Source organism: Elgaria multicarinata, chromosome 4, assembly GCF_023053635.1.
Source record: "Elgaria multicarinata webbii isolate HBS135686 ecotype San Diego chromosome 4, rElgMul1.1.pri, whole genome shotgun sequence".
NCBI lineage: Eukaryota > Metazoa > Chordata > Lepidosauria > Squamata > Anguidae > Elgaria > Elgaria multicarinata.
Window position 1 is genome coordinate 133,341,806 of NC_086174.1, and position 144,179 is coordinate 133,485,984.

General features: G+C 42.1%; 4 protein-coding genes across 4 annotated transcripts; 1 reads left to right on the top strand and 3 right to left on the bottom strand.

Annotated features, from left to right (window-relative positions):
* The first annotated feature begins 11,115 nt into the window (after positions 1 to 11,115).
* On the top strand, positions 11,116 to 31,547 carry LOC134398229 (uncharacterized). Its single transcript, XM_063125482.1, has 24 exons — positions 11,116 to 11,203; positions 12,795 to 12,910; positions 12,990 to 13,057; positions 13,148 to 13,240; positions 14,692 to 14,819; positions 17,795 to 17,941; positions 18,203 to 18,274; positions 19,967 to 20,134; positions 20,227 to 20,323; positions 20,659 to 20,876; positions 21,978 to 22,131; positions 22,759 to 22,967; positions 24,498 to 24,615; positions 25,769 to 25,974; positions 26,964 to 27,081; positions 27,172 to 27,338; positions 27,433 to 27,533; positions 27,841 to 27,971; positions 28,080 to 28,130; positions 28,255 to 28,438; positions 28,518 to 28,638; positions 29,793 to 29,886; positions 30,064 to 30,170; positions 31,442 to 31,547. Exons 2-24 carry the CDS (start codon positions 12,882 to 12,884, stop codon positions 31,445 to 31,447), a joined length of 2,787 nt encoding a protein of 928 aa, XP_062981552.1. The 5' UTR covers positions 11,116 to 11,203; positions 12,795 to 12,881; the 3' UTR covers positions 31,448 to 31,547.
* A 3,312-nt stretch (positions 31,548 to 34,859) lies between these two features.
* On the bottom strand, positions 34,860 to 40,644 carry TTC32 (tetratricopeptide repeat domain 32). The gene is made up of 3 exons (XM_063125845.1): positions 40,330 to 40,644; positions 37,939 to 38,105; positions 34,860 to 35,153 (listed from the first exon to the last, which is right to left on the bottom strand). Exons 1-3 carry the CDS (start codon positions 40,479 to 40,481, stop codon positions 35,026 to 35,028), a joined length of 447 nt encoding a protein of 148 aa, XP_062981915.1. The 5' UTR covers positions 40,482 to 40,644; the 3' UTR covers positions 34,860 to 35,025.
* An 8,951-nt stretch (positions 40,645 to 49,595) lies between these two features.
* Positions 49,596 to 58,445, bottom strand: MATN3 (matrilin 3). Its single transcript, XM_063125483.1, has 8 exons — positions 58,204 to 58,445; positions 57,332 to 57,901; positions 55,866 to 55,988; positions 55,646 to 55,768; positions 54,839 to 54,964; positions 54,322 to 54,444; positions 53,084 to 53,218; positions 49,596 to 49,702 (listed from the first exon to the last, which is right to left on the bottom strand). The coding sequence occupies exons 1-8, from the start codon at positions 58,403 to 58,405 to the stop codon at positions 49,596 to 49,598; spliced, it is 1,509 nt and encodes a 502-aa protein (XP_062981553.1). The 5' UTR covers positions 58,406 to 58,445.
* A 5,010-nt stretch (positions 58,446 to 63,455) lies between these two features.
* Positions 63,456 to 80,277, bottom strand: LAPTM4A (lysosomal protein transmembrane 4 alpha). Its single transcript, XM_063125197.1, has 7 exons — positions 80,050 to 80,277; positions 70,677 to 70,797; positions 68,207 to 68,283; positions 68,002 to 68,124; positions 66,406 to 66,501; positions 65,880 to 65,978; positions 63,456 to 64,217 (listed from the first exon to the last, which is right to left on the bottom strand). The coding sequence occupies exons 1-7, from the start codon at positions 80,146 to 80,148 to the stop codon at positions 64,143 to 64,145; spliced, it is 690 nt and encodes a 229-aa protein (XP_062981267.1). The 5' UTR covers positions 80,149 to 80,277; the 3' UTR covers positions 63,456 to 64,142.
* Positions 80,278 to 144,179: the final 63,902 nt, after the last annotated feature.

Genomic DNA, 144,179 nt, shown 5'->3' on the forward strand with positions numbered 1-144,179 from the left:
TATTTGCCATCACACTTAATCCACCCTGGGTTTCCTTCATGCCAAAGGGCTAGCAGCAAGCAGGAGCATTCGAACAGTGGAGGTTTTGTCTCCGTACTCTAACATGAGTCTACTTCAGTTTTCCTCTAGGCAGTTTTTCCCTTTGTGATGGATGTGGTGATTCTGAACAGTGAGCGCTTGGAAAACAATGCAGGCTGTTTAGTCAGCTCTGGTTTCTATGCCAGCAGCCAGATTTGACAAAAAGACAGTGATCTATTCCTCCAATAATTTGTTAAGTATGCCTCACTCAGAGAGAGAAATGCTGTCTCGGACTTACAGCATGAAAATGTGGTTATATTTTCCATCATATCACAGATCCCTGACACTGGAGACAGTGGACCTTCAGAAATGGGTCCTCTGGCATGCCCAGGGTGACCAAATGAAAAGAAGGTCAAGACTCCTGTACTTCTTAGGAAAGTGGATTTTGGTAAGTGCAGACGCATCATGCACTGCTGGGTGGAGAATCTGGAATTCCCTTTTCTATTTGTTTAGAAGTACATGAGCCCTGTTTCCTTTGCATCTGATCAACTTCATCAAAGCCATACAGAAGTGCATCTGATGAAGTAGGCGGGTTTCATAAAAGCTTCTGCCAAAATAAAAGTGTCAGTCTTTAAGGCACCACAAGACTCTTCATGGGGGCGGGGGGCGGGATGGGTTCTATAAGAAGTACAATCAGAGATACAACCCTGAGTCACACCAGCTCCCCACTGTAGTTTCTTTATCAAGATAGCTTTAGAAATGTAACTTTTCTTGTCACGTGAAAACCCTCAGAAGCAGGAAAATAAGTGGGATCAGCGCTTCCCTGAAATATGCATGGTTGCTTCTTCAGCTCATCTGCAAGTTGCATGCTTGAATTAAATGGGTATTTTGCTAAGTTATTCAGAATCACCGTAATTGCCGCAGTCTGCTCTTTTAGCCTGCAGATAGTAGGCCACAGACCAAGAAAACCAATTGGGCACCCTGCAGCACTGACCTCTGCAAACTGAGCAAGTGCAATTGACACACACACACTCACAAATTGATCCTTCTCCCCATCTTACTTTACCATTTCGTTTGCCAGACTTCAAAGCTGAGAATGAACAACTTGACAGCAGTGTAAATATTCCAAACCAGAGACAGGGAAAGTCTGGAATTAGGCTGGAAGTCATGACTTCTACCCTGGATATGCTTCTCCCTTACTCTAGGGTTAATCAAAAGTAAATTAAAGAAACTCTGCACAACCTCAGGTACATCTCACAATATATTCTAGCACTGCTAAGCCCTGGCAAGGAAAGCAGTTTATGGGCAAAGCCTTCACTCCAATTAAGCTGTACCTCCAAATATTTGCAATGAAACATCTTGGCAAAAAACCTATTATTTAGACGTCCACTTTGACCAGAGAGTTTTCTGATACTGCAACTTCCATATTCACACACATGCTTCCATCATAGGTTTACTTGCACATCAGATACTAAAGTGTCATCTCAGTCAAAACCTCACTTGCAAGAGTAACATGCCCATCTGCACAGCATATTAGCATGATCATGATATATTTTAGGAGTATTCCCATGCCATATGAAAGAAGAACATTCTGCCCTTCTACAGTTCATGCTATTCAAGACCCTTCTTGCTCTTTTAGCTTGGCACCAGATACTCACACATTTGAACACCAGAGAGATTCAAAGGTCACCTAGTTGCTCTTCCTTGCACACCGCATTAGCCCAGCTGCATCACTGGAATACGCATGATGGCATCAGAAAACCTAAATTTACAGAAATCCCCAAATGCAGTACATTTTATGATGGCTCCCCTGTGGTCTAGAATGGGATGCCTTCGTCGAACATATGTGCAGTTACAAAAATGCTACAACTTCATTACTGCAACATCCACAGGCCTGGTGCACGTCCTCCAGTATTATGCACCACCTACTAACAACATTGTTCTGTGAAAACTCACCTTCTTCACCACATCCCTAGGCCCTGTTTGTCTCCACTCAGAAGGCAGCAACTGAAGCCAAAGGTTGTTGCTCCTCATTTCCATGGCAGTCAAAACATACCTACAAAACGCCTACAAAGGATGTTTGCCTTATAATTATTTTTTTTAAAGAGAGATAATAGTTCTTGTGCGCAACCTGCTCATAGATGCCAGACAAGAGGCACCTTTACCATTGACAGAGAAATTGGAAACACATTACATTCACTCATTGTTGCATAAAGCAATTATGTATGTTAAATGAGGCCAATGTAAATTTCTTGCAATATATTCTGTCATCTAAACATATATGGAGGATGCCTCCCAAAGATCTAAAGAGTTCTCCTTGTCTTAAGCTGCATAAGGAAACTTGAAACATTACTTAGAAAAGGAAAGAAACTAAACATTTGCCCATTTTGAAAAATTGATAAGAAAAGCTTTGACTGATTTGACAAATAGGAAGGATTGATTGGTGTCCTTTAGGTTCTTTTCATTTCCTATGTTTAAACTCCTTGTATTTCTGGCTGCCTGTTTTGATGTACAGCCAGACACCATTTTATTTATTTCATTCTATTTATATCCCATCCTGGGATTTTGATGACGGGCAGTAGAACACGGATGTATAGTAATTTTACATGCATGCACTGACAAAAACCCTTAGACGCCATTCTCTGTCCCTGGAATCTACTGTCAATTTTCCTACACCAACCTGGGATAATGGGAGTTGTAGTCCAACAAATCTGGAGGACAACAGATTGAAGAAAGCTGTTTTAGACCAGAGGACAGGGAGCCAAAGCAGTTGCTTACATATGTTCTGGTGCCAGTAAATCATATCAGCGGCACTGGTTTTCATTGTCCTTGGAATCTCAGCCTCTGACTATTATGGTGCTTCACAGGGGTGGTTCTAGGTCTAGGCCCAAGGGCTTTGCCTTCACATCTAGTTCTCAGGGTCCTGATCTATTCTACAGAGCCCTGAATAGCCACTGGTGCCAAAGGACGTTTTTTTTTTTCCAGCTTAATTACCATGCAGGGGGCAATTATCAAGGGGTTTTGCAGAAGGGAAAACAAGGGTTATTGCTCCCATTCCCACCCGCTGCAACATACACACACAACTGAATTTCTCTGCATGGCAATAAGCTAGGGGGGGATGTTTTCCATTTGTTTCTGGATCTGGGTGCAAATCAGTTGAAGAATTTATTTATTTTTAGATGACTTGGATAAGGAATTAATTGACTGGCTTTGGCCCTGTGACATTTACAGCAAACAAATCCTAGTAATTATTTCTAAATATGCACATATGTAAATTAGCATACAGATTTTACACAGATTTCTGCTCTATGGATCTGGACCCGGAAACTTTTAAGAGCCCAGCAACACCTCTGATGCTTGGCCTCCCTCCTGCTGCCACATCTTGTTGGCTCCTCTCAGGAGAAAAAGCAATCAGAAATTAACACACTCCAGGACTTGCAGGACTTGAGAGAGCACTCATAGAGGCACACATTTCTCTGTCTCTCAGACTTCTGGACCTACCATTTCCTCTAAAAGTTAGATCTCCCTGTGCTAGACTGATATACACACAGTTTCCACATTAATTTTAATTTTACACTTTGGGGTGGGGGGCAAAAAGCAACACCACCACAAGGCTTCTGCATGCAATGGAGTGCTGGTCTGCATTTTGATTTTGGGGACTTTTGAACTAGGATTCTTCATTCCTAATTTAGCTTTGTCTATGTTCTATACGTTAATGGGTTAAGAGCAGGGCCTAGGCTTAAAGTGGGACAGTGAAAAAGCTGGAACGGAACGGAACAGGCCGGAACGACCCCATTATATTAAAAAACCATACCAAAAACAGTGGCATGTGTTAGCAACACTTGGGAACAATATTTTAGGACTAAAACCATGCCAATATTATATCACTATTAACCCCAGAACTCCCAAAACAACGTCCGGAACAGAATGGGATGGCCGGAACGGCCACTACTGAACGAGCAATATCAACCAAACTCACCAGTCATGCATAATTCCATGGCAGGGATGCAATAAGCCACAAAACGTGCAAAGAAACTGCGTTCCGATAACCGTTCCGCGCACAGCGCATATTGCGCAAAACAGACAGGGACAGCAGCTTCCAAGTGAAGTATGTTAATCAAACTTACCAGACACACATTACTAGGTGAGCCTGATGTAATAAGCTCCAAAAATTGCCCCGAAACCACGTTCAGATACCCGTTCCGGGCAAAAGTCTGTGTTGCGCAAAATGGGCCGTAACAGCAGCTTCCCAATGAGGAAAGTCAACCAAACTCACCAGATGCACATAACTAGGTGGGACAAATACAGAAAGCTCCAAAAGTTGCCCCGAAACCGCGTTCAGATACCCGTTCCGGGCAAAAAGCTCCAAAAATTGCAGTGTTTTTGCCTGGAATGGGTATCTGATACGTGGTTTCGGGGCAACTTTTGGAGCTTATTACATCAGGCTCACCTAGTAATGTGTGTCTGGTGAGTTTGATTAACATACTTCACTTGGAAGCTGCTGTCCCTGTCTGTTTTGTGCAATATGCAGGATTTGGGGCGAATCAGTAGGCAAAGCAGTGTTATGCAGACGCTCGCCAAGACACCAGCCATGGATACATTTGAATCTTTTCATACGGGTCCTGTAGAACCACTGCATTAGCACAGCACGCACTGGGCTCATCTACACCAAGCAGGATATTCTACTATGAAAGTGGTATATAAAAGGCAGGAGCCACACGACTGCTCTATAGCAATATTGTCGCTGCTGCAAATCGGCACCAATAGGGTTACATGCTACAGCTCATTGAAGCAGTATTTTACAACATAACTGCCCATACTTTCATTCCAGCCTTGTTGAGCCCATTCCCCAGCCTACTCTGCACTGGGATCCACCCCCTAATCACACTCACTGTATTAAACCGAACTGAAGCTACCACTGACAGACTAACAAACAACTGTAGTGACATCAGTGCAATTGAGAAAGTTGTGGTAAAAATGACACATCAACAAAGTGCTTGATGAATAGCATGATGTGGCTGTTGTATAAACAACAGGACGCAACTGCCCAGCCCCGATTGTTTGAATGCTGGAGAAATGCTATTTCTTCTCCCTGCAGGTGAGTGAGAGACGGGAATCAGAAGTGTGGCACAGAAAGGAAAGGGTAAACCCCCCTTTCATCTGTGCCACAGTCCTGATACCGATGTGCATATGACTGCTTTAAACACACACACAAATTGACTACTCATTTAACTCAACATATTGCATCCCTGCCATGGAGTTATGCATGACTGGTGAGTTTGGTTGATATTGCTCGTTCAGTAGTGGCCGTTCCGGCCATCTCATTCTGTTCCGGACGTTGTTTTGGGAGTTCTGGGGTTAATAGTGATATAATATTGGCATGGGTTTAGTCCTAAAATATTGTTCCCAAGTGTTGCTAACACATGCCACTGTTTTTGGTATGTTTTTTTAATATAATGAGGTCGTTCCGGCCTGTTCCGTTCCGTTCCAGCTTTTACACCGTCCCGCTTAAAGTTAACTGTTAAAAATGTTGCATTTGCTGTTGTAAGACTGCTGGTGATTAGCTCCTTTAAATCTCATGAGATCTTACAAGATTTGGACGTATCACCCCACTTCATCCGTCATGGCTCAGGCTTCTCCTCCGTCCCCAAATATGTGCCTGTCCTTGTCCCATAAGATTGGGGCCTGGGTGTCATCACAGTTGCTGCTTGAATGTGCTTATTTCTAACTGAGCCTTTGGGTTAGTTAAGAAAAATAGCTGTGTTTCTCCAGTGATGGTAGATAGAACACTGCTTGGTGGACATTGGGGTGGGGAACCAAACATTTGGGCAGTTTGACAAGCTTGTAAAGAGCCACTCGCTTGGGGTGGGGAGAGTTAGCACTGCCTCCAAGAGCAGGCAGGGGAATTTCTCATTTAAACATTGTTTCAAATTGGTGTATTTTTAATTCTCCTTGAAACCCTAAATGTTGACTGCCTGTATTCTTCAAATAATTCAAAATTGTAATCTAAGCCTTGAGACTCAGTGGATTGTGTCTAAGACTGTCGGTTTTAATAGGCACATGAACTGTTGAGGTGACCCATCAGGAACTTCTGTCTCAAATTCAACATGGGCTTATCAGCAACCTGCCTTCTCCCAGACAGCTGGATTCCCACCACTACAACAACTCAGTTGATCCAAAAAGTCTGCCATTAGAAAGACCAGAGATCTCATTGCTCTTCAACAGCTCAATGCCCTTTTTCCTTTTGTGTGGCTGTCGTGTGGCCCCAGGACAGAGTGGAGGGAGAAACAGGAGAAAGGTGAGTAGACAAATGATTTTAATGCTCTTTTTTTGGCGACCCTGGAGCTGGGGTACTGGTGGGAAGGAGCGGACAAGCCCTTCCCAGTTCCCTCAGCCCTTTGCACCTTCCATATTGATCCTGTTCAGTCGATATGCTAGCAGTGGGTAAGCATTTTGAGCTAAACATTATGGCTTAGCATGTTGCGTGAACCATGACTTAGCACGTCATGTGGCCATTCCTAACCATGGTGGCTACCTAACCATGGTTTAAACACGCTCTCTACCTATTTGCTGCAAAAGGGTTAGTGGTCTAACCGTGGCTTAGCCTGTTGTCTCATTGAAATTCATTAAGGAAGAAGAGAAAAATTCCCAAGCATAGGACCAAAACTAGACATTGCTCTATTGAGGTTAGCAACTGTGGGTTGGATCCAGGGGGGGATCTACACTACTGCTTTAAAGCGCTTTCTAACAGTTTTGACAACTGTTGGGGCCCAGGACACACTGCATATACAGGTTTCAAAACGTTTTCAAAGTGCTTTAAAGCGCTTTAAAAGCAATAGTGTAGATCCCCCCCTAGACTTGAAATCAATGGGACTTGAGTTAGTAATGACTAACTTAAGTCATATTAATTTCAGTGAATCTACTTTAAGTATGATTAAGTTTGAATCCAACCCATTTTCAATGAGCTTTCAAAAATTTAATATCAGGCACATGGGAAGCGAGTGATTTTCAGCAAGATTACAAGACGTGGAGCAGGGAGGGGTTGTTTTTTTAAAAAAATGTTTTTACTTTTTTATTGTGACTATCAACAAAACAGAACAAAAAAACATTGTGAAAACAAAAAGAGGAATATCCTCATTTTTCATCAGATATACTATTAATTTTTTAAAAGGGGGGATTTATGCCATTCCCTTCCTAGCTGTGAGCCTGTGGTCAATCAAGCCCACACGCAACAATTAACCTTAGCAAAAAAACCTTAGCAAAAAAATTCCCAAAGGCGAATTGAATTACCGCACTCTGTGTGTGTGTGTGTGTGTGTGGCAATTTTGGGGAATCGTGGCTGCAGTTCTAATGACAACCATTTTGAATTTATGAGGCTTTGAGTCAAGCTGAGATTCTGGATCAGATAGGGTCAGCAAGGAACTTGCTCTGTGCTCTTCTAGCGCTGCCCAAAATTAGCCAATCTAAGTGATTCTCTTATTCCTCCTCAAGTCCTATGTGCAAATTTCCATAGGCCTTGAAGCCTTGTGCCAGCCCTCTGACAACTCCTGTTGCAGCCCAGTACCGTCTTGAAAAGACTCCAATTTTGCCTACTCCCAGTGCACCATGTGTGAAAGAAGAGGTTGAGAATCTGTAAACTTGCATTTTAAACGTTTTGATGCATATTTATTATATACGTTATGTATATTTTCTAGTTTCCTTGATAAAGAGTTTTTCTCGAAACGCGCCAGGAACCTACAATTGGTGCAGCTCACTTTTTGGTATTGCAGGAAACCACCTATTAGAAGGGCTGGCCTTGAAAATAGGGGAGTATATGAGGCTTTGTGTCACGCTGAGATTCTGGAACAGACTAGGATCAGCAAGGAATCAGCTCTGGGAGCACTAAACAAAATGAAAAGATATCTGGACTCCTTGAAAGAAAAGTCGACTTTCAGGATCAACTAGAAGTCACAATCTAGAAAAAAAGAAAGATTGTTTGACACCTGCCAAGGAAGATGAGAATGCAAATAAGTATGAAACGGGAAGAAACAATAGAAAGGTTGCTCACAGATGGAGCTGTTCCTTGCCTAGATGATAAGAGTGAGAAAGCAGATGAAATATTCTATCCCAATAGACAAACACCCTGGTTTCAGAAAAGGAAAGCACACTTAGAAACATTTTTTCATTTATTTTGCTGAGTGACACTAGTAAGACCATGATCCATAAGTTAGCATTATTTGCAGTGGGTACAACTAAGACTCAATCACAAATTGTGAAAAACAAGCTACTAGACTGTAGAGGAAATAATAATAAGTGACTGCCCTAATGTGTTTGCATTGTATTGTGTTAGTGGCCTGAGCTATACATTTGTCTCTGCAGAGGCCATCAGTGGGGGAGGAAGCAGCAGCCAGATACTTCTCCATTGTGCCTGGGTCCAGATCCGGCTGAGAGCCCCCTCCCTCCTGCTACCAACTGTCACTGCTGAACTTTGCAACTAAGAATCTAGTGCCTGGATTTGCTTCTTTTTTTTCCCCCTCCCTCCTGATCCCCTTTCCTTTTGTGTCATGTTTTTTAGATTGTAAGCCTGTGGGCAGGGACTGTCTTAAGCAATATTTTTGTAAGCCACTTTGAGAGCCTTTTTGGCTAAAGGGCGGGATAAAAATGCTAAAATAAATAAATAAATGTGTCTGGATATTTTCAACATAAAGCAATTTTGTTTCATGTACGATAAAGAACATTGAAATTTCAGATATGTGTGTGCAATGATGTTGCCTTCTCTTTCTCTCTCACGCACACACACAGAGACACCCTCAGCCAAAAGAAAACCTAGATATCCACAATTATCCTGCACAGACATTATCACCCTGCTTCATGCATCTAACACCAGCAACTGCCTACAAAATCTGTGCTACAATAAAGCTACAATCCTGTGCACATATACTGGGGAGGAAACCCCGCAAAACCCAGTGGGACTTGTTTCCAGTACTAATTAACAGGTATCGTAAGATCAAGGTTCTTGTGTCTAAGGCAGGAGAAGGGAACTTGTGGCCCTCCAGGTGTTTTGGCTTACAACACCCATCATCCCTCACCATTGGCTTTGCTAGATAGAGCTGATGGGAGTTGTAGGCCAAAACATTTGGAGGGCCAAAAGTTGCCCACTTTTTGTTTTTGCTTTGCAGCACCACCTTTGTTATGCAAGCTGTAATATAAAAACCCAAGCTATATTCCCATGTTACAGTCAGATCCCATCCCTGACACACACACAAAACCTCTGGCTTGGCAGTAGGAAAAGGCCCACAAAGATAACCCACAAAAACCTTGACCTATAATGCTCTTCAAGAATCACTCTTAAACAGCCCAGAATGTCTGCCTCCAAATACGTCAAAGTAACATAAATTCGGAAGAGTTTTGCTCATGCTGCTTTAGAAACTTACCTCAGTATGAAAGATAACCCTGACTTGCATTCTTCAAAGTTCAGGTTTATTTAAGCTTGAAAGTTTAAACCTAGGCTCACTTGTTTCTATTTATGACTAAGAAGATGTTGTGTGAGAGGAAAGGATTTCCTCCAAAAGTGGAGAAGGGAGACACCCAGTGGAGAACCACACTCACAACAATGCATTCAGAAAGCAAATGTGAGTAGTCACATCTATAGAAAATTTGGGGGAACGCAGGGCTGGCGCTACTGTTAGGCCAACTAGGCAGCCACCTAGGGCGCAGGCCTCAGAGGGGCGCAGTACTGACCTTTAAGGGTCACAGTTTTATACAAATTAGCTGTTTTAAGAAAAGAACATAAGTTCTTTAGTGCTTTTTATTTTTTCTACCAAACATCTGTTCTTAAAAATTGAAGTTGGCAATTTTTGGGTGGTGATGGTGGTGCAAGTAGCTCGCCTTGCCTAGGGCGCAAAATAGTCTGGCCTGGGGGGACGGGGGCAGATAATGTGGTGTAGCACTGTATTACAATGTGCAGTCTGAAGGCGGGAACCCTCCCAAGTGCCTGAACACAACAATGCTGCTAGTTGGACAATTGTGATGTGTTATAATCACAGCAACTAGGATGGACTTACAATGGGCATAGTTTTCCTCTGGCTGTTACCCAAAAATGTTCCTAGAACATGCAGGTTCACTAGAAGCAAAAGATAGGTTGACTAGAGGTATTGTACAAATTATAATGGAATCAGGTGCAACCTTTTTCTCTGCAGCTTGAAAAGCTGCAACTACTGAAATTTCATCACAATTGTCAGACTTAAAGGAGCCCTGTCTTTACCTTTGTTCACCCTAAGGCTGTAATCCGTTGTATGCTTACATGTGCGGAGGCCCCATGGATCAGAGAGGGGCTTAAATCTTAAACCATACATTTAATTATGTTGAGGATGGGAACAGTTCCAGGATTTGAACTTGTTGCCTGAGTTATTTGCCCAAGATTATCCATAAACTCATAAAAGAGCAGATTATCCATAGAATCCCACCTCCTTAGCCAATATGTAATCACACCACTATCTTTGCAGCTAGCATTCATGCTGTATTCACTCAACCTGCAAAATTCAAATAGTGTAAACTCTTGAGAAGAACTTGCCCTTGGTGTTTAACCACAAGATCATTCCAGTTACTTCCAATGGCTGTAGGGAACATCTATATGGTTCGTTAGGCATCCAACAAATACTGTTTTTGCAAGCCTGACATTTTTATTTGTCATTTTTAGGCAATAAAATGCATAGTCCTGCCAGGTATTTGACATTACACTGACTTTGGAGTATTGCCTTTCCCACATATTAATAGTAACTCTTCGCGGACACAGCACTGGTATTTAGTTAGATCAGGCCAGCTTATTTTATTATTATTTTTTTAAAAAGAAAACTATTTCAAATTAAAACCCACACAGATGTTTTTAATTTTCATACGGTGGGGGGGGGGGGAACGTGAAATTCTATTGTCCAGGGAAGTGGTCACAAACGTTAAAGGTCTAAGAAAAGAACACCAAGTGTGTCTTTGATGTTACTGGGGCTGTTGTTTTTTAAATGCCCGTTTACACAGGTTCAGTTATTTCTGCCTTATTCTCTCTCCAAACACAGGCCTATAAATAGCGTGTGCTACATCAGGACAAAGGTCTATGTGCACCTAATTGCAACACATTAGAATTTGAAGAAATACTGCGTTTCAGAGAAAATAGAATTGTGCAGGCCGGATCCAGATGAGGAAACGGCAGAAGGTAGCTATTTATATTCCAGTCCTAGCATGTATACTCGGAAGTAAATCAGAGGGCGTTCCATAGGAGTTGCTTCTTAATGGGCTTATTTAGGATGGCAGCATGAGAGTACAGAGCATGTTCCGTTGAAAACAGTGGGGCTTATTTTAGAGTCAATGTGCATAATTCAGGCTGTAATTGTGGTTGGGATTGCAGTTTTGGAGTTCAGGCCTGTGTATGTTTATTGGGAAGTTAATCCTATGACTCATGCAGTTAATCTCAGCATTACGGGTCCTCCATAGCAGCAGGGGAATGGTAACAGTGAATTCAATCACGTGGCTGGAAGCCATAGATGATCTCTTCTCCACACAAGTAGCTTTCAAATTGGTGGTCATCTGGATCCAACCATAAGACTTCCCGTGAGGAACAGTGGGTAGCGTTGCCAACATTTTTTTTGCCCTGCTGCTATAGCTCTATGAGCATCTCTTGCTAGGGAAATTTCCTAGTAGAGTGTTTGCTGGGACGGTGATAAAATGAGAGAGCTTCAGTTCTTTTAATTTCTGCATGTCTGAGTGTGACAAGCGCAGGGGTGAGGCAGCTGTATTGATCACCCCTAATCCTCAACAGGTTTACCAAGAAGTAAATCTTACTGAATTCAGTAGGTCTTACTTGGAGTTGAACCAAGGATTTTGGTCTAAAGAAGGGTGGCATTTTATGAATCACCAAAAAAGAGGGTACCAATTTGCATAAAATGTGCATGCATAATTTAGATGTATAGATGGAAATTTAGAAATAATTATTATAATTTAAATAGAAATACCTCTCATCATAGCACAGAAGACTGTGACTAGATGAACTGTGTGCCTGCCAGCTCAGGTGCTAACTATTCATGGGCAAGTTCTTATAGTTCTTTACCAGACTTGAAACAGGACAGCTTTTCAAATAGAGAACACCTTCAAATAGAGGACAACCCTCTAGCAGCCCTTCAAACAGAGGGCTGTCCTCTGTAAAAGAAGACACATAGCTACCTTACATGGGATTGAATCCAAATCCACAACATCTCCTCCATTGATTAGCAAGAGATGCTGGAGCACCTGCTCCTAACTGAGAGACCTGGAAAAACAACTGAATCTTTATAAAAGAAGACTCATCACACTTTGTGTTTTTTACACTTGTCTTAGGGTGACCATACTTGGGAAACCAAAAAAGAGGACACCTAGTGCGTGTGTGGGGAAGCAGCTTTCTGAGTCCTGCAGAAAGTATGTTATTCCCCCGCCACCTAAAAGAACCTGATTGGAGTGGAGGAGGGGAAAGGATTTCATTCTGCACCACCACCATCCACTCCAATTGGGCCTTTTCTATAATGTCCACGAATGACCCACTTTCCCCTTTAAGACCTCAATTGGAGCTCGGGGTGGGGGAATGATGTGCCTCAAGAAAGCATGTCACTCCCTCCTGCCATGCTAATGGCAGCCTTAAAGGGGAAGGTGTGTCATTCCAGGACATTATTGAAAATTATAGAAAATCCCCCCTGACACCATGGAAAGAACAAAAACCAGGACAAATCCGGGGAAATCCTGACAGTTGGTCACCCTAACTTGTCTCTTTTCCTTAGTCTATTTTGTGCTGGTGAGGAGCGATGTTGTAAAAAGCGCTCGTTGAGATCTGGAGTACTTTGATTTGCTTACAGTCCTTTGAAAAGATGGAGGCTATAGAAAAATTGTTCGGCAGGTAAAGTACCTTGAATTCAAGTCTTCTTGTTTTCTGATACGTTTAGTTGGTTAATAACTCCCACCCCTCTCAATTGTAGAACCTTGCTGCTGTTTCTTTTGTACCAGTCTGGACTAGTGAGGACTCAACAAACACTTACCCCACCAGGTTGGTTAAGTGATTATCAGTCGCCTCCTGCTCCATTAACCATCTCTCTTGGTAAATTGCTGTAACGGATCTCCTTCAACCCTTTGCCAGGTTTTATCAAAAGTACCTGTTTCGCCAGTATGTTTCGGATGACGTTGGATGAGTCTTTTCTCCGGAAAAAGTTCACAAACATAGAAATAATTGGTGAGCTCTAATCCATGGAAAATAATAAATAGGGTATCACTTCACTTCATACTTGGACCCTGATCCAATCTATATTTGCTTGAAAATAAAGTTCTATTTAAATCAATGGGGCTTACTTTGAAGTAAGTCTGTATAGTATTGCAGTCCAAAATAAGCTAGTTGTGATTGGGCCTAACTTTTTGTGGGTGATGATAATTAGTAGCTTTTACCTGGACAAGTTTGTCTAGCATATGAATATGTATACGTTTATTCCTGGCTTAAACAATGAGTGTAGCCATGTCTATTAGTTAAGATTGTTAACGTCAGCATGGTTGTCATTCAGATTTGGCCTAAGGCCATAGCTAAACGAGGCGGGTTGAGGGGGATGATTTCCCGATTTTATGATCACTAGATCCCCCCTCAGTCTACACGCAGCGTGTGACGTCCTGGGATGAAGAGGCCGCCATTTTGTTTTTTGTTTTTTTAATTGGAGAAGAGCGTTGGTGTGCAACATGTAAGTTTTTTTTTTAAAAAAAAAACAAAAACCCTGCTCCCCCCACCCTCGATGGCCACGGAGCTCTGTGCCCGGGTCCTCGCTTTTACTCGTGAGGAGCCAGGAGAAACCGCGGTGGCGGGCCACATGTCCCGCAGTCTGGGGATCATCCAGGGACTGCGTAAAAACCACGGAAAAACTGTAGGGCGTTATCCCGGGACAAGGGAGGGATCATCCCTCTCTGCTCCCGGGATCCCCTGTGCATAATATGAACACACAGGGACAATCCCGGGGCGATCCCCGGGTTATCGCCCCGTCTAGCCATGGCCTAAGTCTGCTGGTGGGAAATGAGATGGATGCAGGGCCAAAACTACCCTTAGGCAGAGTGAGGTGATCACTTCAGGCAGCAGAACCTGAGGGGGCAGCCTCCCACCTGTTCCTCCTGAACTCTGGCTGTTCTTTTCTCTTAAGACACAACTATGTATGCCACATAACCTGCCCTGGCCCACCTAAACTCACCTGCTGCCTCAGGTGTGGTGGAAGACGCTATCCTGTGGCCAGTGTAGAAGTAAGTTTCAGTTGCTAGACCAGCTGGCTTCTGTATGTGGTATGGGGAGAGGGTACCATCTTGTCCTTCACCTCAGGCCTCAGTCTGGATGGGTTCATAAACTGTTGTCTTAAAAAACATATCTACCCATTTTATGAAACTGATTGCTGAAGATCAGCAGTGCTAAAATTAGAACCATTTAGGGTGCCTAAAACAATATCTTAGAAACATACATGCAGACACACACGCCCCATATGCCGCAAACATTACATTTGAAGCTTCCGATACTAAATCATGTCGCAAAATACTGAGGTTTAGATGAACTTTGAGCTACTATGGAAGTCCTTAAAGACAGTGCTACCTTCTAAATGTCATATTGGAATGCTTGATTAAGCTAGCTGCTGAAGTAATATCTCTATTGTGTGTCTCTAGATCCCTCCGGTGTCATTATCCCACTTGACGATAAGCTGAAAGCTCGCTGTGGCTATGTCAAGTCAAAGGATGTGCAGGGTAACACTGTCTTCCGGGCTTCTCTTCTCGGTTGTCATGTTATAAATGAGGTGAGGCCAAAGAATGCTTTGATAATGTATAATCTCAGAAACAGCAGTCCAGTAAAGATTAATCTCCAATATAACTACTCAGTCCATTCTAGCAAGCACATGCATCTAAATAAAGCATTGTCTTAGGAGACTTAAAGTTATACAAAATTTCTGATCAGAGAATTGTGGTAGAGGATCCTGGTATTATTATTATTATTATTATTATTATTATTATTATTATTATTATCACCATCATCATCATCATCATCCTCCCAATCCCATGTCAAATTTCATACATTTTTGTTTAGCTATTAGTTTATAGCCTGTCTTTCTGCCAAAAATGGCGTTCAGGGCAGCTGATTAATTAAAACAAAATTTTAATTAAAGCCTAACGAAAACAAGAAGTTAAAAACGCATAACGATAAAAGAAAAAACAGTACCCAGCCAATGAAAAACTCCTTCAGCAACAGATCTGCAACTCATATGCCAAAGGCCTGCCTGAATAAAAACATCTTAGCCTGCAGAAAGATAAAAGAGAAGGGACAGATTCAGAGAACTTGATGTTAATAATAATAATAATAATAATAATAATAATAATAATATAATAGAAGAAGAAGAGGAAGAGGAGGAAGAGAAGAAGTAGTACTGCTCTCTGAAATCACAGTTGGGCAACTTGTGGCCCTTCAGATGTTTTAGCATATAAATCCTATGGTCTCTCACCTTTGGCTATGATGGGTAGGGCTGATGGGAGTTGTAGGCCAAGAGTACCACATCTTGCTCACCCGTTAAATCTAATCTGTACTTTTAAACTGAGGTGGCTGATTTTGCTGATCTTAGGATCTCTAGCACTTGGGAAGGGGGGCGGAAGAGAAGCAGAATTTAATTTCCAGTAGTATTTAATTCTTCTGCATAGCCATGTAGCTACACTCTGCTAGTGATGAGTTAGAGCACTCATGCTTTTTTGCTTTCGGCCTGCCCAGTGGCAGATAATTATGTTGAAAATAGCTCACAGAGTGATGTGGGCAGGGCAGGCTTGAGGAAAATTACTATAGCTTCAGGATTATTTGAGCGGGGTGGTCGAGGGCTGGCGTGTGCCTCTCTGCGCTGGGTGCTAGGCTTCTTATTGCTGCTGGGATTGGTGCCCCAGCTTGGTGTCACCACCACTCACTGGTAGGGTGGGGCCACTTACGAATCGCCAAAAAAGAGGACAAAAGAGGACACTTACATATGATGATTTTTTATGTATAGATGTAAATTTTAAAAGAAATTCTAATTTAAATAGAAATACAGTACATCTCACTATAATATGGAAGGTTTTGACCAGGTGAGCTGTGTGTCTTGCTCAGTCTGATGTCCAGGTGTGGTCGATGGGCAACTTCGAGGCCCGGGTCTTCCTTCGGAGGGTTCTTTCTCTTTAAACCTGGACAACCCTTCAAACAGAATGCTTTCAAAATGGAAGACCATCCTCTACCAGCCCTTGAAATAGAAGATTGTCCTCTATTTGGTGACCACCAGCTGGTCATCAAGGAAAGCAAAATTCAGCAGCAGGTCAACTCACTAATGAAACTGGAACGGCCTCCTAATCTATTAATACAAATGAGAGAAGAAACAATTGTTAAGTACCTTTAGCTCACAGAATTGCAAATGTCATGGGAAGGAGCCTCTTAACTGTATACTGGGTGCCCAGGGAAGGAGCTAGTCACCAGAGTTAATGAGCTTCATCCCACTTACCCGTTACCCTCAAATTATCCCCATAGCGTAAAGCTGTCGTTGTTGTTGTTAGCTAAATCACACCTTGCATGGCAGCGCTCCTAAGATCCTTTGCACACCAGGAAAGGGTTTAAGGGGGGGAAATGTAAAAAATCATAAAAAAATCAACGGACGACCCAATCAGATTCAAATTTGGTATGCTTAAAGCCCTCCTTAATATCTATTACTGTGCCAATTTTGATGTCTTTATCTTTAAAACTTACGCAGATGTAAGCATTTGTTTAATTTGTCCTTTAAACATATCAAATCCTCCTCCTGCGCCCCCAGTGGCCGCTCAGAGAACAACAAAATATTTGCTCCTAAAGAGGTAGTAAAATAGGTCGGTTCTTTTGGCTAAGAAGCACAATTAAAGCAGGATGCATGGGAGTACTTCACAGTAAAAGCAGATTACAAGCTGGAAAACTTCGGGGTCCTTTGCACGCAATTCAGTGTTAATTGCACTGTATAACCCTGGTGTGACGAAGCTAAATGAGTGCTACTGACAACTTGATGATGTCCTTTATAGACCTCTATCATCAATGCTTCCTAGAGATAAAGTTCAGGTCACCATTGTGAATTTAAATGGTCTGGTAAGCAGAATAAATATGTCTGTGGCACATAGTATATTTCAGGGGTCCTCCAGATGTTATCTGACTGCAACTCCCATTATACCTCACCATTTTAGTCCTACAACATACGGAGGGCCACAACTTGCCAACCCTGGAATATGGTCTGCTGCCTGAGCATCAATAGGCATGCTAACCCACCTGTGTTCCTGTCGGCTACCTGTAGAAATAGATGATCTATAGGGGAAAGGGGGAGGGGGCAGTATTGATATACTAATGAAAGACCACATTTGCGAGGGAAACAACAACAATGATTCTGGGTAGTTAACGGGCCGTGTCATTAAACTAAGACATGGCAGCAATCCAGCTATGCCAACTTAGTTTCTTGTGAAAAGCAATTGCTTGGATGGGTTTTGCAAGAGAAGAAGCAGCAGCATGATGCAATGGAACATCAGCAACATCTCCAGAAGAAATCCAGACTGTGCTGAGTGATGAATGTGCATAAAAGTCCAATGTCCTCTTCAGATGGTATCTCCACTTGCCTTAAAATGCAAACTACAATAACTCAAAACTAATCAATTTGTACAGAGCTAAACTCTGGCTGTCTTTGTGACAAAACTATGCATTTCCTGTTGGTAAACATGGCATTCCCTCCGAATGATAAGTCTTAAATGATTGCAGATGGATGAAAGATTCTCTCTTACTGTAAACATCAAAGTCTCACCATTTGAAGACATGAGGGAAGCTTCAAATTACCGACATCGCTTACACTGCTCCTACTTCCCATGGGCTCCGAGGGAAATAGTGTGTGAAGAGAATTACATGGAGGTAAGATATGGTTCAGTGTGCCCATTAGAGATTATAAGCTACCTGAGAGAATAAGTTATTTGCCTGGTTGGCTCTGCTGGAGATAGAGGATTTCGGTGGATAAGCATAAGCACAGCCTTTGTCCTTTGTAAACAAATGGAAAAATATTGGCAATTTAACTTTCCTAAAATAAAATGGTGCGCATGGAGGAAGTAGAACAAATTTGGGCTTCATAAAAACCTGTTGAATTCTCTATTGAAAGAACTCTAATCTTATTTCAAGGTGTCAGTGAAGAGTGACGTCCCTGTGATTTCAGATGATGAGACTGCAGAATGGATGTCAGCACTGCCAGAGGTAGGGTGGGAGTATTATTTTTTTATTTAATTAATTTCTATTCTGCCTTTCAGGGCAAGAAACCCTCCTAAGGCAACTTACACCCATTTAAAAACAAAAACAGTAGAATTTAAAACCAATCAGCCTTTATATGGCATTTTAGCCCTTTCTCCCCCTGGAAGGAATAGTACTGGAGGCTTGTGGCACCTTTGGAATTGAACTGCCTGTTCAACCCATGTGCTTGTACTGTACTATGGGATTGGGTACCACATCATTGTTTGCTTCTATCCCACCTTCCCCCAAGGATCTTAAGGTAGTGCACATGGAGGTGGTTGTCCCACTGTATCCTCATCAACCACCTTACAGCGAAGCTGGGAGGTTATTATTGATTAAAGGGGGCTTTCTCCACGGCACCGAGTTAGCACCGCTCCGCTGCCAAACCCCATGGTATCGCCGGTGTGCGGTGGCAGCGAGTAAGCGTGGGCTTTCTGTGGCCATTAGCCTCGCCAGGCCCACCCCTTGCTTTGCCCAGGCGGACGGCAACCAAGCAGGAGTCACCACGCCTCCAGAGCAAGGATAAACTATGGATGTGCTGTACTCACCTCACTCTAGAGGAAAAACGTTGGGGTAAGTCCCCAACTTTTTTTCTCCGCAGCTTCTCTGAAAAGCCCCAGGGTGGATGGGTGCCAGGTGCTGCATTGTATAATTGATGCAGCGCTAATGCGCACCCGCCCTAGGGCTTTCCATGCATTTAGACAGCTCCCAGGTTACCTAGTGCAAGGGTGGGCAGAAGGTAGATCCCCAAATGTTTTGGACTTCAGCTCCCAAAAGCCCCTGCCAATGGTCAGGAATGCTGGGAGTTAAAGTCTAAAATATCTGGAGATCTACTTCCTGCCCCCCTGACACAGGCCCGATCTACACCTCATGTCATATCGATACAACCCCATCATGGTGATGCTATATCCCTCTTGCACATTTATATCTTGTAGCGCACACAATGACATCTGTTGTGGTATTTTGGATAATATGGAAAAAACAGGAAATAACACTAGAAAAGCAGTATATGGAATGTGTAATGCACCCCAACATCAGTGTACTTCAATACCCATAAAAAGCCTTCGTGAATTCCATGACTGAGCAGGTATTTGAACTCAAGTCTCGTGCCACTACATCAAATCACAATAAACAGGGCAAAACATTCAGTCAGCCAAGGCCCACCTCATGTCAGTGGCAGTGGCTATGATTTCAGGTGACTGTGATTAAAGGATCTTATGACATACTTCATAACATGACTTTACTGTCGTTTGCCGGCAAGATCCAAAAACGCTCAATAGAAGAAATATCTCCACTCTGAATGATTCATTTGTAGACGTAACTAGATGATCATTCACTTCTATGTCTCTGAAGAGAATTTTTGCCTAACCAAAATTATACCACTACAAATCTGTCCATAAAACCCAGGACTTTTTTCCTGGTAAAAAAGTGGTTGGCGACTACTCTGCAGTGTGTTTTATCTAGCTTGTGACGTTATTGCTGGGTAGAACTTTGTACCTTGCTCTTGACCTGTATTCATGCATAGTGTTGTTTAAAACAGCATCAGTTTATCTACTATGTTGCAATGAAATTGGAAGCTCACACATGCTTGTCCAGTGGCTTTTCTTACTCCAAAGCTTGAAAATTCCTATCTGCTAAATCATTATTTTTCCTCTTTAGGCACAAAGAGTTGTGTATCAGATGTGGCAGCTGATATTCTATTCTCCTTCAGGGAGGAAGACAATAGTGGTGAGTGATGCTGACAAGCTAGGCTACAGTTTCAATAATACACTGGCAAGAGTATTCCTCCGCTCTCCATACTCTACAAATGAAACTGAGTATTCGATGGTGAGTGGTCTGCACTTGAGAGAAGGTGATATTGTTCCAAGGGTCCCATACTCCAGCTGGACTGGTAAAACTTTTCCATATACCTCTAACAGGTTAATGGGGTCACCATGAGCACTATCAGCTCCACCTCCATGTATAAACAAAGATGGCTGCTTCTGTTGATCGACACCACTGTTTCATGCCCAGTTGGCAAGTATCTCCGATCCCCTACCCTAAAAATACACCCCTAATTCCTATGTCCCCATATGTCGAATTCTTCTAAGGCAAACCATTACACGAATGTGTTACTACATCCAGGACCTACTTTCAGGTGGAGTTCTCTGCTGATTATGCCCGCAAGACTGAATAAATAATGTGCATGCTGAAGTGCTAGACCTTAAAATGAGATTTAGCTAGCTTCTGCACAGGTGGTGTGGCAATAGGGTTCACAAATATTAAAATGTTAACCTGCTGACTGTAATGGGGAAAGTCGCCTGATTTTGTCCTGCAGTGATCTGAATCTTACTAGTTCCATACATCAACAGATGGTATCAGCTTCACAGATGCTGCCATAATATGGTCTGTGCCAGCTATTATCCCTAGACTGGCTCCTCAAGAACTGACCTTTACATCTCTTAATATATCGATGGGAGTTGATGGGGAAAGAATTGAGAACCCTGAGAAACGCAACTTTACACTGGAACGTAACACCACACACATTGCAATAACAATCCCAATTGGAGCATCCGGGGGCAAGCTTAAGGTAAGTAAGTGCTGTAGAAGTGTACAGTACAAAAATAGGCTAATATTGGTGTAGCACAACATGCAAGTTTCCATTGGTTTAATGAACTGTTAGACAAAATTGGAGAACATTGCAACAAAGCAAAATGCAACTACTTGTTTTCTTTGCGTACAAACAATGCAAAAGCTTAATCAACCTAGCTAAATTAGAAAAGGTGTATGTGCAGAGCCCCAACACATGTTCTACTGGCATTGGGGCATGTGTGTGAAACTTAGGGCCCCGTGATATGTGGGGTTTGGTGTGAACTTGCCTACCAAGCTTTTGTTTATATACAACGCTGCAGCCAACAGTGAAAGGGGTGGATCATTAGGTTCACATGATACCAGGTCTCCATGGCTTGCATTGACTTCATATTGCTATTTAAGCTCAATTCCAGATGCTAGAGGTGACCTATAAAACCTTGAACAGCTAGGTCCCTTCATACCTGAGAGATTGTTTTTTGCCAGAACCTTTAAGGTTGATCAGAATGCTCTAAATATACTATGCATCAAATCTATACGCCTTGATGGCTACCCAAGGTTATGGGTAGCCATCAAGAGAGGCATTCTTGATGGCTACCCATAACCTTGGAATCCCCTGTACATCCTTCAAAAGCGATATAAGGTGCTTTTATTCAAGCCGACTTTTATTCAGGAATAGGGTGATAGAATTAGTACACGGTTGCCTGTCCCAAGTCCTTCATACGGTCTTAACATTAAATAGCTACTGTTAATTGGGGCAATAGCAAGAAGTTTGCAAGGTACAATTGAGTACTGCAGAACAAAGTGTAGCAAGACATAAATCCTGTATATTTTAAGTTCAGATGCCTATGTGACGGTTTCATCTGTACTGGTGGTTTTTACTGGTTAGTCTTAATAGGTCCATTCCTTAAACCATGGCTTTAACCATGGTGAATAAGGCTTTTTGCTTTATTCACCATGGTTAAAGCCATGGTTTAAAGTGCCTTCTAAACATAGCCCTGCTTTCTGGCTTAACCACCATGGTTAAAGCAATGGTTTAAGGTGTCTTCTGAATGGGGCCAATGAGTATAACTTACGCCTTACAACTTTTTTTTCCTCCCAGAGCACTGTGTCCAATGGCATCCATGGGGTGACCTACAGGATCGACTTATTCTTGGAGCATGCCTGGACAGATACAGATTGGCACTTGACCAAGTACACTGTGGTTAACCCAATCACTACACCCTTCATGCCTCGAATACCAACAGTAGTCAACAGTAAGTTGTGGCTAAGTTGCAGAACTAGGCAGAATAAGGATGATAAAAATGACTTATTTCTCAGCTAACCCACGAGATGGTGATGTTGCTACTGTGGTAAACCTACAAGTAAATGTACTGCCCTTTAGAGATCTAATTACCCGGGTCCTGATCTTGACTCAAAAGGTTGGAAGGGGAAAGCACATACCTTGTAGCTTTTGAGATTCAAAGTGAAGAGCATCTGATGTAAAGGTATCATGCTAGAGGGCGAAGACTGTGAGGATTCTGACTTTTCATTTTTGAACAAGTTGAGTTTGCAGGTTCCTTTGTAGATGACATCCAATAGTGCACTACCAAAATGGAGTATAAGCTGGATACTCAAAGAACACCCTTCCTTCTTCAGGAAAAGTGTTTGGTTATTGCCTGTAGCTCACAGTTGTGGACTTCCATAGTCTACCTATTGAAGACATGTAGCTCAGCTTTCAGAAACATGGACACTGTTCCGGTATGTTCCTAAATGAGGAATTTAGCTAGTAGCAAATATTCTGTTGAAGGTTTATTGTCAAAATACAGGCCACTACAAAATGCTTCAGGAAACGATTGTTTTCTAATGTTGTTCATGACATTCCATGCTTTTTGTCTTAACAGACACTGTTCCAGAAACACGACTGTTTAAGATAGTCTTGGGATTCTTCCTTCCTGATGTCACTCTGGTAGCACTTACAATAGGAGGCGTGCCTTTATCTCTGAATGAAGCAGTGCAAAAGGGCTACAAGATCTCTGACACTCCCTTCCCCAATGGAACAAAAGGGTTTAAATTGGAAGTACCTTTTGACGATCCCAATGTCATAAAAGAGGTAAGGCAAGTGGAGGCCCTCCCTTGATATCTTCAATGGAGCAGACCCGGGGTAAAATCTAACCAGCCTTTCTTAGAGTAGGCTTATTGAAATTAAGAGGAACCAAGTTAGTCATGACTAACTTAAGTCTCATTCATTTTAGTGGGTCTACTCTAAGTAGGACTTATGTTGGATTTTACTCTTGATGCCTAAGCTAGTGGCATGTTGAAGCTGCAGAAGTATTCTACATGAGTCTGTTTTGAGCATACATTTTCTGATCCTGGTTAGTGAAATTGATTTAGCAAAAAGGCATGCGCTGCTCTGCATTGACCATTCAAGGTGGTGAAGGGGTTAGGGCACAGCAATAGACCACTACTTCACTAGCCAATTACGCAGGAAACAGGCAAAGCCCTTAAAGTTGAGTTATTCAGAAAGAAGTCATCTGTTTCTGTATGCCCCAACCTAGATGAGATGAACTATAATAACCATCATCCCCAGCTAACATGCCCAATGGCCATGCTGACTGGGGATAGTGGGCACTGGATTCCAACACAACTGGGTAGCACCAAATTGGCAAAGGCTGCTGTATCTAAAGGAACATCTCCTCCCATATGAACCTGCTTGGACCCTTAGGTCATCTTCAAAGACCCTCGTCCAGGTGCCCCTGCTGAAGGAGGTTAGGTGGGTAACTACAAGAGAGAAGGCCTTCTCAATTGTCCCACCCCACCCCACTGATGCATTTATGTTAGATCCTCCTGAAGGGAGCTCATCTGGTACCAACATTGCTGTCTTTTTGATGCCAGGCAAGGACTTTCTTCTCCCCAGGCACTTTGCAGACTTAGTTTTCAGAGTTTTATGGCTGTTCTTACAATTCTTTATATTTATCTATCCCTGTGCTGTTTCTCATTTTTGCATTGTATCTTCTCCTTGTAAAGAATGTATTTTATTCTTTCACCTGTTTGTAATACACCCAGAGGATCCTTGTTATTGGGCAGATTAAAATATAATAAATAAAATAAAATGTCGATAAAACTAACTCCCATAACTACTATACAATTGAATATTCCAAATGGGTTTTGCCTGTGAACATGCTGGAAAGATTCTTACCTAGATTTTTATTTTAAATCTGCGGGTGAGGCAGTTGGGAAGGCATTAGAGGTTTTAGCATTGCCATACGTTCAAACTGATTAAGCATCAGGGCCTGCCCAAGACATTTTGCTGCCTGAGGCAGAGGATAAAATGGCACCCCCTCACATTCCACATATTACCAATGTGACTGTGATTCCACTACACCTGATGACAGGCACACACAGCTCAGCCGTTATACCTCACTGCTGCCCACTGCTCTGTTCCCAAGCATCGGTTGCCTGAGGCGGCCACCTCACTCTGCCTAATGATAGGGCCAGCTCTGTTGGGCATATAAGGGATCCAGAAATTATTGTCTGGAAAATCCTTTTTTTGATAAAGCTAATGCTGTGTACCTCCTCCTCTCTCTCTCTCTCTCTCTCTCTCTCTCTCTCTCTCTCCTCATGGTTTAAAACCTCCTTAAAGTATGTGAACAAAAACGAAACTAAGTATTGCCTCCGTGTGAACTACACTCTTCACGTGGGTCCTGAGCAGAAGCTGTATCACCATCCTGCAGATGTAGAGTGTATAATGGCAGATATCGGTGAGTCGCCAGTCAGTACTGTCAAAACAGTGACTCATGAATTGGCTAGCTTAAGTGTTTTGCACGATAACCAGATGGCTCTTGATTTCATCTCAGAAGTATAGACCAGCCTTCCCCAACCTGGTGCCCTAAAGATGTGTCAGATTGCAGCTCCTATAATTTCCAGTCAGCATGGCTATCCTGGCTGAGAATTAGAGGAGTTGCAATCCAAACACATCTAGAAGGTGCCAGGTTGGGGAAGGCTGAAATAGTCCATTGGGAGTAATGAAGTCTGTGTGTAACTTTGTCAATGAGCCAGTAGACTGTCTGAATCATTTTTAAAACACAACACCCTAATTTAAAACTTTTTACTATTAGGCTGTCCTAAATATGCTCCTGCCTCCAAATGAGAAGCAAATACTAATTCTTAAATTTAATTTTTAGGCATAATCACAACTGTGCAGTAGCATTTTTCCTCTTTTGGTCTTGCAATCCACTGACAGTCCAGCCTGCAACATGCAGCAGCGTACTTCTAATTTTCTTTTACCCTAATGCCTGTCCTTCCTCACTTTTTCCTCAGATCCTTTGCTTCCACTGGTGCACCTCTAGCCATCTGGGACACAATCCAGATTTTGCACTGATTTGAACCCCAGTTGAAGGCCAATGATGTAGATCATATTTGTATTGACAACCAAATGGAAAACTTGTAAAAACGAAACAAAAAATATCTTCCTCTCAGATGGGGAATTCTAGTCCCCACTTTTTTTAAAGAAAAGGTTTAAAACTGGAAGATCTGTCAAAACCTCTGAAAAGGGAATTGGAGACCTTTGACTGTAGCTTAAGGGTGGGCAACTTATGGTCACCACATGTTGCTGGACTGCAATGCCCATCATTCCTCACCATTAGCTATGCTGGCTAGGGCTGATGGGAGTTGCAGTCCAACAACATTTGGAGGGCCACAAGTTGTCCACTCCATAGTATAGTTTATTTCAGGGGTGGGCAGAAAATAGATCTCCAGATGTTTTGGCCTTCAACTCCCAGATTCCTGCTTGGTGGCCATGCTGGCAGGGACCTCTGGGAGTTGAAGTGCAAAACATCTGGAAATCTACATTCTGTCCACCTCTGGCTTACTTTAACATTCATTTTGTAATTTTTACCCTTTTTTGTTCCACAGAACTACCAGAAGGCATTGGTTACTGTGACAAAGTGAACCTGTATCTAGCCATTCCACTTACAGGCCTGTACAAATACTGGGACCTATATGCCGGGAATAAGCCTCTAAATCAGGCCACTGCCCTTGCAGCTGGGTATCTCATGACTACAAATGATACTCATGTAGTACTACAAGTGCCTCTCTTTGCTGAAGGAATTATCTATGAGGTATGTAATATTACAGCCTCCATACCTAAAAACTTTCATGTGTCAGTTGGCTAGAAAGCTACTTAAACAGAAGCTATACAAGGCTTATCACAATGTTAGCAAGCCAAGGTGCCTTTCCTTCCGTAACTCCACTCTCCCATCCTGGCAGTGAACTATAGGAACTGGGTACAAAGATGAAGTAGAATGAGAAAGGAGGTTAATGGCAGGGTGTCAAATCAATTGCCTTTCAACCTGGTAGTTTGGTGGGGTGTAGTACCTAAGGTGTTGGACTGGGAGTTGGGAGATCCGGGTTCTAGTCCCCACTCAGCCATGGAAACCCACTGGGTGACTTTGGGCCAGTCACAAACTCTCAGCCCAACCTACCTCACAGGGTTGTTGTTGTGAGGATAAAACGGAGAGGAGGAGGAGGATATACGCTGCCTTGGGTTCATTGGGTGGGGGGAAAGGCGGGATATAAATGCAATAATAAATAAAAATAAATAGTTTCTGTTTCCCAAAACGGTGGGGTTTGATTACTAAGAGGCAGACTATGCTGAAGTGGTATTAGACACAAATCTAGGACCTTAATACCACTCACACCCAGGACCAAATCCAGCCCTCCAGGCTACTGTCTATTCTGTAGAACTGGGCATGTTGAGTAAGGTCAGCATTAAATCCAGCCCTCCAGGCTTACATGGCCACACACCCTTCCCCTGTCCCCCATCCTTTCTTGCCCAACTAGCAATTGGATGGTGATTTCCCAGATTTGTGCAGTGTTTACCCCATTTTAAAAGGTTGGAACGCCTGTCCTAAGGCTTAGTTATTGGCAGCAAGACCTTTAAGCTAATGCGTGCTGGTGTGCAGCCCCCAAAAGATTTTCTGTAATTGAATTTTCCCCTTGGGCTAAAAGAGACTCAACACCCCTGCCTTAAAATAATTGCTCAAATGCTAACACTAGATTTTGAACAGACAGACAGCCTTACATATGTGGCTCTCATGGTTTTTTAAAGGAAGTGTCTATTGAGAGAATCCTTGCTAGATTTGATCTTTCCCTGAAGAAAATCATCACTATGGAGACCGTGGATATCTTCTCCATTAGATGCAATTTTCGCTCCTCACAATTTATAGGTGAGCTGTATTCCATTCCCAGTTCAGAAGATCATCTATGTGGGGAAGGTGTCTTGGGATCTAATTGCTGTGGTTCGGTTTGTTTTTTAGTGTGCTATCCTAATGGAACAATAACTGTATCTGCGCTCATGAAGACGGCTCCATCCATTGACATGGGCAAAACCAGGCTGAAGGACAGCACCTGTAAGCCTAAAGAGTTTACCAAGGAAAAAGCCTTCTTCCAGTTTCACGTTTCTACTTGTGGCACTTCACTAAGAGTAAGTAACTGTGTGAGAGGGGTTGGGCAGGAAAATGGAAAAGGTGTCTTCTCCTCAAACACGATGGACCTGAAACTATTTTTCCTGATAACAGCTTGAAGGTGAACGCCTTATTTATGAAAACGAAATATCTTTTGAAAAAGAGACTCTTCCAGCACAGGGACCACCAATGATCACAAGAGATCCAGAATACAGGTAAAACTGATTAGACCTGTTGCCTTCCAGATGTTTTGGACTATAATTCTCAGAATTTCTAACTACTGGCCATGCTGGCTGAGACAGTTGTCCTAAATATTCTGGAGGGCACCAGGTTGCCTACCCCTGAACTAGACTAGGGGTAAATGTATCCCTAAAGTTGATGATGAATAAAATATTAGAATGTAAGCCTATGCGGCAGGGTCTTGCTATTTATTGTTTTACTCTGTACAGCACCATGTACATTAATGGTGCTATATAAATAAATAATAAAGTATCTCCAAACTAAAAGTACCCTTCTTTGCAGACTAACTATCTTATGCTATTACCCAGTCAAAGAGACGTTAATGCAAAGTGCTACTTTCTATGGCTCCTCCTCACCTAGAATGTTTCCTCCTTTTGGCTACGGCACAATGATGGCTCAGTCAAATTTGGCAGGTATGCAGACAATCTTGTTAAATGCATCACCCCGCAAGTATTTTATGACATCCTTGGGTGGGAATGAGGGTTCATAAGAGAATAACTCATAAAAATTCTCTCCTGCAGGCCATAGAAGAACAAGACAGCTTCTGAATATCATCTCAAATGTGTTCAAAGGTAAGATTCTCCTAAGGAGAGGGGAGAGTGGTGAAAGCTATGCTAAACTTAAAATTGAAATCATCCATTGATACTTTAAAAAAAAAATCCTCCTCATCTCCCCTACCCACCCTCTTGACCCCAGATGAATCTTTCAGAGAAACCTATGGGCCACATTCAATAGCTATCAAGTACTCATGGGAACCTCTATTTCTTGAAGTTGAACTAAAAGATGAAGCTCCTGAGGTTGAACTGTACTTGGATAACTGCTGGATGGCAGAGGCTGAGGAGTTCAGCAGCATTCCCCAGTGGAACATCATTGCAGATGGGCAAGTAGCTCCTCACAGCTGTCTGTAACCATCTTGATCCAGTTTGTAGACTGACTCTCTCGTCTCCTTCCTCAAACAGATGTGAGAACAAAAGCAATGGATATGTGAAGTTCTATCCCGTAATTAAAAGTAACAGAGTGAAATATCCCAATCACTTCAAAAGAGTGAGAATGCAGATGCAGACTCTTCCTCCAAAAAAGGTACAATCCAAGTGGAACTTCCTAGCTGGGACTAGGAAATATGCACCAAATCTCATGGCGTGACCTCCCATAAGCAATGAGTTTGGAAATGCTAGAGCATTACTTGAGCATAAAAAATTAAGAGTATAAGAAATTAAGCTGCTTCATTTTTAAAAAGTCACTTGGCTTCCTCAAATGTTAATGTGTTAGGTGGAAAGTGTTACCGGATGGAGAGGCGTTATGTTTCATCTGCTTCAGGCTTCCATTCTAGTTGATGCAAATCACTTAAGCCAGACTCCCACTGATGATGAATAAAACTGATGGAAATGGCACCCAGGAGGCACAAGCACTACAAAAGAACCAGTGCAAATGCCATCCAGGTGGAACAGAATAAGAAGCCCTAGAGCAGGGGCTCATCTACACCAAGCAGGATATTCCACTATGAAAGCGGTATATAAAAGGCAGGAGCCACACAACTGCTTTATAGCGGTATTGAAGTGCACTGACAACTATTGGGGCCCATTGATACATCTGCACCAAGCAGGATATAACACTATGAAAGTGGTATGAAAGTGTTATGTGTCAATGGGCCCCAACAGTTGTCAGTGCACTTCAATACAACTCTAAAGCAGTAGTGTGGCTCCTGCCTTTTATATACCACTTTCATAGTGGAATATCCTGCTTGGTGTAGATGAGCCCTAGGTGTAAGTGGCAGCCTAGTGGCCCCAGATGCTTTGGACTACAGCTCCCGGAATCCCTGACCATTCCCCATGCTGGCTGAGGTCTATGGGGGTTGTAGTCCAAAACATCTGGAGGGCACTAGGTTGTGGAAAGCGGCTATTGCATCTATGCAGGCCTGCTTTTAAACTGAGTGAATGGTCATCACTCGTCAGAAATGTTTTGCTTTTACGCAACAACTTCAAAATGCCAGAGCTTAGTAAAGTTGCTACTCCAGACATTTAAAGGAAATTTGTCTCAATCCATACAGTAGTTCTAGCTTTTCTAAAGAAGTGTTTTTCAAAAGCAACAAATGCTTGTCAAATAAGAGCACTTGAGGAGTACAACATGTTAAACTTCAGAGCTTATTATTCTTAGTTTCCTAAGACATCTAACAAAGGATCCTTTTCTTCTTTCTCTTCTTCCCCTTCTCTCCCTCCCCCCACCCAATTTCCCAGGTATTCTTCCACTGCACAGTAATAGTCGGCACTTGCCTTCACACGCCTGTTAATGGTCTTTCTTGGAAACAATGTCTTTCTGGAAGGAAGTTTGGTAAGTGTTCCACTGAAAATTGGGGAGAACCATCTGTTAATGGGAATGTTGGATTTTAATATAACACATGAGGTAATTTGTCTTCTCCCACCACTCAGCCTAATTATGATTTTAAATATTGGGGGCAACCAGCTCACTTCAAACAGAAATATTTGACTAATACTTGTAATACTTCAGATCAGCATTCTGAAATTCATCCAAGTCGTCATGGTTATGTAGTGGCTGGACCAGTCTTGATTCTTCATCCTGAACAAATTGAGGAGCTGGAGATGCAAAGAAATTGGGTAGGTTTGGGGGTTGAAGGAACAAGATTGGAAGAGTTGTTGTATACACTAGAGGGAATAATGCCTTCAGTCATATAGCTTGATAGCCGAGGCTACAATCAGGCGTTGCAGTTACATGTACTTAAGCCGCATTGCTTAATTATGGATTTAAGCCTGTCTGATTCTAGATAGAATTGTGGCATAATCTTTTTCCTCAGACTCTGGAAACCATAAAAAACAAGCCATGATCAAAAGAAGCTGTTCATGTGTATGCTAAGGGAAGTGCAGCACCACAATAATAAATCAGTGCAGTTCCATAATGCGTGCAGAGGAGGGAGTTAGCACCTGGCACAGTGGGGTAAATGCTGAGGCTCACAGACAGCATGGATCCCACCACTGTTGATGCCAGCCTCCTTTTAAAAATAAATTACAACCCTGCATTCTGAAGAGAAGTCCTGGGTGAGGTACAGCCACTATCTTCATTTCCCCCAGAATACCTCTGGGCTCTACATGATGGTAGTGGCTGCAGCTTCACCCAGTGCTTCGCCTTTCAGCTCCAAGCTACCTGATGTCACTTTACCCCTGCTGCTACCCCCTTTTAAACTCACCCAGGGCATAGGGTATGAGAATGAGGGGCTCCAGAGGTCACCTTGCCCAGGCCCCCCTTTATATTTGGCACCAGCCCAAACACAGAAGACTCCTTATTTTTATCAGATTGTGACCTACAACATCTCCCTTCCTCCTGGGTCTAGAAGCACTTTTTAGACAGATTAATATACTTGATGCAGCCACATCTGTTCAACAAGAAGTTTGAGTTCATAGAATCATAGAATAACAGCGTTGGAAGGGGCCTACAAGGCCATCGAGTCCAACCCCCTGCTCAATGCAGGAATCCACCCTAAAGCATCCCTGACAGATGGTTGTCCAGCTGCCTCTTGAATGCCTCCAGTGTGGGAGAGCCCACAACCTCCCTAGGTAACTGATTACATTGTCGTACTGTTCTAACAGTCAAGAAGTTTTTCCTGATGTCCAGCTGGAATCTGGCTTCCTTTAACTTGAGCCCATTATTCCGTGTCCTGCACTCTGGGAGGATCGAGTGTCCCAGAGTGTCCTGCACTCTGTCTCAAGCTGTTAACTAGAGCAATCTAGTTAACACTGCTTAACCCCACTGCTTAATCACTTAATTGTGCGAAACTAAAGAGTGCACAATGCCAAGTCTGTGGTACATGCATTTACCTTATAAGCATCCATGTGCATAAGGAGACAAACTAAATATTGCCTTTCTCTTCCAGAAATAACTATATGATTCTGGCCTCTGGATACGCTGTGTTACCTGTGACTGCTTAAAATGTACACATCACATTAACTTTCTTTGCCATCCAAAACTTCATAAATTAAAAGGAGATGCAAATTGTGAATTTGTCTTATTTGGGTCTTAAAATTTGCCATCATTACTAAAGCTTTTTGAATAGTACATTTTGGGGTGGGCTTTTTTTTGTTTTTTGGTGGGGGGAGGCTTATCCATCCACAGAACTATGAGGACAACATCTGTGGGTATAGAAACCACTGCAGCATGCAAACTTAGAACAATGTTCAGTATTGGAGGTGGGGGGAAACCAGGCCCAGGTCTTTGCTTATCCCAGGCCACATAATTAGCCTCTTAGCTAAGCCATTACTTTTTAGCCTAACTTCTCTTGAGGATAAAATGAGAACACTAGTGTATAATGCTTGGGGTGCCTTGGGAGCAAAAATAACCAAATCCTAGAAGCAATATTAATTTTATAGCCACTCAATTGTATTGGATATCTTGGGAAATCTCCAGTGCTAACTAATAAAAGTTTTGCAATAATCCATGACTTTGGTGTTACAAGCAAGACCAATGTAATTTTATTCCCCATTTTATCAGGCCAGGGTAGAGAGAGTAAGCTGGCTGTCAGGCAAGTCTATTTTATACCACCACCACCACCCCAGTCAGTGTACATGTGAGCCAAACTAGCTCACGGAATAAAACAAAGCCTTATTTATGTAATGCAATGAGCCACTTCTCTAGACAGCAATAAAAAAAAGCACTAGACAAAAGTATTCACATTGTTTGAAATAATGGGGATCAGATAGTATAGGAAATGATTCTATTCAAGCCTAACAAATGAGAAGGATTTGCTCATGTGAAAAATGCATGAAAGAATCTGTATCATTGCCTGATCTTTCAGCTTTATTGTTAGGAAATCCTTGGAAAGTCCTATAAACTTGTCATGTCTGAAATGGTCTTAGCCAAGACACTCTGCCAACCCTCCACACTAACATCTACCCATCTGCTAAGTGTACTAGTCCAGCCCCAGAACTGTGGAAAGTACTGCCAGAATTCAGTCATGCATTCAGCAATGTAATGGTTGGACAGTATTGTAACACTCTAATCATCAAACTAACCTTCCTCCTATAATCTCTCTCGCCTGTTGTCTGTCTCCGAAGTTCCAAGGGATCATTTCAGTTGGGAGCAATTTTAAGAAAAGTTTCATTTCAGTGTCTGCCTCCTGCTCTGCCTGTGGTAGCTTTACACACTATTATCAGTTATGCATGTAAGAGAAAATCTGACTTGGTGGTTACATTTGTTTAATGCCATGACTGTGAAGGGCTACATAATATGGAACAATGTCCTAAAATTATGAACACTGTCTTACTGTGTCAGACTAGATCTATTCTTGATGCATATGTTTATGATCAAAAACTTTCTTCAGACTGGACATTTTTCATGTGTCCAGTACTGGAGTAAAGAAACAGCTGGCTGTTGCACTAGATATTGGAATCTGACCCAAAATCACAGCCCTTCAGGATAGTTTGTTCATATTATATAAAGTGATCTGAAATACAACATTCCTTGTGGTTTCTTGCAGACAGTATTGAAATCAAAAGCAAACATAGCTTCATCATCCAGGAAAGTAAAGTTGTGTGTTTTTAAAATACCGTATTTCTTGGATTCTAAGACACACTTTTTTCCCATATAAACATCTCTAAAAACAGGGTGCATCTTAGAATCGCGGGTGCGTTTATTATTTCTTAGAATCAAAGCTTTTTTTTTCTGTTGGTGGTACTGAAATTAGTGTGCGTCTTACAATCGATGGCGTCTTACAATCGAAGAAATACGGTAGTGCTTTCACATGTTATAACATTAGGCATATCCCAGATTACGGCAAAACCATAGAATGCAACATGTATGAAACATCACTGCTTAGTTGGGCTGTAGACTAGGAACTGGGCCACATGATCAGGGCCCAGGAACTGTATCTATATCCATTTCTCCAGTGTTCCAGAATTGTAGGACTCCATTCTCAAACTAACTGTGGTGCAGGAAGCTGTTGCAATTAGTGAAAACACTTGAATTCTAACTCTTGGCCTATCTGAAGCAGCATTGCCTAAGCCATCTTAGGTCAACTCTGGTTTTAAATAGACCTAAGGATTATCCCAGGCAAATGGAGGGGTCGTCCCTGCCTGCTCCTGGGATCCCCGGTGTTTCATTTGGATGCACAGGGATGATCCCGGTATATAGGCCTGGTCTAGCCATAGCCTCTTTCAGGCTTATGAGGATAAAATAAGGTATTCTATATGCTTGCCTTGAGTTCCTTGGAGTAAGGATATAATACAAATGGGAGAAGTCTATATTCAAGCTTACAAAATGTACTACTTTGGGGTGGGGGCGTTGAGAGTGACTAACAGTATATAACTAAACAGATATGAAGCAATTGCCTATTAACCACCATGCCGCTGCTTGCTAAAAATGAGAAATATGCTAGAGTCAAGAAGGAAGTTGAGTGAAACCCACTTTCCTTGGGCCTGCTAGATGCCACTAACACCTCACAATGGTATTTTGCGGGAGGCAGATGGCACTTAAGTGATTGGGCCTGTTCAGACAATCTGTGGTTAGGCTGCTAATCCTTATTCAACAAATGGTTTGGGAGCATGTTTAAACTGTGGTTATGCAGCCACCATGGTTAGGAATGATTCACATGACACGCTAAGCCATAATGTTTAGCTCAAAATGTTTCATCCCCATGACTTAGCATCTCATCTGAACAGGAGCCTGCACCAGCCATATATATTTCTCCTATTCTATGCCACCATTCACAAATCCATTTTGAAAGTTTTTAAAAATTGCTAGCATACTATAGGAACACAGAGAAGGGAATGTACTATTTCTTCGATTCTAAGACACACTTTTTTCCCCATATAAACATCTCTAAAAATGGGATGCGTCTTAGAATCGCGGGTGTGACTTAGGTTTTTTTTCCTGTTGGTGGTACTGAAATTAGTGTGCGTCTTACAATCGATGGTGTCTTACAATTGAAGAAATACAGTAGTACAAGCCATGAAGCAGCAAAGGAAATGTGTTATTTCTACCTGAGCTGATGTGCTGGGATAGGAAGAAGATGATGGTCCAGCTCCTGTTAAAGCACTCAAGTCCCACTCTCTTCAATAGCAGAACTAAACATGTGCCTGAGCTGGCTGGATTTATGATGCAAGTCTTCAAGCACTGGCAAATTCTATATAGAAGCTCTAAAACATTTTTAAAACACAGGACCTATGGATCCATCTTTTGTTCCCTAGTGCCGTTTAAGATGTCTGTTTGGTAACCAACACCTACATTTCTTCAGTCTTGTTACTGTCTAGACACTTTGAACTTACGTATTTATTAAATACAATAATCAGAACCTGAGAGACTGTTAATGTAGTGCTTTTATTCATCTCTGCCATTGCAAAACATCCGCAATACAAAAGAAGTTACATCTCAATTTAGCAAAGTGTCTTTGGCGCTGGGGGGGGGGGGGGGAGAGAAGCAATGCAATCTCAATGTGAAAAAATATGTTTCACCTGTAGTAGTCTTTCAGTAGTTTCTTTTTGATTTTTCTTCTTTATCAAGGATAGCCTGCTTTAAACTCAAAGAAGCATCTTCAAACTTGGGATTTAGCTCTAAGACCTTCTTGAAATCTTTCAAGGCTTCATCAAAAAATCCTGCACAAAAAAGGAGATGCCTTTGTCTTATTTTACATATAGAAATGGTAGAATAGTCATCTCTTTTCCTCAAAATATTTACTCCCTAATAAACACACTTATTAGGGGGTAAGTCCCATTGAATAGTGTGAGCTTTACTTTTGAGTAAACAGGCAAAGGACTGCACTGTTAATCGTTCGTGCATGCACGCAACCAAAACTGCCATTTCCATTGTTTTGTCTGGCTTGCTAACACCGCACCAAAATCAAACGATCTTGCTCTGAAAGGGATTAGAGAGTTCAGAAAGCAAAATACAAATCTGCTGTTCCGTACCTTCCATGCTTAGAGAGCTGTATGGTCTATCGCACACAGGATATTAAAAAAAAGTGAAACTTAGTAGAGCAGCTTTGCATATATACTTCTTTACGCAAAACATTTTGCAAACGGGGGGGAACCGATGTTTTACACATAGCCAGTTTGGAAAAACGGAATAGCTAACCACAGGAGACAACATCCTGAATTTCTTTTGCTGCTGTAGTGCAGTAGCTCTTTGTATACCCTCCAGAGCAAGACCAGTAAAAGTTGAATACAAGAAACATTTAATATCTGATTAAGGGAGTTCAGTTTCTTCTCAAAATAAAAGCCACAATCTAGATAACCAAGCAAAATCTCTCTGGATACCCATTAGGCTTCTAAGCTTTTCAAGTTATAACTCCTAGCAACACATCTGAAGCGTTTTTTCTAAAAATCAATGGAGTTTCCAAAACACTTTGATATGGAATGGGAAGCTAATGCTCAAAGGAGAAGTCCAGAAGAGGCAGCTAGTTATAAGAAAGCCCTTGTGTCTGCTTGAAAGAGCTTTCTAAATTATGGCTAAACACCCATTTGCTAATCATTTTATTAGTAGGAATTAATTCCTACTTTAAAATTTTGTTTTATTAATACATTAATGGAACATGCCCCTAGAGCACTATCACCCATCTCAGCTATATAGAATTCCTTCTGATCTGCTCCTTTTCCTTGTTTCAAAGAAAAAAGTGTGCACGCAAATATTCTTTCTTGGTATAGTCTAATGACTAATATAACAATCAACCAACTTCATAAGTTAACTTTGTTTGGAGCCCCTGTATCATATAGTGTTTTAGTCTAGTTTAACAGACTATAACACCATGTATCTGCAAAGACAAGCAGAATGGATGAGATAACATAGGCTGGAATCCATTACATATTTACCTCAGAGATAGTAAATCTCCCTTGTCTACATTGTACTACATACTAGTTAGGAATACTTATTTAATTCATAGGCCAGACAGGAGAAACAGTGTCATGTATATTTACATCACAGTCTTATGGGGATTTTTTTTTATTAATTTGAGGACTATCCAAATGCTGAAGTCATCTGTTTTTATGACAACATGAGGCTACAGGAAGGGACAGAAAGTAAATCAAGTTGATCAGGAGATTCAGGTAAACAGGTTTCAGTCATGGAAATTCTTCCTTAAGACATAGATAGATAGATAGATATAGATATTAATAACTGCTACAATCTCTCTTCATAAAACTTTATCATGGCACAATTAAAAGGGCAAAAACTTTGAAACAAATCATATTTTACACAAGAAAAAAGGGACAGGCATTGTGGGAAACCATCCTTCTATGCAAGTGATTGTTGCGTCCCAAGGTCAAAAACAGTGCACAAACATGCTTACTTTAAATTTTTTACCGTGTTGCATTTCTAAGTGGAATCCTCATGTAGAGTACTATGTAAAGCTAAACAGTCTTAAAGGGAATGTTAAATAATAGGGTTTTTATGCTGTACTCTGGGGAACTCTGGAGTTTGTTTTGCAACAAGGCTTCTGGAAAGACAGTGATAGGGAAATCTGAAAAAGTCCCATAGTTCCTGTCTCAGGTGAAAAGTACACAAAAACCCAGAAATCTTTAGCACTCTGCCCCCCCCTTTCCTGAATTAATAAATTGTGAAAAGCCAGACTAGAGGCGATTCAAGGCTGTCATGAACTTGTCGCCCACACACTGGCTCCTGACCCATCCAGCCAAATTGTTGCCTTTTCCTAGAATCCATATCTGAAAGCTGCATATCGCACAGATAGGAAGGCGCATCCTTTTCCAAAATACCTCAGGACCCCTGAATGGGCATTTTGAAGGTATCGAGAGCAGGCTCCGGGACTTTCCAGCTTCCGTTGGAGCGCTTATCAGAAACAAAAAGTAACATTTGTACCAGTCATTGGTGCCAAAATATTGAGCATTGTTTTATGTAGAATAGTTTTGATTATGGAAAAAGTGATGGGATTTGTAATCCATCGCGGGAGGGAGGGGGGGAAGTATGATTTCATCAGAGGAACTCTGAATGTATAAAAGTTTGCTCTGTGTGGGTGATGGTCAGAGTCTGACCTTCAGCTTGCCTGCTGTAGGCTGTCTCCTACACGTGTAGTACTGAATAATAATAATAATTATAATAATAATATCTGGACCTGCCTGGAGTTTCGTTTCCCTCCCTACCGGACCAGGGAATTTCCCTGACAACAGCTTACTCAACACTCCCAATATACCCCTACAATGCACAGTCACAGGAGAGCATTGGGGCTAACTAGGGATACTCTGAGTTCACATAAATCAACTGTGCACCCAAGAACCTGCTGCGGAACCTTAATATCCAAGGGTTCCCCAAAATGGGCTCCCTGATGGTAGAAAGTTTATAAGCCACTGTTAGAGAGTACCTGGTCTGAACATTACCAAGTGAATGAAAATGAGATACATTTAAATATAGAATAAAAACTTACTTCCATACCTAGCCTATATAATATTAATCCTCTGTTATAATATGGGACTTCAAAATCAGGCTGGGCTGCTATAGCTGATGTATAATCATCCATTGCTTCATAGAAGTCAACTCTAAAATACTTTATCTGTCCCCTGTTGTTAAGTGCTGTTGCCAGATCACGACAAGAGGTGTTGCTTGAGGAAAAAGAAGGGGGAGGAAAATCAGTGGTCAGCTTCACGGGAGTTATCTTCAATTAAAACCATTCATGTTACCTTAATATAATATGTCACAGAACATTTTTTAAGATAAATGAAGAGATAGATTATGACTGTAATCCCATTCCTTCTTATCTGGGAGTAAGTCCCAATGAACTCAATGGGCCCAACTTCTGAGTAGATATGCATAGGGTTGCACTGTTAATAAAGTACATTATTAATTTTATTTTTTAAAAAACTTCCAAGTTTTTTAAAAATGAAGTATTTTAATTCCTTGGACCCTCCAGGAGTAAAACCCAGGGAGGTTATGAATGACTAGCTTAAATAGCAACTGAACTGCCAGCCAAGTTCAGGAATTTCTTTCACAATGAGGCTGGTCAGGTGGAGATTTGAGGGATTTACCAGGAAAATGGAGTGAAGTTCAGTCAAATTGTTAACACCTGAAAATGGGACCAGAGTTGCTTCCAGACAAGGCTTTTATTGTGCAGTAGCACTGCCTCATTTATGGAATTTTATGAAGAATTCAGATGAGGGCCTCTTCAATCTGTAGTCCTCTCACCACTCTGGAGTTTTCCCAGTACTTCTTCCATCTTTCCCCCACCCCCAGAAAAAACCCATTAAGGAGGAAAAGACAAAATAGAGAATCAAAGCCTCTTGACTGTTAGTGTTAGGAGACTTCCATCTTAGTCCACTAAGCCATGAAGCTCATGATGGCCCCCGTTCAGACAACACGCTAAACCATGCTGCTTAACCACAAAATGGTTAACGGAATGCATGCATTCCGTTAACCATTTTGTGGTTAAGCAGCATGGTTTAGCGTGTTGTCTGAATGGGACCCGGGTGACTTTGCGTCAGTCACTTTCTCTCAGCCTAGCCTACCTCGCAGGATTGTTGAGGATAAAAGGGAGAGGAGTAGGGCCATGTAGGCCACTTTGGGTTCCTTACAAGAGAAAAGGCAGAATATAAACCTAATAACAAATTTAAAACATATCTATAGAAGTTGAGCAGGTCTCCATGCCTGAGAAAGCTTCACTTTCTGAATATCACGCTTTGGTGAATGGCATGGGGAAAAAACCCTACATAGACACATGTTTTCTTGCCAGATACGGCACTGGAACTATAGTAACAACTAAATTGTGTGATGGTTTAGACCCTTTTATTTTTACGTAAAATATACAATTTGGTATCACTGATTTTTAAAGTAAAAATCCCACTCCTATAATTGTAAGAACTTGAGAGAGGAAATCATGGTGTCATTCCATCTTTAACAAAATTGTTGCAAGGGTTCCCTCTTGCATTTCATTGCTATTGAACTCCACGCTTGCATGTTTCCCCTTTACGCTCCTGTGCAAATCCCTGACAACCAAGTATTGCACTTGAGACATCTAGCATTTACTGGCTTTTTGAGACAGAGGGCTCATCTACACCAAGCAGGATATTCCACTGTGAAAGCGGTATCTAAAATGCAGGAGCCACACGACTGCTTTATAGCGGTATTGAAGTGCTCTGACAACTGTTGGGGCCAATTGAGACATACTATATGATTCGGGTCCAGGTTATTTGAAAGAACGTATTCTCCCTTATGAGCCTGCCCGTGCTTCGAGATCTTCTGGAGAAGCCCTTCTTTCAGCCCCACCTTCTTCACAGGCACGCTTGGTGGGAACATGGGAGAGGGCCTTCTCGGTGGCTGCTCCGGTGCTCTGGAACTCTCTTCCCAGGGAAGCTAGGCTGGCTCCCTCCTTGATGGGCTTTCGGAAGGAGGCTAAAACTTTTTTGTTCCAGCAGGCCTTTGGAGAATAGTCTGCTCCTCCATCTATGTTAATGTCTTATAATTTTGTTATGTATTTTAAATGTTTATGGTTTTGTCCCCCCCCCCCCCGCCCCATGTATATTTTAAACTTTGTAAGGCCGCCTTGAAGCCCAGCATTGGGCAAAAGGCGGGATACAAATATAATAATAATAATAATATACAGCTTTGATGCTGCTTGGTGTGGCTCCTGCCTTTTATATATCGCTTTCATAGTGGAATATCCTGCTAGGTGTAGATGAGCCCTAAGGCTGCTCTCAGCTACCCCTCATTTCGACGGACTAGCTAAGGACGACGCCACTTGCCCCGCCCTCAGCGCCAGGCTCCCCTATATCCCATGTCATTTGGTTTGGCCCTGAGCCCTCCCCTCCGCCCCGTTCTAGGACTTCGAATCACCTCAGGCCGGAGCATGCGCACTGATCAATATAACGGCCGTAGAGCTCTTCTGCCCTCTCGAACTGTCGCTCCTGGAATTGCGCGTGCGCAACAGGCAGCAAGCCTGAGGCGACTTCGGCCGCCGAGTCTCCATCCATTTCAATGTTGTTCATGGAGAAGCGCGGTGCGGTTCCTCAGCAGGGGCCCCGATGCCGATATACACCCCCTTCGTTTCTCCGCAGATCCAGCTCCACGACAAAGCCCCCCTCCGCGAGCGCGCAACCTGCTCGCTTCAGTCGCTGGGGCGAACAGCCCTCATTTCCGCCTTCTATAGCAGATGACGTCAGTGAGAAGGTCCTATCCGTAGATCTATTTAAAATCTAGATTCTCAGACGTTCACGAACTTCCGGGTTGCTTTGAAATGTTCACTTGACACTTTCCTAGATACACAAAATCTAGATGTGACTGAATGCATGCCAGTGGTACATAAGGTATCTTTCCAGAGTTGTGGACTGGGTCTGGGAGAGAGCGTGGAGGACTATTTAACAATTCTAATTTTCTGTGAAGTGACTCATGTTTTGTGTAGTGGAAATCCAAACTAGTCATTGACATAAAGACCTGCTACACAGGTAATAACGATGCAGAGTATGTTTTGAGTATGGGCTGTCATGGAATCATGGGTTGTCATTACATGCAGATCCTGCACTACAGCTTAACTATGGGTTAAACATTTACAATCCAGAGGTCACAACCCAACAATAAACCATGGTGTTTTTTCCAGGGTTGTATGTGGTTAAGAACCCGTAGTTAAATCATAGTGCAAAGTTTGCAGGTAATGACAACCCATGCTCAACCTGTATTCTGGGTTGTTGTTACATGTGAACCAGGTGTGATTGGATTTTTGGAGCGGGAAAGGGAATATACTGTAACTTTTTAAAGCACTGTTAACAATCCCTGCATTTGGGATTTTTCTTTTCCTTTTTTTAAACAAAGTGGGTGATTCTCCCCCCCCCCCCCCAAAGCCTTGTTTGAGATCAAAAGCCCTCCCTGTCTTATTTTCCCATAAGGGAGACGGGGATCCCTGGAGGGACTTGGAAAGTAAAGATGATCCTTAAGAAAAGAGTAAATCACCAACTCCACTCCAGCAGTGTCACTACTGTGATAATAAACTTCACTCTCTGCACACACACACTTTACATTTCCAGTTTAAAAAGAAGGACTTGCAAGAGACTACTGAATAAAACTGAAAGGTTGTTGCTCACTACCCTCAGCCCCATCCCATTCCATCCCACCACACCCCAAACCCCCACAATACATGCATAGCAGTACTGGATTACTTTGCAGAGCTGCTGCAAAGCCACTCACACTCAGCCGCAACCTTGCCACCATCTCTAATAAGCGGATAACAATGGATTGTATTACTGGCAATGACAAGATATGTGTGTGTGTGTGTGTATTTTTTTTAAAAAATGAAAGAAAACCCCACATGAGATCTGTATTAGAAAGATCATGAACACCCACCTCCTTTAAAAAGTATTTCTTCTATTTACATTCTGCCTTTCTGCCATGTTGGTACTCAAAGTGACATATATGGGATTCTTCCCAGATGGTCTCAATACCCAGACTGGTTTCATTTCAGCAGAGGTGCTGCTGTAACACATAACTTCAGTCCATGTTCTGGGGCTCTAATGGTGCAATCCTAATCATGTTTAGACAAAAAAGTCAAAAGCCAGTGTGGTGTAGCGGCTAAAGTGTTGGACTGGGAGTCGGGAGATCTGGGTCTTAGTCCATACTCGGCCATGGAAACCCACTGGGTGACTTTGGGCCAATCACAGTCTCTCCACCCAACCTACCTCACAGGGTTGTTGTGAGGATAAAGTGGAGAGGAGAGGATTACGTACACCACCTTGGGTTCCTTAGAGGGGAAAAAGGCAGGATATTAATGCAATAAGAATAATAACTCCCAGCATTCCCCAGCCAGCAAGAATTGTAGGGCATTTTTTCCTGACTAAACATGCATAGGATTGCCCCCCTGGTGCTCCAATCCAGCTGGGCCGCTACACATGCAGTAGCAAGCTAACATGCACACAACCTCATCTGGATTAGGGAAAAGAACAGATCCTAGTTGTGTAGTTCCCAACAGCTGGGGCTGTGTGTGAGGAGGATGCTTTCAGAATAGCTAATATTCGGCTGGTTAGCTGTTTGGGACAGCCATGGGGAGGAGGGTCCGATTCAGTCTCCAGATCTGCAACACTCACCAAGAAGCTAATCAGAGGGGTTTCAGCTATATGCACCTGCGAAGGATCCTTTGGTACAAGATGCCAGTGTTTAGATCTCAGGTTTTTTGGGCTTACAGTCTTTTCTAAACCATGACACTTTTTTACTTTGTGTTTAGAAAGTGACATCTGCACAGTTATTTTATGCAAAGGGTAACTGGACATTTCCATCTAAGTGTAAAAGTTTCAAAAGAGAAAATATGTTTGTTGTTCAATTAATGCAACTGAAATTCTTTCTCACGAGAGTTCCCTCTCCCACACCACCCTTGTGTTTTTGGAAACTGTTCTATTCAATATATAGCTTACACAAAAATAAAGAATAAAGGCCTTGTGAAAGAGTGTGACTGTAAGTAAACAGAGAAAGACAGGGCAGGCATTCATTTTGTTTGTTTTAAGTCTTGGACATACCATATTTCTTTGATTGTAAGATGGCATCGATTGTAAGACGCACACTAATTTCAGTACCACCAATAGAAAAAAAACACCCTAAGACACACCCGCAATTCTAAGATGCACCCCATTTTTAGAGATGTTTATATGGGGAAAAAAGTGTGTCTTAGAATCGAAGAAATAGGGTAATTCATACTAAGAAAGGGTCCTACCAGGTTGAGTTTGTTTTAAAGAAAGGATTCAAGGATTCAGTTTTTATAGGCCTAGATGAGACACTAATGTTGGTTTTGTTTCTGAATTCATACCTTCCTTTAGCCATCTTAATAAAATTTCTAAACATTTCAAATCATATGCACACCAATAAAGGTCCACACATTTTCTACGATTAGGCCACTGAGCTATGGCAGAGAGAGCAGAAGTAGTAATAAATGTTTCCTGGGTCTTCTGGACACAGTGCCTTTACATCCACAACTGGTTCTCTATGTTGGGCCTTCCTGTAACAACACAGGTTGGAAGCTTCCCTTCAAACAGGAGGAAAACTACTTTTGAAAAAAAGCCTAAGTCATCAACATAATACAATTGTCTTGTTATTAATGAAAGCTATGATTGCAAAACATTATGGATTGTATTCAGTGCTGTCATTCCCCTAGCGCAAAGCTTCTACTGTTTGCGGAAACCCCAATTTATCCTTACACAAGTGTCAAATCCAATAATTTGGTTCCACTTGTGGAAGCTTTATACAAGACATTGACGAAGGCATTCCACAAATAGTTACCCAAAGGCATTCCACAAATAGTTGCACAAGATATTGCACAAGTTGTTCCACAAGCCATTACACAACTCGTTACAACTTCATCATGCTACATGTTGCCAGGTTGGTCACTGGTACATCTAGGAGTGACCATATTACGCCAGCTTTAAAATCACTCCACTGGCTGCCAATTAATTTCCAAGCGAAGTACAAAATGTTGGTTATTACTTTTAAAGCCCAACATAGTTTGGGTCCAAGTTTCTTGCGGGATCACCTTCTCCAGTACAATCTGTCCCACACACTCAGGTCCTCTGGGAAGAATTTACTTCAGCCAGCTAAAACTAGATTGACAACTGTTACCCAGAGGACCTTTTCTTCTGCTGTTCCCAGCTTGTGGAATGGCCTGCCAGGAGAGATTCGTCAACTTAAGAGTCTTCTGGAATTTAAGAAAGCCATAAAGACTGATCTCTTCCGGCACGCCTACCCAGTTGAATTTTAAGATGCCTTTTAATAATGTACTGCCTTTTAATAATGTATTAGTTTTAAATGTTAATCAATTATATGTATTTTATGGTGTTTTGTTTTTGCGTTGTACCCCGCCTCGATCCAGTGGGAGAGGTGGGTAAGAAATAATTTTGTTGTTGTTGTTGTGTAGGTGGTTGTGAAATCATTGGGATGTAAGTTATGCCATAAACTAAGTCCCACTGTTTTCAGTGGGAACTAAATGCAGCTTATTTACAATGTAATCCTATACGTGTCCACTCAGAAGGAGGTCCCACTGAGTTCAATGGGGCTTACTCTTAGGTAAGTGGGTATAGGATTGCAAGCTTAGTCTGTATCTAACCCTGTAAAAGGGATATGATCAGTTATAACATGAATTATTAAAGTTATCGTGAAATTAACATTTGGATCTAGCAAAGAATAGTGATATCAATCCAACAAGATAGAATATTAACTCAGGCCTTAGCTAGACCTAAGGTTTATCCCGGGGTCGTCCCTGCCTGCTCCCAGGATCCCCTGCGTGTCATTTACGTGAACAGGGCTGACCCCGGGACGATCCCAGGATAAACTTTAGGTCTAGCTAAGGCCTTAGTCATGGTAAACCTATTAATGCTACGAATAGCTGTGCTGTTTTAAAATAAAGTCATTGACCTGCAGAAAAAAGACTGACTCACAAGATTCTTTTGTTTGCTGCTAAGGAAACAATAATTATTCTCTGTGCTAAATTACCCCCTATACTGTTAGGACCGCCAAAGACGTCTCAGAGGGAATCTACACATAGTGCTGAAGGTGCTTGCGTGTGCCTCCAGTGCGCCGTCAAAACGATGGTGTAGACGGCGAAAGAAGAGACGGAGGAGGAGGAGGCTGGGAAACCGGCCGCGTCCTTGCCGCTGCCGCCGCCGCCCCCTCCCCGCCAGCCTCCTGCTGCTGGGCTAAGAGCCACCCAGGTCGGAGAGCCGGTTCCCCAGCCGCCTCCTCCTCCTCCGTCTCTTCCTCTGTCTCTTCTTTCGCCGTCTACACCATCGTTTTGACGGCGCACTTGAGGCGCACGCAAGTGCCTTCAGTACTACGTGTAGATTTGCTCTCAGACACACTTTGGGCTGTGCAGGAAAGCATGGTTTGTCCAAATGATTCTAAGAATCGCCCAAACACAGCTGTAAATTATTCTGAAAATAGGTTAGTCTGTGAGCCATTAAGAAAACTCATTCCTACCTCACAGCATCTCCTCAAAGGAACTTTCGTCTGACTACTACCATTTTGTCAAAAAAATAAATAAATAAACTGTTTGCTATGGCAGAGATACATTTACCCTGAGCCATGGGCCATTACACAAGTTTCCTGACCTGATTTCAAACTTCTGCTCCTTTTGCCAGAGAGCATACGCACAACAGATCTGTTCAAATGCAAATGTATACAGCCTTGGAAGTGAACAAGGCTGTAGACCACAAGGCCTCGGCCTCCCACATTGACGCTCTTTCCTGGCACCTGCACGGGAAGGAGCGCCAATGCGAAGTTCCCACCACTGCTGCAGGGCAGGCAGCTCTCTGACCTCCCTCTGGCTGCCCGTTCCTTCCCCCCCTCCCCCATTTTTTTGGTTTTTAATCTGTAGATGTGAACCTTCACATGGGGCAATTAACTCCTGCCCAGACCTTCCACCCATTCTGTGGTGCCACTGGCCCCACCCCCAACATGTGTAGGGCATTGATGTCTCCAAGGAAAGCCTAAATGTGCAGACTTGCATGCACATACGTTTCCCCATTCTGGCACTCTGATTGTGCAGGGTTCCAGAACAAGGTGAAAGACTATGTGCATAAAGGTCTACATGTGTAGGCGTTACCTGCAGACATCCACACCTAGCAGGTGGACATGAGGGGCCTAGCCAGGGCCAACTATGACGTAACACCTTGGGGACAAAGCCAGACGCATAGCCCCTAGTTATGATTCCTCTTCACCCAACGCACGTGTGAAGGGGGCTGATATGTGTGTATTGAACAAACAGCCTTGATGGTCACCTACGTTTTTGCGCCTTTTTGGCATTCCATGATAGTGAAGGTAAAGAGAGCAAATCCTGTTACAAACTCAGTAGAAAGAATGACTGCATATTTTTTTTATCTCTAAATTATTACAATGGAATAGAACAAAAAGTAGACAAATCAGAATAATGTAACTCAGAATGAGGTATTTCAGAGACTTTTAAAAACATGTAGTCTTAGTACTTTTCATAAAATTGGCAGCCCATATCTGAAGATTCTTACAGGATTCATGTTGATTCTTTTGCTGAGTTCATGAAAGAGCAATGAAAGTCCTATTTGTTAAGTCTCAACTACTGAGACTACAAAAATCTTCCATGATTTAAGGATGCAAACAGTCCTAGTTGCAGGTATTTACCTTTCCATGAAGGCGCTGGGTTTACTGCCCAGCATTTTTAACATATGACATACGGAAGTTGGGATCCAAGCCGTTACAAATATAGTAAGTTCAGTTTATTATACTTTTGATACCATATGTATTATACTTTTGATACTATTCCTTTTTTTCTTTTGCCAAATTTATTCTATGTATTTTCTGAACTGCTAGCTGTTTTCCTCTACAGAGGTACTACTTGTAAATATTGATATACACGCACACACAAAGAATTTCTACTTTTGCACTCATATTCCTATCTTTAGTTTATCCTTGCTGAAGTTCCTACATGTTCTTTTCTAACTTAAAATATTTGCTGCTCTCTGAATGTCTATCATTGCTCCTGCTACAAACATGGTTGGCACCATGCCTTAACAGTTTGGAAGTGAAATCGCCAGAGGTCTGAACTGAACTTTAACAACTGCATAGAGAAGGGAATTTCAGCAGGTGCCATTTGCATGCATGCAGCACCTGGTGAAATTCCCTCTTCATCACAACAGTTAAAACTGCAGGAGCCCTGCCCTCTTGACCAGAGAAAAGCTGGAATAAATCCTAATGGTGCGACATCAGCAGTGTGTAAAGCTGGGGTTGCACTATGAACTTGCCAAGGAAGGACTTTCCCATGACTGAGATCGGGAGAAGAGGGTAAAAATGCCTTCCTGCAATAAAGGGAAGATCTGATCCCCCACCCCACAAAGAGTACCCCTTTAAGTTCAGTGGGGCTTACTCCCAAGTAAGTGTAATGAGGGTCTTATGTCTACTCAGAAGTAAGTCCTGGCTTTCCTGAGGGCTGTGAGGAAATAGTACAGCAGACTTCCTCTCGCCTCCTTTGCACACATGCCAGGAAGGGAGGCAGGTGCTCCCTCCATTCAAACCTTTAAAGGACCCCCAGGAAATAACAGGATCTTCCACCTTGTCACCCCTCTCCTCTGGTGTAATCAGCTCATATCAATCACGCCAAGAGCCAAGAAGCACAACAGCCCCGGGAAAATAATGCAATTTATTTTCCGGAAAATAGTGTAGAGACACTCTCAGACTCAAAATCCAAATGCAAACACCTTTATTTAGATAAAATGCAGTTCAATTCAATCTATTCACATTTTCTGCATCCACTCGATAGTTACCCACGTTGGAACAACAAAGCCTGGGGGCCGGCCAGCTCATATACTCGGAAGGACGTATGCTGCGAACAGCTTCTGCTGCTTCGGTGTTACAATCTTCCTCAGGGTCCTAATGATTTTGGGGTGTCTTAAATACTCTTCTTTCTTAAATCTCTACATGAAATGGAAAAACATGCCTGTGGACTAGTATTTTGGTTGTACATTGATTGGGCTCGTCTTATTGATGTTAAGGAATATTGTCTTTCTCCAGAGTTCTTGGCCACTGCTTCACCTGCTGGTGTTTACACGACCTTTGCTTATTTGGAAGTCTCTTTGTCCATTGTTCCAAAGTTCACTGATGAACTGCATCTTATTGTTCACATTCCCTGGCCAGTTTTTTTTTTTTTTTTTTTGCATGAACACACAGAGACATCTTGTTCGTCCCAGTTCTTCAGCCTTTACTGCGTGTTTATTCTGGCAATTTTGTTTCATTCACAACTCAGAACGCTTTCACCCAATAAGGTGTGGAAGGGGGTGTGATTATATGAATTTTTGCGACAATTATAGCATCAGAGGAATGATTAGTTAGCAGCGATTAGGCCATCTGTATTGAAGCAGCTGAACTGTTCAGAGGTGGTGCGAGGTGAGGGTGGGGGGTTGGAAGAAAAGGAAGCAGATTTAGGTAGGTACAGACAGAATGTGCAAATTCAATTGTGGAAGAAAATGCACTATATATACACTTTAGAATATAAACAATATTGATATATGGGGGGTTTATACACATGCAACATAATCATTCTTTGATCAGTCACAGTTATATGCACAATAAAACCAGCATCACTAATCTGACTTGCATGATCCTTAATAATGAGGCAACTTCTCTAAAAGGCTGATGAAACAAAAAGCGTGCAAAGTTCAATCGAAAGACATGGTTTTGAACTGAAGCAAGATATGCTCCTTTCCATACTAGTATGTTTCTAATTTCTTAGAGAGATCATCTAGTGGTCAACAGTTAAGGAAAAATATCACACGGCCATCTCACCAAGCTTAATTTCAGTAGGAGGGACAAATCCCACTGAGGTCCATGGGAAAACTGGCAGGATCAGATCCCACATTTTTAGATCTGAGGGAAAGCATGAGTTTCCCCCTAAATGCAATATAATAAAAAGGTTGAGGGGAGGGGAAAGACATCATCTCATAAAAATGCATTACTTGAAGTAACTGAATTTGGTAACCCAAATTCAGTGCTAACTCCAGTTTTGAAGGCAAGACACCTTCAATTGGCCCCCTTCCTCTGAAGGATCCCTATGAGAGCAACCGCCACCTCAATTTTGCCCCATTTCAGCAAACTGTCAGGGAGTAATAGCTCCTACCCCCTCACTCAATGGAAAGTGAAAAGAAGTGATTGGAGAAGGTGGAAGGGGCAGTCCCACCCTTTAACCACATCACAGACATGCTCAGGATTAAATGTGGAGGAACGGGGGCACATTGCAGAGCAAGCACACAAGGAGCCGCTTCAACTAAAAAGAACACAATAAAATGACTCTGCAATACTGAGATTTTTCAGGGCAGAAGCGGCTGATTAAGAGCATCATCAGATGAGTGGATTTTTGCATGTCCCTACCATCGCTATGACCTCCTGCTGCTGTCCCACAATAGCAATGATTTCTTTACACTGGGAGAGAAAGAGGAAGCAGCAATGACCACGTGGCCCACTCAGGGGCTGTTTTTATCATGCCGCTTTTCCTGCACACAGCAGGAAATGGTGGCACATTCCATTTTTTAAAAAAGACAGATTAAAAGGGGTCTATTTTGCAACAGAAAAATGAGCGGAAGGAGTGGAACGTGCATGGGAGGTGGACATTGTCATCCAAAGGACGCACAAACGTCCGTAAGTGAGCAGTAGCAAACATGCAAGAAAATGCTCATTTGATGAAGCTCTAAGTGCATGCTGGCCACAATGTCATCTAGACCTGACAATGCACCCAAGCCGCAGGAAAAAGCCTGTGAAGGCACACACACACACCCTCCCCGGTACCTCAGTTAGGATGTTTGAATGCAACCCATATCCCTTTGATGTGAATAATAACCTCCTATTGATTTAAATGTAACTGAATTACACCAATTCTGACAGATACATTCTGTACTCAGTAGGGATGTGCTCCGCTTCTAATCGGACCGGAGAATTAGAAGCGGAGTGGGGGGCTTCGCCTGCCCTTAAGGCGGAGGCGAAGAGGATTGGGGGGACGGCGGAGCGTGGCAAAGAGGATCGAGGTGAAGGCGGATCCTTCGCCTCGATCCGGAGCTCCACCGGAAAGGTAAGTGGGGTTTACCGGGCCCATGTGGTGACAGCGGCAGGGCCCGGTAACCCACGCCCCCGCCCTCCTCTCCCTTACCTGACTCTGTCCGCGGTCAGTCGGCGTCTTCAATTGAGCCCGTGGTTCAACCACGGCCCAGACTTCCTGGTTGAACCGCGGGCTCAATTGAAGACGCCGACGGACCGCCGACGGAGGCAGGTAAGGCCCCCCTCCCCCTTGGTCCCTTACCGGGCTCTGCCGCCGTTGCCGCACGGGCGGCGATGGCGGCAGGGCCCGGTAAACCTCCTGCCCTCCTCTCCCGGCCTTACCTGGTACCACTCCCCTTCACTGCGGAGCTCCGATTCGGAGCCGGAGCTCCGCGGCGAAAAGGAGCGGAGTATAGGCGGAGTGGCGTGGAGCGGAGCGGGCCGATCCGAAATTTTCGGATCGGCCCGCGGGGCGGAGCGGGGGGTCTGTGCACACCCCTAGTACTCAGATATGTACAGTGCAATCCAATATATGTTCACTCAGAATTAAGTCACATTGTGTCCAATTGGACTTATTTTTCCAGTAGGTATGTTAAGGCTGCAACATCAACATCCCCAAACATTTAAAGAGGAAATAGGAGTTCCTATTTCTGGGAGGTACTTTTACTCCACTGATCTTGCAAGTAAATTTCTCTGCAGAGGCCACCAGTGAGGGAGGAAGCAGCAGCCTGTCACCTCTCCACCGTGCCTGGGTCCAGCTCCAGCTGAGAGCACCCCTCCCTCCTGCTGTCACCTGTAACTGCTGAACTTTCCAACTAAGATTGTAGTGCCTGAATTTGCTTTCCTTTTCTCCCTCCTCCTCCTCCCTCCCAATCCCCTTTCTTTTTGTGTCATGTCTTTTAGATTGTAAGCCTGTGGGCAGGGACTGTCAAGAAATACTTTTGTAAGCCGCCGTGAGAGCCTTTTTTGGCTGAATGGCGGCATAAAAATCCTTAAATAAATAAATAAATTTGGTCTAGGAAGGATCTAAAAAAGCAAAATATCCACAAATGAAAAGATTTTTTTTTTTAAAAAAAGGATATATTTTGTAGATATTGTCTCAAGATATGAGGTGGCCAACTTGTGAAATGTAATAAAAGATTCACATTTACAGGCCTCTTCCTTTGCCATAGAAGAAAGACTACTTGTAGATATTCCTGAGAAGAGAATAAACCATATAATATGTTAGTAATAAATAACAGCACCAAAAGTATTAGGTTGGATTCAAATGTTAGCTGAAGTGAAGGCTGTTTGTCTAACAGATCTTTCCTCCATCCTCCTGCCCTCCTGTACCACAGCCATCCCAATACATTTTGCTGCCTGAGGCAAAGGACAAGATCACACTCTAAGTTAGGGTGACCAACTGTCAGGATTTCCCCGGATTTGTCCTGTTTTTGTTCTTTCCATGGTGTCAGGGGGGATTTTCTATAATTTTCAATAATGTCCTGGAATGACACACCTTCCCCTTTAAGGCTGCCATTAGCATGGCAGGAGGGAATGACAGGCTTTCTTGAGGCACATCATTCCCCCACCCTGAGCTCCAATTGAGGTCTTAAAGGGGAAAGTGGGTCATTCGTGGACATTATAGAAAAGGCCCCAATTGGAGTGGATGGTGGTGGTGCAGAATGAAATCCTTTCCCCTCCTCCACTCCAATCGGGTTCTTTAAGGTGGTGGGGGAATAACGTACTTTCTGCAGGACTCAGAAAGCTGCTTCCCCCACACACACACACACACTAGGTGTCCTCTTTTTTGGTTTCCCAAATATGGTCACCCTACTCTAAGTGGGAATCATACACAAGGCCTAGACGAACAAGCCAGGCAAGAGTAGCTCACATCCTCCCCCCACTTTTCCCCTTCCCCTCCTTCACTTCCCAATTTTCACTAACCGTAGTTTGCCATGTTCTCTGAGTTTGCAAACTATGGCCAACACCCTGCCTCCTAGCAAATAATTTGAAACCACAGTCCGAAGTAAGTTTGCAAACTGTGGTCTGGTGGTTAGTTTTAACCATAGTTTATTATAACAAAGTATGTTAAGTGAAAACTAGAAAATGAAGAAAGGAACTTGTGCATGGAGGGGGAGTGAACGAAGTTTGCAAGGGCACTCTCGAATGCTAAACCACAGTTAGGAGTTACGCATGCCCTCTTCATCAGCTCAGCTGTGACTAACTGCCATTTGGTTTCTCCTCACGCAGAACGGTTTCCCTCAGTGGCCATTCCATCTGCTCATTCCAACAATTTGTGATGAGTCCATTAGATTGAAAGCCTGCAGGCAGCCCCTGTATTGTTATTTTAACATCTTTTTACAGTGTCTAGAAAAGTTTAGACATGTATAAACAAATAACACTTGAATTTAGCCTCAACACTCCTCAAACAGCTTACAGCAGCCTTTCTCAACCTGAGGCACTCCAGATGTGTTGGACTACAACTCCCAGAATGCCCCAGCCAGCTCGGCTGGGGCATTCTGGGAGATGCAGTCCAACACATCTGGAGCGCCCCAGGTTGAGAAAGGCTGGCTTACAGGCTGTGATGGGAGATATCTACAGACAACAAACACTCCTGACCCACCTCTTACAGCTGTGTCCTCCTCTTTCCTGTTCCCTTATAACTTTCTCTCCACCCTGATCCCTCCTGTCTTATTATTTCCTTCCTGTCCCTTAAAGCCACCCTTGTTACCCATGTTATATTGTCTTCTCTTGCTTGTCTCTTCGTAAAACTCACTGAAGGCTTAGAGGTAGACCGACAATATTTTCCCTAACAAATCCTCAGTGCCATAAAGCTTTTGTATGACACAAATCCAGTCAGCATAGTTTTCACCTGTAATGTTTCTCTATGCCAGGAAAAGTTTCTGCCTGCCATGCAGCTGTTACAGACAAAATCTTCCTCAGAAACAATTTTCCTCAGGTAAGTGAGGAGCCTACTAGAATGCAAAACTTTGGTTTCTCACCCAAAACCAAATATGTTCTATAAAGCAAGTGATAATCTGTTTTCCCCTCCTGGATATGCTTGTTGATGTATCTGTCAAATTCTTACTTGAGCATGTTCTCTTATCTGCATTCAAGGCAAATCCTTCATAGCACTCACAATAACGGGACCTGGCACTAGGCACACAGATTTGTTGGCAGTCATGGGTTCCAGGTGCACAAACATCCATGGTTGAAGACCGAACTGTAAAAAAAAAAAGGGGGGGGGAATCATGTTAATTGTTAAATAACCAACGGGCTGTCTTCACCACACCCCCAAACACGTATTGAATGTGCTGCTAGAATTTACTTGAACAGGTCCTCTTATCCGGATTCAAGGTGTACCCTTTGTAGCAATCACAATGCCAAGAGTCAGCACTGGCAACACATATCTGCTCACCGTTATGGATTCCAGTTGTACAAATGTCCCTGGTGTCCATGGCTAGGGAAAGAGTTGAGCAATAATTTTACTAGTGGGGCATGCAATAAAATGTTGCAGTGTGGACTACTCCTGTTCAGAACACTTCATTCCATTTCCTCAACCTCCGGTTTTCTTCTCTCCTCACCATTCCAACAGTCAATTAGCACTCCATGTCCACAAAGCATGCACCATTGGGCTAGAGAGGGGTTTTTTTTGGGGGGGGGTATGTGTGGATTTTTTTCTCTAAAACTTTTGTAATTCTGCAAATTTGGGGAGTTCCTCAAACCAATTGATACATCCCTGTTGAGTGTAGACAGTTCCATTGTGGTGACATAAGAAACAGCACTCAGAGAATTGAGATTGTTATTAGTATATATGATGTTAAAATCTTTTTGCCTTTGTGTCTGTGTTTTTCTCTCTCTATTACATTTATATCCCATCTTTCCTCCAAGGAGCTCAGGTTCTCCCTCCCCAAAAGCCAGACATGTGAGGTAGTGACTGGCCCAAGATCACACAGTGGGGATTTGAACCCAGGTTTTCCTCCTTTTAGGCCAATGCTCTAACCACTACACCAAACTTATTGAGGAATTGTTTGAGTAGCTCTATTGAGGTAATGCTTAGAGGGAGACTTGGAGGCTAAGTGGCTACGGGTAATAGCCGAGACGTGGGAAGCCATCTGGTTCAAATTGCACTTCAGCCATGGACTCACCAGTTAGAAGCCTTCCTTCATCTGCAATATGGGAGTAATAATAATAATAATGATCTATTTTGCAGGATTATTTTAAAAATCACCAAAATCATGGAAGTGAAGTTAAATAAATTAGCTGCTTTTAAAAACAAAATTCCTTCACAAAATGTGCTGACTGAAGAAGCTGCCAAATTCTTACTTGAGCAAGTTTTCTTATCAGGATTCAAGATGTACCCTTCATAGCAGGCACAGTGCCAGGAGCCATTGCAGCTCACACAGGTCTGCTCACAGTTGTGGGTTCCAGGTGCACAGGCCTCCCTTCCTAGGGGATATATTAATGTGGGTAGGTAGTTATATTCATGTTACAGTGGCAGCTAGGCCATACTGCATTATATACTAACAAGATGTTATGAAATTATGTCAATAACTGTTGTTGTTGTTGTTGTTTTAAAAAACCTGACAAAATGTGATAACTGCCAAATTCTTACTTGAGCAAGTTCTCTAATCCAGATTCAACTTGTAACCTTCATAGCAATCACAGTGCCAGTGTCACACAAAGTGGCTCACAGTTGTGGGTTACAGGTGCACAGGTCTCCCTTCCGAGGAGAAATGTTAACGAAACCCCGCACCCCGCCCCATGTCCCTCACAAAATGAAACCCCGCCCCCCCTTGTCCCCCGCTAAATATGTTGACTGAACGAGTTTCCTGAGTCTTACTTGAGCAAGTTCTTTTATCCGGATTCAGTGTGTACCCTTCATAGCAGTCACACTGCCAGGAACCACTTCTGCTAGTCTCACAGATTTGCTCACAGTCATGGGTTCCAGATGCACAAGGGTCCCTTACTAAGTGAGATGTTAAGGTTTATTTATTTATTTATTTATTTATTTATTTATTTATTGCATTTCTATATCGCCCAATAGCCGAAGCTCTCTGGGCGGTTCACAAAATTAAGACAATTCAAGTATAAAACCATAATATAAAATACAATATAAAAGCACAACCAAGATAAAAACAGCAGCTATCCAAAAATACAAATTTAAAATACAAATTTAAAACAGCAAGTTCAAATTAATTTATAGACTGTTAAAATACTGGGAGAATAAAAAGGTCTTCACCTGGCGTCTAAAAGAATATAATGTACCAGGTGTCAAGCGAACCTCCTTAGGGAGCTCATTCCACAGCCAGGAATGGTAGGTAGGTATATTGTTTACCTACCCTGTGCCTGCTTACCCTACCCTGTACCTGTTTGCATTCTCTTCCCCTCCTTATTGTTTTACTATGATTTTATTAGATTGTAAGCCTATGCGGCAGGGTCTTGCTATTTACTGTTTTACTCTGTACAGCACCATGTACATTGATGGTGCTATATAAATAAATAATAATAAATAATAATAATAAATATACCTAAGGTAGGTAAGTATATTGAAATGTATGAGAAAGTGGCAGCTAAGAAATGATGTCAAAACCTGCCTTTTAAAATAAAATTCTCTCACAGAATGTGCTAACAACCGCCAGATTCTTACTTGAGCAAGTTCTCTTATCTGGATTCAACGTGTATCCTTCATAGCAGTCACATTTCCAGGAGCCATCGCTAGTCACACAAACTTGCTCACAGTTGTGGGTTCCCGGTGCACAGGTCTCCCTTTCTAAGAAAGATGAGAAGGAATTATATGAATAACTACTTTTTTAAAAAAATACTCCTCTCACAAAATGTATTGACGGAAGGAGTTGCCAGATTCTTACTTGAGCAAGTTTTCTTATCTGGATTCAATGTGTACCCTTCATAGCAGTCACAGTGCCAAGAGTCATCGCTACTCACACAGGTTTGCTCACAGTCATGGGTTCCAAGGGCGCAGGCATCCACAGCTAGATGAGTGTACAGAAGAAACTTCTTAAATGTTCCCATGTAAAATGTTTAATTTTGCATGCTCTTAAGATGGATAACACGGTAATAAGAGATGCCCCATGTTGAATCATGTAACACAGCCTCATTTGAAGGCTGAACCACCTCAGCCAGTGAACTTTTAAATAAACACTAAGGCCTGGTGGCCTGGGAATGATTGCAGTCTAACACATCTGGTGGGCACCAGTTGGGGAAGGCTGCACTAAGAGTAGCTTCATAATGCATTTAGCACACCAAAAGCCTACAGTTTCTTTTTGTGGGTAGTGCCAAGTATCACTCATATCAAAGTCACTCCAAGGTCTTACTGTGCCAAACTTACAAGATACTACTCATGCTGCGAGTAACATTGATAGAGAATAATGCAGTTAGGATTTAAGCAAGGGATCCCATCTTTGTGCCATAATATGGAGCTTGTATTCAAGATCCTAAACTACATGTCAAAATTCTGAAAATCACACCTTTTTTTTGATGAGAAGTGGGGGTGTTAGTTCTAATTGTTGCAGTTGCTCACATAAGTAGAGATGTATGAGAGGAATAATATTAGCCAGCCCTGTCCTGCTATAAAAAGTTATTTCAGCAAATGATACTATTTGTACATCCATATCTCTCTCTCTCTCTCTCTCTCTCTCTCTCTCTCTCTGTGTGTGTGTGTGTGTGTGTGTGTGTGTGTGTGTGTGTGTGTGTTCCTCTTCCACACACAGTTTGTGATTTCTGGGAGACCAGAAATCTGGGTCAGTTCATTGCAGTGTCTTGTGTCATATCAGTACTACAATCCTAACTTGGTGATACTATATTCCTCTTGCACATGTATACCTTGTAGCACACACATTGACATTGTTGTGGTATTTTGGATAATATGGAATAAAAAGCAGGAAATAAGGCGAGAACGGAATGTGTAATGTGCCCCAACAGTTATCAGTGCAGTTCAATACCGATGAAAAGCACTAGCATACATATTGCCCTGATCTTACGACACATTAAATCAGGGGTCCCCAATCTTTTTGAGTGAGTTGGAATATTGAGAGAATATTGTGGAGACTCTCAAAAAATGGCTGCCATGATCAGCGTGGCTTGTCACAAAACACCAATTTCCCACAAAGCAAACTGGTGAGTCTAAAAGAAAAGTAACTTGCCCCCAAAACAAAGAACAAGGCAAGGTCTAAGCTCCAAAACACAAAAACGGAAATTGTTACCTATTTCAGCTAAATTACTGAGCTGAACACAATATTACACTTTCATAGTAGCACCAAAAAACCAAAACAAACAAACACAGAAATAAAAGTAGGGTTGAAATAATAAATCTTACTACAGAAAGTTTCTCGAAATTTAGAAGCCAACTTTTCAATCACACCATACGTCTCCACATAAAAAACGTGATCATCTACTGGCTCACTGGCCATCAACCTTAAGGACTGCACGTCGGCTCGGTCAACTCCAACTGCATAGATCTCAATTCCAGATGCTCGGGCCTTGGAAGCCACCTCCTGCACCTGATCCTGAGGCCGACCATCGGTCACAATTATTGCCACCTTGGGAATGTCAAGGGAAGAGTCTCTCGACCCCACTTCTTTGGTGAAAACGTCATCCATGGCAGTCTGGATGGCCAGACCGGTCATAGTACCCACAGATAACGGACTGATGCGGCTCACTGCTTGCTTCATGGAAGCTTTGTCGAAGTACGTCTGAAGATTAAACTCAACTTTGACTCTGCTGGCGTAGTTCACCACTGCCACGCGGGTTGCTCTTTCCCCAATATCCAAAGTGTCGATCATTTTGGCCAAGAAGGTTTTAACTTTTTCAAACTCTTGAAATCGGACGCTGCGGGAACTGTCTATTATAAATACAAGATCCAGGGGCTGACTCCTGCAAATATCCTCTGCAAGAAAAATATAAAGCACAAAATGACAAATTATATAGCTGATCTGGTCACTCTAATATAGCTAGAGTGACCAGATACAAAAGAGGGCAGTGCTCCTGCAGATTTAACTGGTGTGATGAAGAGGGAATTTCTTCAGGGCCTGCGTGCGTACAAATGACCCCTGCTGAATTTCCCTTTTCAATACAACTGTTAAAGATACAGGAGCCGTGTCCTCCTTTTCATATGGTCACCCTACATATATTCCACACTAGCTAGCCTTTCTTCAGATACTCTGCCCACAATGTAGAAGCATAAATTACCTGTAGGGGAGACTGCTGAAGAGTAGCTCTTGGAACCTTGTGAGTGGAGTCCATCAACCCGTGCTGCAGCTGTTCTACCAATGGTCTTGCCTTGCAATGAAATGGAGTCCAAGCGTCTACGGGTTTGGTAGTTTTGGGCACCCAAACCTGGAGGCAGAAGTAGGAAAAGGCAACAGGCAAGGGTGCCGAGAAGCCAGAGCATTTTGGCTGCCTTGGTTTGAGCACCAGCTTCTCCACCTCGCTATCCCTGTCTGTGTGTTTTTCCTTGAGACAGCAGGTTTTTAAAATATTCCTGGCCAGAGAGATGTTTGGCGGGGAAGAGGGGGAGTCAACAGTTCTTTCCATCCTTTCCCAGACAACAATTTCTTCATTTGAAACACTCACTTTTTTTGAACAGCCTTCTCAGTGGTCACAGTATTAGGGAGACAGACTCATTAGAGGAGGAAATATAAACATGCGGTTAGTTGCTATGCTTCAGCCAGCAACAATCAAGTGCTCCAGCTTTCAGGGTTTGGGATAGCCAACTTCAACTTACCAGGGGGGTTAGCTCCAGTGATAATAGGCCACAAAGGGAAGGGCAGGATGGAGGGGATGGGACATTTCTAATTCACTGGTACTATCCAATGAATGGAAATGGACAAACAGGAAAGTGAGATTTTCCCCAATCTTGTTCAAATGTATTTGCAGATACTGTACATGCGTTTAAGGCCTTAGCTAGACCTACCTGCTTTCCCGCGACGGAGGGGGGAAGATCTCGCATTGTGTTAAACGTGTGATCCCTCCTCCGTTTACACGCGACGCACAATGACTTCAGGAGAGGTGTCACGCCTGGCATTTTTTAATACTTGAAAGACCAGCAGCGCACGAACGCTCATGCGCAAAAAGTAAGTCCTTTTTTAAATTTAAATTCATTTCCCCGCTCCCCCCCACCCTACCCCCAATGGGCACAGCTCCCGGCTTCATGCAAGGAATCGTGTGGAGCCGGGTCAACTCGCAGCAAACAGCCACACGTTCCGCGGTCTCGGGCTCAGCGCGGGACTGTGGAAAAACCGGGGCCAAAGGGGAGGGCTCTATCCCAGGGCAAGGGAGGGATCATCCCTCCCTGATCCCCTGTGCGTCATGAGGACTCACAGGGACGATCCTGGGGTTCATCCCGGGATAAAGCCCCGTCTAGGTATGGCCTAAATCTAACTTGAGGGATACCTAAATCCATCAGCTAATTGGAAGGTAAAACAGGATTACCACTTAGAAACATTCCCATGTGTTAGCTGAATTCAACATGCTGCATGTGTTGAATGTAGATCATTCAGATTCAAGTAAATCAATATTTAGATCAAGGCAATGAAATTGTGCATGTTGTTCTCGGCACAATGCCAGAAAGCAAAGGGCCAGGTGTTGGCTTGTCTACATGGAACACCATCATATAAATAAACTCATCTTAAAACTCCTGATATACCAAGTTTACAAATCCTGAGAATGCACGTCAGTGATACAAATGAAGCCAAAACCATCCAGCTTACTTCAAGCTGGAAGAAAAATAAATAAAAGGGTATTCAAGAGGAGAGCACATCATGGTATTTGGTAGCATAGAGGTCTACTTAATGATATATTCATAATTGTGATTTCAATGGGGCAAGAAAGTGCAACATACCCAACAGTGCATTATTTGCCTTGGAGACCGAGATATCACCATGGAAGTCTGTATATGTAATGGTAGTTCTCTGAAGACCAACTTAACCCTGTACCTGTTTTGAAAAGGAGGAAAATGCAAGCATGAATCTTAACATAGTAGTAGCCACAGAGATGAAATATGGGAATGAAAGTTGATGTTCATATTTAGTAAGTATATTTTTAAGTACTGAACGTGAGGTCAACACCACATCCATCTTCAGGAGGACCAGGAAAGTTGTAACACAAACAATGAGAGATCTATCCTGAAAACTGAGAGATCAGGTTGAAACTTGCTATGTTTGTCCCCAGTACACTTCTCTATCTGAAACTGAGACACCAGGAAGAAATGACGCCATATATGTTGCTATCTGCTGAGGGCAAATTTAAGCATGACATGGATCTACTAATAAACAGGACCACCAAGTCTTTCTTCAAAGCTCAAAAGCAGCAAGGGGAGATTGGCTTGGAGCCCTAATTCTGGACAGGATTTCCCTGACTGAAGTCTTTGGGTGGGGAACTAATAGCCTTATGGGTGGGGTGGGGTGGGGTGGGGTGGGGTGGGGTGTGTAGAGAGATATTGGTACCAGCATGGCTAACAGAAACTGGGTGAAGGAGCATTTTCATTTGGGGAAATGGCATGAAGGATGTAGGTGGCGGGTAAGGGGGTTCAGAACTGATTATACATCTCATGTTCCCAAGTAAAGCAGAGGACTGAGTTTAGATACAAAAGAACTTCGCAATGTGCCACATTTTCTCCCCCACCTGACCCACTCCATTGTAAAATAGGTGCAAGGGTGGAGAATCAACCTAGCCCATAAAGTTAGGACAGTATGTATGTTTATGGAATAATTCTTCCAAGTCTTATTGTGATTGCTCAGTCATCAAAGAAGATCTGTTGTTGCAAGCTGCATCTTTTCTATCTAGCCCTCTAGAAAACTGCTATTGGTAAACCATTGGAAAGCCAATAATGATTTCTTGGAGAAATAATTATAATTTCAAAGTTAAGGGCTCAGAAACATCAGGATCTGGTAGCTTGCTGTTCCAACCTTCTAAATTCTAGGACGTAAGCCTAATTGTATCCAATACTTCTAATTTGATCAGGCAGAAAATCTTGTGGGGGGCAGATGATACACACTTGACGGGATTGTGCACACACCCCCCACAGCCCCCCCCCCACTTGCAATGGGGGAAGAGACCATTTTTCAAGGAGTGTGTGAAATGCTGGGGAAAGGAGGGTTAGCCATTCCCTCCCCAGCAGCCACTTCCCCCCACCCCATTGCTCCCCTTGCTGCAATTAGGCTTCAAGAAAGTCCCCATTGGAACTAATAGAGGCTTTGAAAATGCCTTAACACAGCTTGGGTAGGGAGCAGGGGAAGCTGGAGGGTCAAATGGTGACCTCCCACGGGCCTGAGATTTTCCATCCATCCATTTTATTACTATACTGCCCTATAGCCAAAGCTCTCTGGGCAGTTCACAAAGATGCCAGTATTATATGAAGAAACCACTTCACATATGCTAAAACCAGTTCCAAGGATCAAAATAGTAGCCTTGAATGATGCAATTAATTGCCACGGACATATGAACACATAAGGTTTTAACCAGAACTCTACTATCCTCACACTTCATTGAGTCACTTGGGTGATATTTTACTCTTATTTATGCCCTCTAAATTCCCAAGCTCTGTATTCTTTACTTTCAAATCATGAGTATTTACAGCTACCAAGAAAATTTATATCCTATCCGATGAGGGGGCAGGGATTTTCCCTGGAAACTACCACTCTTGCTTCTAAAAAAAATTGGGTCATTGGGTTGGTCTACACATGGTTGTGTCTTGTTCACTGTTCTTGTATGTCTAGAGGCAAACAGAAATCCTTAGTAAGATAATAGGATTTGTGTGTGGTTAACTTCTTATTTCTCTCCTAATGTAGTTTAATACAAGATGCAAGTAAAGCTATGTTCCTGTTTTCAACATAACAGGGCATAAATATAAAAAGCAAACACAATGAAGTATTGACCGAGTTTGCTTGACACACCAGAATCACTGTGGGTTATTTGACCCTGGATGAGCTGTGGTTTGTGCCAGCTGCCATTTTGAATTTGCAAAATTCAAACCTGCTACAAACTAAGGGTTATGCAAGGGATTGTTTAACCCTCAAATAACCCATGGTAGCCAAGCCCACCCAACATGGGGAGCACCAATTGGTGTGTGTGTTTGTGTGGGGGGGTGATCGCATATTCAAAATGGCAATCAGCACACCCCACAGCCATTGGGATTTAAACAACACCCAGTGGGCATGGCATGCTGTGTGAAGTGGGCCTGCGTATGGCAAAATTTTCTTGCAATCCAGATCCAGAAGAAAGATGGCCTAACCTCTTGCCCACAGCCTCCCCTCTGCAACACAGCAATTAGACTTAGAAAAAAGGTGCAAGTAGGATCTTTTCTCGAAGCCTAATTGCTGTGTTGCAGAGGACATGGCTTAAATGATTGTGTGTGAATAGGGGGATGGATATGTGAATGGGGTAGAGATGTGGTTTGTTTCTGTTGTAATACAACCGCTAAAATGAATGAACAACCCATATTTAATAAATGTTAAAATATACCCTCCTAGGTGGAATGGGATCTATTGACACAACAATCCTATAGGTGAGGAAGAACCACCATTTCCAATGCCCTATCACAGAAGAGTCAGGGGTGTCTGTGTCGTAGACTTTCCCCCTTCCATTGATTCCAATAGGAGGGAAATTTATACCAGTCCCAAGACACAGTTCTTTTGTTGTCTTGGGGGCAGGGGAAGGTTTTGTTTGCTGCAGATCCGCAGCCTCTCCCGCATGCCCATAGGATGCCTTTTTTCTTTTCTTTTTTGGTACCATCCAACATCAGGTTTCTGACATCAGAGAGGCACCAGTTGTGGAGCTTTCTGCAGTCTGACAGAGGAAGCTTGTAAGGATGGGTCTTCTTCTCCAAGGGCAAACCTCTCTCCCTGCCCTTGGAGGGGAATATCCAAAAAATCCTATGCCTCCTAGGACACCCTCAAAGGAAGCATAGGATTGCAGCCACAGCTGTAAACACATTTTTATTGTCAAAAAATCACTCTGCAATTTTTCCCTAAGGAAATATCTATTGCAAATGGTGAAGCTGATTTTTAGAGAATCAATCTAGGCTGACATAATCTAATTTAAACCATGCCTCCAGATAAGTAAAACATGAGTTTATTGAACTCTAACCCACACACAGAAAGTCTCCCAGGTCAAGGCATAATAAACGTTTACAATATTTGCCCCAGCTCCAATGATGAAATCATCTTCCTGTATCCTAGTCAGAAAACAGCGGACTTGATACAGTAAAACAAAAAGGAAAACATGGAAGCAATTTCTCATTGAAATACACAACCATTTTTTACAGTATATTTTCCCAAAGTATTTTCTGGACAGAAGTGTTTTTCTTGGAGGCACAGAACCGTTTTTAAAATGACTGGCATGTTGTATGGGGTTTTATTTCAGTACACAAAGACAATTTGAAAACTAGTTGGAAATTAACACATGACTGATGAAATCATATACCATCAACACAGCTAGCAAACTGTTTTTTTAAACAAGATTTATTAAAGAGTCATTTATAAACAAAGATGAAAATTCATACAAATTAGAAGCATGCAACTGACACAAATGTATTTTCTGTGTGCACTTTTCCTGCATTCACAGCATATAGTAAAATCTTCAAACTTCCGTGCCAACTTCAGGCTTCCTGGAAATATTGTTTCAAGGCATAGGATAACACAGTAAAAGATAAGATAAAGGAGAGAGTGCTAAGTAAATACATATTATATACCCCATTTGCACTTCTTCCCCACCCCCACCCCACTAAAAAAGCAAAAGAAAATAAAACAAAATTCCCTGTCATCTTGCCATCTGATCAGATTGTCCTTCTGTATGTGTGAAATGCCTGATCTTGTGAACACGTATCTCCCAGACTAACGTTTCCTTATCCAAATTAAATGAAACAACTAATACATGTGAATGAAGTTACAAACGCAAACACAAGTGCTTGCGAAATTAAGGCAATAATTGCTTAAAAGGATTAAGGTGATCAATAAAATTAAAATGAAAGCTACCGAGAAGGGATGGGGGAATCATTCCCATATGGATTTTGTTTAGTAAGGTTATATCAAATGCCTCTCAACCATATAATGTTGCTCCTAAAGCCTTGAATACTTAAGCAGTATAAAAAACGAAGCTGGAACAGGTGTTTGACCACACGTTGCGTTGCTTCAGGCTGGTATGTAAGGAGGTGGAGGTTCCTTCTCTGGCATCTTCACTGCCATTTCATAGGTTGGGAGGACATACTGCAATGGAAAAGTAGGGGGTTAAAACACCAGATTCTGAAAAATCTTCCTCTTAGCTGAATATTTTATGACAGTCCATGGAAGAAAGGGGAAGTATTTATACTACCACATGAAAGTTAATTTCTTTTCTAGTTTAATGTCATAAGCCCCTATGGCTGCATAGAGTATCAAAATACTTGTGGGTAAGGTTCTACTATTAAAATGTGTTCCACAGTAACTCTGGACAGTTTGCACTATCATTACCCAAGTTGTCACTTGGTCACTATTCTCAACTTGCAAAGATATGCTTCTTCCAGTGATGTAAGATTGCAAATTAGCATAACATGAAAATCACTCACATTTTTCAAGTTTTATTACCATTTTGCCACAAAACGCGCGAGAGAAGGTCACTTTCAGGTGACTGCTCCACCTCACATGTGCCAATGACATAAATGACCAATGCTGGCTGAGGAAGGCTGGGAGTTGTAGGACTTTTTCTGTCTAAGGAAAGGAAAGGAACCTCTCGTGCAAGCACTGAGTCATTACTGACTCTTGGAGGGACGCCAGCTTTCGTTGACGTTTTCTTGGCAGGCCTTATAGCGGGGTGGTTTGCCGTTGCCTTCCCCGGCTGTTATTACCTTTCCCCCAGCTAGCTGGGTACTCATTTTACCGACCACAGGAGGATGGAAGGCTGAGTCGACCCAAGCCGGCTGCCTGAAACCAGCTTCCGCTGGGATCGAACTCAGGCCGTGGGGAGAGTTTCAGCTGCAGAAACTGCTTCTTTACCGCTCTGCGCCACATGAGGCTCAATTTTCTGTCTAAACATGCATAGAATTGCACTCTTTATTCTATTTAAGAAAACTGGGAAGGACCGTAGCTCAGTGGCAGAGCAACTGCTTTGCATGCAGAAGGTCCCAGGTTCAATTCTTGGCATCTCTTGGTGGGGCTGGGAAAGAATCCTGCCTGCAACCTTCATGAGCCAGTGCTAACCAGTATCAACAATACTGACCTAAGTGAACCAATGATCTGACTTGGTATAAGGCAGCTTCCTATGTACCTATGACCACAATGTGAACAATTGTGGTCAGTATACACAATACCTCCCTACAGAAAACATCATTTCAAGCATTCCCCAGAGGGGTAAATATTAACATCAAAATATTGAATGAATAAAATTCTTTATTCCAATCCATTGCCTTGATGCATTCTACAACATAACAGCCCATGCTTACATAGCAATAATCCAAATGGCTTCTTTATTGTAAGAGTTATGCTTCAGTAATGAGTACAAATCAAGTCCGAAATGGCTACCAAGTAGTTTACATTGCAAGAATTCAGGGTAGAAAGATTAACAGAATTTCCTAACTTCTGTGAATTCCAGAGAAATGCATTGCTCTGAAGTAATTGTATGTTTCATTTGCTGTATTGCTCCTGAATATTTGAAAGAAACTGTGCCTTGGCCTCAAACACTCATTTGGACAACACATTCTGCTGTCACCAACTCTATTTGCACAAAGAAGCAAGTGACTTCGGCTGGCAGCCATTAGATTTACTTGACGGAAGAACATGCAAATTTGGAAACTTGTAAGCAAAGCAGTTGGTTCTAAGGAAATATTTATCATATCACCAATCCCTCAAAATTAGAATGACAGCTCAGTTAGTTAGGTCTTATGAAGATTTTACCTGTGGAGGTGCTTCAAATGCAGGGTATACTGCTATTTCAGGCAAGTTTCTGTTGCAAATGTATTTATAGCAGTTCCACACACAGTTAATAAGATAGGCCTGCAAAGGGAGTGGAGGGAGGAAAAGGAGATCATTTGACTGTAGAAAACAGCAGAAGGGTTGTGAATTACACATCAACACAGAGATAATGCATACATATTTCTTATTTGGCAACTATGTTAAGGAAACTAATTAAGTTGTTTATTCCAGCACACATGTCATCACTTTCTAAGGAGCTTAGGGTAGGTACAGCTATAACTACAGCACTAATCTGAGGTGGTCACAGAACAGGTGCCCGTAGGGTATCAGAATCTATTTTAGTACCTTCAGTTAGCTGGGTGACATGCCAAAATCAGTCCACCACTCAGAATAGGCAACTGGAATGAGTGACAGTTAAGATGCTCAAACCATATGGTAAAGCTTTCACACAGATTGACTGGCATTACTGTGCCCTAAATGTTAAAATACATGATGCTCCCAAACTCACCTTTAAGATGATGACCAAGACAAATGCCACCAGAACACTGAAAAGAAGACAGCTTGAATCAAAGGAAAGGAGGTCATCTTTGTATGGGAACTGCGGCTAGAAAAGAAAATAGTGATACTTTAGAATTACATTAGGGAATAATTTCAGAAAGTTCTTTGGTACATGCAAATTAATTGATGACAAATATGAACTTACTACTTTTTCCTTTTTAAAAAAATCTCCACATTGTTGTAGAAAAAAACAGTATCACAGAGTATCCATACAGACTACAAGAACACATCTACTTTGGATCCATAGAGGCAGACTTCTACAAGTGTCCTGACATAGTTCAATATGGCATCAAGCCATTCTGGCAAGCAGAGATGAGTAGCATTGAAGCAGAGGCCAAGGTACAGAGATGCCAACAGTGATATGGAAGCCACAAAACTATGGGCCGGATAAAAGGAAAAAACGTTTTTAAAAATCCGTTTAAGAAGTTGCTATGACATTTTTACTGAGTTTTAATTTTCACCCACTAGAAATACAGCCAGTAAAACTATATTGATTAATGTGAAATAAAGGAGATGCCTGAAGGGGCCTGTATAATTTGCTAAGCATTTACCAGTGTGGTGTAGTGGCTAAAGTGTTGGACTGGGAGTCAGGAGATCCGGGTTCTAGACCCCACTCAGCCATGGAAACTCACTGGGCGACTTTGGACCAGTCACAGACTCTCAGCCCAACCTACCTCACAGGGTTGTTGTCATGAGGGTAGAAATGGAGAGGAGGAGGATTCTGTACGTGGCTTTGGGTTCATTGGAGGAAAGAAGGCGGGATATAAATGCAATAATAATAATAATAATAATAATAACAACAACAACAACAACGATGTAACAGATATAAAAATATATATTTAGAATATGAAAAGGTCACAATACAAAGATACCTCTGTGTGTGTGCGTGCACACGGGTGTGTTGCATGTGCATTGGCAAACATTTATTCTCCAATTGAATAGTTGTTTTAAATATATATTGTCTTTGTATGGTGTTGCTTTTTATGTTTTTCAATTTTGTCTACTGATTTTTAATGATCAATGTCAATCTTTGTAAACCACCAGAGAGCTTCAGCTATGGGGCGGTAGAAGAAGAAGAAGAAGAAATCAAGACACAGTTCGCAGTGGCAAAGCAATCCTAACCCCCTCACATAGCTGACCGAGGGGTGTTAAGATGCAGCAGAGGCACCCCTCCACTTGCGGAGAGGAGCTCCACCAGGAGTTAGGGGCATGTCCACTCCGAGAAACCATGTTACATTTACAGAAATCTCTGTGTCAACTATTTCTGCTGGCAATAGACCCTGAAATGTGCTGTGTCAGGGACAGGGCAGAGGCAGCTTTGGATCTGGGCCAGTCAGCTACACCAGCATGGAGCTGGTATGAATACCCCCATCAGTTTCAATGGGGTGAAATTCTGAAGAAATAAGATCCACCAGATAAAAAAGCCTAGCAGTCTTGCCCCCAACCCACCTACTGCCCCGGTCTCATCATGCTGAGCAAAGTGGCTGGCAATCAGCCACGTTGCCCCCATCTCCCAACCTTTAGGATTGTTTTCTTATACACTTACTAATTGATCCAGGTAATCTTTTATTCTTGGCAAGTATGTCAGAGAACTTATAGCCATCAGACAGCTGAGAACGAAGTCAAAAAGCTGGAAACAGAAGAATGGAATCAGCCAGCCAACTCGATGCTAAAAATGCAAAAGAAAGAATGTTAATCTTGAAAGGAAAACAGAAAAAGTTAGCGCCAAGAGCCATTCGTATAATACTTACAGCAATTGCTCCATACACCATCATGGCACTGACTGTGAACATGAGGAGCGAGATGGCAAAGAGAACACACGCATTTTCTGGTGGGGAAAAATAGCAAGAATTGTTTTAACAATAAAAGCATATTAAGACAAGCTATTTGTACAACATGATGCTTGTGATCTATTAATATTAATCCACTTAAACTTAAGAACATAAGCATAGCCATGCTGGATCAGACCAAGGGTCCATCTAGTCCAGCACTCTGTTCCCACAGTAGCTAACCAGCTGTCAACCAGGGAAACACAAGCACGACATTGTGCAACAGCAGCCTCCCACCCATGTTCCCCAACAACTAGAGTATTCAGGCTTATTGCCTCTGATACTAGAGGCTGCACTTAACCATCAGGACTAGGAGCCATTGATAGCCTTTGCCTCCAGGAATTTATCCAATCCCCTTTTAAAGCCGTCCAAATTGGTGGCCATCACTACATCCTGTGATAGTGAGTTCCATAATTAGCTATGCGCTGTGTTAAGAAGTCCTTCCTTTTATTTGTCCAGGATCTCCCACCAATCAACTTCATGGGATGACCCTGGGTTCTAGTATTTTGAGAGAGGGAGAAAAATGTCTGCCTATCCACATTCTCCATACCATGCATAATTCTGTACACCTCTATCATGTCTCCCCTCAACCTCTTTTTTCCCATGCTTAACAATCCTAGTTGATGTAGCCTTCACTCATACGGGAGATGCTCCAGTCCCTTGATCATTTCAGTTGCCTTTTTCTGCACTTTTCCCAGCTCTACAATATCTTTTTTTAGGTGTGGTGACCAAAACCGTACACAGTATTATAAGTGTGGTTGAACCATAGATTTGTATAAAGGTAGTATGATACTGGCTGTTTTATTCTCACTTCCTTTTCTAATAATGCTTAACATGGAGTTTGCCTTCTTTACAGTGGCCACACACTGGGCTGACATTTCATCAAGCTGTCCAAACTGAACTATTCCAGCTATATTAAGAATGCTACTTTTGCCTTAAACCATCCTTAGTAATAGAATGAGAGGCATCATTTACTAAGGAGTTATTTTTAAACAGTGTATTATTTAGGGTATTGTTAATTTACTTTCTATGCTCCTGCTGCCCTCTTTAGTTTCAACACTGTCAGAAAAGATCATAATACATTGCTTGCAATTTAGTGTCTTTTTCAACTGAGCTACTGTATGTATTTCTTCTGGCAGGAGAGGATTTGATTTCTCCTATATACTTTGAAGTGTCAATTTGTGCTTCAGTTCTTTGACCACTCAACATGATTGTACTCAAAGAAAATAAGCACCACTTACATCCTTGCAAGTAACAAGATATTTAGTCATTTCTATTTTATTTGTTAGAAGAAAACTGAAAGCCAGAGAGTTAGGAGAGAGCTGGTCGCAATCATAATTTCTAATTGAAAAATAGCATTTAGTGCACAACCCCATAGGGTTGCCACCCATTAGAACAGCCTTTCTCAACCTGGGGCGCTCCAGATGTGTTGGACTACAACTCCCAGAATGCCCCAGCCAGCTCTGCTGGCTGGGGCATTCTGGGAGATGCAGTCCAACACATCTGGCGCGCCCCAGGTTGAGAACCACTGCATTAGAAGGAAGCCTCCAATTTCAAAGGCTTCCAAGCATCTTATGGCCTGCTGCCATCAGGAGCGACAGAGGTGATGTTTGCCTTTCCATCCACCTTTTCTTCTAGACGGGTCTCTGAACCCGCGCTGCCAGCAACAGGGCCAGGGCTGGCTTCTCCCCTTCTTGCCCACTACAAAGCCATCCGAGGCCACTTTTGCAACCTTACAAAGCAGGTGCTGCAGTTCTTTCTGTGATGGCTGCAAGGGGGCAGGGGGAGGGACTGGATCTTTAAGTCACCCTTCTGAAGTCATAGCAGTGTCTACAGCTTTGAAAGGGGGGATCCAAAGAATCCTATGGTCCCTGGGATGCTCTTCAGGGAATATAGGATTGCTGTCTTGGTTAGGAAACGCAGTACACTGATCTTTTGAACTCATGGACATTCAGAAGTTTGTACTGATTTTTCATAAATATTTTATTATTCTAATTGAAGGAGATGTCAGGGTGCACAAGCCTCAACAAATACACTTCCCAGCTCACCAGTAGAGAATATTCCTGACCTTCTGAGAAACCTTGCACAGCACATGAGAAAACCCTCCACCGGGAAAAGCAAGGAGGGTTTTCTCATGTGGTGCTCAGCTTTGGAGATGGTAGAAAAGCTTCTACCATCTCTTAGCCCCAGAGCAATGTAAGGCACCTCTCTCTTTCCCTGTGTTCTGTGACATACACAGAAAGGCTGGAGAGGAAAAATCCTTGACAATCACAAATTATGTTTGACCCATGTCAATGTGCCCCACAAATTAAGAAATGCCCTAGTAATGCAATAGAAATACATACTGGCATATTTTAAAATTACTACTCTCCAGAAATTATTATATACCTACCAGCCACCCTGTCAGAAGGATAGAAGTTCCCAATGGCTTCATATTGGATATCTACTGTTGGCACAGTATTAGGGTGAGTCACTTCAACTGTCAGCAAAATGCCCATCAGGAGATTCACCACCTACAAGAGAAAAGAGATACTGTATGACTGGAAGAATTTTACTTAGCAAAATAGTGCTACACCTAACCACTTATATTATTATTATTATTATTATTTATTTATTTATTTATTTATTTATTTATTTATATAGCACCATCAATGTACATGGTGCTGTACAGAGTAAAACAGTAAATAGCAAGACCCTGCCGCATAGGCTTACAATCTAAGGAAGTGTTTTACTGTGTTCCACTATAGTCCTAGGCATATTTACTCAAAAACAAGTCCCACCAAGTTCAACAAGACTTGCACCATAGGAAGAACACGTGGGATTACAGCCTGATGCATTGCCTTTATATGAATAGCCAAAACTCTACAGTTCTGTTGGCTGAAAATGCATGAGGAGCACTGCTCTTTCAACCAATTGCAGCATTTGATCCCTTTTTTCTGGGTAGGTAGTGGTTTACCCTGGAACATACTCAGAAATAACGCTGCTAGAGAAATGCAGTTAGCAATTTGTCTGTGTCCTTAATAGAAGCAGCAACTTCTACAGGCCAGATAATCTTTCCTCAGATGGGGTGGAGATTAAACGCAGCCCTAATCGCACCTTTTGTTGGAAGGCAAAAGGTATATTAAGACATTATTTCAGACATCTCTCCCAGCCCTTTTAGGCTGCAAAGGTGAGAGACAACAGATTAGTAGCTTTGCTTGTTCAGATTGTAGTTGGCAGGATTGGGCTGGGAAGAGAGAAAAAGTCAGCTAAGTGGGTGGGGCAAATTAGAGACAAATGAACTCAGGCATTAGTTTGTATTATGTACAGATGGACAACAGAAGTGGGAAGGAAGCCTCAGATGCAGATAGCTGACCTTCCCATTTCCATTTGTCCCTCCTCATCAAGTCAACAGACATGAGTTGCCCTTCTCTGATGGTATCATTTCCATCTGGCTGTGCTAGCACTTATGAGGTTTCTTAAGGAATTGAACGGTTTTTTTTTGGGAAAGGAATGTTGAAGTGGAAGGGACAGAGCAAGCACAAATTCAGATGCAGAAGCTGCTGTCCCAGAGCACAGTCTGTTGTCGAGTACAACCTACTGTTGCAGAAGAGGCAGCAGAGCCAGTGCTAACCAGTCAAACGAAGAGAGCCTTCAAACAAGCTGCAAACAAATCCATGATGTTAAATGCCCACTGCCCCAAGACCTTGAGATTCAACAATGACTCATTGCTAGAGGTACATTTAACACAAAATAAAAGCAGCAATTCCAGATTGCAAACCAGTGCCAGGAGCAAACTTGATGGGGAGGGTTGTGTGACAAGGCCACAGATCAAGTTCTCATGCAAATCATTCCTAAGGAGACAAGCATCAAGGTTACTAACAAAAACAATTCCAACCACTTGTAAGAGTATGGGAGAACGAACCCATACACACGTATTGGGGTGGGGGTTGCCCCCCCCCCCAGCCAATTTAGATTTTGGAAACGTGACTCTCTATACCTTACTTACAATAACTTTTTGGTGACACACTAACTGTTTTAACACAACTTAAGTAGGTCTTGTTATATGTAGACCTTGATGCAGTCTCTTCCCAAGAGTCAGAATAGGTGTCTTTGGGTTTTTTTTAAAAAAAAATAAGATAGGAAAAAATCGGAGGGATAGGGCACCTTGGCACCTACCCAATTTATATGAATCCAGGAATGTATTAATTAGCCTGTATTCAAATCCAACAGTAACACTAAACTACGTGTAACTGAAATACTCATACTGACCCTGTTCAGATGACATGCTAAGCCATGGTAGTTAAACATTCTGAGCTAAACAGTATGACTTAGCGTGTCATGTGAACCATTGCTAACCATGGTGGCTACATAACCACAGCTTAAACATGCTCATTAACCATGGTTAGCTGCCTAACCATGGCTTGTCCGAACAGACCCATTCTTACCCTGTTTCTCTTGCATATTTTTATGATTGTAAGCCCCTCAGGGTTAAGGACCTGTCACCTTCTTTGTAAAACACCAAATACAAAGATGGTGTGATATGAACAAAAGCAACCATGCTAGTTAGTTATCATGGACATTAAAAGCTCCTATTCAGATTAGCAATTTTATGGATTTTGCCCACTCCCACACAATGCATGGATCAATATTTCCACCTCTTAATACATTATTCTGTAGCCTAAAAACTGGTGTATCCCCAACTGAATTATGCATTTCAACAAACTCTATGTTAGAATTATTTGCCCTGGCATCAATAGACAAGTTGATGATATACAATATACTGCCTGTCAGACTTAAGTCTCCCATCGCCAACCTACTACAATTAAGGAAATACTGTTTCTCTCTTGCAATCAATATCACATGTTTTGCCCTTGCAATAAGTAGTAGGATATTTATTTGGACTTTCCACTGAAACCAGTGAGACATACTCCCAAGTGAAAGTAGTAGGATGGGGTATTCATTGAAAGAATTCTGGTAACACAGATTACAAATGAATGTTCTCACCTTTTCATTTTAGGAAACATTACAGCAAACCAAAGTGCAACATTCAGAACATGACAGATATGGTACTACCCCCTGCGCCTTATCTCTAAATTTTATCCACCTACCATGCATTATTTAGAGACACAAAATTCATGGTAATGCATTGACCAAAGAGGAATTTTCAGGTGGCTTCTGTAACTGGAATTCACATTTACTGCTAATTTTTTCAGTGAATTTGACAAAGTAAAAATATTAATATTGACAGTAGGAAAAAGCTGACTCTAATTCTTTTCAATCAGTCTAAAGCAATTGTGACAACATTTTACTTTGTAATCTAAAACATTTCAAACTATTTGGATGGTTTGACATCTCTTCTCCTCCTCTCCCCACACACCCCAATTTAACAAAATTGTTTATTTATTTTTTAATATAGTGAACTTAGAAAAGTCAATGGGCGAGTTTGGATATAACTATAAGCCTTTAGTAATTCCTTTAGACTTTGGGTTAGGAGAGAAACAAGCCAGAGAACACACTTGTCATGATGCTAAACAAACCACAGACAGAGGCTTTCTAATTTGTTTAGGCCTCGCTGCTAGCAGAAGATGCCAAGTAGAAGTAGCCAAGCAGTGTGTACCTGCTGATTGCTCATTCCCAATAAACTACAATATCTTAAATTCTCCCAGGGAGGCTCTTCTCAAGGTGCCTTCCACCTGTTGCACAACAACTGGGAAAAGAGACTTTTCTGTTGTGGCACCCTATCTGTGGCCTTCCCCTCTCCATGAATGTGTAAATGACACCAACCATGCGATCATTTCAATGTGAAGACAAAACTTCCTATTTGACTGGACATTTTAAGCTGGTCATTCTGTTTTATACGGTTTTTTTTCTTGTTTTACTTGCTTATTACATAATAATGAATGGACGTGGTTTTGCACAGGTTAGAATAGTCATCAGTTTGGACAGCAAAATCTGCTGCCACCCCTAGGCACACACCCTGCCATGGTGCACCCCTATAGTCACCTGCAGGAGGGATCTATCCACTCCATTTCCTGGAGGGGTGCTGCCCCACATCCGGAGGGAGGGGTAAAGCCATACAGCAGTCCCTTGGACTAACTCCTCTCCCCAGCTTTAAACTGTATTAACTGCAAAGCTGTGCTCTGCTTAGAGAAGTCTGCAGAAAATGGTCCAACAGACTTCAAACACAGAGACATGTTTAAATTAAAATTAATTAATGTGGCAGAAGTACAATCGAAGGAAATTGAGTCTGAACAGCAACAGTTGAACAGAGGAGACATGGTTAGAGCCAAATTCTCCTTAAAGTTTGCAAAACAAGATTTATTTTAGCTTAGCGTAATAGGTTTATTATAATCTGCAATACAAACAAAATAAAAATGCTTCATGAATAGACAGGTGTTATATAATAATTTCTGCTCCAAGCAGCCAATGAACTTTTGCCTCTTTTAATCTACCAGATGACAGACACTAAAAGACATTCCATCTTGTATTTGACAGCAAAAGGGCGTTCTGGGTCAGAACAGAGGAACAGACATTTAATATCCCTCACCTCCCCCATCTGCTACCAAAGGGCTACTTCTTGCCTTAGGGGAAGAGAGGTCCAGCTTTCAAAAATCCCCATCCACACTCCTGCAGCATGTTTTTATCGTTCTCATTTATATCGATGCCTATTGATTCATATAAGCCTCTCTGTAAGGTTTACCTGAAAAGCACTATAAAAATATCTTTACATATCCCCCCCCAAAACCAAGCTGTCACCCAATCCTACGCATACTTACCCAGAAGTCACACTATATTCCCAATAGTCTTACTCCCAGGAAAGTTTGTATAAGATTGCCACCACAGTTCATTGTAAAACAGGTAGGTTCTAAACTACTGCAGGCTGTACAGTTAACAGCGTTATGCAGATGTACGTGAACCACCACCATATGGAACAGAAGTCAAGATAAAAATCACTATAATTATAAACCTCCCTCGACTGAATATTGATCTGTCTTATTCAGTATGACTTTAGCTGTAGCAATTTTTCAAGTATGTTAACTGATTCCCCACAAAGAGCTGGAGGAAGCTTCAAGATGAAATGTAACTGTATTCTTAATTTCCATATTGTAGCATTTCAAAGAGCCTAGGTACAGCAGTCTTCCCCCAAAATCACTTATCACAAAAATCACTGCAAGAATTAAAAGCCAAAGCTGCTCAATACCTTAACACCTGGCCATTTTGGGGGACCTTGTTTCTTCCCCCATTATCTGGTTTTTTTGGAGGGGGGTTGCCTGATTCTGGGGAATTCGAAAGCTTGCACAATTCTGTGGAATTTTGGATGGGCCCAATAAAACTATTGTTCAATTGTGAATTTTTAATTATTATTTTTTGTCATGGATCAACATGGCTACCTTTGTTTATGTTCAAGAATGAAATTCTGGAAAGACACGTTGCCTAAAAGGTCTCATTCCTACAAACTTAACGTGCTACACTTTTCTAAATTTAAACTTTGTGGGATCGGATATACTCCATTTGTCAAGGGAGCACAGCCTGCAAGAATGGTGCACAACAGAACACTTTGCCCCCTACCCCAGGAGGACAAAGACAAAACATTCCCTACACAGTCCATAAGGCCAGAGGTTCCAATTTGAATAAATAGCCAGAATTTATTGTAAAACCGATTGCCAAGCTGAAGGAAAAAAGTCTGATCTCATTCCTTTCTTAATCCTCCTACATGTATTTCAGTCCATAAAAATGGAAGGAGTTGCCATTTCCAGCCCCTCTTCCAACAGAAGATCACAAGCACATGACAAACCTCTTCAGAACAGTTTTGTGAAATATAGCTAATACCCCGTCTTGAATGCAACAATATGTATTGATCACTATGGAACACAGTTCTGAACACATCTGCTTAACCTGCATGGCCTAAAGCTACCATTGCCTGCTTTATCGTAGACTGTGAGAACTTAACAAGGTTGGTCTCTCTTCTGATGCTCTTAGGATGGCAATGGAGGCATCAGTCAAGAAAAGACAGCTTCTTGAAGCACCATTAACCTACAACAGCCTTCCCCAACCTGATGACCTCCAGATGTGTAGGACTACAACTCCAATGATTCCAAGGTAATATGGCCAATGATCAGTGATTATGGGAGTTGCAGTTCATCTGGAGGTCATCAGGTTGGGGAAAGTTGTCCTACAGTATGAGGGGGGTGGGGGCAGCAAGATGTCTACTTTCTAATTATTTCTGAAATCATTGTGATGTCTGGGCATGCCACTTGCCCAGCTCCCAAGAAAAGAAACAATATAAAAGCAATTCTCTGATGGCAAGACTTTGTGAACCCCCACCTAGTTAAGTGTTGCACCACAATATCATTATGTTGCATGTGCCCACATATGCCTTTTGTTACTGCTGTGCGGGAAATGCTCTATTAACCTAATTGTCCCTCCCACATTGCATGAAGATGAAATCTCTTCCTGATGAAAGGAAGAGAGAACAAAACAGTAACATCTGCATACAAGCAGTGGGAAATTTCAAAAATAGAGGACCTTGTGAAGGCCAGCATGTATGACACAAAGTTCCCTCAGGCAATCTAGCACAACTGTTTCAGTAGTAGAACATATCCTTCACATGCAGAAGGTCCCAGGTTCAACCTGTGGCACCTTTAGGTAAGGCAAGGAAAGGCCTCTGTTCTGAAACCTTGGGGAGTTGCTGTGTCATTGTAAACAATACTAAGTTCAAACAATTATCTGACTTGGTATTTTTTTTACCTGACTATAAAGCTACACAGCTGCAACAGTTGCATTTGATCAGTTTCACAAGAAAAGGTAGTGACACGTTTTCTCTTGTGTTTAAGATTCCTCCCAGCCTCCTCCCACAACTCCAAGCCTGTCATTTTACTGCTTCAACATCACAGTACATTCACATCTAGTGTTTTGTCCAAGAAGTGTCAATCATGGACAAAATCTTTATAAACCTTTCATTATCATGCTCTTATTGAGAACCATCATATAATACATCCATTAGCTTCTGAAAAACCCAGTCTTTGTTTGAGAGGCCTTTAAATCAGGGTGCAAAGTTATGATCTCTGGAACAGCATCCCAGGGGCCAGAGGATTTTTCAGGTCTAATTGTCCAAGGGCACAAATTGAAGTCTGCCGTTGGAGAGGGAGATCCAATCTCACAAGCCTCCATTTCCCTTCCCTCCCCCCAAAATAGGGCAAAAATTACACCAGCCCTGGAATTGGCACTTATTTCCCTCCATTTGAAATCAATAGGAAGGAATTTTAAAAAATAAAAGGTGTAAAAGGCAAAAGGAAAAAAGAAAAGCCATATCCCCAATCTTTCCTCTAACTCAATTTCTTCTCCTCCCACCTCCATAGGACTGCTCAGTTAGTAATAATTCACCCCAACCTGTTCTTGAGAAACAGGGGGTGTGACGGATCTCAAAGAGAATTCTCACTACCCTCATCCATTGCAAGGATTCTCCCAGGAGAAGCTGTAACAGTTAAAACTAGAAGAAAATCAATGAACCAGATCACACCATGCAACAGCCCACTGTGGGTTATTTAACAGTGCAATGTGTTCAAACATCATTTTTATGTAAACCCCACTCAGGAATTGCTGTGTTGTGCAAACCAAATAAATGTGCAATGTTTAACTTTTGCACAACTCATACTTGCCAGGTTTGCAAAATACAACAACCCCAAAGCAGAAGTTGCATATTGAAAGCTCTTCATGGGTTAAATAACCCATAACGAGCAGTGCTAGGTCATCCGGACCTAGTCAAGAGTTTGTAGTGCAGAACTGCCCTTAGGGTGACTGCAATGGTGAACAGAGGTGATGTGGCACAAAGGCCTAAAGGGGCAGCATTTGTTTATCAGAATCAGACTTGCCAGTTGAATCTTGAAGAAAAGTAGGTTAGTAGGCCATTCATTTTCCTTTACCTCAGGTCCATTCCTATGCACAATCCCATGAATGATTAGACAGAAATAATGACCTACAACTCCCAGCATTCTCCAGCCAGTTTGACTATCTGGGCAATGGTGGGAGTTGTAGGGCATTTTTCTGTCTAAACATGTACAGGATTGCAAATTTACTCTAACCTTCATCAGCTCCTGTTACTAATCAGCAAAAATGCAGGGCACATCAAAACAGTCTCATGCTGACACTTGCTGGCTGAACAGTTTGTACTTTGCAACACAAATACACACATACTTTCCCCATGCATAAAATTATGCATTTTGTAGACAAAGTAGATAGAGAAAATTGTTTTCCCTCTCATAAGGACAGAAATCAGGGTCATCCATTGTATTTAATTACCAGTAGATTCAGGACAGACAGTGGCCTGGTTCAGACAACACGCTAAACCATGCTGCTTAACCACAAAATGGTTAAGGGAATGCATGCATTCCCTTAACCCTTTTGTGGTTAAGCAGCATGGTTTAGCGTGTTGTCTGAACCAGGCCAGTAAGTACTTCTTTACATATTTATGGGTGTAATTTGCTATAGTAAGATGTATTGATGGCTACTGGCTTTAGGAGGTTAGGCAATTTCATGGAGAAGTCTTATCAACAGCTCTACGGACCCTTCAGGTTCAGAGGCAGTATGCACAGAATGCCAATTGCTGAGGAGTGACAGTAGAAGAGGAGTATTGCTTCCACACTTTGGGGCTTTGTGGAGCTTTGGTCTGATCAAACACAGCTCTTCTTCCACTTCAGCAATCTGTCCTCTCCTCCACACTGTGTAGACACCAAGGCAAAGAACACTATAATTGGTGGCCTTCAGATACTGTTGGGCTACCACACCCATCATCCCTGACCAGTGGCCATGCCAGCTGGTGCTAATGAGAGTTGGAAACAAACAACATCTGGAGGGCTAGAGGTTCCTCACCCTTGCATTAGAGCATACCTAGTGCACTCCAGATGTTTTGAACAACAACTCCCAGCATTCCTGACAAGTGGCCATGTTGGCTGGGGCTGATAGGAGTTGAAATCCAAAACAACTGGGCGGAAGGCTGAGCCAGAGGATCAGAAACATACTGACCAGTCCAGCATAGAAAGGAAGAGGAGCCAAGATTGAGGTTTGGATTTCAGACTCAATTTCACTTTGTGCTATTGACAAGATGGCCTGGGGGGAGGGGAAGAATCATGAGGGCCAAACCAAGCTAGTTCAAAACAGCTTCTTCCAACACAACTCTTGTCAGATCTCTTTGCAAACTACCCACAAAACTCCACGGAAATAGGGTGACTCTCACGATATAATTGCATTCTGCAATCCTGAGCCCTCCTAGGTGGAAATAAGTTACCCTACTGAACCCAGTAGGGCAGCCTTCCTCAACCTGGGGCGCTCTTGATGTGGACTACAACTCCCAGAATGCCCCAGCCAGCTGGCTGAGGCATTCTGGGAGTTGTAGTCCAACACATCTGGAGCACCCCAGGTTGAGGAAGGCTGCAGTAGGGCTTATTCCCTACATGCCTGGGATGAGCTACAGAAGAAAAAACACACACCGCCATTTTTAAATAACTTTTTAGGGAAGTTAGAAAGCTACATATTTCTTGGCAAAGTTCTGAAACTTCAGCTAGGGAGTCAGTGCGCACGCGCCACATTCGACGTCAAAGCCGTTTCCTTCTTCGCACTGAGAAAACGTAGACAGGGATGAATAGGCGGGACTACGCGCATGCGCAGTGAGGAACGATACCCGGAAACTCACCCCCACAAGCGACCCTTTCCCCCCCCCTCTTCCTTCGGACATGCGCAGTGTGGAACAGGCGACCCTTTCCCGTCTGACAAGTTACGTCTCTTACCATACACCAGGTCCCCAGGATGATAGTACCGGTGCGGACGTGACAGCAACCGCAGCAGCGGGTGCTATAGAAACGCTCTCGGCCCCGCTTGAACGTCATCGCGGCGGCGGGAATAGCGGCGCGGCTCTTGCCTGTCCTCAGAATCGGACGTTTAGCCGGCCCGACTCGCGCCTCACAAAACAGCGCGAGGGCCGAGACACCGCGCGCGTCCTAATGAACTCCCGACCAATCAGGAAGCGAAGGGTTTCCTCTCTGGGCTCGCAGGGCGGGGTAACGGGCTGTCGATAACCAAACCAACCAATCAAAAAGCTCGCGGTCACGACGCCCTCCCCCTCGCTGCTCCGGGAGGGGTGACGTAAGCACGGGGGCGGGGCTACACCGTCGGTGTGTGGCAGCTGTCGCTCAACTTCTCCGAGAGCCGGAGAGAGCGGAGTTGTTGGCGTTGCGGGACGGGGCGGGGGGAATGATTTATTTATTTATCTATTTATTACATTTTTATACCGCCCAATAGCCGAAGCTCTCTGGGCGGTTCACAAAAATTAAAACCATAATAAAAACAACCAACAGGTTAAAAGCACAAATACAAAATACAATATAAAAAGCACAACCAGAATAAAAACCACACAGCAAAATGGATATAAGATTAAAATACAGAGTTGGAACAGTAAAATTTAAATTTAAGTTAAAATTAAGTGTTAAAATACTGAGAGAATAAAAAGGTCTTCAGCTGGTACAGTGTAGGCACCAGGCGGACCTCTAGGGAGCTCATTCCACAACCGGGGTGCCACAGCGGAGAAAGCCCTGCTCCTAGTAGCCACCTGCCTCACTTCCTTTGGCAGGGGCTCACAGAGAAGGGTCCCTGTAGATGATCTTGAGGTCCGGGCAGGTACATATGGGAGGAGGCGTTCCTTCAAATAACCTGGCCCCAAACCGTTTAGGGCTTTAAATTGTCATGGGTGTACTCTTAAGTAGGGCCAACTTTAGATACATCTCGATGTGGAGAAGCAAACGGCTTGAGCGTCTTCCAAAGCTAGCGAAGGGTTAAAGCAACTATGGGAAAAGGAAACTGGGCAAGACGAAGAAGGAAGCTGCTCTCGCAATCACCAGCCAGCGACCCTTTCCGGCCTAGACAGCATGCCAACAAAACGAGAGCGGGGGTGGGAGCAAGGACAGAAGCATGTGCTTCCCCTGAAGACAACGCTATTAAGCCTTTTGCCCCAACATGGGACTGCTTGAATATCAAGGGCAAGACCGTAAGAAGAGTCACCCTGGAGCAGACCAAGGGGCCATTTAGTCCCAGCATTTTATTCACACAGAGGCCAACCAGCTGCCCATGGGAAACCCACAAGCAGAACACCAGTGCAATACTATCCCCCACCCGCAATCCATGTTCCCCAGCAACTGGTTTATATAGGCATACTGGCTCTGATACTGGAGGTAGCACATAGCCATCAGGACTAGAAGCCATTGACATCCTTCCCCTCCAGGTTTTTCCCACTTACCTTTTAAAGCCATCCAAGTAGGTGGCCATCACTACATCTTGTAGTAGCAAATTCCACAGCTTAACTACGTGTTATCCGAAGAAGTCCTGAATCTCCCACCAATTAGTTTCATGGGATGACCCTGGGTTTTAGTAATAAGCGAGAGGAAGAAAAGTGTCTCCCTATCCACATTTTCCACACCATGCATAATTTTATATACCTCTATCATGAATCCCCTTGCCTTTTTTCCCAGCTAAACAATCCCAGTTGTTGTATCCTTCCCTTTGACCATGATGCCCTCCAGTTGGTTTGGACTGCAATCCCCATCAGCCCCAGCCAGCATGATCAGTGGTTATGGCAGTTGTAGTCCAAGACATCTGGATTTTTTTGCAAATGAATCAGGGTAGGCAACCCAATGCCTCCCCATGATTAATTTGCAAAATATGCCTGCTTTGATTTCTATGTGTCAAGCTGATGTGATTAAAGACGCAAGATCAGTTTTTTAAAAGCTGGCTATCTTACTTGCGTCACATTTTTCTGTAGATAGGACAATAGGCTTGGTTATCTTCTTTTTCTTCGTAATCAGAGGTTATGTTAACAAATGGCTGACAGGAAGAAATTCAACAGTCACTAGGGCCTCGTCTATATGTCCTGTATGCCCCATCATGGCTGAGCAGTGCGCTGCGTGGTTTATATGGCGCAGCCACCAACTTGCAGATACATTGGGCTTTTCTCTCCAAAATTATTTTTTTCACGGTGTTGTTTTACTGTGACCTTTTCAGTTGCTCAGAGGTCACCAAGCTGTTTCTTCTTCTGTCAGTGGTGGCTTCAGTTCTCATTAACCCAGTGGGTGTTGCTATGGGCAGATCCAAGTGTGGGAACACAGGGTTTGACAAGACGAATGGCCACCAGCGCTGCACTTTTTCCTGGTCAGATAGGCTACATACCCTCCTGCTGTGTAACTTTGTTAGCTTTGCCTCACAGCAGCGCTTTGAGGTTTTGAGGGAATCAGCTACCAAAGCGGCATCATATAGACACCCCCTGGACACTAAGATGTGAAAATTGCATCTGTGTTTATAGTTATAGGCCATCCTATTCCCTGAATGATTCTTGCCAAGTCTCTATGGAGATTTAAAGAAACACCCAAATTTAGCAATGCATTTCTGTCTTCAAATGGCCCATAGTTTAAATTATGTTAGCTATCCTGTAAATGTTTTGTTTCCTGTCTATACTGAAACGCATTCTCACTAGCTTCCAAATTATATACATCTACCTTTTAAAACAATCTCTTATACAACACACACACACACACACACACTCCATCCTAAACTGTAGGACCCTTAAGGAAGGGATCTGTCCTCTCATTCTCTGTAAAGTGCTATGTACATGGATGGTGCTATATTAAAATAGATGGATGAAGATTCAGGCAGCTAGTTTAACTTTTATCACATCTCTGCTGTTTCATTCATGAGTCAGGCATTTAACCTGTCTGTAATTTAGACTGGATTGACACATGACTGCTTAGAAGTTGAAACATTGTTCTTTCATGTTTTAAAGAGATATACATTCTTCAAATCAACTTGTAAGTGCTATTTGTAATTCCTTTTATCTTTTTTGCAGTCACCTTTCAAGTAACAAATGATAAGATACTTCACCAGGCATTCATGAGATTTAAGTTGATGAAGAGGCAAAAATTAATAAAATACCTTTGAGTCGTGATTTTTCTCACAGTCATTTGCAACTTCCTACTGTGTCCATATCTTTAACTTTAATGTTTCTAGTACAGTTTTCCCCAGTTCATGATTTTCCTTGTTGGCAATCAACTGCTTGCTGAGTCACTGATAAAATCTAGTATTAGTATTCCATGGGGAAAAAGTGTTGAAACCATACTGTGAAATCTGTCTTCTATAAGAAAATGACAATGAATCAGAGTAACTTACTGTGTTGTGTAATGTCCAGATCGTATGACTTCTGTTGAGTTACTTTTCAATCTGTTTCAGAAAATATTTTAGTGTCTTATGCTGTAAAGAAAAGGAGTTGAGATCTTCAAATTTCACGGCAATCACCTGTGCACTTACTTGGGAATTAAGTCCCACTGAACACAGTGGAGCTAACTTCTGAGTAAATCTGTAGGAGTGTAGTGCACAGCTGGGGAAGAAATTTTTGTACTAGTTTCAGTTCATACTTGTGAATGTGGTGCCCAACGTAATAATAGCTTGCAGAGCTGTGTATTGGACCTTTTTTTTTTTTTTTACTGGTTTTATATTTGATGGCACAAATTTGGCTTTGGTTTTTGATAATTCCTGATCAGGTGCGCTAGATGCTAGTTTGGAGCACAATTCAAGTTGCTTGTGTTTATTTATTTATTTATTACATTTATATACCACCCCATAGCCGAAGCTCTCTGGGCAGTAAAGCCTTACTGTGTAAAGCCTCTCTGTGTAAAGCCTTACACAGCCAGGTTCATCACATTTCTACAAATGCCTCAGGTATGAACCCTCTCTCTTCCTGTCCATTGTTCTGGAAAAGAGTTCTCTATTCAAATTAGGATATAACTCCTTAGAACCTGTGGACCTCCAAATGTTGTTGGATTCCAACTTCCATCAGCCCCAGCCAACGTGGCCAATTGTCAAGGATAGTGGGAGTTATAGTTCAGCAACATCTGGAGGGCCACATGTTCCCTGCCTTAGTCACATGCAATTTAGAAGATCAATTGTAGAAGCCACAAACAAAGAAAATACAATTTGGTTCCCACTATCTTTAACAAGGGAAATTTAAAAACAAAATTATACATTATACAAAGATGCCAAATTGCATACTTGAAAAAGACCATGACCTAAAATGAGCTATATCTCAAAATGTGTCTTCATCAACTGCTGTGATGAAGAAGGAATTTCACCAGGTTCTCCGTGTATACAAATGACACCTGCTGAAATTCCCTTTTCTATGCAACTGTTAAAGATACAGGAGCCCTGCCCTCCTTTTCATATGGTCACCCTAGCAAAGCCAGCCCCTGTCCACAGGAAATCTAATAGGGTCACCATATGGAAAGGAGGACAGGGTTCCTGTATCTTTAATAGTTGTACAGAAAAGGCAATTTCAGCAGGTGTCATTTGTATGCATGCAGGAACCCTGCCCTCTTGACCAGATACAAAAATGAGCAGGGCTTGTGCAGATTTAACTGTTGTGATGAAGAGAATTTCACCAGGTGCTGCATGCATACAAATTACACCTCAATTTTCTACACAACTGTTAAAGATACAGGAGCCCTCTCCTCCTTTCCATATGGTCACCCTACATGTAACATGAGGAAAAAGGATGGGAAAGGAAGAGGAAAACAAGCAAACCTAGGTACCAGTTTGTAAAGTTACACAATTGTTGGCATGGTGGTCAGTTTAAAAGGGTACCATTCAGGGAGACAATGAGCCAAATGGCAGCTGGTCTCTTAGGTGCGGATTGAGAGACAAGCTCTGGTGCCGTTAAAAATGATTAAAATCTTTAATAGTTCAGAACTCTGATTAGAGCCAGAGCTCTTTGATTGGAGGCAGTTCAGCAGAACGCTCAGAAGGGAAAAGGGCTCCAGAGAATATTCAAAATATAAGAATAAGGTTTTCAGCGTCAGCATCTGAAGAAGGATTATTTTTAATCCGAAACGTCGAGCATTCCAGACACAGACAAGAACTAATAAAGATTTTAACTATTTTTAACAGCACCAGAGCCAATCTCTCAATCCACACCTGCACAGTGGTGCCTCCTTACCCTGCTAACTACAAGCTGGTCTCTTAGCCAAGCCAATGGAAGGCCGTCCTTTCCCATCACTCACTTTCTGGCAGCTGAGCAGAATGGCTGCTAATATATGCTGGCTGGGGCTGATGGGAGTTGAAGTCCAAAACAGCTGGGAGGTATCAGGTTGGGGAAGGCTGAGATTGAATTTTGAGCTAAAAAAAATTAATCAAGCAGGTAGTGGGTTAAAAATCTTAAAATTCAAGGTTGGCTTTTAAAGCTTTCTTTTTGACACATAGGAATTGAGAATATATTTTTCAGCCCTGCTGAATGTTTTGGCATGATGTAATTACCCATTTAAAGACCTCACCATGTCTTGGTCTTGATGGGTGGGGTTACCTTTTCTCAGCTATTGTGTGTTCATATAATATACAATTTGCTTTAGTGATCAAGGCACAGTTCTTGGAAATAACACCTTTGTACCATTCCAGTTACTTTGTGTTTAGTTGGTGGTATTTGCAATGTTGTAGATAAACCCTAAGGTATTGTGTTAGAGGACAGCAAATATAAACATTTTGAAGACATTTAATGTACCACACAATTCTGCATACGTACATACCACTGGTCTCACTTCCACATTCTAAACCTGTAAGGGAAAAAATAGTGTATAATATGCTGACAGGATGCACTTTTTGCAGACAGATTTAAATAGCCTTTGAGCCTCTTCACATGCTGCTTTTGTGAACACCCACTTGTTGTTACCATAGAGGAGAAAGAAGAGACTCACTTTTGTAAAATAAATGAGCATTCTAGCAAGTGCAAGTATTATATTTGTATGACAAACTGATTGAAGCAAGGACTGCTTTAAACCTCAGATATAAAAATGACCTTTGATGTATGGAAGCAGTAATATAGAAGTCAGAAATGTCTGCTTCCTCAGGAACATATTTCCCTCTACTACTGTAAACAAGATACACCATGGCATTCTCTAATGACTCAGCAGGTTATCTCCAAAGTTACAGAAAAATAGCTCATCTGCTTCCAGTGATAAGGTTTATTAAAAACCCTGGTTTTTAGGAAGATGCCATATACCAAGTCAGATCACTGGTCTAGTTAGCCCAGTATGACACTGACTGGCAGTACCTCCCTAGGAGCGAATCTACACAACCAATTTAATGCACAGGTCACTTATGACACATGATGTCGCTAATCCACAGCAACCCTGAAGATTCCCTCAGGAAAAGGTGCATTTTCAAAGAGTACTTTCAGTTCATTCCCCCGCCTTGATGTGGCTCCTATGTGGTTTAAGTACTCTCTGTACCTCATTCCTCCAGATTAAATCTGGCATGATGGATTAAAAGTGCTGTCTTTCACTTGGCTGTGACCTCAATCAAGGTGTGGGTTTTCCCCCATTGTTGTCCTTTTCTGCCATTTCGTAATTCCCTGCGCTGATACAACTCAGGTTCCTTTACTTATTCTGGATGGGGTTGCACTTCCCCTAAAGGAACAGGTTTGTAGTTTGGGGTTTCTCCTAGAACCATCTCTGTCACTTGAGGCCCAGATGGCCTCAGTGGCTTGAAGTGTCTTCTACCAACTTCAGTTGGTGGCCCAGCTATGCCCCTATCTGGACAGGGAAAACCTGGCTTCAGTTGTCTATGCTCTGGTAACCTCCAAGTTGGATTACTGCAATGCACTCTACGTGCGGCTGCCTTTGAAAATGGTCCAGAAGTTGCAGCTTGTGCAAAATGCAGTGGCCAGATTGGTAACAGGGACAAGAAGCTTTGGCCTCATTGGGTAGATCATTCCATAATTGGGGGGGCAGCACAGAGAAGGTCCTCTCCCTTGTTGCTGTCCTCTGAGCTTCCCTTGGAGTAGGCACTCAGAGGAAAACCTTAGATGTTGAGCGTAGTGTATGGGTAGATTCATGTCAGGAGAGAAGTTCGGTCAGGTATTGTGGTCCCAAGCAGTATAAGGCTTTATAGGTTAAAAACAGCACCTTGAATTGGGCTCGGAAACGTACAGGTAGCCAATGCCCTCAGGGTTTCAGACTGGCGTTTTTGAAGCCCTGCCTGTAAGATACCTTTCTTTCACTGAGTACATTGGTGCATGCTTCAAAGTATGTGTTCCATATTGGGAACAGCTATTTAGATTTAGGGTTGCCAACTGAATGGGGGAGGTGGCGAATGACCTAGCCTGCTCCTGTGCCTTTAACTTGAGGCCTTTTGCATGTTTTGGCCTACAACTCCTGCCAGCATAGCCAATGGCTGCGTTTGGACGACATATTAGGCAATGGAGGCGGGGAATAGCACACTCGCCGTGCATTATTCTCCTGGTACTCATCACATGACAAGTTGCCCCTCCTCCATCAGTCTTCTAGCCGCATCCCATCAGTCATTGTGAATTCTGCTGGCTGTATAGGAGCAGCCAGGGTGTTTGCAGCTGCTCCTGCTGGAGAACTTTACGGCCAATGGAATAGTGCACTCGACGGAGGGGGAGAGCCCTCCACACAACATTTTAATCAATTGATTATTTGATAATCAATGAAGCATCACGTTGTTTTTCTGCGTTGCTTAATTTAAAAAAAATAACATATTGGTCGTTGTGTGTGCATTGTGTCCCCACCCCCATGACACAATAATCAACTCAACCAACAGTTGCCTCCCCTCTCAAATGATTCGCTCCTAAACAGGTAGCAAAATAGGTCAATCCTTTTGGCTAAGAAACACAATTAAAGCAGGATGCATGGGAGTACTTCACAGTCAAAGCAGGTTATAAACTGGAAAACTTCAGAGTCCTTTGCATGCCATTCGCAGTGATTGCACAGTATAACCCTGGTGTGATGAAGCTATCAGAGTGTCATATTCTGCTTGGTGTAGATCTGGAAGCCACATTGAACACAGTGGGATTTACTTCTGAGTAAGCATTCACATAATTGCTCTACACAGCACTTTCTTCCCATAGATTCCATGGGGGGGGGCACTCAACTTTCCCTGGACTGTGCTTATTATTTTCAGCATTACATCCAAGAATATTTTTCTGAAGAATACTTTTAGGGAAAGCTTTCATAGCTCCAGCCTACCAGTAGGTGTCTGTATGAAGGGTGGCATTTTAGAGCTGGTGAAGCACTTGGTTTTAATGTGACATTCTGTTTGAAGGCAGAACAAATGTCATTAACTGGAGGGTTTTAGTCTTACTTTAAAGTTAGTGCCAAGTCTCAGGTTCATACTTGGTTTGCAGAGAATAAATAGAATAGTAAAAAAAAATGCTACCAACTGATTTTGGAAAAATGTCCATTAAAGGGTCCCTTGCTTTAACAGAGGTGCTTTTAAACACAACTATTAACACATTTTTTTTATCTCTAAAACACAAGAATGGTTAGTAAAACCATTCTAAGGAATGTTTGGAGTTCAATTAATTTAGCATAGACTATTTATGTAATTGCATGGCGCTGAGCCTCATCTCCCCAGTTCAGGACTCTAATGGGAAGACCGTACTTTCTTTTGTTTAGATGGTACAACTGAATTCTTTTGACTTATCTATGTGTAGCTAGTGCTATTATAGTTTAGCTACTAGGTGGCACTGGATTTAATTTTATCTAGATGGAATCAGAAGTTTCCAGTTACTGTTTTGTTCTTGTCAAGGGACAATAATTTCTTGTTACCTAGTGTCCATCCTGACTGGTGCCACTTCTAAGCCTTTCATGACAATGGTTGCTGATTTTTAACTTGGCAATTAATGCAAATTACACTTTTAAGCAAGGCTGGATATTTTGATTGTTGCAGCATCTAAGTGCAATCACAAACACATTTAGAATAGGCAATGTTCTAATGCAAGTTGTTAAGTACCAGGATACTTTGCCAACCTCGCCACATGTCTATTTGTGAAATACAATTGACCTTAGAGCCTCATCAGAGTGGAGGCAAGGGAATCACATTTCCCTACCATTGCTTTGCCTCCTGCTTCTGTCCCACAATAGGGATGAGTGTCTTCTTCTTTCTTCACACGGGGAAGAAAGAGGAAGCCAGCAGTGACCACGTGGCCCATTCAGCAGGCATTTTTATCACACAGCTTCTCCTGCATACAGCAGGCAAGTATTGTTATAGCCCCCCAAAAATCTAATTTTCCGGATCTTATTTTATGACGAAAAAAAGAGCAGAAGTAACGGGAGATGCGCAGGAGGAACTCTGCATCATCAAAATGTCCTGCCAAGAATCGTGAGTGGCCAGGGGTGAGTGTGCCATAAAATACTCAGCTGATGACACTCTTAGAGACGCAGTGATTGCTTTTCTTGAAGTGTGAAGGAACAACAGTTCATTTTTAAAACAGCATTCACTTTTCACAATGTTTTATATTCACTGTTCTTTGCTCTCATCCAATATTCCTCTCATCTTTCCCATGTCCTGTTTCTTCTTTCCACTTTCCATTCACTCTAGATCCTTCAAGATGTTCAACATTTTGCTTTGGGTGCAGCTCTGCACTTCAGAAAGCTTAATTCTCTCACACATAGCTTCATCCCACCTACCTGTTTCCCTCGAATTATCCCCTACAGCGCTAAGCTGCAAACATTGTTGTTGTTGTTACTAAATCCCACCCCGGGCAGCAGCGCTCCTAAGATCCTTTGCAAAGGGTTTAAGGGGGGAAATGTAAAAAAAATCATAAAAAATCAACGGATGACCCAGTCCAATTCAAATTGGTTTAAAGCTCTCCTTAATATCTATTACTGTGCAAATTTTGAAGTCTTTATCTTTAAAGCTTACACAGATGTAAGCATTTGTTTAATTCATATCAAATCCTGCTCCTGTGCCCCAGTGGCTGCTTGGAAAACATGCTTGAAAATGAGCTTTATCACACCAACTGTGCAATCACTGCAAATTGCGTGCAAAGCACTCTGAAGTTTTCCAGCTTATAATCTGCTTTTATTGTGAAGTACTCCCGTGCATCCTGCTTTAATTGCGCTTCTCAACCAAAAGAAGTGCAATATTTTGCTACTAGTTTTCGAGCGTATCATTTGTTGTTTTCCGAGTAGCCACTGGGACGCAGGAGCAGGATTTGAAGAATCCTCTTTGGCATTCCTGATATTTGAAGTGTACACTTTGTGGCATTTCTGTCAATGACTAACACTACTAGTCAGTAGCAGGCAGCTGCACCATTCAGGGCTTTGTGATGCACCAGAAAATGAACACAAAACAAGCCTCAGATTATATCTACCAAGAAAACTGCACATTCTGGAATCTGGCAATTTCCTTTGCTTGGGAGACGGAGGAGCTGAGAGTGTACAATAACATTGAAAGTATTGTTGTGTAAACTTTACTGTGGGTATATAATGGCTTTGGGCTTGGGACTGACTGACTAATTTATGGGCAGTACAAAATTGTCGAAGCAATTCCATAAGAGAGAGAAAACCGCCTAGCCCCTGTGCAAGGAATTAATGCTCACAAATGGGACATTTCTTTGCCTATCAAAAGCTCACAATATAATGTTCATGTGTTGAATGAGACAATACCTTCCAGCACTCCAGTGGGGAGCCAAGCAAACCCACACATGTGGGACATACCTGAACAAGCCCAAGTTACAGAAAGGGGGTTGGCTGGCGGGCAGCAGCCAGGAACAAACTGCTTGCAGACATGGCTGTTTCCAACACAAACAAGAGCTTCATCACACCAGCGATTTATCGCACACTCGCCATGCCTGGTATGCAGTTTTTCAGCCCGGTACTCACATGATGTTGTCTACATCCTGCACTCATTTAGCCTCTTCTCCTCCATATTTGGTTTCTTTTTGGAGCGGGGAAAGTCTGGATTATTTTCCCTTCATGTGAAATAAATGTGCTCCTCCCTCCTGTGTATTAATGTCGTTGCATTCTATCTGACCATCCCATTCTTTATGGGGGGAGTCTAAGGGTGGTCAAGCTAATGAAAGAGGAGGGCAGTGCGGTTCTCTGCTCAACCATGAAGGGAGGGAGAGAGGTCCCATTTAACTCTATGTTCTTACTCCTGAGTAGTCATTTTCACCTTAAAAGAAATTTGGAAAATGCACCCTCCTTGCCTGAAACTCCTTCATTTTTAAAGATAAAGAGATCAAAATTGACACAGTGATAGCTCTTAAGGAGGGCTTTCAGCATGCCAAGTTTGAATCAGATTGGCTCATCCCTTGGTTTTTACGATTTTTAAATTTCCCCCCTTTAAACCCATTTTCCTGGCAGTCCACCAGTGCGAAGGAAAGCTGAAGTAAACAGAAGTAGGACCTCAGGTGTAAGCATAGGATTGCAGAGCACTTCTTTCCAGTTTGCTGTTTTAGACTTTAAAAAAACTGAGTGACCACACTATTAAAAGTCAGTTTATATGTGTTTACTCAGAAGTAAGTCTCTCTCTGTTCAATGGGGTATACTCAGAGGTAAGCATGCATCAGATTTTAGTATGACTTGGATGTAAATGCAGTTGAAATCAATGGAATTTATTCTTGAGTAAGGGAACCAGCAGATTTGTGGTTTATGAACTTGGAGATGCACAGCTTTGGATGATCAAAGGAATGGAAGATTGATCCTTTGCACTAGTGGACTTTCAGGAAAATGGGTTTAAGGGGGAGAAATTAAAAAAAATCCTAAAAAATCAAGAGATGATCCAAACTGATTCAAACTTGGGGTGGCTAAAACCCTCCTTAAGAGCTATCACAATGCCAAGTTTGATCTCTTTATCTTTAAAACTTACACAGATTTAAGCATTTTGGTTACCTTTGAACAAACGAGGGGACCTGACCACCTTTACAAAAGAAATTAAAATAGTGGTTCATCTGCCCACCCTTTGAAACCAGCAAAACAAACCTTTGCTCCTTTTCCTCTGTAAAACTTTCCCAAGGGGCAGGGATTGAGATTTCACTGGCATAGTAGTGCTCCAGGTGAGAAGATACCTGAGCTGAAAGAGCGCAACAACGCACAGACGTGAAAGTGCCCAGCACGCAACTTGCTAAGGAAATGGAGGGGGAAACCATTGATGAAAACTGGATTAAAAGAGTAGGTGTGAATGGAGCCCTAACAGTCATTTTCTGCCTAAACTCTAAGTTAATTATCTTCTGCTGATTTAAACTGCACATCACTCTGGCCTAAAATGTTTCTATTCAACACCTCCCTTATGCCCTGCAGGGCACTAGTTAAGTGAGTGAATTAAGGAATCTCCATATGTGCTATATATATTTTATGGCAGTCCTGAGATTCCTTACTTACCAAATTAAAAGTAATCAGTCCTGGCTCTCGGAACAGGAGAAGCTGCTTTTTACTCATTGCCTTCATTGGTGGCCCTGTCATTATTGCTGCTTATTCCTATTTTACGTCATGTGGGTTTGGTTCACCTTGCTTAGAATGCATGTGCCGTGCATTATCTGCTCCTCTTCGTGCTCTCATATGTAATGCTCATATTCTTTTTTCATTTCAGTCTGGAGCTACGCAAGCAAGACTTGGGGACTGTGTTCACAGTGCCAGGTTGGCGCCACTCCACCGCCAAGCCCCGCGCTATCGCTGGTGCACAGTAGTGGAAAGTATGAGGAGAGGCAGCACAGGCTTTCCGGCAGCCATTAGGCTTGCTGGGCCCACCCCCTCCCACATCTACTGGCAACCAATAGGAGCTCGCCTTCCACCTGGGAATGCCCCCAGAGTGGCTCTGAGCAAGGACAGACTGATGGAAGAGCTGGGCTGATCTCGCTCTGGCTGTAAAAGTCAGGGTAGGTCCCCAACTTTTCAGCCCTGTATATATATTTTAAACCTCTTTGCCCTGAATCTGCAGCTGCGTCATCTAACCAATGCAACACAGATTCGGAGCCACCCCGGGGCAAAGACGACATCAAGACAGCTCCTTGTGCTTGATCACTGTCTCCCCCCTTCCCCACTGTTTCAAAGATAGGTTTGTTGCAAATGAGGAATGCAGTATTATATAAAAATAAAACTTTTATTGCCTCAAACAAACATAGCTTCTAACTAACTTCTCTCCAGGCCTGACTGACTCCTGAGAGTGCTGAGTCACTGACTGCTGTGTCACCTCCTGATTGGGCAAGTATTCCTTCAATCAAAGTCTGTGTCCCTGACTTCCTCTTCCATCTAACTTCCTGTGTGTCTCACTTAGTTCTACCTATTGATACATCTTTCCTTTTTTTATTTTAACCAACAATGCATTACAACTCCCATTTACCCCCCCCCCAAAAAAGTTAAACATAGTCTTGTAGATGGTGTGGCTTCTGTACCAGGCGACCTGCTCGAGTTCTTACTTGTTTTGCTATAGGAGATGTAGTTTCTCTGGGGTGATAAGCGGTATCATGGGTATCCCTAGGATGTGAGGACATTTCAACTATCTCCCCAGTCTCTCTGGCAGGGGATTCCGAATGACCTCTTGCCTGGAGACCAGACTGTGAAGTGGGTGCTATCTCCTCCTGGAATTGCTGTTCTTGGTTGTGGTTCTGCACACCTGCATTTGATACTAGTTGGCTGCTCCTCCGCAGATGTCTACGGTTTCTTCTGAAGACTTGACCCTCTGGTGTCACCACCTCAAATGACCGTGTGTTCACTTGCCTTTGTACTTCTGCCTTTCACCATTCCTTGTTCTCTTGCCCTGCTGGCTGAATCCAGACTTGCTCACCACTGTGTAGATCAGGTAGATCTTTGGCCGACTTATTATAATAATGGGCCTGTCTGGATTTTTGTTCTGCTATAAAGTCAGCTCGTCTGTTATGGATTTCTGGCTGCAGCAAATTTCCTCGCATTGGAAGTAAGGTCTTAGTTCTTCGACCCATGAGACTCTGAGCTGGACTCGCATCCAAGCCTTGTGATGGGGTGTTCCTGTGGTCTAAGACAGCTAGATATGGATCTGTCCCAGCTTTCTTGGCTTTGACCAAAATACGCTTTGCTGTCTTGACAGCTGATTCAGCTTTCCCATTGCTCTGGGGATAGGCCGGTGACGATGTCTGATGATCAAATTCCCACTGTGCTCTGAAGGCCCTAAATTCTTCAGACACAAACTGAGGGCCATTGTCTGAAAATAAAACATTGGGTATTCCATAACGGGCAAAGTGTCCTTTAAGCTTTCTGATAATTGTTCGAGATCGGGTATCTAGCAAGGAGTCTATCTCCCAGAAATTGGAATAGTAGTCCACCGTTATGAGGTAGTCTTTGTCTTGCAACTTGAATAAGTCTACTCCTACCTTTTCCCAAGGCCTCCTTGGAATCTCATTCCGCACAATGGTTTCCAGTGGCTTGTGGTCAGATTGGACATGTACTGTCTGTCCAAAAGTGAGCTGGTGGAAGCGTTCCATCCCAAAAAGGACAGCTAACAGTTCTTTTTCAATTTGTGCATAACCTCTCTCTGTTTCTGACAGTGCTCTACTGGCAAAAGCAATTGGTTGTTGTTTTTGTAAAAGGGCCGCTCCAAGCCCCTTTTGTGAGACATCACATTGTAGGACTAGCTGTTCTCCTGGGCTGTAGTACTTCAGTACAGGGGTCTTGGATATAGTATCCTTAATTTTATGAAATGCTTGCTGATGACTCTCTGACCATTCCCATTCTACTTCTTTGTGTGTCAACTGTCTGAGTGGCTCACAGTCAGCTGCTAACCCTTTACAAAACTTCGCCAGGTAGTTTACCATGCCTAAGAATCGTTGCACACCTTTCACATCCTCGGGTCGTGGCATCTCTCGGATTGCCTTAACTTTTCCAGGGTCCACCTTCAACCCATCTGCAGTCAGCAGGTGGCCAATGTAAGGTACTTCTTTCAGTCTTAATCTGGCCTTATCCTGATTCAATTTGATGTTCCTCTCTCTGCACCTCTCCAGAAAATGGCACAACTTTTTGTCATGATCCCTTGTTGCTTCTATTATCGTATCTCCTTCTCCCACAATTAGGATATCATCTGCGATTATCTTCAGGCCTGGGATGTTCTCTAGCTCTTGATTCAACCTGCGTTGAAACACTTCTGGGGCAGGGCTGATGCCCATTGGCATTCGTAACCAGCGGTATCTGCCAAAAGGGGTTGCAAACGTGGTCAGGTAGCTAGATTCCTTATCCAGTTCTATGTGCCAAAATCCATTTTTCACATCAAACACTGAAAAAACCTTGGCTCGTGATAGGTCACATAGAACATCATCAATGGTTGGCAGGGGATAATGACTGCGTTTTAATGCCTTATTTAAAGGTTTAGGGTCAATACAAATACGGAGTTTTCCAGAGGGTTTCCGTACAATGACCAAGCTGCTGATCCATTCTGTGCTAATGTCTACTGGAGCAATTATGCCTTTGCTTTGAAGGCTTGCTAGTTCCTTCTTCAGTGGTTCTGCCAGTGCCATAGGAACTCTCCTTTTAGGGATCTTTACTGATTCTACTGAAGGATCTTCCTCAAGTTTCAATTTCCCTGCCAAATGTCCTTCCCCTTCAAAAACATCCCCAAAATCTTTCATTATTTTCTCCATAGTCCAAATCCTGGACTGGTTCTGCTCACTGGCTTGTACAGCATTCAGGATGTTCTTATGTTGCACGTGAATCAATTGCATAGCTTGGACTGCTTTGCTTCCTAGCTGTGGTCTGTGGGCATTCCCTTCCACGATGATGAACTCTAAGCGATAGAGTCTATTATTCTTTGGATTGCGAATCTTTAGCCTGCACTTCCCCACAGGTTTCAGGGTACTGCTATTGTACATAAGGAGCAATTGGCCACATGGTTCCAGATCTGTTTTCTTGTCTATTAGAGCTAATGGCAGCACATTGCAGGTGGCTCCACAATCCAGTTGGAAACGAACTGGGTGTTTGTTCAACAACATAGTGGCAAACAATGCAGTGGGGTAGGTTACCTTCTTCCCTGTATTCCCCACTATGTGGACATCATGATTCACTGGACCCAAAGTGAGGCTTAAAACATCCTCACAGTTTTCAGACTCATCGCTTTCATTCTGTATTGTTCTCACGGCCAGCCTATTAGGTTTCTTCTCACTCTTGCACTGACTTTGGAAATGGTTGGGTTTGCCACAACCTTTACACTTCTGTCCATATGCTGGGCACCTTTCTTTTCTCTTTTCGTGTTGTTTCCCACAGAACATACACTGTATTTTAGGCAGTCGCCTCTGAGGCTGCCGGTCCTGCTCATTATACTGACTTGACTGGTGTTGGACTGCATGCACCTGCACCTCATGGGTGCCTTCTAATGTCCTAAGCCTCTCTTTAGTAGCTTCAGCTGCCCTAGCAATCTCCAAACAACGAGTCAGTGTTAAATCTGGCTCCCGCAACAGCCTCTCACGCAGATGTCGGTCTGTGGTCCCACAGACAATTCTGTCTCTGATGAGGGAGTCTGTGATAGCCCCAAAATTACAGGTTGTTGCCAAAGTCCTTAGTGCAGTAACATAAGCATCCAGTCTCTCTTCAGACCCCTGCTGCCTCATAAAGAATTGATATCGTTCCATTGTTTCATTTTGTTTAGGTATGCAGTAATCATCCAGTCCTTTTACTAGCTGTTGCAGAGTAGAAGTTGTACTAAACCCCAGAGTTTTGCATATCTCTCGCCCCTTTTCTCCAATCAGATAATATAATAACTTTACCTTTTGCTTTTCTTCCTCTTTTGTGAAGGCAAGATCCAGGTACAATTCAAACTCCTCTTTCCAGTTCTGCCAAGCTTGAGCCAGATTAGGCCCAGTGAAATCCAGTGATGGGATGGCTTTCAAACCTCGCTCCATAATCCAAAATCTCAAGCTGTTTTTTGTTGTTGTTGTAAATGGGTCCTGTTAGACTTCTGACACCATGTTTCAAAGATAGGTTTGTTGCAAATGAGGAATTCAGTATTATATACAAATAAAACTTTTATTGCCTCAAACAAACATAGCTTCTAACTGACTTCTCTCCAGCCCTGACTCCTGACTGACTCCTGAGAGTGCTGAGTCACTGACTGCTGTGTCACCTCCTGATTGGGCGAGTATTCCTTCAATCAAAGTCTGTGTCCCTGACTTCCTCTTCCATCTAACTTCCTGTGTGTCTCACTTAGTTCTACCTATTGATACACCCACCACCACCACCTTCTTGCACTCTTAGTTAGCTGCTTCCTTGTTTGTGGCAAACCATGGTTTGCGTTGGGCCTGCCAACATGATAAAAATTATAATCTTTAAATATTACTTTTGTAGCTCTTCAGTCCTCAAACCTATTGTAAGCAGGGCCAGATCTACACCAAGCACGATATAACACTTTGAAAACTGTATATGTAGTATGTCCTGGGCCTAAACAGTTGTCACTACGGTTATAAACCATTATAAAGCAGAAGTGTAGATCCTGCCCTAATTTAATAAAGTCCTCCCTCCACTCTCTTTAAATTTATAATACATACTGGAAATCTTTGTTTTATTGGCAGTCTTCTCTAAATCCGTGTCACATAGTACAAGCTAATTCATTTGGATTTTGGATTTTGAACCACACGTGTTGCACGGCCAAGTTGCACCACCTCCGTTAATGAAACTGACTGTGGAAGTATATTGCTGGAGCAGTTTCACTGCTTATTTTGACCTGTGACTGAGCATTTATGTGACTGGTCACCCTTGGGAGAAGTGTGTGTGTGATGGGGAGAACTTTATTATGGCTTCAGCATGCCATCTACCCCCACATAAAAATTGACTCAGTACTTGAATTCCAGGGGGTACAGAGGGATCCTGCCCCCCTGACTTTTGTGTTGTCCCCCTTAGACATTGTTTTTAGAAGGGGCATCTGTGTGTGAGTAGTTTGGCTAAACTTGGGAGGTGTCAGGTGTGGGACTTGTAGATTTCAATAAACCTGCCCCCCCCCCGCTTGTTCCACATAATTCAATCCACTGGATTGTCTCCAGTTTCTCTCCCCTCTGAAGTCAAATCAGTTGTGGAACTTGTAGCAACAATAGTTAGTAATAGTAATAGTGGGGAATAAGGGGCCAGGTGGACAACTTAAAGGTAATTAAACCCATTGGCCAACTGTATCCTATTGTTTGGTAAACTGCAGGCAATGTGTAGCCATGGGAACCAGGAAATGGCTGCCTAGGGCATGGGAACCAAATGTTTAGGCAATTGCAGGATCATTTTGAAAATGTTCTGAATAAGAAGAGCAAATAAAAAAAGGGGAGCAGACCTCCTCACACACACCCCACACACCCATTCCTGCCCAGCTAAGGATGAAGTAATTCAGGTGCTTGAGTCAGATACAGAGGGCATGGTCACATGTCACTTTAAGCCATAATGGTTTATAAACTACTCACAGAAGCTCATTTCGAAAATAAGCTACTGTTATGCCCCACACAACTGAATGAATAAGCTACCGTGTGTAGCTTATTTTTCCCACTCTCACCCTTCCTCCCTCTACAGTCCTCCTGCTTGGCCGGGATGGTATCCCAGCTACCTTTGCATTGGAAACCAAATTCTGGCATCCCCTGCACCATTCCACATCATCTGTATTTCTCCAATTCGCCTGTCTCACGCTCTTGATGTGTATATTTTATATGTATTTATTTGTTACATTTCTAAACAGTCCAATAACAGAAGTTCTCTCGGCAGTAAACAAATTAAAAACATAAAATGCAAGATAAAATAATAACAATAAAGCAGGGCAGGATCTACACTAATGCTTTATAATGGTTTATAACGGTATTGGCAACTGTTGGGCCCCAGGACACACTCCATACACAGTTTTCAAACCATTTCCCAAGTGTTATATCCTGCTTGGTGTAGATCTGCCCCACGTCAGGATAAATGTAAGAAAAACAACTGCAGTAGCACATAAGAAAACTCAGAGTAAATCAGCGGCAGGAATAAAACAGTGAAAAGATAGAAAAACACTAAAAATATCTAAAATGCCTGGGAGAATAAAAGGGTTTTTATATTGTGCCAAAAACCTATCACAAAGGCACTAGGCAAGGCTGGAGTGTGGGATTCCACAGATGAAGTGCCACCACTGAAAAGGCAATGTCTCTTGTAGCCACCTGCTTCACCTCATTTGACTTATATGTACCCAAGCTGAAATGTTAGTGACTACTGGCTTTCTTCTGAAGCAGTTCCATAGAACTGCTGTGAGACTTAGGCCTTAGCTAGACCTAAGGTTTATCCCAGGATCGTCCCGGGGTCATCCCTGTTCATGTAAGTGACACACAGGATATCCAGGGAGCAGGCAGGGACGACTCCAGGACGATCCCAGGATAAACCTTAGGTCTAGCTAAGGCCTAAGCGAGCACCTGAACTTGGAAGAACATATGTTTTCTAGTTCTGATGAAATGACAAACCAGTTTAAACACTACCCTGCTGTTGAAGAGACAAGCCACTAGTAAGTATGGCTTGCCTCTTTAACAGTAGGAACTACCACAGTGAAAAATGGCAGCCAAGGCCTTTACTGTTCACATAATCCTTGGCATTTTCCTTTCTGTTCTTCGGTTCCTGGCCTATTCAAGTCAAGCAATCTCAGTGGTTTCACATGACAGATGAGTTTAAACGTCTATACCTAGACCAATTTTAGCTGATATAAATGTAGTAATTTATTCATCCTAAATCTCATTAAAAGAAAAAAAAAGCCCACCTGGGGATATCTTTAGGTTTCTGTTTCTCTGCACTAACTTTGCACAGCAGCTTGTAGGTTGCTCTGATTTTCCTTTCAATTTACTTGTGGGACAAGTTTTATTGCGGGGAGTAACATTCCAAGGAGATTTTCAAAATGCATATTTTCATGACCTTATTTCACAGTGCCATAATTAGTAAAATTAATATAATGCACTTTGAGGACCCTACAACATTGACAGTTCAAAAGTATATCTCCCCTTTTTCTGATGGCAAAGGAGATAAACTGCTTAGATTTAACAGGTCTTAATTAAGGGAATCTTTAAATGTATGTAATTATGTAAGTTCTGTAAATCAACTGTTGCCTTTTCTGACATAGAAATCAGTCTGCATGCTGGCCTAAATTGCTGCAGTTAAGCATTAGTCACTGAAAGTAATGAAGTATACCTTGCACAGCAAACCTAAAGTTAATTTGCATTCGGTGTCCTCATGATAACCTTATCTTGCCTCAAAAGCCTGATATGAATGTCTACCTCTTCACCATGCCAAGTTTTCAAACTTTCCTTAGGGTTCAGTCTCCAAAAAGACTTCCTCTTCTCTCTCTCTCTCTCTCTCTCTCTCTCTCTCTCTGCTATGGAATAATTTGTTTAGATAACAAATTGCCAGAACTAAGACCAGAAGGCCCAGTAATAGAGTGACCATATGACTGGATTTGCCCGGATTTATCCGGGTTTTTGATGACAAATCCGGGAGGGGGAGGGGAAATCCAGATTATTTTTTTTCCAAAGAGCAGCTCTAATGGAAATTAACAAAAATGCTTATAACTCTGTCATTTTTTAAGATAAAGACATGAAACTTGGCACGATGGTAGCTCTTAGGAAGGGTTTTAGTCATACCAAATTTGAAACAGATCCGTTCATTCATTGATTTTTTTAGGATTTTTTTTTTAAATTAAGGTTTTAAAATTATTATTTTTAAAATTGTCATTTTTAAAGATAAAGAGATGAAACTTTGCACCATGATAGGATTTAGGTAGAGCTTTAGCCACACCAAATTTGAAACAGATCTGTTCATCCATTGATTTTTTAGGAATTTTTTTAAAATTGAGGTTTTTAAATTATTATTTTTAAACCATCATTTTTAAAGATAAAGAGCTGAAAGTTGGCACCATGATAGCTTTTAGGTAGAGCTTTAGCCATACCAAATTTGAAACAGATCTGTTCATCCATTGATTTTTAGGAATTTTTTAAAATTTGAGGATTTAATTTTTAAAAATATATATATATTTTTAAAGATAAAGAGATGAAACGGAACCATGATTGCTCTTAACAAGGACTTTAGCTATGCCAAGTTTGAAACAGATCTGTCCATCCATTGAGTTTTAGGATTTTTAAAAAAAGTTTGAGGTTTTAAAATTATTATTTTTAAACGACATTTTTAAAAGATAAAGGGCTGAAAGTTGGCACCGTGATAGCTCTTAAGGAGAGATTTAGCCATGCCAGGTTTGAATCAGATCTGTTCATCCATTTTTTTAAAAGATTTTTTTAAAAGTTCAAAGTTTTAAAATTATTGTGTTTTAAAACTGCTGGAGCCATATCCTTCAAACTCAGGTTGTCAAACCTCCTCTTTGGGGTTTTGCATATTGAGCAGTTTCAGCCCTTGGCATTAAGGGGATCTCCAGTCTTTAGGTAAACTGCCACAACACCCACCCTAATGTTAGAGTAGAGAAACTTGTGACAATTATACACAAGCTTTTTTTAAAAAAAATTAAATTAAAAAAAGCCAGCCACCCGGCCGGCCAGTAGCAAACCCTGTTAACAACAACAGCAGCTTGAAATGAGTGAAGACACAGTCAGAAAAGATATTTGAGGGAAGGGGAGACTGTATCACACAAGGCATAGCAAAAGCTTCAAAGTACAGCAAAACCTACAAAAGTAGGAGTTAGTGAAGTTAATTTCAGATACATTGAATCTCTCACTTGTTCTTTATTTCAGTGATTTTAACATTAAGATGCGATGTAGAACAGATTTGTCTTAAATGTGTGCTGTAAAATCAGACATGTGACCAAGGCTATGTTCAGGTGGGCACGCCCCCTTGGTGCTGGACACGCCCCCTTGGGGGCCGACCATGTTGTCCTCCTTTTTGGTTTCCAAAATATGGTCACCCTACCCAGTAATGGAAGATGTAATGAGTTGTAATAGATCGTATTGGTTTACAACAGCCAACAAGTAAAGTTGTAGCACTTTTTTTTCCTTAACAGAAAGAAGCACAGTGTATACCTTAGGAATGGCACCAGTTAAAAAGTGAATGGAAAATGTGTTGCCAAGCTCAATGGAAGCCATTCTTTATTCTGAAATCTGTACCCTGTATAATTTACACAGCCAATTGTTTTCATATTTTGCCTTCAAATCAAAATAGCTCTTTAGAAGCTGCTCTCTCTCTCTCTCTCTCTCTCTCTCTCTCTCTCTCTCACACACACACACACACACACACACTGACTCTCTCCTCCTTCCTTCCTAAACGCTTCAAGACAGAGCTATCAGAAGAGTAAAACTGTTCAACTTCTGTGGGAAAGTCAACTTGATTGCATCTACAGAGAGTGTTTTTCAGTGTTAAGCACGGAAATGCATGCATCTCTGATCAGCTGCTGTGGCAGAGAGGCCAGGCAGGGCCAAGGGAAGAAACTGCCTGGCTAGATAGGGGAACCCCCTCAGGCCTTATGAGGCCTGTGGGCCGGAGCTTCCCCAACCCTACAGTAGGAGGGCCTCCGTCTTGTCTGGATTGATCTCTCTTGTCCCTCATCCAGTTCATTACAGTGGCTCGGCGGTGCTTCAGCACTTCCACTGCCTCACCTAGATCTGATGAAAAGGAGAGAGCTGGGTATCATCAGAAGACTGATAGCACTGGACTCTGTGTCTCCGGGTGACCTTATCTAGCAGCTTCATGTAGATGTTAAATAGCACAAGGGAAAAGATGGGATCTTGCAGGACCCCAAAGCATAAATCTTTAATTTAATAACATTAAATAAAAACATAAAAATGTACGAAGAGCACTGCTGGATTAGACCAAGGGTCTATCTAGTCCAGCACTCTGTTCACACAGTGGCCAACCAGCTGTCGACCAGGGACCAACAAAGCAGGACACAGTGCAACAACACCCTCCCACCCATGTTCCCCAGCAACTGGTGCACACGGTCTTACTGCCTTGGATACTGGACGTAGCATATAACCATCAGGGCTAGTAGTGATTGATAGCCTTCTCCAGAAATTTATCCAATCCCCTTTTAAAGTCATGCAAATTGGTGGTCATTGTTGGATCCTGGAATGGATCCTGGTTATGTTTCCAGGGATTTACTAATTGCTGAGGAGCTGGAGGAATCAGAAGACTCAGCAGAAAACTTAAAGGTCAACGTTGCACCTGGACATTGATGTCATGATTGAATAATTGGTGACTTGATTGTTTCAATTAAGGGATTGCAAGCAGTTGCATCACTGTACAGTTAGCCTATAAAAAGGATTGTATTCCCATGTACATGTATCAGAAATGATCACTCAGAAATGATCACTCAGTAATGATCACTCTATCAGAGCTGTATTGACTGACCGTATGTAAGTATTTGTATTTGTGATTGCCATAACTAAATTATATTTTTATATGCCAGTAAAGGTTTGTTTAAACCTACTGAAAGTCTCAGTCTTAATCTGTGTCTGTGCTGACTTTGCTGGAAACCGCTGCAAAAACTCTGCTATATGGTTATTGGCCAGAAGCCCAGTCTGGCAATAACTAAAATAAGGTTGTAAATATTAGACCATCATATCCCAACAGGTTATGGGCCCAGGTCCCAAAAACAACCAGCAAGCAGAGTGGTTACAGCAAGAACAGTAGGACTGAAGAATTAAGCCGTGGTTGATTAAATTCCTGAGCGTCTTTGTTGAAAGTCGTAGGAACAAGACAGCCGGAAAGCTATTTTGTATAGCTGGTGTCTGAAAAATCACACAGAGAGAACTGGCAAGAGTGGTTTTGAATTTAAGGGGGCGCTGAGGAAGCTGAAACTGCATAGCTGGTCAGGCCCTAAAAGAAATTAAACCACTGAAGGGGTTGTATATCAGAAACAACCTGTTAAATTGAAAGTATGGCACTAAACGTTGGGAACACTGTCCCTATGGAATTACTTACAGACGAAAATTACATGTCATGGTCATTCAAATTAGAAATGAGCCTGAGAAATCTTGATCTGTGGGAGGTTGTAACAGATGCCCCAGCAGAAGATTTGAATGCAGCAGATTTACAGGCGTGGAGACGTCGCGCTGAGCGGGCAAAAGCCCACATTGTTTTGTCCATGAGAAATGACCAACTGTCGTATATAAGCAGAGAAGACACAGTTGATGTTATCTGGACTAAACTGAGAACTGTTTATGTTAGAGATACCACAGGAGCTAGAATAAGTTTAACCAGAAAGCTCTACCGTACACTGATGAAAGAGGGAGAAGATGTAAAAGCCCATTTGCAGAAATTAAGAGACTGTTTTGAAAGTCTAAATGCAGCAGGCTTACCTCTGAGTGACGAAATGAAAACGTATGTGGTTCTGTCGAGCTTACCACCGTCCTGGGATGTGCTGGTGACAACTTTAGAAGCAATGCGGATCCAGGACATGACTTTAAATGTGATATCGGGCAGATTGATAGAAGAATGTCAAAAGAGGACTTTGAGAAAGTCAGCCCAAAGCAGTTCAGGCGACAAACCAGACGCGTTTGCAAAATGGTCTGGGTATGAAGGGGTTAAGGCTTTGGTGAAGAAGGAGGAAAATGAGTCAGCGTTTTCAACTTCGAGAAAACCCAAACCTAAGAAACCTCTACGGTGCTTCAGGTGCCAGAAGTTGGGACATTTGCAAAAGGATTGTAGAGTTAAATTACAATCAGAGCCCAACAAAGAGGACAGAGGGAAGAATAAATCAGTGCAGCTAGTGACGGCAGAAGCAAGGAGTCAGCTCTGCAAGCAAGCAGAAGGAAAGAGCTTCCAGTGGCTCATAGACTCTGGTTCTTCTACAGTGATTTCGAATAGACCTGACTTCTTCCAGGACTTCAGGGACTCTTCTGAAAAATCAATCACGCTGGCTGATGGCAAAAAAGTTCAAGTGTCTGGTGAAGGCTCGTGCAGACTACCTTTTTTGAAAGAATGCATTGATAATGCATTGTTTGTTCCCAGTTTAAGTTATTCTCTTCTAGGAGTGTCAAGTTTAACAGAAAAAGGTTTCTGTGTGTCTTTTGAAAAAGACAAATGCTTTATTCGGAAGCATGGACTCCTAAGAGGAACTGCAAAGCTGCAGAATGGATTGTATTTTATACAGGACAATCCAAATGAGGAAGAAACTCCAGAGGTGCAAGCAGGTTGTATGGAAACTTTTGAAAATGTTCCTAACCATGACAATTGCATCCATGTTTTACATAGGAGACTTGGACATTCAAGTTTTAAAGTTCTGAACAAAACTCTGAACTTTTCAGAAGGTCTAAAAGTTCAGAAGTGCAACAATTTCTGGATTGTTTGATTTGTAAAGTTGCCAAGTCTAAGGAGAGGAATATTCCACGTGTCAGAGACTGGAGGAGTCAACACGTATTGGGACTGGTGCACATGGATCTGACCGGCCCGTTTCCAGAGAGCTATGGAGGAGCCAGATATGCTTTAGTCATTCTGGATGATAAAACCCGTTTTTCGTGGGTATATTTGTTAAAGCACAAATCTGAATGTTTAGGCACGGTGCAGGAATGGGTTAAATTCATAGAGAGAAAACTGCAGAAGCAAATACGTGAGATTTTGACGGATCGTGGAGGCGAGTTCCAATCGAACGGCTTTAAGCAGTTTTGTAAAAAGACTGGCATAAGTCATAAATTATGCAGCCCGAGGACACCGCATCAGAACAGCAATGTTGAGAGGCGCATCGGCGTGCTTAAAGAAAAAATGCAATGTTTATTAAAGGATGCCGAAGCAGAGCCACAATTGTGGGGAGAAGCGTTTGTGGCAGCCAATTACCTTTGTAATAGGACTTGGACTAAAACCATAAATAACATTCCTTTCTTTTTGCTTTACAACAGGAAACCAAATCTAAAGCACTTGAGAACTTGGGGGAGTTTTGCTGTTGTAAATGTTCCAATTTCACAGAGACGTACTTTTTCTCCGAAGGGAATTAAATTAAGATTTGTAGGTTATGATCATAACAACTGGAGGTTCTTGTGCGAAGGGGGAAGGATAGTGATCTCTAGGTCAGCTAACTTTAGTGAAGCGAATTGGAAAAAGGTGCACGACAACCCGGAAGTGCTGGTAGAACTAGAAAGCAGGCAGGAGCCTGAATTGTTGGTTAACTGTCAGAGTACTGAGACTCAAGAGTTAAGGCAGGAAGAGCAGCAGGAAGAAGCTCCAAGACACAGTCAAAGAGTTAATAAAGGCGTATCACCAAAACGGTATGGCTTTGAAGCTTGCTGTGTGAATTATGAGCCTAGTTCGTACTCTGAAGTAAAGAAGTTGAATTCTTTAGAGAGGCAGCAGTGGGAAAGTGCCATGCAGAGAGAGTTAGACAGTCTCAGAGAAAACGGAGTGTTTGGAGAGACGAGTTTGCCAGTAGGGCAAAAATCTCTAACTTGCAGATGGGTATTTAAACTCAAGCAGCTAGAAACAGGGGAGCAGAGGTTCAAGGCTAGGCTAGTCGCCCGTGGGTTCAACCAGGTTAAGGAGGTCGACTATGACCAAACTTTCGCCCCAACAGCCAAATCAGAGACTTTGAGTTTGTTTTTGACTATTGCAGCCAAAGAAAACCTTAAAGTGAGGCAATATGATTTTCAAACTGCCTATCTCAACGCACCAATCATTGAGAAAATTTATTTAAGGAAGCCTGAAGGTTTAGAAACAGATGACAACACCGTGTGGTTTCTAAAGAAGGCGATTTATGGGCTTAGGCAGAGTGCTAGGTGCTGGAATTCTTTACTGAACAATACTCTGGTGAGTGAAATGGGATTTGTAAGAAGCCTAGCTGACCCTTGTCTTTATACAAAGGGAAAAGGTAAAGCCTACAAGGCTATTTTGATTTATGTGGATGACTTGATAATATCTTGTTCTAGTGATGCTGAAATCAACAAAGTAGCTGAGCAGCTGAGTAGCAGGTACAATTTAAAATCCCTAGGTGTTGTAAAGAATTATCTAGGAGTTGAAATCAACAGGGCAGAAGATGGAAGTTTTTTGCTAAGTCAAAAGCAAAAAATTCTGAGTTTGCTGGAACGGTGTGGAATGTCTGAATGCAAACCAGCAAAAAGCCCTATGGAACTGGAAGCCCTAAAGAATCTACAAGGAGAGGACTTTAGTGATCCAGGCTTGTATCATTCAGTGGTGGGAATGTTGATGTATTTAGTGAATTGGTCAAGGCCAGATTTGTCTGCTTCTGTCAACATTTTAAGCAGGTTTGTTGCTAAACCAACTGTGCCTGCTTGGCAAGCAGTGAAAAGGATTTTGAGGTATTTGAAAGAGACCTTAAATCATAGCTTGAAGTTATCTGCCGAGGCAGATAAGAAGTTGTTATGCTATGTGGATTCAGACTGGGGTGGCTGTGTCGAGGACTGCAAATCCACGTCTGGATACGTTTTGACATTTGGAAAGGCACCGATATGCTGGAAGTCCAGGAAGCAAGTGTTTGTTTCTATATCGTCTTGCGAGGCTGAGTATGGTGCTCTATCTGAACTGTGTGGAGAAGTTACTTGGCTAATTCAGTTAATAAAGGACTTTAAGGCCCCGGTGGAGAAGCCAATAACTGTTTACTGTGATTCACAAGCATGCATAGGCTTGGCCAACACAGAAATGTTCAAATCCAAATCCAAACACATAGCTATAAAGTATCAAAACGTGAAGGAACATATAGCAAGTGGAAGTTTAAAGTTAGTTTATTGTGAGTCTAAAGAAAACCTTGCTGACATGTTCACAAAACCACTAGGTCCCACCAAACACAGGGAAGTTTGTGAAACTTTAGGTTTCAGGGAGGACAAATGTAAATAACTGTACAATGTGTTGTTAAATCCAGTGTAAACATAAGAAGGGGTGTTGGATCCTGGAATGGATCCTGGTTATGTTTCCAGGGATTTACTAATTGCTGTGGAGCTGGAGGAATCAGAAGACTCAGCAGAAAACTTAAAGGTCAATGTTGCACCTGGACATTGATGTCATAATTGAATAATTGGTGACTTGATTGTTTCAATTAAGGGATTGCAAGCAGTTGCATCACTGTACAGTTAGCCTATAAAAAGGATTGTATTCCCATGTACATGTATCAGAAATGATCACTCAGTAATGATCAGCAATGATCACTCTATCAGAGCTGTATTGACTGACCGTATGTAAGTATTTGTGATTGCCATAACTAAATTATATTTTTATATGCCAGTAAAGGTTTGTTTAAACCTACTGAAAGTCTCAGTCTTAATCTGTGTCTGTGCTGACTTTGCTGGAAACCGCTGCAAAAACTCTGCTATATGGTTATTGGCCAGAAGCCCAGTCTGGCAATAACTAAAATAAGGTTGTAAATATTAGACCATCATATCCCAACAGTCATCCCTACATCTTGTGGTAGTGAATTACATAAATTAGCTATGCACTGTGTGAAGAAGTACTTCCTTTTATTTGCCCTAAATCTCACTAATCAGCTTTATGGGATGACCCCGGATTCTAGTATTTTGAGAGAGGGAGAAAAACGTCTTCCGATCCACATTCTCCACACCATGCATAATTTTGTACACCTCTATCATGTCTCTCGTTAGCCTCCTTTTTTCAAAGCTAAATATTTATTTGTTTGTTTATTTATTTATTTAATTTATATACCGCCGCATAGCCAAAGCTCTCTGGGCAGTTTACAAAAGTTGAAAAACAGTGGACATTAAAAAGTATACAAAATTTAAAACCATCAAAAAATATAAAAACAACAGTATACAGTATCTATTTTAAACAACAACAGTTCTGGGGTCCATTAAAAAAACAAACTTAGCATATGTTGTTAAATGCTGTTAAATGCCTGGGAGAAGAGAAAGGTCTTGACCTGGCACTGAAAAGATAACAATGCTGGCGCTAAGTGAGCCTCATTGGGGCGATCATTCCATAATTGGGGGGCCACCACTGAAAAGGCCCTCTCCCTTGTTGCCATCCTCTGAGCTTCCCTCGGAGTAGGCACTCAGAGGAAGACCTTAGATATTGAGCGCAGTGTACGGGTAGGTTCATGTCGGGAGAGGCGCTCCATCAGGTATTTGTTGAGTTATGGCTTTAGAAGCTGATTAGTTATGGCACAGACTGGGTTTCTGGCACATAACCTTTTGTGTTAAGTCTCTGTCTGGGCCTTCCAGAGACTAGCAGAGATTGCAGAGGTTCTCAGCCAAGTCAGCAAAGACGTGAATTAAGACAGAGATTTATGTAGGTTAAAATAAACCTTTTACTGGCAAATAAATATATAATTTAGTTATGGCAGTACAGATACAAATACTTACAAACGGTCAGTCAATACAGCTCACATCAAGTTGGGTAAGGGACATGGAAGTAAATTAACATGAAAACACATTTACTTTTATAGACAACCTGTACAATGATGCAACTCCTTGCAACCCTTAATTGAAGACAATCAGTTAGACAATTATTCAATTATGACACTCAATGTCCAGGTGTAGAGTTGACTGTTAAGTTTCTGCTGAGTCCTCTGTTCTTCCAGATCCTCAGCAATTAACAAAGCAATGGAAAACATAACCAAGATCCATTCCAGGATCCAACAGTATTGTGGTCCCAAACCATGTAAGGCTTTATAGGTTAAAACCAGCACCTTGAATTGGGCTCGGAAATGTATAGGCAGCCAATGCAAGCAGGCCAGAATCGGTGTTATATGTTCGAACCTTTTGGTTCCAGTTATCAATCTGGCCTCTGCATTTTGCACAAGCTGCAGCTTCCGGACTATTTTCAAAGGCTGCCCCACATAGAGGGCATTGCAGTAATCTAATTTGGAGGTTACCAGAGCATGGACGACTGAAGCTAGGTTATCCCTGTCCAGATAGGGGAGTAGCTGGGCCACCAACCAGAGTTGGTAGAAAGCACTCCGTGCCGCTGAGGCCATCTGGGCCTCAAGTGACAGAGATGGTTCTAGGAGAACCCCCAAGCTACGAATCTGCTCCTTCAGAGGGAGTGCAACCCCATGCAGAACAGGTTGAACACCCACAATGTTGTAATTTTCCCTCATAGGGGAGACGCTCCAGTCCCTTAATCATTTAACCTAACATTCAGCTTCAAGGACATATCTTGTGTGGCTCTATCTCATACAGAAAACCAAGAAAAGACATAAATATATGGGTGCCATTTTACAGACAGTCACATGCTTAACTTTTGACCAGTTGCCTTTAATTATTAATAACAATTAAAAAAACTAGAAATAAATACGAAACAGGAATTAAAACTTACAAATTGTTTTATCTTTACAGATGCTCTTTAGAGGGAATACCCAAATCAATGTTGGTACAATATGTTGTTTGTTTCCCCTAATTGAAGGTATTTATAAATTTTAGTTCTATAAAATAGCATAAAACAATTTGTTTAATACATTGATACTACATCACTGAGTTCTTCCCATTTTACAGAAGGTTATCACCCAGTGGATGTTCAAGACCAGCTGCCTGCAATTAAAGAGTTAAGAGTGATCTTGTGTACATCACTTGGACTGTTTTGCATTCATTATTGTGTCTATATGTTCACAGTAATTGTTCAGTGTGTCATAAATAGTTGTCACCACAATAGTTTTTTGGTATATTGTTGGTATCTTTTGATTCTTTTGTTCTGATTAAGAGCTTTATCACACCAGTGTTATACTATGCAATCACTGTGAATTGCATGCAAAGGACTCAGAAGTTTTCCACCTTATAATCTGCTTTGATTGGGAAGTACTCCCATACATCCTGCCTTAATTGTGCAATAAAGCAAAAAGAATCGCCGTATTTAGCCACAACGTTTTGAGCGTATCTTCCGAGCCGCCGCTGGGGCGCAGGAGCAGGATTTTAAAGAAATGCTTACATCTGCATAAGCTTTAAAGATAAAGACACCAAAATTGGCACAGTAATAGATATTAGGCAGAGCTTTAAGCATACCAAATTTGAATTGAATTGGGTCATCTGTTGATTTGTAATGATTTTTTACAATTCCCCCCCCCTTAAACTCACTTCCTGGTATGCAAAGGATCGCTGTCGCCTGGTAGCAAAAACAACAACAACAACCACGAAAGCTTAGCACTACGGGGATAATCCAAGGGAAGCAGGTATGTGGGATGAAGCTCTAAGTGACCTCTCTCTTTTTACTGTATTTCACACAATACAAGAACAGGCCACAGTTAAGCCTACCATCATGTTCAGAAAACCCTATTAAAAACAGAGACTGGTAAAAGACAAGCTGAGGGGCACTGACGTTGAACCTCAACTATTATGTGAGAAAGCTTAGAACAGAGGTGAGGAACATGCTATAGTGATTTAGGGGCAACTGATCCAGTATATCTCAGATGCCTCAAAGACGTCTATGGACATGCCATTCCTGAGGTCAAACTTTCTGAAAAGGAACATTGGGGTAGTTCATTTTGTGGCATATCTTATCATATATAGAACATCATAAAAAAAATTGCTCCTGTTTTCAGTTGAGTAAAAAGTATTCAGCTTGCCCGGATGCTATCACCATAAGCAAATTAAACACAAGATGTATCAAAGATAAAATGACTGGGACCATTCCTGGTCCAAGGGTTCAATGTCAAAGATGGGATGTGCTCCTGATCGTTGAAAATATTACAAATAAGAAATTTTGCAAGGAAACTGATATGCAGAGGATCATTAATCACCTTTGCAGCGAATGTATAGAGTCTTGCAATTATACAGCATGAAGATATCAGAATCTGGCAGTTACACAAAAGGCTGAAAATTAGATTTGGAAACAGACATGGGATACCCCATTTTGGGATAAATACTGGGATGCTATCTGGCATAAACCACACATCAAAACAATATCAGTCAGTATAATAGAATCATAGAACAGTAGAGTTGGTAGGGGCCTATAAGGCCATTGAGTCCAACCCCCTGCTCAATGCAGGAAACCACCTTAAAGCATCCCTGACAGATGGTTGTCCAGCTCCTCTTGATTGCCTCTAGTGTGGGAGAGCCCACGACCTCCCTAGATAACTGGTTCCATTGTCATACTGCTCTAACAGTCAGGAAGTTTTTCCTGATGTCCAGCCAGAATTGGGCTTCCTGGAACTTGAGCCCATTATTCTGTATCCAGCAGTCTGGGATGATCAAGAAGAGATCCTGGCCCTCCTCTGTGTGACAACCTTTGAAGTACTTGAAGAGTGCTACCATGTCTCCCTTCAATCTTCTCTTCTCCAGGCTAAATATGCCCAGTTCTTTCAGCGTCTCCTCATAGGGCTTTGTTTCCAGAGAAACAAATCTGAAAGTAGAAACAAATCTGAAAGTAGATCGTGGCAAAATTGCACTATCTCTCTTAACTGGAGAAGATGTAATACCCATGGGACACTATATCATGGGGCTGTACTATACGCGCCCAAAGCCCCGCAGTGGCTGCAATTATGTGTGGCATCAGTTATACGATGCAGATTCGTAGCCACTGCGGAGTTTCCCCTTGAAGCTCTGAAGAACAAAAGTTGGGGCCTTACCACAACCTTTTTCTCCAGAGCGAGGCCAGTATGGCGTGTCTACCGTCCAGCCTCGTGGCAGAGGCGTGGCCGGGCAGATAGTGACCCCTGATGGTGACCGCCTGGGCAGAAGACAGAGCGGGCCTGATGCCAGAAACCTTGCACTTTCGCTGCAGTGTTGGGATTAGCTGCCAGCAGTGAAAGCACAAGGTTTTAACTTATTGTGGCAGCAACCCGCCACCATATAGACAGCCCCCATATGAGGTTGCACTAGCAGCTGCCTGTCCCACTGGCATGCTGGCAGCTTAGGATACTACCTCATGTTATTGCTTACTGCTTAATTGACAGCTGCTCCAGTAGCCCTTTTTAGAAACAAAGGAGGCTTCTTCTAGCTTGATTATATCATAACTTCGCATAACCAATGTAGAGCGAAGACAATGCCTCTTACCCTCATCCTGAAGAGGTGAGTGTTCAGGAAACTAGTTTTGGCTATGTGGTGGCATTGCAAAGCCAATTCAGAGTGAGGACAATGTCCTCACATTGAACGTGTTTGGGTGTGGGTGGGTGTGCAAGCAACTAATACAGGTTTAAGGAAAAAGTGTTCCCCCAGTCCCATTCTGGCTCAGCCCTAATTTGAAGCTTCTGAAAAACAACACCAGCAATGTTGTGCTTACCCTGTAGGTACCAATACATTTTTAATGTTTCTTGCTGTTTTCCCTCAAGATCTTAATACAATAAGCAAAATGTGCTTGTCTATTAAAATTCGCCAGTTTTGAGGATTAACAAGAGTGATTGTGAAGCACTTTGAAGATAATATAGGCCAAAACCAACTAGGCAGCAGGTGTCAGAATTATACAGCAGGATATAACATTAAAATAAATCCTACTTCAGGATTGTTTTGTAGTTGAAAGAGTGCAGCTCCCAACACTTTGGAATGTGTGATTTTGAAGGGGAAATGGATGCTTATTAATTCTGGACAACATTTCCCCGCTATCAATCTCTCTGTGCCTCTGGCTACAGGTCTTTCAATATGTCTATATCATAACAAGTGGTTTGCATGCTCAGTGGCAGAAGCTTCAAAGTAGTTTATCTCTGCAGGAGAAGATAAGTTGAAGAAGGAAGAAGAAGATGATTTAAAAAAAAGAAAAGCCATAGCAATCACATCCGTTTCTATATCAGTTGTCATTTCTATGGCAACCACTTTTGTTTTTCTGCACATAAACTTTCAACCTCGTGTAATCTGCATTCACCTTGTCATGTGCTTTAGCTCTTCCTCTTCGATCCAGAGGGAGAGGCGGGTAACAAATAAATTATACATATATATATATATATATATATATATATATAATATTATTCCCCATGCATTTTTTGTCCTCCACACTATTTTTCTCTCTTTTGTCCAACAACCTCTGTTTTTATTCATCCATCTAGGGTGGGGACTGAACACGTTTTGTTTTCATCAAGTCCCCCTGCCACCACCCATGAGAACATACATTTTATTTTACTTTTTTTTAAAAAAAAGTGTTGCAAGTTCCTCTGAGAGACCTTTTTAAAGAAATAAGTAATACACTCTGAAGCCATAGACATATGACTGTGGTTAGGTTCTGTTTAGATTTTGGCTTCAGGGTCATGGAACCAAATTCAGCTGTCACCTCACTCTGCCCAATGGTAGGGCTGGCCCTGCCTTGTAGGTCATGCCAAAGGGCCAGTTAGGCCAGCACTCTCTCTGCTATCTTAGCTACATGCCCCTTCCAACACCTGCTAGTCAGCTCCAATTTGTCAGCCTGCAATTTTGGTTGCCCTGTCATGTGCTGTATTACCATTCGAGGTGACATAATGCTATGAAGGTAATGCTTTTTTATTTTAATTGATTTACAATATTTATATACCGCTCCCCATTCAAAATTTCAGAGCGGTGTACAAGATAAAATAAAATAAGAACAGAATAAAACACTGTAAATAGATTTTAAAAGAAGCAAAATGGACAGTGAACCATGGCTGGTCATTAAGGAAAGGCTTCCTGGAATAATGACACCCCACCATCAAGATTGGTAGTTACACCACATGGAAGCTGCAGAAGGAAAGAGTAGTGAGGCTTACAATCTGATCTTTATTCATGGGGAGTGCTTTCTCTAAACCCAAACATCTATACACTGGGAAATTACAGGTGGTGTCAATTCAAGGTAAACCTGCCAGCATGAGACTGTTTGGAGCCCACTTTGCTTTAGGGAAACCCTAAAGAGGGTGGGGGGAGGTTCTGAAGTCAGAAGGAATGGGGAGGGCCTTTGACAGAATTATTTTACTTGGAGCAAAATCAAAGCCTGGGGCTTCCCCCCCCCCCCCCCACAAGTATCATCTTCATGTTTGTTTATCACCTCTTGTCTTTAATGTCTTTTAGACAAGATGAGTTGAGCCTGAGGTAATGGTAGCATTTGCTTTTCATGTCATGCCAGTCAGTCTAAAGCATGTTTTATCAGATGCACATGAAATGTCATATGCAGATGATGTTCCATCTCCTAGGCAACCATCCTCAACTCTTTTTTTAATCTTCTCAGTATTTCCTGACAGGTGAAATGCATCTCTGTGTAACCAGAACCCTTGTGAGGTGCTGAAATCACAAACTGGCCAAAGGGAGATGGATTTTGTGTACCTTCCTGACTAATACTTCCACTGTGGATTCTCATCCACCATAAACTGCTAAATGATCAAGCCAAAACTTCAGATCTATCACTAAATCAACTATGTCATTCTTGATTTCAATTCCATAGAGATTTCCTTCACCTTTTCATTATGACCTGTTTAGGCCACTAGAAAGGCAATATAAAATCAACACTGGACAATTTTACTAGGGGTGTGCACGGACCCCCCGCTCCGCTTCTCTTCCAGATCTGCGATTTGCGGATCGGCCCACTCCGCCCCGCCCCCGCTCCGCCCATGTCCGCTCCGCTCCGCTGCGGAGCTCCGGATCCGGATCGGAGCTCCGTTTCCCCCCCCCCCATAGGCTTGCATTAAGCTAAAAAAGTATACAACTTTTTTTCTGTGAAAGTTAGAAACCTCAAGTTTGGCACCATAACACCTCATGGAGGTATAGACACGCACGCCAAGACTCAAGGCAATCCCATCATCCCCTGATTTTTGAGGAATTTATGAAAACCGGGCACCCCATTCACACCCCTTTCGATAGCTCCGTCAATTTGCACGTTAAAAATCTCAAACTCGCCACCATGATAGCTTATCCAGGGATACACACGCACGCCCAGACCCAAGGCAGTCCCATCATCCCCTGTTTTTTGGCGGGGCTTAAACCTGCAGACAGCTCAATGGGGCCATTTCAAAGGAAATCCCAACATGCCATGAATTGGGGAGTAGAGATCAACCTAAATGAATCTTCTTCCACACTAGAAAAATGGATTTGGAACTTCCAAAACTCTAAGTGAGTGCAGGAAGGACTTCTCCCCTGAGTCAAAGCCAGACACACACAACATCCCTGCGAGGCGGGCAGGGGAGGAGAGAGGGAAGGCAGGCAGGCAGGCAGCAGACATTTCTGGGGGCATAAGGAAGTGAGCCAAGGATAAGCCAGTAATGCATATAAAATGGAATAAATAAATAAATAAATAAATAAATAAACAAAGGAGGGGTGGAATTAAAAGCAGCAGTGTTACTGAATAAACAACAAGAAGAACTTTAAAAAAAAGGCTATATCTGTCTTTTACCACCAATAGGGGGACGTGCCCAGGGGAGGGGGAAGCAGCTGCCAATTTGACTGGTCCTAGTGACCAGTCTTTTAAGAAGCAACGCTGTCAGTTCAACTCATGAAAGCCATTGCTCCACCACGAGAGCAATAAGGAGTAAAGCTCTCACTTCAACTCATGATAGGCATTGCTCCACCGGGTTACTCTCTTTGGAGGGCTCTGATGTCCCTCCAAGTACAGGAGAGAGTGCAGGCACGTCCACATGGCGTGCCCTAGGGGAGCTCATCCCCTTGCACCAATGTATTCAGTTGTTCCCCAAAGTTAGGGTGGGTAGCACTGCTGTGTGTTTCCTATCTGTTAGTATGATTTCAGGTTGTGTTAGTGCATTTGGTGGAGCTACTGTTTTAAAAAACACTGGGAAAACTCCGTTCAGAGTAGAAAGAGAAGTTTCCCAGAATCCCAAGTTACCCATTTTGCCTATCCCCTCCTCCAACTTTGGGATCATGTGATCATGACCAGGAGTTGACTCTGCCCCTCAGCAATCGAAACAGGTAACCTTTTTCCCGCCTTTACCCTACTTTTTAAAAAATTCTAGCACGCGAACTGCACCACACAGAGAGCTGAGAGTAAGCTCAAAATGACCCCCATCCACGACTCTCTAAGCACAAGAATTTTCAGAAAGATAGCTTCAAAAACAACACAGTTATCCCCCTTTCTTTTCCGCAATGCAATCCTATGGGCGAAATGTTTCAAGATGGCGATTGGACCGGACCGTGGAAAGAGGAGCGCTCCGAAAATTGTCGCTTCTCTTCGCCTTGCTTCTAGGGGTGCACGGTCCGCTTCTACTCCGCCTCTGGGCAAGGCGGAGCAGGCCAATTCGCTCCTGCTTCTGCGCTTCTAATCGGAGTGGAGCACATGCCTAAATTTTACTCATTCATTCAAAGAGCAACCAAATATTTTGAAGGACCATTCAATTATCTGCCTCCCAAGCACCTTCGACTGTCTGTAGTTTAAATGTATCATCAAGTTCCTTTTTAAACATCCCCCCTTTTCTGCTTTTATGGGATATAAGTCCAACTTGGATATCATGGTGGAAATGAGGAAGACCAAGGCCTTAGCTAGATCTAAGGTTTATCCCAGTATCATTCCAGGGTCATCCCTGTCTGCTCCTGGTATATCCTGTGTGTCATTTACATGAACAGGGATGACCCTGGGACAATCCCGGGATAAACCTTAGGCCCAAGACTGTCAAGGCTGCCTCAACATCACAGTAGCTTCTGAAATTCTCCCCATCCAAATTTCCACCCAAGTTCTGATTTATGTAGTTATGATTCCAAATTGAAACTGAAACATTAGGAATGATCCATAGTTCCTTTTTTAATAATTATAATAATAATAATCTGTAACATCTATTCATAATTTCCAAAACATTCTCTTTCATCAGTTCATGTTTAATTACTGATACATACGTACACATTGATAAAGCACTGCAAAAAAGACTTCAAACTTGACATGGTTGCATATAGGATTATGCTGAAATTCTTTTTGCACAATGTTTTGTGATACCTGTGTATAATTTGGAGATTTGAGAGAGCATTTTCTGCTTTATTAGAGTACGAAGTCGCCAAGGTCAGCTGAAGTGCGCCTGGTGGTTCCGCATGGACCCATAGACCATATGGAATCTACTGTTTTACTCTGTACAGCACCATGTACATTGATGGTGCTATATAAATAAATAATAATAATAATAATAATAATAATAATAATAATAATACTCAGAGTACAGTTTTCAACATACTGACTTTGTGGAACTTCCTGCCTGTTGATTTCAGGCAGGCACCAATATTGTTTCATTTTTGGCCCAACATTGTTTCATTTTTAAACAAGACTTCCTGGATTAACCAGCCACAGTTGTTATAATCTGATTTTAAATATTTTCATTCTGTATTTTTGTGTCCTTTTTTACATTTTATTGTTCACTACTCAGGAATTTTGTCAAATATAGTGTTATGTAAATGATGTAAATAAATAAATTGGTGATTGTTCTAATTTCACCACACAAAAAAAAAAAAGGAAAAAAGATAGGGAAAAAACAACCTATCTTGATGTGGTTATATAATCAGTTGCATCACTAATTTCTTTGCATGGTATGTTACCACTGTAGAAGAGCACATGCACATCGGTCAAGCACCACACAAAAAGAATATGCAATCAAGGAACAATAAAGGAAAAGAATGAGGAAGATCCTCTCTGCCCTTCTCATCCTTTTAAGAAATGACTTATAAGAAATGACTTCTCATCCTTTTAAGAATTTCAGTTTGTATTAGTAATTTTGGCTTCGTTTAAGTTTATTTGGTTGTTTAAATTTATTCAAAAGAAAATTTAAAAACAATGGATTATTATTATTATTATTATTTTAAAAAGTTGTTCTTTTTGATTGATAGGAAGGTGAAGAAAAGCCATGAACATGTGTTTCGAAGGCAGACAGCACAATGATGGGGGAATCGTAGAATTGGAAGGGACCTTTGAGGTCATTTAGTCCAAGTCCCTGCTCAATGCAGGAACTGCAGCACAGGATACAACCACAGCATCTCTGCTAGATAGACATCCAACCTCTTCTTAAATACCACCAGTGAAAGAAGTCCCACCATCTTATGGCAGATTTTTCCACTGTTGAATAGCTTTTATCATTGTGAAGTTTCCCCTAATGTTTAGCTGAAATCTGCAACTAGACCTGCCCTTTGGAGCAACAGAGGATACGTCTGCTCCATCTTCTCCACGGCAACCTTTCAGCTATCCGAAGACAGCTACTGTGTCTCCTCTTAATCTTCTCTTCTGCAGCCTGAACATACCCAGAACTTTCAACTGTTCCTCATAAGATTTGCTTTGAATGAAAGTCCATCAATCATCAGCATGTGGGCACTCTTTTCTGCCTCTTATGACTACATAACCAAGAGATGATAATGGGCTAAGAATGAGGGCATGCTGTGTTAATTGGCAGAGCAACTCCTATTCCAACATATGAACATTGATTTGGCCCAAGGGATAATCACTATAAAATTATAACTATAGCAATTGAAGGAAAATCTGTAAGAAACAGGAAATTATTCAGGATTACGTAAAATGAGGTTATTAAAAAGCATAATGACTAAGGAAAGCAAGCTACAATAAGGATTAAATGCCCTGGGAGACATACAAATGCCTGTGTTGTTGGACTACAACTGCCCTTGCCCCGACCATTGGCCATGCTGACTCGGGCTGATGTGTGTTGAGGTCCAGCAACATCTGGAGGGCCACGGTTTCCCCATGGTACAGGAAAGATATACTGTCTGCATTTTCTCAATGTGAAGATTGCCCCTGGATTGCAGCCAAAAACGGTAGCAGCAAATTTCCTTGATAAGGTATCTGAGAACACACACCGCAACTTGAGAATTGCGAATTTGCAAACTGCTCCCAAAGTGAGGGGAAAAATTAATTACCTTTCAGAATTAAGTATATGAACTTTATCCACAGACATTTCACTCCAAGATAAGCAGGTGTTTGGCTGTTGTGATGCATCAACACACCTGGATGCTGGAGGCATTAATATTCTATCCTTTTCTCTCAGCGTTAACCAGAGATGTGCCGATTCATATCTAGACAAGCCTGGCTTCCAACATGCTCTGGGCCTGAGCATTTGATATTTACTTACTAAGTGTGAAATGCCTTGTTTTTCTTTATCTATTGATATGTTCAGTGATGGTATTAGCATTTAAAGCCCTAAACTGCTTGGGGCCACGCTATGTGAAGGAACACCTCCTCTCATATGTACCTGCCTGGACCCTAAGATCATCCACAGGGGCCCTTCTCCATGAGCCAAAGGAAGTGAGGCAGGTGGCAACCAGGAGGAGGGCCTTCTCTGCTGTGGCACCCGGCTGTGGAATGAGCTCCCTAAGGAGGTTTGCCTGGCACCTACACTATATTATTTATTTATTTATTTATTTATTTATTTATTTTTATTTATTTATTACATTTTTATACTGCCCAATAGCCGAAGCTCTCTGGGCGGTTCACAAAAATTAAAAACCATAATAAAACAACCAACATGTTAAAAGCACAATTACAAAATACAGTATAAAAACCACAACCAGGATAAAACCATGCAGCAAAATGGATATAAGATTAAAATACAGAGTTAGAACAGTAAAATTTAGATTTAAGTTAAAATTAAGTGTTAAAATACTGAGAGAATAAAAACAGTACAGTGTAGGCGCCAGGCGGACCTCTCTGGGGAGCTCATTCCACAACCGGGGTGCCACAGCGGAGAAAGCCCTCCTTCTAGTAGCCACCTGCCTCACTTCCTTTGGCAGGGGCTCATGGAGAAGGGCCCCTGTAGATGATCTTAAGGTCCGGGTAGGTACATATGGGAGGAGGCGTTCCTTCAAATAACCTGGCCCCAAACCATTTAGGGCTTTAAATGTCAATACCAGCACTTTGAATCGGGCCCAAACCTGGACTGGCAGCCAATGAAGTTGTAAAAGGACTGGCGTAATGTGATCTCGCCGGCCAGTCCCTGTTAGTAAACGGGCTGCCCTGTTTTGTACCAGCTGAAGCTTCCGGACCGTTTTCAAAGGCAGCCCCACGTATAACGCATTGCAGTAATCCAAGCGAGAGGTTATCAGAGCATGGATAACTGTAGCTAGGCTATCTCTGTCCAGATAAGGGCGTAGTTGGTATATCAACCTAAGCTGATAAAAGGTGCTCTTTGCCACTGAGTTCACCTGTGCCTCAAGTGACAGTTCTGGATCCAAGAGCACCCCCAAACTACGGACCCGATCCTTTAGGGAGAGTGCAACCCCGTCCAGGACAGGGCAAACATCACCTTGCCGGACAGATGAACCACCCGTTAACAGTACCCGCTAAACAGTATTCTTTCAGATGCCAGGTGAAGACCTTTTTATTCTCTCAGCATTTTAACAGTCTCTAAATTTAATTTTAACTTTAAATTAGTATTTTAAATTTGTATTTCTGCACTGCTGCAGATTTTATCCTGGTTGTGCTTTTATATTGTATTTTATATAATGTTTTTTATTCTGTTTGTTTTATATTTTGAATGGTTTTTTAATTTTTGTGAACCGCCCAGGGAGCGTCGGCTATTGGGCAGTATAAAAATGCGATAAATAAATAAATAAATAAATAAATAAAATTTCAAGTCTAGAAACCGAAAGATAAAAGGAACAGGATCACTGCTGTTCAGTTCTATGGTCCATTTTACAGTCCAGTTCTATGGTATATTGTTATCCGTTTAAAAGCCTGGCAGTTTAAAAATGCATGAGCGGTGTGATTGGACTGCCATGGAAGGGGATGGCCGTGGAAGGGAGGAGGCCTTGCAGTCACCCCAAGTGGGTCACACACACGCACACACACACACACCTCCCACAATCTCACCACCCACTTCTGCTGCTGTTGATTTCCTCAGTACAGCAGTTAATTCTCTCCCCATCAACATTCCAAATCAGCTATGAGGCAGGAGGGAGAAAAAAGAGGTTTCTGCAGCTGCACATAATTTTGAAAGTTCCATAGAGTCTCATTACACGTTAAGATGTGAACCGCCCAGAGAGCTTCGGCTATTGGGCGGTATAAAAATGTAATAAATAAATAAATAAATAAATAAATAAAATAAATAAGAAGTATACCGTATTTCTTTGATTCTAAGATGCACTTTTCCCCCAATATAAACATCTCTAAAAATGGGCTGCGTCTTAGAATCGATGGCGTCTTAGAATCGAAGGAATACGGTATTTTTTAAAAAAATGAAATTGCATTTTGAAAAAAGAAATACCATTCCACCAGCTACAATATGATCAGAATAGGAATGCACCAATTTTTTTTAGGTGAAATGCATTTGTGTTCCCCTCCCCCAGAAGATGTGTGCAGAAAAGGTCACCAAATCAATATATCTAGGGGGCTGTCTATTCGTTTTAAAAGCCGTGGTGCTGCATCAGTTATACAACACAGCAATCACCTCAAAGCCACCGCAGGGCTTTCCTGTGAAACTTTGATTTTAAAAAGTTGGAGGCTTACCCTGACTTTTATGCTGGAGTGAGTTGACTTTGGGCCAGCCGCCATCTGACCTCGCCCTGATGTTGAGGTGGAGGCATTCCTGGGGGGATGGCGATCCTTGATTAGTCATCAGAAGTCCAGGCAGAGGGCAGGGGGTGGCTCGGTGGGCCAACTATAGGGTGACCATATGAAAAGGAGGACAGGGCTCCTGTATCTTTAACAGTTGTATTGAAAAGGGAATTTCAGCAGGTGCCATTTGTATACATGGGGAACCTGGTGAAATTTCCTCTTCATCACACCAGATTGATTGATTGATTGATTGATTGATTGATTGATTACATTTTTATACCACCCAATAGCCGAAGCTCTCTGGGCGGTTCGCAGATGGTTCACCAGTTAAAACTGCCCTCTTTTAAATCTGGTCACTCTAGTATAGCTCCTGCAGCTTTAACTGTTGTGATGAAGAGGGAATTTCACCAGGTTCTCCATATATACAAATGACACCTGCTGAAATTCCCTTTTCTATTCAACTGTTAAAGATACAGGATCCCTGTCCTCCTTTTCATATGGTCACCCTAGCCAACTAAATGGTGGAAAGCCCACACTGCCTTCTGCGTTTGGGGTTAGCTTCCACCCCCCCCCAGCAACAAAAGTGTGGGGTTTCCCCAAAAGCAGCGGCAACCCAGAACCATCAAGGCGGCCCCAAAGTTATTTTGTCAGAAGGAGGGTTTTTCACTTTGTCTTTAGACTGCTCTTTCTCCCTCACACTTTCTCCAATCTTCCTGAAATGTTCTGGGAATGTAAAACCAAGTTCTTTTCCTAGCCCCTGGAAATTTCAGAGAGATTGGTGAAAACATTCAAATTTTATAAAGGTTAGAACAAGCCTTCCCTCAATCACCGTTTAACATGATGGAATGCTGTTGTTGTTTTTACTGAGGGACCTTATTATTATTATTATTAATTTATTTATATAGCACCAATGATGTACTTGGTGCTGTACAAAATATACAAATAAAACAGCGATACCCTGCCTAGAGGCTTACAATCTAAAATCACATTAAAACATATGAAAGGGGGGAAGGGGTTCACAAAGCAGAAATAAGAGAATAATCATAGTAATAAGAACAGTAGAACAAGCTAAAATACCAAAAGCTGTTGAAAACAAATGAGTTTTCAAACGTGTTTTAAAATCTACAATGGAACTCATGGTACGTAGTTGCTCTGGAAGAGCATTCCAAGCAAATGGGACAGCCAGAGAGAATGGGCGAAGCCGGGCAAGAGAGATAGAAAGTCTTGGGCGGGAGAGTAACATAACATTTGAAGAATGGAGGGTACGAGGGGGATGGTAAAGTGAAATGAGAGAAGAAAGATAAGAAGGTGCAAGACCATGACACGCTTTGAATGTCAGCAAAAGAAGCTTATACTGAATTCTATATGGGATCGGAAGCCAATGAAGAGATTTCATCAAAGGAGAAACATGGTCAAAACGACGAGCCAAGAAAATAATCTTGGCTGCAGAATGGTGAAGAGAGACCAAAGAGGAGAGATGAGCATACGGAAGACCAGTCAAAAGAAGATTACAAAAGTCCAAACGGGAGATAACCAATGCATGGACAAGGGTCTTAGCAGAAGATTCAGATAAGAACGGACGGATCCTAGCAATGTTATATAGGAAAAAACGGCAGGACTTGGCTACAGCCTCGATATGTGAGGAGAAAGAAAGTGAAGAATCAAAAATGAAGCCAAGACTACGAGCTTCTTCCACCGGATAAAGTGTGACATTATTAACAGTAACAAAGAATGAAGAGCGAGGGGACGGTTTGGGAGGGAAGACAAGCAAAACCGTTTTCGCCATGTTTAGTTTTAAGCGACGCGGAAGCATCCAGGCTGAGATATCAGACAAACAGGCTGAGATCCTAGCCTGAACGTCAGAAGAAAGTTCGGGAGAAGAGAGATACAATTGTGTATCGTCTGCATACAGGTGATATTGGAGGCCGTGAGAATGAATAAGATTACCGATAACATGTATAAAGAGAACAACAAAGGACCAAGCACTGAGCCCTGTGGCACCCCAACTTGAAGGGGAAAAGAAGACGACAAGTGGCCTTAACAAAAGAGACATTAGTGTACCTCAGTGGTTCTCAACCTTCCTAATGCCGCGACCCTTTAATACAGTTCCTCATGTTGTGGTGACCCCAACCATAAAATTATTTTCGTTCTTCTCTACACGATCCATTGTCATGGGATGGTTTGCTAATGAAAATAATACATAACAATAGCTTTAATAATACAAAAGATGATACATGACATAGCTCAGTCAATACAGTTTCCTAAGACCATCGGAAATATGTGTTTTCCGATGGTCTTAGGCGACCCCTGTGAAAGGGTCATTCGACCCCCAAAGGGGTCCCAACCAACAGGTTGAGAACCGCTGGTGTACCTCCTTGAATACAGCAGACTTCCTGAAACTAGTGTCCTCCAGATAAGCTGACTACAACTCCTATCATCTCTAGTCACCATGTCCATTGGCCATACTGGCAGGTTGTGGCTGGCTGGCTGGCTCAAGGATTGATGTTGCTCTACTCCTAGTTACTGATTTGTTCTGCTGCTATGGAGTGGAGAAATATCCCTCTGTGCATTGTAGTTATGTTCCCCTCTCCTATACATGCACACTATTTCCTTGTTCTTAGTTTAGGGAACTAGATCATAAATATGTTCTCACTGTTTATTTGTTCTGATAATGATGTTGTTTCAAAGAAGCCAAGAAAATATTTTTTCCCCCCTTTCTGTTTGGACTTGCTCTCATTTTTTAGGGAAAGTATCTGTGTTTGTGTTTTCAAAGGACCATTGTATTGCTCTAATCCTCTGGATTTCCCTGTTACTTTTCATTTACCCTTGTTTTGAAAACAGGTAATGGTGTGTCCCCCAGAAGACACATGTGCTCAAAGCCCTGCGGTGGCTGCAGATCTGTGCTGCGTCAATTATATGATGCAGCCGCAGATTCGCAGCTATCGCGAGGCTTTCCCGTGAAGAAGCACAGTAAAAAGATCGGGGACTTGTTCTGACTTTTTCAGTGGAAGTGAGCTCACCCTGGCTCTTCCACCGTCTGACCTGGCTCCTGATTGATCTCGGGGGGAGGGGGGTTGATCCTTGCAGAAGGCGGCAGGCAATTGGTTGCTGGAAGCCAGGAAGAAGGAGGGGCGGCAGCTCCAGTACCCGCATGACCCCTGGAAATCTCATGCTCCCTTCTTGGCATGGGGATTTACTCGATGCCACCCCAGGTAAGCAAAATTGCAGACTTTAAGGTGAACATGGCACCAATTCGGCACATGAAGAGAACCCCCCAGTTCTGTTAGCTGAACTTCCCCTTCTGCCAAAAGTCTTGCACAAGCCCCCTGCTAGGCACCCAAGTCTCATCTTCACAGCAATCCATTGGGATCCCTGGAAAGGCATCATTCAAATTCCCTACAAGTCATAGCCGCCACCTCTTTTACCGGCTTTCCTATTGTGTGGAGCCATGGAGAGCTTCGTTCTGCCTTTGGATCCAGATTTCAGCCAGAAGCCCAGCCACGCAAGTGCGTCCCTTCCCTGATGTGCCAGTGGAAAGGATGGCGGCTAGGCGGCCCTCCGCTCCAGTTCCCCCTTCCAGGCTCGTATCCAGTCTTCCATTTCAGACACATTTTCTTCTGACTGAAAGTCTCTAGAGGATTTCGACAAGATAGAAATGGTTCACAGTAAAGATCTGGAAGGAAAGAAGGACTAGGAACAGCCCACACGAGACACTAGGATCAGTGTATATGGGTTAAATTAGCTTTCCATATGTCTATACCCACCCCTTTGTGTCATTGAGACCCAGCTTGTAGGCTAGCCAATGGGCTGCCCCTGTGTCTCCAATAGTGTGGCCACGTGTCCCCTCTTACAGAGGACAGTCCTCTGTTTAAAGGGCTGGGTTCCATTTAGAAGGCCAAGTCCTGTCTAAACATGAAGAACCCACAGAAGGAAGAGCTGGGCCTTGATGTTGCCCATAGACAGCACTTGGACAACAGATTGAGCAAGGCACCTGGTCACTGTGTTCCACACTGTGCTGAGGTGGACTGCGTTTCTATTTAAATTATGATTATGATTTCTAATATTCAAATTTTATGCAAATTTGTGCAAATTTTATGCAAATGTGTGTCCTCTTTTTTTGGCAACTCACAAGTGAGCATTGTGACCACAGGATTGGTGACCCTAGTCACAAACCTAACTGCCGCAGGACTTCTTTCTTCTCTCAATGACATACTTCTCTTTGTCTCTCCCACAAGCCCTAGAACCTTGATTTGATTTGCTCCCGATACCAGAAGGCACAGTCCAGCCCATCCGGGACAGAGCTGGTCACGCAAGCAGAGGTTTCTAAGTGTAAACACCCTTCTGTTTAAGCACTAAGCATACTCTTTAATCTAATTACCCCACCCTTCAATCCTATGCATGGAGTTGTATAGTATCTACTTGGTCTTCAGCTTCATATGCTTAGTGTGCGTAGGATTGTCAGTTTCTTAAGAGCTAATTAATGCCCCATTCGAGTTCATAGTGTAATATTACTGACTGAATGCTTATTGTAAACAAGCTAATTCCCAAAGTGATCATTATGTACATTTTGATTCTCATGTGATGAATACACTAGCCTCCTTGGAAATGAAACCTTTGTGTGAGTCTGAATGACTGGGACAAAGCTGTTAGGACATGCTACGGCCATGGTTAAAAGATCCTTTTTACATGTGTATCTCAGATTATGTATATAGGCCTAGACATGTATCTGTAGAGGATGAGCAATAACAACAACAACAATAATAATAATAATAATAATAATAATAATAATAATAATAAATATTTCTTACCCGCCTCTCCATTTTGATTGAGGCGGGGAACAACAGTAAGTATAAAATACATAAAATACTGATTAAAAACATAGTATACATTGTTAAAACTTCCTAAAAAACATCCTAAAAGCAAAAAGCATCCTAAAATTCCACTGGATAGGCCTGCCAGAAGAGATCAGTCTTTATAGCTTTCTTAAATGCTAAAAGGCTGTTAAGTTGACGAATCAGTAGAAGGCTAAAGACAGTAACATCAATAGCAGAAGGCTGTTTGAAGTAGTAGCCAGTAAGAAGGTTATTGTTGCTGACAATTTTTTAAAACATTAAATTGAAAACCTGTCTGGGGTTGCAAAGCAAAGCAAATAACTGGAGCAGCAGCAGCAATAAAAAATAACAATACATATCTGCTCAATTCCAGGTCCTCCCATACTGCTGTTGTTTTATGAATATCCACCAAGGACTAAAAGAGACATTACTTTAAACCTGAATGCTATGACTTTTAAAATGTTTATTTTACAGTAAGTGCAGGACTCCCATCCAGACCTTAAAAGTCTTCTTATTCCTACAGCCCCAGTCCTATTCTAGAGTAAATATTTTTTTTTAAAAAAAAGGTGTAGCCAGTAGATATGGATTTAAAGCAATGTCTGTTTAGGCCCTAACCCTCACAAATTCTATAAGCACACTATTTGTTTCTCAATAAAAGTGTCTTCTGGTCCAAGCAGCGCAGAACTTCCATATTTAAGATGGCTGTCTCATTACTGTATAATGTGACTTTAGTAACATTGTAGTGACTTTACTCAATCATTCTTACAAACTCCTCCCTGGTCCTACTTACTATGCTTGATTTCCTTTGACATGGAAAAGAGAACATAGCATCAATATAAAACTGCAATTTATATCCCTTACTCATAATTTCCCTTCTCATTAAGTCAAGCAAAGCGAATGATTAAGATATTGTAAAAAGTAAATTACAGGATTAGAGCTTAGAAGAATTATCACGAAATGAAATGTGGTCTAGATTCTGACATCACCAAGAAAACACTGATGCTAGGAGTGACCATATGGAAAGGAGGTCAGGGCTCCTGTATCTTTAACAGTGGTATAGAAAAGGGAATTTCAGCAGGTGTCATTTGTGTGCATGCAGCACCTGGTGAAATCCCCTCTTCATCACAACAGTTAAAGCTGCAGGAGCCCTGCAGGGCTCCTGCAGTTTTAACTGTTGTGATGAAGAGGGGATTTCACCAGGAGCTGCATACATACAAATGACACCTGTTGAAATTCCTTTTTCTATACCACTGTTAAAGATACAGGAGCCCTGACCTCCTTTCCATATGGTCACCGTACTGATGTCATTCTGATCTGATGGAGAAATCCATTGAACTTAAATTGTTGATGAATAACAGATTCTGTGTGCTTTCATCATTTCAACAGCAGATGGCAGAGTCTGAAAACAAAGAAGTCGATTTGTTTCAACACGGCCATGGAGAAAATCCATGCTTGTCTATAAATCGTATTCAAACATGAAGGTAGCAATATCCACAGGGCTGCTTGCTAACAGAGAAAAGGTGATTTGGTGTATGTGTGTGTGTTTGCAGGAGGCGATGGGGGGGGGGGGATGACACCACATGTAAGCTTATATTCCAATATTTGACATAGGGAAATAGAGATCTGAAAGGGGTTTCTAATCATTAGTTAGAAAGTGGGCCAAGACTGGGGAATTATGTACATTGATGGTGCTATATAAATAAATAAATAAATAAATAAATAAATAAATAATAATAATAATAATAATAATAATAATAACCTAGTTTCAAATCAGCCATAAAGCTTACTGAGTGGCCTTTGACAAGTCAGTATCCCTCTGCCTAACCCATTGATTTCAATGGGATTTACTCCCAAGTAAGTGTGCAATGGCTTGTACAGTAGGTCAAATAGATGCGTTTCTTACATATGGCCTCAAATCATGGCACAAGAAAGCATTTTGGACATATTTATTTGAAAATATATAATGTTCTCCATACTACCCAGAATGTGCATTTTGGGGTTGGATCCGGCATTTATCATACTTAGAGTATACCCTTTAAGATAAATGGGGCTTTTATTTAGCTTTTCATTTAACATGACTAACTTAAGTCCCATTTATTTTAAAGGGTTTACTCTGAGTGAAGTGTCATAACTAACATAAGTCTCTTTTATTTCAATAGTACTACTCTAAGTATGTTTTACACCTTGTGTCAAATCATTACAATCCCATCATGGTAATGCTGCATCTCTCTTGGATATACACCTCATAGGACACACTTTTTTTAAAAAAAATCAATTTTACTAAGTTTTAACAAAAAAACAAAACAAAAAACAACAACAAACAAACACCAATAGTTTCAAATATCACAATGTTCTAGATGAAAAAAGAAGAAAGGGTAAGAGGAGTAAATTACACATAAACTTCCGTGAAGGCAGGCCAAATATCCAAACGTAAGTCCATTCGTAAACCACTCTTTCCAACGTTGCTAGTGTTGTGTTGTTGTAGGACACACAATGACATTTGTTGTGGTATTCTGGATAATGTGGAAGAAAAAACAGGAAATAGCACTATGAAAGTGCTATATGGAATGTGTAATGGTCCCCAAGAGTTATCAGTGCATTTCAATACCACTATAAAGCAGTAGTGTAGATCTAGACTAAGGCCTTTGCTAGACCAGGGGTTACCCCGGGCTGATACCCGGGATCGCCCCTGTGCATCCAGATGACGCACAGGGGATCCCGAGCTCAGGCAGGGATCAACCCTCCCTGGCCCCGGGATAAAGTCTACCCTTTGGGCCCGCTTTTTCTCGCAGTCTTAGGCTGAGCCCGAGACCGCGAGCGTGTGGCCCATTTCCCCAGCTTTTCCCGGTTCCGCGCAATTAATCGCAAAGAGCGAGGAGCCGTGCATGGGGTGCAGCGCTCCCCAGGATCACTGCACCCATCGGGGCAGGGTGTGGGAGCAGGGAAACCCTTTAAAAAACAAAACAAAAACTTTTTACCTTGGTGCACGAGCGTTCGTGCACTTTGTTCCTTTAAAAAAAAATGGCAGACGCGACAGCTCTCTACTTGAGTCGCCTCGTGTTACATGTAGATGAGGACGGGATCTCGTGTAATTGACAACACGAGATTACTCCTCCTCCATCTTGGGATATCCGGTAGGCCTAAGTCTGGATGCAACCCTTTTGTGTTTGTTCTATTTTGGGGTTATATATTCTCAATTTGCCTATTTTCATTTTCATTTTCATTTATTTATTTATTTTTATTATTTTTCAATACAAATAAAACAATACTACGTAATACACAATAATATAAAATAAACATTTGATAAACATATATTCTAACTTAATTCTCTTAACATAATCATACTTAACATAAAAGTGTTCCCCCCAACCACGGGATCTTATTCATGTTTCCAAAATCTCATTGTTTCCTCTGGAGGTGTTTTCCCTCTCCCCTTTAATAATACAAATTCTAGAAACTGTTTCCATATTCCCTCAAAATCATTCATTTTATCATTCTGACTTTTATATTACATGTTAATTTATCATTAATAGCTATATCCCATACTTCTTTATACCAATCTTCTATATGATAATCCGCCTATTTTCATTTTCTTAGTGCTTTTTTTTATTTAGTTACATGCCACCCTATAGCGAAATGTTCTCACCACCACCCTGTGCTCACAGCTTGAGGGAAATGGGTGCTGTACTTATTAAATAGGCACATCTGGAAGATGTATAATTACGGTGACCATATGGAAAAGATGATAGGGCTCCTGTATCTTTAAAAGGGGAATTTCAGCAGGTGTCATCATTTGTATGCATGCAGCACCTGCTGAAATTCCCTCTTCATCACAATAATTAAAGCTGCAGGAGCCCTGCCCTCTTTTGTATCTGGTCACTCTTAATATAGCATACAAATGACACCTGCTGAAATTCCCTTTTCTGTACAACTGTTAAAGATACTGGAGCCCTGTCTTCCGTTCCATATGGTCACCCTAAGCAATGGTGTGGTGTGATGGTGTTGTCTCATGGTGATGGCTGTATTAACCAACAGTCTTTCTAGTAGTACCAGAGATGCACTACGGCATCTTCCGTCACAGTCCCCTCTGAGTCCTCATATGACTCTTCATGAACTGAACTGTCCGGCTGCAGCTTTTGACACAAATTGGGCTGCCAGTTGTTGATTTCAAGGTGGCTGGTTCTGTACTGCTCAATATGTTCTAAGGCCATCCTTTGCTAATTTGAGTTGTATCTAATGGTAATCCTACTTAGAGGTAAGCCACTGAAATAAATGGGACTTAACTTAGAGCTTTTCTACATGAGTGAATTATTGCACACTCATGATTGGCCACTCATGGAAGTTTATGGGTCCTTTATACAATGTTCTCAACCTCCAGGTGTCTCCTGTGCTTTCCCCACTTTACGTTACTTTCAAAAAGATCAGAGATGAGCTGTAATAAAAGTTAATGGTACCAAGTTGGCAGTATGTAATAGCATAGTGCTGTAATACAGTCACTAGATGGCACTGTTTCGTTGACCAGATAGATCATTGTAGAGAAGGGAAGTTTTCAATTTCAAATCACTTGTTCGCCATCTAAAGGAGCCATTGTAAACCCAGAAAGACTCTGAAAGAAGAAAGCCTGGTAAGAGTGTGGAAGCACTTAAACTAACATTGGATGCAATCCTTTGGATTCCAAAGCTCTACTTTTGTTCCTAAAAAGTCTGTTTTAAAAATAAAGAGTGACCAGAAGGAAGAGCTGGGTTTTGAGGTTGCCCGTCAGCACCTGGACAGCAGACTGAGCAAGGAATACAAGTCACCTGGTCGCAGAGTCTCCCCACTAACAGCAAGGCAAAATCACAAACGCATCGTCGGTACCACAAAAAGCATGTTCAGACAAAACAAATGTCACTTGCTGATTCAGTTGTATTCTAGCTTTCTTTTTTTATGGTGTCCTTAGTTACTGGTGTCTTACCCTGTGGCCTTATCTCAAGGGGCAGTTCCATCTCTCTCTGGAGCAGAGCTGTGTCAGTCTTCCTCAACCTGGCACGCTCCAGGTGTGTTGTAAGGATAACTTCCATTATCCTTAGCCATGCTTACTGTATATGGTTGGAGTTGGAGTCCAACATATTTGGAAAGCACCAAGTTGGGGAACTGCTTAGGACCTGGACTGTGAAGGCTCCAATTTCAATGGGGCTGCGAATTCTTTCTGGGTTTCAGTCAGAACCATCCAAAACTCTAAAGCAGCTACCCAAGGTACTGAGCCCTATCCCCAGAATGATTCAGAATGGCTCTTCTTATGTTCATAAAAATCTTCCTTGAAGAAAACTCAATAAAACATCCTGACACATCCTGGAGAAAATGTCTACTCATAGAAGCATACAAAGAGCCATCAGACCAAGGGTCCATCTAGTCCAGCATTCTGTTCACACAGTGGCAAACCAGTTGCCCACAGGAAATCCCCAAGCAGAACATGAGTGCAACAGCACCCCCTAGCCCATCTTCCCCAGCAACTGGTGTACATAGGCATACTGCCTCTGATACTGTATTAGGGAGACAGTCCTAGGGAGAGAAATTTCACACTTTCAAACCACTATGTGAACTGAAACTCCGTTATCTTTCCAAACCCACACTCCCCCCCACAAATTTTGCAATGAGTTCTCCAATAAAAAATGTATATATTAGAGAAAATAACACTCAAATATGTATCGTAATAGGAAACTTACTTGCAAAAATTGTGCATATTGGGCACAAGAAATGCATAGAGAAATGCATGAATTAGGAGAACTGTGTACAAAAATTATTCTGTATGTTCATATGAACATAAAAAAAAAAAAAGTTCTCAACATTCAGGACAAACCGAACTTAAGACTGGAGAAATTCTCAAAGTTCAAGATGAACTGAACTTAAGACTGGAAAAATGAGATACTGAGAGAAACTGAAATTGACAGACTCATCTATCCCTATTCAGCTTTTTTTATTCTTATGCAGGAGAGCATTCAAAAGTGGTGCCGCCTCCTCCTCCCACCTCTCCCAACCCTTGTAGTCTGAGGTGGTGCAGCCCATTCAACCAGCATCTCATTCTTCTGTATACGTAGGCTAGACCTGAGCGACGAGACATCAGGTGATGATGCGACATCTGTGTGAATCAGCTGTTGGGATTGGGTGGTTAAGATGTCCACAGTCCAGATCACTTGAAAACTTATGTATTTGGGATCCTCAGCCATATTCAGTTTTTATACAAGTCCACATTTTGAAGCCAGTTTTGGTCAGGGAGACTTTTTTAAAAAAATTGAAATTAGTATTGAAATTCCTCTCTGTAGTTTGCAAGGAGCACCCACCTCCCCACCCACCCCAGTTTCCAAACTTAATTCAACAAGTGTGCTTTGACAGTCTTCTTGCATCATCCAGTAGTTTTGCAATTCTCCAATACTCATGCTCTTTTACCCTAGCCAATCCCTTCTGAGTCATAAACCTCACATCTATTTAAGTCTATGCTTAGTTGTACTCGGTCAATTGTGTGCCTTCCCTGGCCGTGGTCATAAGATGAGATAGTCATCCAGTTGTTAATTACGTTTGCACTTCACACTTCTCCTCTATCTAGCAATGGCTTTGAATGTCTGATCTAGGTTAATGCCTCTCCGAATAGAATATTGATGTATTTATTTATATCAGTTGCTATTCCACCCCTTTCCGGAGGCTCAGGATTAACTGGTCCTGCCCACTCATGGGGCTTTTTGCATCATGCACTATCAGACATACACCCAAAGAATAGAATGCCAGTGTTAGCATTCTAACCACAGGGCTCAAATTGTCTTTTCTGGAACATGCTGATTAAACTCTTCTATAGTAGTCATCTAGATTCTGTGACTTACTCATTTAACCATAAAAGATGGGCCCTGCATCATTTGACTAGACATGCAGTGATGCTTCCCTGTACTGGAGGAGGAGGAGGAGGAGGAGGAGGTGGTTTTATTGTAAAATGCCTAGGGCTGGGCACCCCGGGGTTACTTTGTTAAAAATGCACATTAATTATTTTAAATGTATCTGTGTGGTTGAAGCCTGCAGTGGCACTATCAGCCACTAGGGGCACACTTCCCTAACCAGCACCTAGCTTTGCAGTCCACACAGTTTGAGTTTGGGAGATTAGTAGGTGAAGGGACAGAATTATACACCTGCCCCCTCTCTTCTGCTGTGGGGAATGGAGTGAACAGGCCCCTCCGTCAGAGAGCTATAGGTGCACCATGGCAGGGGCCATGCCTAGGGACTCCAGCAGGCATGCCTCAACTCAGACAGGGCAGGCACAATGGGTCCAACTCTGACAGCTGCATGAATTTGTTTGAAGGCTTCACTGAATCCAACGGCTGCCCCCAACCCACTTAAAGCCAGCCCCCTTCACTAGTAAATAAGAAATAAATAAATAAAATACAAGGTAATTTGTATCATGCAAGTGAAATGGAAGCAAGATCAATTTATAAGGCCATGATGCAAAGAAAGGATATAGATGAGCAGGACAGAAGTAGGTATGAAGCTCAACCTTTACCTGTTGTTTTCTGCATAGCAGCTTTCACTGCTAATAGCAGTTTCCAAGGGGGTAGTTGGGGAATTTCGATTGGTATAACAGTGCAGAAGGAAACGGTTGAACACTCTTTCTCCATGCCCCCATCCCTGGTATTCAACTCAGGCTGATGGCTCATTATTATTATTATTATTATTATTATTATTATTATTGTTATTATTAAACAAAAACAGCACAGGAGGTATTGATCATGGATATCTTCCTTCATCACAGATAGTTTGAGCTGTGGCACATTTATCTGAGAGTGCCTGTTTCTGTAGAGGAGTGCACTGTTCTGATTATCCTGACAGCTTCTTTGAAGTTCTCTATAGTACAGAATATGGATTATTTATTTATTTATTTCATTGATGTACCACTCTACATCTAAACAGATCCTGGAGTGGTGAACAATAATGGATAAAAGGAATGAATATATATATATATATATATATATATATATATATATATACACACACACACACACACACACACACACACACACACACACGCACACACCCCACAAAAACTGTGGCTGGTCAATCAAGGAAGGCTTGTTGAAGTAAAGATGTCTTCAGGAGGTGCCGAAAACAACACAGTGTTGGTGCCTGGCTGACCTCCAAAGACAGGGGGGTGCCACAGAAAGGGAGCTACCACACTGAAGATCCTACTGCAGGTGGACTCCAACCAGGCCATAAATCCATATGGCGCCACCAGAAGCATCCCATCTGATGACCTCAGTGACAGGGCAGGCGATAAGAGAGAAGATGCTCTCTCAAGTATCCTGGTCCCAAGTTGTTTAGGGCTTTATACACAAGTAGCAAAACTTTAAACTTGGCCCAGAATGTTGACTACTCTGTTACTGTAAAGCCTCATTCCCACTTGAGGCAGTAATCCTACATCTGAGCTATAAAAAAATCAGTCTGCAGGGGGCAATTCAATCCAGTTTCTCTTCCTAGTGTGATTTAGTCCCACTGGGTGCAGTTTTCGTATGCTCCATTTCTGTAGCCCTATTCAGGTGTTGTTTTAAAATAAATGTTTATATGCTGCATTTTAGACCCACATTACAAACACCAATAAAAACAGCAATCTGAAATTAAAATCAATTAAAAACCATCAATCACATGCAATCCATGCATGCTCCCATTTGCAGTCTGAATTAGCCCACACGCTGGTTTACCAATTCAGTGAGAACTAGGCGCCGATGACAATGTAACACTTCCAACGTTCCTAGATGTTATGAGATTTAAAATAGCTTTTACAGCACTCAAACGGTTAGAAAAAAAATACCCAGTCCTTCTCTAACTAAGCATCTACTACATTCTTTTCCTCCTTGCCTTCATGTTGATTGTCCATCATCTCTGGTGACACCAAACAATCCAGAAATGGCATAAGAAGCATTTGAAGTGGTTGACTTCATAATGCCACAAATGTTATATTACCAGTGAGTGGAAATACATCTTTTGTCGGCTTTAAAATAGGAATCAACTGTGTCAGTGTGATGTTCATTGTAAACTGTATGTAAGTGTCATATAAAGAAAAGAAGAAAAGATAATACATTGTATTGCTTTTTGCATTGAATAGTCCTTGCAACAGAAGAACTGCAATTCATAAATCCCTCTAAACAAAGAAACAAACAAATGGATAATGCTCCTTTAAAAATTAGAGCGGAAGAGATGGTGCAGTGTGACTTTATGTGCCCAAAAACAATCTCCTTCAGAAAGTGGGACCGAAAATGCAGAGCCTGAAATAATCACAACAGAATTCTGATCGTTTTCCAACATGTGAAATATGGGTCGTAGTTGATATACCTTTTCTACTCTAATCATTTATAAAGTTACAGCAAACAACCAAATTATTTCATCTATCATCATCATCATCTGCAGACACCAGGATCACAGCTGTCACGGAAAGGGCCGTTGTCATCACCAGATGATGAGAAGTTAGAGGAAGGAGACGAGTCCATTATAATCACCTTTGGAGCCCCTGGGGGATCAGGGAGTGCAAAGCTTGCTATAGCCCACCAGTCGCAATTCCTTGGCATCCATGCCTAGGGGTGTGAATCTTTTCCTTCAGCAGGCTACACCTAAACACAAAATGGACACTGCATCCTCCACAAGTGGCATCATTCTCCATTTGATGGTATAGGATATTCCATGCAAGTCATTACAGATCCAAATTATATGTAGCTGGACAAGATCAAGTGTTTCTCCCCTGTGTGACTCAGCTTTTCTTCCATATGGATGCTGGCTTCATTCTCTGACTCTTCTTCTCAGTCTGGAGAAGTATGGCTCTTCTTTCGCTGTCTCAAAGTGCTTAGGCCACGTGTTGGGAAACTCAGGCCTATGGGTGAAATCTGGTCCTCCTGGAGTCCTAACCTAGCCCACTGGGGGTCCCCAGATGGCTTTGTCCCATTTTCTGGCCAGTCCCCCTGTCCCCTGAGCACTTGATGGTGTTCCTGGCTTTTGTGCAGTCCCCCCCCCCCCCCGCAATTCTAAACAGTTGAAATGCCTTTCCTAAAGCTTTATTGCTGGCAGGAAGACCTTTAAGCTAAAATATGTCTTCCGTGTCTCCCTTTGCCTTTGGTCCCATCCCTTTATGCCTTCAGTCTTGCCCACCATTTGAATGCAGCCCCCAAATGTTCCCTGAAATGCAATGTGGCGCTCAGGCTGAAAGATGTTCAGCACCCCTGCTAGAAGGTCAGCAACTTGTGTCTTTATCTGAGCTGCCTCTCCCGCCCTAAGGCACCAGGAATTGCTTTCTCCTTCTCCTTTTTCTCCTCCTCTTTGCTGTCTGTGTCGCCATTCTCTGCACCATTCGTGTGTATTTGCACTTTGAGATAAAAATGTAAAATATGTGGGTTTCCCTCTCCATGGAGCGGTATCAGCCATATCAAGTCAGCTGGCTTCACAGACCGATGCTGTCTGCACATTCTAACTTATAGGGGAAGGATGAAAGAAAACATATTTTAACTGTGCTCTCATTATATCCATTTCCTACTGTTCTCCTGGCTGTAAAATAAAAGGGAATGAGTCCAACGTTCAGGTAATCTCTCTGTTAGGTAGAAACAGAGGGCTGTGAAGACAGTCATGGCACTCTCTGAAAGGCAAGAAATGGTTTCCAGTTCACTTTACCTCTGAACACTTTCTCTGTTTTTCTAGGTGCCTCTTCAGATGAGCGTTTTATTCCATGCTTGTGACTGGCCACTCACAGATCTTTGCGGGTTATTTTGAGGACGCAGTGATCCTTCAGCACATCTCCCAGTTCTTCTGGTGTTTTTTGCGCTACAAAATAAGAACTGGAAAATCTTTTCTTCTTGACTCGGAACATAATTGGCACCATTTCCTGCTGAGTGCGGGAGATGCTATGCTACAAAAACGCCCACTGAATGGGCCATGTGGTCGCTACTTGCTTCCTCTTTCTTCCCTGTGTGAAGAAAGAGGAAGCTGCTCATCTCTATTGTGGGACAGAAGCAGGAGGCAAAGCAATGGTAGGGAAATGTGATTTCCCCCAGCTGAAAACACTCTAGGGCTGTTTCTAAACCAGCCTTGTTCTCCGGGGTTGTCCCTGGGTGCTCTCTGTGCATCCAAATGACTCCCAGGGGACTCCCAGGGGCAGTGGGGGATGGACACGGGTTTTCCCAGGGATAAAGAAACCCTGGGAAAACCCAATTCTTCCAGTGTTCCCGGGATGATCCCGAGGACCACAGGTGGTGTGGGTGTCCTGGCTTCTTCCCTCCTCCCCACAAGTAGTGGGGGTTAGCAGAGGGAAGGAGCCAGGCCTGGGGCAGTCCAGGGACATCAGGGGTGGGGTGGGCAGCAGGGTCAGGGCTTTTTCTTTTCTTTTTAAAGTTACTGTTCACTGGAGCGCATGTGCTCTCCGGCTCTGTTTCTTTTTTAAAAAAAGTGGCTGCAGTAGGCTCGATGTCCCTCTTCACTTCCAGGATGTCACACAGCCGTCTGGATGCAGAGCGATGATCCTGGAAGCCGGAAAGCCCGGGATCGTCTCCCCTGCGTCCCTCTACACCCTTACGTGTAGAAAGGGCCGAAGTCTCTGTGGGGTGGGGTGGGTTTTTGTGTGTATTTTTTTGGCAGTTCACGTGCTGCAAGACAAACATAACTCATGCCCCAGTGCTCAACTCAGAACCCCTATTAATGCCATCTCAGCTGCAGTTTCAAGCCTGTCAGGTTAATAGCACTTACCGCCCAAGGTCTGCTCCAGGTCCACTGAAGCAGAGCAAGAAATGAGCCAACCTCCAGACAGGTTCGGACCGATTTTGGCTCTTTTTGTGCTCTGAAGTATGGTAGAATCGCATCATTGCCCTTTTATGACCTGCCATGGGTTTGAGGAAGGCAAGGACAGAGGCTGTATGCATAATGTGCTACACATGTTTCTGGCCTCAGGCCTAGAACCATTACTCATAAGTGAGTTTACATAGGCATAACTGGTTTCATGGCATCATGGTGGTCTCTTGAGCACATGAAAAAGAGGAGGTTCCCTGCCTTTTAATCAGATGCATGTGGGAAAGGCTTGACAAACTCTAGAGGTAAATTTGGATCGGTGACTTAACAGGTCTGGACACAAATGACAGGCTGTTTCCTGATCCAGAAGTCCCAAGCCTGTTCATATATACACACAAGGATCCAACCATTGAAACAAATAATGGATCAGCTTTCTCCCTTAGAAACGGTTGTAGGCGGGGCAGCAACTCTGTATGTGAAAAAGAACTGGCCATTACAATAGTCATAATCAGGGGGACTGTTGTGCATTGCAGATAACTGTGGCTATGACAACTGTTACAATAAGGATTCAGGTCATAGCTCTTACTCCAGAGTTCCTATTGTTCCACCTTCCCTGGATTGGATCCAGACTTAGTCATACATAGAAAAGGCCTGGTGAAATCAATAGAGCTTAAGTTAGTCACAAGTTACTTAAGTCCCATTGTTTTCAATAGGTCTCTAAATATGAATAAGTCTGGATCCCACCCCTTTATTTTTACTTGGCTTCTTCTTTGCACAATGCATAATTACATTGTGGACAATGTGGTGATGGTCACTTCCATAGGTGGCTTTTTAGAAAGGAAAGATTCATAGAAACCAAGCCTATCAACGCCTAGTAGCCAATAGTTAACTGGCAATCCACAGAGGCAATATATGCCTCTGAATACAAATATATTGGGGGATCAAAGACTGGGAAAGGCCACCTTTTGTGGCTTATGAGAGACCAGATGTATTTATCCAGCTGCTGAAGGAAATGGAAAAATGGGCTGAAGAAGCTTTGGACCAGGAATTGCTTGACTCTCTCAATGGCTTAACCCCTCTGACAAGACTAGCATTCTGGAAACCTGAGTTGGATGAAGGAGACATGATGGCAGCATTGGGGCTGGCTGGTTGCATTTCATTTGATAGCTTTGGGTATGTGTCATAGAGGCATAGAGAACACACACACACGTCGCCTTGAAACTATGGCAGGCTGACATAAGAGAAGGGTCTGTTTTTATTTTCAATCCCCTTTGCTAAACCCTTTTTGGCAGCTATATTCATCAAGTAATGGCACAGCTAGAATGAGTTTCTGCCACAGACATATGGATACATATTCATCCCTCCAATGCGAGGATTTTTAAATAGACCTCAGGCCACAGCAGTGTTTTGCACAGGCCACTGACAAAGACAAAAATTTGAAATGCTTTTGGCTCATTTGCAATTTTAAGGGTTTTTATTACACATATTTTATATATTGTCATATGTGTCCATTTATATTAGTATATATTCTCTCCCTCCCCCCTCCTTAAGAATGGTACAATTGATGGAAAAAATGACAATATTCCTATGTATGTAATGTTGCTTTTTCTTTCTCTTTTCACAACTCTTTTTTGTTCTGTTTTGTTATTATTCACAATAAAAAAGAAAAAAGACAGAAAAAATATTAGTAGAACATTTTCAAATGTTAAGTTTTACAATTCTGTTTTTATTTATATTTTGGACACGTGTGTTTTAGATACAATGTTTTTGATATTTGTACTTTCTGACATTAAATCATTTTAAATGTGCATATTTTTGCACCTCAGCTTTGGGTTTTGTCAATTGCATATATCATTAAAGACTATTGGGACTTTGTTTTCATCACCACAGCAGCATAGAGAACATAGAGGCACGTGGTATCCTATTGAACAGTGACACAATTTCTCTGGTACACAGAAGTTTGGCATCCTATTACATGGCACATTGGAAGGCCATGATGAAACTCTGCTAGGCTCCTTGAATCTGCCAAACTCAAGCTAAACCATATGAATGAAATAGATTTCTTGACTTGCTGCTTCCTTAATGAAAACTTCGATGATAGACAGTGAGGATAAGCAGTGCCGGATTTAGGAACAAGCCAAGTAAGCCCTGGCTTAGGGCCTCATATTATAAGGGGGCTCTAAATATGTTGGAGATAACTATGATGCATTATGATTGAAATTGCTTTGCCTTAAATATGTTGGAAAGTCTAGTGCGACTTACAGCAGAGTTGTCTTATATAGAGAAAGCAAGGCAACACAGCATTTAGTTTTAGACGCAATACACGCAAACCAGAACCAGTTTCAAAGAAGATCAAATCCACTTACTTTATTAGTGCTTTTATACACATCGTTGGAGAAGCCTATCCAATACTGTTTAACTACAAGCATCCCCTTTCATTATCCTTTATATTATAATATAATACACTTTTTATAGCATGGGGCCTCTGAATCTTGACATGACCCTAAAACAGCCCTCCTTGACCTGGTGCCTTCCAGATATGTTAGATTGCAACTCCCAGCATTCTAGACTAGATATGATGGGAGTTGCAGTCCAATACCTGTGAAGGGCTACAGGTTGGGGAAGGCTGAAAGATTGTACTGGGTGAGATTGAAAAAGGCCCTTTAGGCACAATGAAGAGATTTTACAACATATTTTTCATTTTCAGACTCTGTAGAACTGATCACATTGCTTAGATTTTGTAGTATTTGCAGCTCAAAGAATTATCATTAATTTTCATATCCAAATACAAATGTACACTGTTAAATCCACAGTAGAAGTTAAAATATTGGATTTTAAGAACAAGTTGATAACTTTATAAAGAGGGTTTCCCCCTTTCCGTCCAGACCAAATCACCAACACTGTCTTTTTGCAATGTGGGGTATTTAGATAAAATCCCTGGATCAAACCACATTATAAAACGGATAAATTCTGTAGGAGCAAAAATAATAATATTGAGAAAATGTAGGTCCTATGCTCCCTCTGCATACCAAGAATTGTTAGCTAAACTAAAAAAAAAAAAACTTTAGTCGAAAAATCTTTACTGGGTTGTAGAGTTAGTAAATCAAACTTTCAAGGTATTTGGCTTTTCATGAGGCCAATTAAAATAATCTCTATATCAATTTATTAAAATCTATCTATAAGAACTTCAGCAAAGGTTCTTATATTGGTATTTGTGCAGATATCTTAATTTTATGTCATATTTATTGTAAATTTACAGAGAGGTAAAGAATAAAGAAATGTAATGTGCATTTATTTGCAATTTTTGGTCTGTGTGTAAATTGTGTTACAACACTGATGACAACCAAGGAAGGACACTCCAATACCAGATCATTATATGTTTGAAAATGAGCAGGATGGTAAGGTTTTATCAGTGCATGTCTCTGATCAAAAGAAGGCACTTCTCTTGATGTATTTGTCAGTAAGGATCAAATCAGTTGCTTTCTGAATACCTGATTGTACTGCCCAGAACGTAACATACAAATAACTATTGTAGCAATCAGAAACCCACTCTCTTTTTTTTAAAGAAATCCCATTGGCTTTCATTGAATTTCTCAAGAGTACATAAAATGTGTTCAGCAACCAACAGGCATGATCCAAGCAGAATTATTACTTCCAAGCATAATCCTATGCATGTTTATTCAGTTGTACTGTGCTCACTGGAATTTACTTCTAGGTAAATGTGTATCTCCTAACCATACTTACTTGAGAATAAACACAGTTAGCAGCACAATCCTACAAATATCACATATCCTTAAAGCACGGGCGTAAAAACTAAGATCTGATTATACTGCCAGATAGAAAAAAAAATCAGAGGCATAACTAGGGTGACCATATGAAAAGGAGGACGAGGGCTCCTGTATCTTTAACAGTTGTATTGAAAAGGGAATTTAAGCAGGTATCATTTGTATATATGGAGAACCTGGTGAAATTCCCTCTTCATCACACCAGTTAAAGCTGCAGGTGCCCTGCCCTCTTTTAAATCTGGTCACTTTGGTATAGCTCCTGCAGCTTTAACCATTGCTCCATATATACAAATGACACCTGCTGAAATTCCCTTTTCTATGCAACTGTTAAAGATACAGGAGCCCTGTTCTCCTTTTCATATGGTCACCCTAGGCATAACTCTCTCTCTTTTTTAAAAGCACCTTAAAAATGACATCTGGGCAGCTTCTGTGACAGACAGGTAAAGAATATGACTTGTCACTTCAGTAGGCAAAAGCAAAGATTATCCCATGAATTTAAATAAGTACCCTCGAATGAACCGCTTAGGACTAGGTGTCCATCTGTGATACATTTTCAATAAACTGTCAGGCATAGCAACTCCAAAATAAACCATTCCACAATAATGATTGTGTTAAATATAATGTTGCAGCCAGTGAAGCAGCAAATGGTCTTCTCCGTTCCATTGAAACTCTTCGTTTTCAGGTCACATATTGAGTGAATTCATCTCTTTATTTAGACCAATAGGTATTTTATAAGAAATGTGGGGATTCCACACACACACCCCTTATAGAGTAGAAAATGACTAACCTTTGGCAATATTTACAAACGGAGGCATTCAGGGAGCCAAGTCTGATAAATGATAAGAGTTTCTTGCCGTTTCAGCAGAGGATATTGAAAACAGAAACTCCAAGTCCATTATATTCTATTCAAGTGCAATGTGTTGTGCTGTATGACATTCCAAGTGGTCTAATGTACAGAAGATCAGGTCATGTTTCCGGTCCAGAGGCAAGCAAATGCTCAGGGTCAAAGTGGAAAGTATGTGTACCTTTCGCAGGGGGAAAGTTTGCATGCCCTACTTCTCACTCCTTTTAGTGATTAGATATCCAGACTAACTCTGTAATTAACCGCATCTGTAGAGAAGAGAGCTTTGCATAAGGCTATGGCTAAGTTTACACTACTACTTTATAGCAGTATTGAAGAGCACTGATAACTGTTGGGGCACAATCCACATTCCATATACCACTTTCATAGTGTTATTTCCTGCTTTTTATTCCACATTCATAGTGATTTGACAAAAGATGTAGATCTGGCCTCAGAATCTGCACCTCGCTTTACAAATTCCCACAAATTCATAGGGCACATTCTCTAGTTATTCAGCATGGATGATTCCCCTGGTGTAGTATAGACTTCACCAACCTGGTGCTCTCCAAACATGTTGGACTACAACTCCCATCAAACCTTGCCAACAATTGGGGATGGTGGAAATTATAGTCCCACGCATCTGAAAGGTTGGTGAAGGAGAATGTACATCTCTGCACTGCAGTGTTA

Excerpts from the sequence above, each read along its gene's own strand:
- TTC32 (XM_063125845.1), bottom strand. The coding sequence starts at position 40,481 with ATGAACAACATTGAAATGGATGGAGACTCGGCGGCCGAAGTCGCCTCA. Across the intron at positions 38,106-40,329 it reads TGCGCATGCTCCGGCCTGAG|CAACACCTCTTGTCGTGATC; the intron begins GTGATTCGAAGT and ends TTTTTCCTCAAG. Across the intron at positions 35,154-37,938 it reads ATTAATATTATATAGGCTAG|GATTTTTTGATGAAGCCTTG; the intron begins GTATGGAAGTAA and ends TTTTTTGTGCAG.
- MATN3 (XM_063125483.1), bottom strand. The coding sequence starts at position 58,405 with ATGCTCTGGCTTCTCGGCACCCTTGCCTGTTGCCTTTTCCTACTTCTG. Across the intron at positions 54,965-55,645 it reads AGATAAGAGAACTTGCTCAA|TAAGGGACCCTTGTGCATCT; the intron begins GTAAGAATCTGG and ends CATCTCACTTAG. Across the intron at positions 54,445-54,838 it reads GGATAAAAGAACTTGCTCAA|GAAGGGAGGCCTGTGCACCT; the intron begins GTAAGACTCAGG and ends TATATCCCCTAG.
- LOC134398229 (XM_063125482.1), top strand. The coding sequence starts at position 12,882 with ATGGAGGCTATAGAAAAATTGTTCGGCAG. Across the intron at positions 20,324-20,658 it reads CACTGTTTCATGCCCAGTTG|ATGGTATCAGCTTCACAGAT; the intron begins GCAAGTATCTCC and ends ATACATCAACAG. Across the intron at positions 28,439-28,517 it reads TGGAACATCATTGCAGATGG|ATGTGAGAACAAAAGCAATG; the intron begins GCAAGTAGCTCC and ends TTCCTCAAACAG.
- LAPTM4A (XM_063125197.1), bottom strand. The coding sequence starts at position 80,148 with ATGACGTTCAAGCGGGGCCGAGAGCGTTTCTATAGCACCCGCTGCTGC. Across the intron at positions 68,284-70,676 it reads TCCTTCTGACAGGGTGGCTG|AAAATGCGTGTGTTCTCTTT; the intron begins GTAGGTATATAA and ends TTTCCCCACCAG. Across the intron at positions 64,218-65,879 it reads CATTTGAAGCACCTCCACAG|TATGTCCTCCCAACCTATGA; the intron begins GTAAAATCTTCA and ends TTTCCATTGCAG.